The 144,179-nt window shown below is 45.2% G+C and overlaps 1 protein-coding gene across 1 annotated transcript; it reads left to right on the top strand.

The window, feature by feature from the left end:
• Nucleotides 1-23,648: 23,648 nt before the first annotated feature.
• Nucleotides 23,649-135,702, top strand: Grx3 (Glutaredoxin 3). The gene is made up of 9 exons (XM_068374092.1): nt 23,649-23,776; nt 66,327-66,429; nt 78,829-78,990; nt 83,076-83,208; nt 109,610-109,737; nt 122,511-122,617; nt 123,979-124,089; nt 128,985-129,072; nt 134,298-135,702. Exons 1-9 carry the CDS (start codon nt 23,727-23,729, stop codon nt 134,388-134,390), a joined length of 975 nt encoding a protein of 324 aa, XP_068230193.1. The 5' UTR covers nt 23,649-23,726; the 3' UTR covers nt 134,391-135,702.
• The last annotated feature ends 8,477 nt before the right edge of the window (nt 135,703-144,179 follow it).

The raw sequence follows: 144,179 nt of genomic DNA, 5'->3' as shown, positions 1-144,179 counted from the left end.
ATGGTCTAAACATATAAAAATGTTTAACTACAGAAAATCTGATTGATTTTTTATTTCATGTCTTAGCTTATGGCCATTTTCATCTTGTTATTAGGCAACATAGTGCAGTATTGCATCAGGCACTTAGCATTAAAGGTTAAATGCTGCTCATGAATGGCAGAGGCAAGTGACAGTGACTTTGCCCTATCAAGCAGGACAATGCCCTAGAGACTGACCATATATACATGTGATCAACACCCAACCCCTTCTCTACCCAAGCTATGACCAAAGAGGGCCAGGCAGTGACTGCTGATGACTCAGCAGATAGACCTATATGCTCCCCCAAACCCCCCATACTTAGCTTATAAGAATGGTGAGGTTGCAGCTACCAAAGAAACTAGCGAGTTTGAGTGGGACTCGAACCCCAGTTTGGCGTTCACCAGTAGCGATGTTACCACATCGGCCACCATACACTTTAACGTTAGTTGAGGAGAGTTGTGAATGAGCTCAAAAAGAAGTGTACTGTAGGCCTATTTATCTAGTTTAGTTTTTATTTGCAATTGATGACTGATATTGAATGGTTGGGCAATGAAGGTCTTTTTTGTGATTAAATAAGAGAAATGAAGCAATAACCAAATCAATCGGGCAATTTTTAAAGTTTAAATGGTGCCATATATAAAAAAATATTGTGATTAGCTCATTTCAATCAGTCCTCATAATTATTCCATGATTAAAGGTACCATATATATTGCTGAATTGTCGATGGTGCTTCTGGCTTCTAATGAAAATAGGATTATTTGACTAGAATATTTTGTGGTAAACACTTGTTTTACATAAGTAATAAAGCAATTGGAATGAAGGTTTATACTTGGTAGAGTCATACAATATTTCCTTAAAAGAAGATAAATACAGTACTAAAAAAATTCCATTACATATAACATCAAACAGTTGTCTTTTTCTTTAGGTTATAAATATTTGTTACAATGCCAAACTCTTCAAGTCGAGTGCTTCATGCCTACACAGCGTTCAAGTGTTTTCAATAATTCAACCTTTTCTGTTTTGAATGAATAGTAAATGCTCTCCATCTTCCTTTTCAGTATTAGCTGTAAATGTCTCTCCAGGCTTTATCAATGTTTTTGAATATACAATATTTCAAACCACAGAGCATGCAAAAGGCTGTAATAAAAAAAGAATGAGTGAAGAGGCTACTTGGCAACTACTAATATGAAAGGGTAACAGCGATACTTGATGGAACCTTTCCAGCACTATGGAATTTTCTGTTTGTCATCATTTCAAAAACTTTATGGTTTCAAATTTTTGAATAAAGGAGTCCTGACCTGTGCTAAAATAATCCCAAAATCTGTGTGTGAAAATGATGCTTTAACGGTAGTAAAGAAAGGAATTGTGAACCTGTTCTGCAGACTAAGAAGAAAAAATGCTAAGTTCCCTGCAATATAGTGACACTTTTATAACAAAGTTTGTGAAAAAAAAATATAGTTACAAATAACTGTAGTTTCTTTTCATCCTTACATCGCAATTAGTTCACGTTTGATAAAGTACAGAATGGTATGTAGGGGAAACATAAAAGTTTTGCTACAATCAACAAGCTAAAGAATGTCTTAATGTCAATAAATATAGATACTGTACAGTATATATAATGGAGATGATAGAAGAATATTAAAAAAGAGGGTAAATGCAATATTAAACATAATATTGAAATTCCAAGCGCCATAAAAAGTCTCTTGTCAAACATAAGATTATAGAAAGACTTGAAAAAAAATCCTGAAATCCTACAGAACTGGACTTTTTAAGGCTAGTTTAGGATCCAGTGGTTTGTGAGCTTTCACTTCCCCTATGACATGCAATCTTGATAACTTCGTCATTTTGTTACAGCTGTAAGAAACAAAGTAAGAGTCAAGCAAAAACTGTGTAAAAGGTGTGTGATATTTAGCTACAATGTTACCATTTCATATTAGTGCTAAATTTTGTGATAGTAGGGATGCTGAATGAGATAACATAATTCATGGATTTTGATCGTTTTGACGTATGGTGGAAGGGCTGAGGTATCATTTAGTCAGGAAGAAGCAGGATACTATGGAGAAATTTCATAGATAAGGACCTAGACGTGTGGTAGTTCAGGCAGAAAGTTCTCAAGATATAAAGCCGTAAATGGGAAGTTTATATGTATATGATATTGATGATGGGCCAAATGATTAAGTAAATTAAAAAATGATAAAGGCAGGGTGTTTTGTCAACACTCCTAGTATAAGGGAGAATTAGCATCAAGCTTGAGAAAATTTCAAGACATTTTATGGTCACTGGTGGTAAAGGGGCCACTGATAATCAGTAGAATGATTATGATATGCTCTGTATAGAAACTTTGAGTTTCTTTAAATTTAAAAAAATTAAAGAAAATATCAAATTTGATAACCATTAAAGAAAGGGGAATGTCTCTTTGATTAGCTAATGAAATAAATAAAGTAATGAAAATATAAAAGTTGAATACAGTACTAAAATTGAAAATATATAGTAACTGAAAACAATCAATACCTGAAGTTCAAATGTGTGAAGTAAGATTTAATTTGAGTTACATTTAGTTATTTAGATAATACTACAATATAGCTGTTTAATAAAGGAATGTTTACACTGCCTATATTTTTACATGGGGCATATATTCATAAAATCTACATTTACTGTACGGTAAATAAACAATACTAGATGTGGGAATGAAAAAGATTGGGAATCAACAGTATGGAATCATAATTGGGGAGGACAGTGGTTGTCATTTTTGGGCTCAAGCCATGGCGTCCTGATGGAAGGTTCCTTTTTGGTAGCTTCCTTGGGTATATAACTACTAAGATATTCTCAGAGAATTTAACCACAGGTTATCACAGAATTCTAACTTCTGGAGCGAGTATCCTAAAGGTTTCCCTTTAAGACATCGTATATCAACAGGGGACGCATGTATTAACGCGCCACATAGCTATCTGCATCCCACATAGAGTTAACACTTCGATGTGGAGGGGCGGAGAATAGCTGGGGAGCCGTTCCACAGCTAAACTCGTTCGTGGCTACTTTTGGTACTTGAAACGTAAACAAACGGGCGCCATTGCTAAATGACGTCACGTCCGTCCTCATCCTTCTACTAGTAGCTTGCCTTTCTAAGACAGATTTTCCCTTGTGCTATTTTCATCGGCTTGCATCTTCGTTATGTCGCTACCCTCGGCCTCGCCTTCTTCTGGAAAGTTGAGTACCAGGTTCCAGTATTGTTTAAATAAGCTCTGACCGTAAAGTAACTTTTACTTTTCGAGATATTTTATGGGTAAAGTTTTGGATTCAACCAAATTGGGAAATGTATTATATTAATATATTTTCCTAGTAAAGCACGTGATAACAAAACACTTCTTCTCAATACATTATTGTCGCTAATGCATACTTACAGAGAAAAAAAATATTTCAGGAATTGAAGGTCTTGACTTTTTCTAAGTTTAGTGTATATCTTTCCATGGGCACGCAAGGTAGCTCTTGTTCGTTTGTATATCTGTTTTCATCTTACTTGGCTCCTCCCCATTGCGCAATGTGACAATATTTGCTTGAATGCGCATTTGCTCCTCCCACTAATGTCGCTCCTCCAATCTAAATACTACTGGGTTCTTTTCAAGGGTTATTATTGGACGATTCATTGGTCTCTCAGTCTTGTTTCAAGGATCTGTTTTTCGTGCAATGTAACATTGTAAATGATAGTATTTTGTTTTTTTCCCTATTTCATTATGGGAGAAACCCGTGATTGTCGTTTGTTTTCAGTTTTCTAAAGTTCCGGTTTCTATATTTTCATCACACGTCACTTGACTGTCATGGATCCTCCGGTACGGTTGTGTGAAATATGTCGTTATTCCTATTTTGATGTGATCGGCAGATTTCATGGGAATTATAATGGAACTCCTGAAGTAGTGAATTGTTTTCTAAGGGAGCATTCCGTATTACCTTTAAGTGTCCAGTTTGGTCGAAATGTGATTCGGCTTTACATTTTCGTGAGGATAGACATGTGTGGTATTGTACCAAATCTGTAAAGGAGGGTCAACCACAACCTTCCACATCTTCATCGTCATCTTCCGTTTAAGGTAAGAAGTGATTTAACAAAATATATATATTCAAATTTACCCCTGGTTAAAGGGGGGGTCGCAGGGGGGGCAAAGCCCCCCCGGTAGGGGTACAGGGCCCCTAGGTTAGGTTAGGTGGGTTTGTTAGGTTCTGTGGTGCCCTGAAAATTACTGTGGCCTTAAGGGGGGGTCGCAGGGGGGGCGAAGCCCCCCCCGGTAGGGGTACAGGGCCCCTAGGTTAGGTTAGGTGGGTTTGTTAGGTTCTGTGGTGCCTTGAAAATTACTGTGGCCCTAAGGGGGGGTCGCAGGGGGGGCGAAGCCCCCCCCGGTAGGGGTACAGGGCCCCTAGGTTAGGTTAGGTGGGTTTGTTAGGTTCTGTGGTGCCTTGAAAATTACTGTGGCCATAAGGGGGAGTCGCAGGGGGGGCGAAGCCCCCCCGGTAGGGGTACAGGGCCCCTAGGTTAGGTTAGGTGGGTTTGTTAGGTTCTGTGGTGCCCTGAAAATTACTGTGGCTTTAAGGGGGGGTCGTTGGGGGGCCCTACCCCCCTCCCCCCGGTAGGCCTAGTTAGGGGTATGGGGGAGGGGTGCTGGAACATTAATTATTCATTTATTGCAAATATCATTCAATGCCCCAACACCCTCCCCCCCCTTCCCCCACCCAAAACCCCGGTTCCCAAAGGGTGTCCCCCATAATTGGTGGGATGAACTAGGGTATACATAGTAAATCTCTAAATCGGTTGGTTTGCAGTCAAAATAAACGTTAAATTCATTGAAACCACACTATTTCTGATGCAACAAATATATTTTTATTGCATTTTTCCAAATTTGGGTGAAACTAAAAATTTACCATTTTATGTTTTCTGGCAAAGCTGTGCTGCTACCGGACACGCCATTTTATGGCGTCGCTGTTACTTTGCATGCGTTATTTAGCTAGCCTGAACAGCTTATTCCGGTCTTTTTAACTAATTGATACTATAAGTTATTTAGTCTTCATAGCTAGGAACTTTATATATAGTGTTTTGACGCTTTTTTATCGGTCATCGCCTGACCCCATGCTAGATTGCTAGCTTAGCCCCTAGGCCAGAGTGCCTATCACCAGTGTTCATGCATGATATATTACAGTGATCCTAAGTTAAGTTATGAAGATAGTGGCATTATTTATGATACTGTTTACTGTGATGCAAGTGTTTTCGCCTTCAGGGACCATATAGGGAATAGGTTTGATAGTGTGCCTTTCTAACCTAACCTAAATGTAGGACTCCTATATGCTCCCTTCACCCCCTGCCTTAGGGCATTCCCTCTGTGTAGCCTTGCTCCCCCTACCATGTAAGGGGATCAAGTTCATACCAGAGTACCTATCGCTTCTCTGTCCTCCCTAAGGGAATGATCCCCCCTTAGGGTTGCGTCCGAGAATGAGGAACGGCCTGCCCTTCCTCAATTGCTGAGGTTAGGTTACCGGACCTTCCTTGGAATTGCGATACGTCTTCCAGCCTTCCTAGCTTAGGGTGTAACATCCCTGCTCTAGGTTAGGCCCTGGGGGGAGCTAGTTCTGTGCCTTGCTTGAAACGGTACCCATGCACCGTTCTCAGCCAGGCTGCCTACCTTAGGCTAGGGAGGGTCCTTCCTTCCTTGGTGGCCGCTTTGGTACAGAGCCTCCCCTATGGAAGACCCTGCTTCTTCTCCCCTCCCCACCTATCCCTTGTATGGCCTAGCCTATACTTAGGTTAGCCTATACTCATCTGTCGCCTGTCCTACAACTCCTCCTTAGGGTGGAGTGACAGGGCTATCTTGAGTCCCTGTGTGCAGTCCGCTCTGGTACATATACCCTTCATAGTGTCCTATGGGGTTAGCCACTGGATGCGTTTTGTCCGCAGGGGTTCTCCCCCCTCTTGGGTGTTCCCTAGCCCTTCCTTGGGCTACCCTGGCTCCCGGCCGCCTGCGGCCCCCTGCCATTGGGTGATAGGGCTAGCCTCTATCATGGGTACACCCATTCAGGTGGGATGCTTTGGGGTTCGTGTCCTTACCCCTTCCATCCCTCCTTCTGTCTCTTTTCACTGTCCTGGTGCTGGTCCCTTGCCGCCTCTACTGCCGGCGATACCACCCTCCCCCTTGGTGACACATTCCTTGATCACCCCTGGCCGACAGTCCTCCGTGTGCCGGAGGGCTGCCGCCTCCCGTTGGTGTACAGCCGATGGCCTACCCTCATACCTCCTAGCTTCGGTTGTCCATCCATCGGGCCGGCCCCTGGTGTGCCGGCATCCATTGCCGGCGGTCCGGTTTTGCTATAGCCTATCCTTTGTCCCTGTCACCAAGCCGCCGCCTCCCGCCACTTTGCCGGCGGCCGCCATCCTGGCATTACTCCTGACTTCTCTATATGTCTTCACTAATGCCAGAAACTCTGCTGGAGCGGCCTCCAGCGTGCCGTCAGTCTGCCGGCGCCTTCCGGAGACACCCAGAGACTTGCAACCCTTCTCCCAGCTATCAACACCATGCTGATAGCCCTACACTGCAGCCAGATGGCTTGGCTACATAAATAGATAGGTATTGTCTTACCGTTCTATTAGTAGCCGTGCTGTCTTCTTGCATATCACAATTCTCCAGCATGCTGTGTGTATCTTAGCACGGCTGGTTGCCGGAAACCGTTACCCTATGGGTTCTTCTACACCCCCATTTTAATGGCCTGAGTGGTCTCAGTCCCAGATTTGTATTTTAGGCAATTCCTGCTAGAATTCCCTTTGCCTCCCTGGCAATCTATTAAGAATTCTGCCTTGTGTCCTCGGCCACAAACAAATTGCCTATGGATAAGGTTACGGTAACCAGCCGGGCGGGATACACGGAGTATGTGTCTATCTACTTCATTTCCCGCTCCACTCTCTAACATTACAAGGTTATTAATTACTTAAGATTAAGTTAAAATTAACCTTTTAATATTTAACTTTAGAATAATATAAGTCATTGGTATGACTTCCATATACTCATGTTCTCTTTCTCTTACAGGAGGAGTACGTGAAGTGTGACCACAACTTCTGTGGAGTGAAGCGCCCGCACTTCTACGGGCACACGGCGTGTAGGACCCATGCCCCTTGTGCCAACAAGAAAGGCGATCTGAAGTTTTGGGACCCGCAGAACTGTACAGTCTGCAAGGACTGCCTGGTCGAGGCGTTCAACAATCCTCCTTCAGCGGAGGTTAGGGACGCTTCTCGAGAGAAGCTACGCAAGTGGGTGCGTGGCTTCCAAAAGAACGCCACCAGACCATACCTTGCCACCGAAGACATGAGGGCCTTGCTTTTCCCGAAGGCATCCCCAGACTCTGTGGTCCCCAAGGATCAGATCCCCACCGTCCAGATATCGGTGGAACCGGACGTAGTCATGGCTCAGTCCATGCACGAGTGCCGTTTGGATGCCGACAGCGGGGAACGTATGTCGGAAGTGTCGGAGAATACGGAGAGGAACCTCATGGGTGAAGAATTGGACTATGAGGAAGACCAGGTGGAATACCCTGAGTCGGAGCAGGAGGTCGCTCCGCCTTCCACCCCCACACCGACTCCTACACTGACAGATGTATCACTTCCGTCTACATCAGCTACCCCGGATCCCACCCCATCCAACACCCAGGAGATCTTCAAAATGCTTGAGGCTCTCATGGATAAGAAACTCCGCGAGACGCATGAGTTCTTCAGGACCAACATGGGAAGTTCGAAACAGCCGAAAAGGATTTCGGTTAAGGACCTCCCCGCATGCTCAGATACCAACCCCTGGAGGTATGCCGAGTACATGCCAATTACAACGGGCAAGATCTTCATAAGCGAAAAGATCGGCTCGATTGTGCTGGAAGAAGTGGAATTCTTCCCGAACTTTGAGGCTTATCCGGACTGTTACGTCCGACTTCGATCCGAACCTGCCTCTAAAGAAGAGACCGAACCAAAGGAGGTGAGAGTGTTCGATCTCGCGAAGGCCCAGGCTATGCTGGCCAATACAGTGAAAAGTAGGGGCTTCACCTCCTCGAAACTTCTGGCGCTTAGCAAGAAGCACCCTACCTATGTCGCACCAGACGATGCGACCCTCCCCTTCTTGGAAAAGGCCTTCACTGCGGTACATAAGGCAGTGGAAGAAGGAAAACCTTGCCCTGCACTGGAGGAGTGTAGACCCTTCTCCCTGACTACTCCCTTTGATGTTAGACACTGGAAAGATGTCCAGTCAACATTTGTGGTGGGAAAACTAGAACCTGACGTCGCTGGCCGTCAGTTTAACGAAGACCTCCCGAAACTTAATGACCATCTCCTTCGTCGGGAACATGACACGAAGGAAAGGCTCGCCGCATCCATATCCCTCCAGGTACAGCTTGAAGTCATGGCCGGTGACACTAGGGTCCCTGACTACTACATGGTTCTCGCCAAAACACATTTGGCGAACGTAGTAAAAGATCTGTACACCTTCACGAAGGCTCGTAGAGCCTGTCGTGAATTCGTGTTCTCCAGTGCCACAGTGAGACATGAACCCCGGAGGCTGATTTCCTCCAACATCTGGGGTAAGCACCTCTTTCCCTCCTCCCTTGTGAAAGAGATCACCGACAAGGCCGCCACGGAGAAAAGGAACCTTCTCCACAAGTGGGGCATGTTGAAGAAAAGGAAATCCTCTCAGGACGACGGCCCTCAACCTAAGAGGAAACCCACAAAACCAAAACCCCAGCAGCGTCAACAGAGACGGCAGTTTCCGGGATCCGCTACTCCCCAAGTGGCAGCTCAGCCACAGCAGACCTTTCAGCTGGTCACCCAACCGGTCTTGTCACAGTCGCCGGTTTTCACCCCTGCTTTCGAGCAACAGTCAACTACCTTTCGTCCCAAAGGTAGAGGCTCAAACAGAGGTGCAGGCAGAGACGCATCTCGCCATCCCTCCAGAGGCAGAGGGGGAAAGGGAGCTAGCGGCCGAGGTAGTAAACCCTCGGGAAACCAGAAGCAATGAAGTGCTTCCGGTGGGAGGAAGACTCCGCCAATTCCAGGATCGTTGGACCTTCGATCCCTGGGCACACAGCCTCGTCAAGAAGGGTCTAGGCTGGAGCTGGACTCAACCACCCACAACCTTCCAGCAGTTCTTCCAACAGTCAACCCCCCTTCTGGAAGAATATGTCCTAGAATTCTTGAACAAGAAGGTGATAAGGAGGGTAAAGTCAACCAGGTTCCAAGGGAGACTGTTTTGCGTCCCCAAGAAGGACTCCGACAAACTTAGAGTCATTCTAGACTTATCCCCCCTCAACAAGTTCATAGCGAACAACAAGTTCAAGATGCTGACTCTTGAACAGATAAGGACCCTTCTGCCTCAAGGTTCCCACACGGTCTCCATAGACCTGGCGGATGCCTACTGGCACGTTCCTATGAACCACCACGCTTCCTCCTACCTAGGATTTCGACTCCAAAGGAAAAGCTACGCCTTCAGGGCCATGCCCTTCGGCCTCAACGTGGCCCCACGGATCTTCACAAAGCTGGCAGACGCCATCGTTCAACAGCTCCGCCTCCGCGGCGTCCAGGTGATGGCCTACCTCGACGACTGGCTAGTCTGGGCTCCATCGCCCGAGGATTGTTTAAAATCCTGCAGCAAAGTCACCCAGTTCTTAGAACACCTGGGATTCAAGATAAACGCGAAGAAATCTCGCCTCTCTCCAGCTCAGAAGTTCCAATGGTTAGGAATCCAGTGGAACCTTCAGTCACACCGCCTTTCCATCCCCCAGAAGAAAAGGAAGGAAATAGCAGGGTCTGTCAAGTGACTACTGAAATCCAAACGGATCTCAAGACGCCAGCAGGAACGAGTTCTAGGCTCTCTACAGTTCGCCTCAGTGACAAACCTAGTGCTTCGTGCACAACTAAAGGATGCCACAGGAGTCTGGAGACGTTATACATCCATCGCTTGAAGAGACCTCAAGAGACGGCTCCCAAACAGACTTCGGCTTCTCCTCAAGCCGTGGTCGGAAGCGACGGCCCTGAAAAGGTCCATACCTCTTCAACACCCACCTCCATCACTCAACATCCACACGGACGCTTCGCTGGAGGGTTGGGGAGGTCACTCCCACCAAAAACAGGCTCAAGGCACATAGTCTCCCCTTTTCAAGACGTTTCACATCAACATCTTGGAGGCCATGGCGGTCCTTCTAACACTGAAGAAACTCTCCCCGCCTCCCTCGATCCATATTCATCTAACCCTAGACAACTCGGTGGTAGTTCGATGTCTCAATCGCCAAGGCTCAAGATCGCCCCAGATAAATCAGGTGCTTCTGACAATCTTCCGTCTGGCAGAGAGGAAGAAGTGGCACCTGTCTGCAGTTCACCTACAAGGATTCCGCAATGTGACGGCGGACGCTCTATCCCGGACAAGCCCGATAGAGTCGGAATGGTCTCTAGACGCAAGATCATTCTCCTTCATCTCTCACCAAGTCCCAGAACTTCAGATCGATCTCTTCGCAACGAGCGACAACAATCAACTTCCTCGATATGTGGCCCCGTACGAGGACCCCAAGGCAGAGGCAGTGGACGCCATGTCACTGGACTGGAACAGATGGTCCAAGATCTACCTGTTCCCTCCCACCAACCTTCTGCTGAAAGTCCTCTCCAAACTGAGAACCTTCAAAGGGACAGCAGCCCTAGTGGCTCCCAAGTGGCCCCGGAGCAACTGGTAGCCCCTAGTCCTGGAGCTACAACCCACGCTGATCCCTCTCCCGGGCCCAGTTCTCTCCCAGCAAGTACAGAAGTCGGCTGTCTTCGCTTCATCATCGAAAGTCAGGGATCTTCATCTCATGATTTTCTCTCCCTAGCCGCGAAGAAGAGGTTTGGGATCTCGAAGAAAAGTCTCGACTTCCTCGAGGAATACAAGACCGAATCCACACGACGGCAATACGAATCATCCTGGAGAAAATGGGTCTCATTCGTCAAGGCAAAAAATCCTACGGAAATTACAATTGATTTTTGCATGTCCTTCTTCATTCACCTTCATGGACAGGGCTTAGCAGCCAACACGATTTCTACCTGCAAATCGGCCTTGACTAGACCACTACTGTACGCCTTCCAGATTGATCTGTCCAGCGACATCTTCAATAAACTGCCGAAGGCATGCGCTCGTCTACGCCCAGCACCTCCACCAAAACCTATTCCTGGTCCCTGGACAAGGTGCTCCATTTTGCCTCCAACTTGGACAATGATTTGTGCCCACTTAAGGATCTGACTCAAAAAGTTATATTTCTTTTTGCTCTTGCCTCAGGAGCCCGAGTCAGCGAAATAGTGGCATTATCAAGAGACGAGGGTCACATCCTGTTTACAGACTCAGGAGACCTTACCCTCTTCCCAGATCCGACGTTTCTCGCTAAAAACGAACTACAGTACCCACCAAAAGATGGGGCCCTTGGAGAATCTGCCCCCTGAAAGAAGATACCTCTCTATGTCCAGTAGAGAGCCTCAAGGTCTATCTTCGTAGAACTTCCGACTTTGGTGGAGGCCAACTCTTCTAAGGAGAAACATCGGGTAGCGACCTGTCACTGAAACAACTAAGAGCGAAAATCACCTACTTCATTCGCAGAGCGGATCCTGACGTACACCCGCAGGTCATGATCCTAGAAAAGTCGCTTCGTCTCTGAATTTCTTTCAGAGCATGAATTTCGAAAGCCTCGTGAGTTTCACAGGCTGGAAATCCTCGCTCGTTTTCTTCAAGCATTACGCGAAACAAGTGCATGAAGTCAAACATTTCGTGGTAGCCGCAGGTAGTGTTATGAAACCTGCACCTAACTCTCCATAGAACAGTGAGTTACTTGGGACTTTAACTCTTCGGGTGCCTATGTTGACCCTCGTGTGATACGTAGTGATTTCAGAGACACTTAGTGTTTTTTCATAGACTGTTCTTTACAAGGTGAAATGTCATAGTCGTCACATGAGTGCCGCATGCCTAGAGCATGATGTGTTTTTTCCTTATTAAAGACTGACGTTCCTCTGGAATCTGTGCCTTCTAATAATTTGAAATTTTCTTTCAGATTCTAGAGCAAAGTCTTTCATTACTATGTACATTATAATTTATTGTAAATTACTTTTACATCCCTTATTGCAATTATTTACCATATTCTGCGATTGTGAAATAAAATTTCTATTTTATTACTTGTGCGTCTCAATCCGGTCCTACTTATACTATGAAATACATGGTTGTCATAGTTTCATTATCCCCTTGTCTTTAAAATATGATGATGAAGAATAATAAGGTTCAATCCATATTATATACTCACCTATGCTATGTAATATTCCTAACTGAATACTTACTTGCGCTATACCTTCGAGACCAGATTGTTCTCTTGTTACAGAACATAGTGCCTAACCACCACTTGTCTGTCATTGAGAATGTTCCTATATGAATATCAACCATTCTGTCTTGTCTCCGAGTTCTTCATGTTCTCCCCACAAGGTGGGTAGCCCTTCGATGACCACTTTGATCCTCAGCATGTCTGTTGGGACTTCTCTGCCAGGGGGGGCAGGAAGTTTCATCCCCACGGAACCTCTATTGAGGTCACTATGCTTACCCTATTCAAAGCCCTCGGCACTTACTCTACAAGGGGAAATCTACCACGATACATTGATTCTCTGGTATTCTTACATCAGGACGCCATGGCTTGAGCCCAAAAAACGGATTTTGAGCGAAGCGAAAAATCTATTTTTGGGTGAGATAGCCATGGCGTCCTGATGGAAGGTTCCTTTTTGGTAGCTTCCTTGGGTATATCACTACTAAATATTCCCAGAGAATTTAACCACAGGTTATCACAGAATTCTAACTTCTGGAGCGAGTATCCTAAAGGTTTCCCTTTTAAGACATCGTATATCAACAGGGGACGCATGTATTAACGCGCCACATAGCTATCTACACCCCAAACAGAGTTAACACTTCGGTTTGTAGGGGCGGAGAATAGCTGGGGAGCCGTTCCACAGCTAATCTCGTTCGTGGCTACTTTTGGTACTCGAGACGTAAACAAACGGACGCCATTGCTAAATGACGTCACGTCCGTCCTCATCCTGAAGCCAGTTGCTTGCCGATCGCCATGATACAGCAGAGCAGGTGGGACCTGAAAAACTGGACGAAGTAGCAGGGAGGGTCCATCAGGATGCCATGGCTATCTCACCCAAAAATAGATTTTTCACTTCGCTCAAAATCCGTTTTTTGGGCTCAAGCCATGGCGTCCTGATGGAAGAATACCAAAGAATCAATGTATCGTGGTAGATTTTCCCCTATTTGAGTAAGTGCCAAGGGCTTTGAACAGGGTAGCATAGTAACCTTAATAGAAGAACCGTAGGGAAGAGACCTTCCTGCACCCCTGGCAGTGAAGTTCCCACGGGCCATGCCGAGATCAAAGTGGTTATCGAAGGGCTATTCACCTTGCTAGAAGAACCTGAAGAACTTGGAGACAAGACTGAATGGTTGGCATTCATATAGGAACATTCTCAAAGGCAGACAAGTGGTGGTTAGGCACTGTATGTTAATGGAGAAGTGTCTCGTCTCTAAGGTATGAAGAGAATAAGTATTCGTATTGGAATATTACATTGCACAGGTGAATATATAATAAGGGTTGAGACCTTAGTATCTTCATCAACTATAGGAGGAAGGGGATAATAAAACTATGACACACATGTATTTCATAGGATAAGTAGGAGCGGATTGAGACGCACAAGTAATAAAATAAGAATTTTATTTCACAATTGCAGAGAATATAAATGAATTGCAATAAATGTAAAGTTAATTTACAACAAATTATAATGTACATAGTAATGAAAGACTTGCTCTTGAATCTGAAAGAGAATTTCAAATTTATTAGTAGGCACTCGTTCTCGAGGAACGTCAGTCTTTAAAATAAAACACACCAAGCTCTAGGCATGCGGCACTCGTGTGACGACTATGACATTTCACCTGGGATAAGAACAGTTATATGAAAAGCACTAAGTGTTTTCGACATCACTACGTATCAGTCGAGGGTCAACATAGGCACCCGAAGAGTTAGAGTCCCAAGTAACTCACTGTTCTATGCAGAGTTAGGTGCAGGTTTCATAACACTACCTGCGGCTACCACAAAATGTTTGACTTCGTACACTTGTTTCGCATAATGTTTGAAGAAAACACGCGAGGACTTCCAGCCTGTGAAACTCATGAGGCTTTCGAAATTCATGCTCTGAAAGAAATTCAGAGGCGATGCAACTTTTCTAGGATCGTGACCGGCGGGTGTACTGTCAGGATCCGCTCTGCGAATGAAGTAGGTGATTTTCGCTCTTAGTTGTTTCAGTGACAGGTCGCTGCCCGATGTTTCTCCTTTGAAGAGCTGGCCTCCACCAAAGTCCGAAGTTCTGCGAAGATAGACCTTGAGGCTCTCTACTGGGCATAGAGAGGCATCTTCTTTCAGGGGGCATATTCTCCATGGGCCCCATCTTTTGGTGGGTAATTCGTTTTTGGCGAGAAACGTCGGATCCGGGAAGAGGGTAAGGTCTCCTGAGTCAGTAAACAGGATATGACCTTCTTCTCTCGATAATGCCACTATTTCGCTGACTCGGGCTCCTGAAGCAAGAGCAAAAAGAAATATCTTTCTGAGTCAGATCCTTGAGAGGGCATGAATCATTATCCAAGTTGGAGGCGAAATGGAGCACCTTGTCCAAAGACCAGGAGATCGGTTTCGGTGGGGGTGCTGGGCGTAGACGAGCGCATGCTTTCAGCAGTTTATTGAAGATGTCACTAGACAGATCAATCTGGAAGGCATACAACATTGCTCTAGTCAAGGCCGATTTGCAAGTAGAAATCGTATTGGCTGCCAAGCCCTGTCCATGAAGGTGAATAAAGAAGGACATGCAGAAATCAATGGTGATTTCCGTAGGATTTTTTGCCTTGACGAATGAGACCCATTTTCTCCAGGATGATTCGTATTGCCGTCTTGTGGATTCGGTCTTGTATTCCTCGAGGAAGTCGAGACTTTTCTTTGAGATCCCAAACCTTTTCTTCGCGGCTAGGGAGAGAAAATCATGAGATGAAGGTCCTTGATTTTCGATGATGAAGCGAAGACAGTCGACTTCTGTACTTGCTGGGAGAGAATCAGCGTGGGCTGCAACTCCAGGACCAGGGGGTACCAATTGCTCCGGGGCCACTAGGACCGCTGTCCCTTTGAAGGTTCTCAGCTTGGAGAGGACTTTCAGCAGAAGGTTGGTGGGAGGGAACAGGTAGATCTTGGACCATCTGTTCCAGTCCAGTGACATGGCGTCCACTGCCTCTGCCTTGGGGTCCTCGTACGGGGCCACATATCGAGGAAGTTGATTGTTGTCGCTCGTTGCGAAGAGATCGATCTGAAGTTCTGGGACTTGGTGAGAGATGAAGGAGAATGATCTTGCGTCTAGAGACCATTCCGACTCTATCGGGCTTGTCCGGGATAGAGCGTCCGCCGTCACATTGCGGAATCCTTGTAGGTGAACTGCAGACAGGTGCCACTTCTTCCTCTCTACCAGACGGAAGATTGTCAGAAGCACCTGATTTATCTGGGGCGATCTTGAGCCTTGGCGATTGAGACATTGAACTACCACCGAGTTGTCTAGGGTTAGACGAATATGGATCGAGGGAGGCGGGGAGAGTTTCTTCAGTGTTAGAAGGACCGCCATGGCCTCCAAGATGTTGATGTGAAACGTCTTGAATAGGGGAGACCATGTTCCTTGAGCCTGTTTTTGGTGGGAGTGACCTCCCCAACCCTCCAGCGAAGCGTCCGTGTGGATGTTGAGTGATGGAGGTGGGTGTTGAAGAGGTATGGACCTTTTCAGGGCCGTCGCTTCCGACCACGGCTTGAGGAGAAGCCGAAGTCTGTTTGGGAGCCGTCTCTTGAGGTCTCTTCGAGCGATGGATGCAGAACGTCTCCAGACTCCCGCTGCATCCTTTAGCTGTGCACGAAGCACTGGGTTTGTCACTGAGGCGAACTGTAGAGAGCCTAGAACTCGTTCCTGCTGGCGTCTTGAGATCCGTTTGGATTTCAGTAGTCGCTTGACAGACCCTGCTATTTCCTTCCTTTTCTTCTGGGGGATGGAAAGGCGGTGTGACTGAAGGTTCCACTGGATTCCTAACCATTGGAACTTCTGAGCTGGAGAGAGGCAAGATTTCTTTCTGTATATCTTGAATCCCAGGTGTTCTAGGAACTGGGTGACTTTGCTGCAGGATTTTAAACAATCCTCGGGCGATGGAGCCCAGACTAGCCAGTCGTCGAGGTAGGCCATCACCTGGACGTCTCGGAGGCGGAGCTGTTGTACTATGGCGTCCGCCAGCTTTGTGAAGATCCGAGGGGCCACGTTGAGGCCGAAGGGTATGGCCCTAAAGGCGTAGCTTTTCCTTTGGAGTCGAAATCCTAGGTAGGAGGAAGCGTGATGGTTCATTGGAACGTGCCAGTAGGCATCCGCCAGGTCTATGGAGACCGTGTAAGAACCTCGAGACAGAAGGGTCCTTATCTGTTCAAGAGTCAGCATCTTGAACTTGTTGTTCGCTATGAACTTGTTGAGGGGGGATAAGTCCAGAATGACTCTGAGCTTGTCGGAGTCTTTCTTGGGGACGCAAAACAGTCTCCCTTGGAACCTGGTTGACTTTACCCTCCTTATCACCTTCTTGTTCAAGAGATCTAGGACATATTCTTCCAGAAGGGGGGTTGATTGTTGGAAGAATTGCTGGAAGGTTGTGGGTGGTTGAGTCCGACTCCAGCCTAGACCCTTCTTGACGATGCTGTGTGCCCAGGGATCGAAGGTCCAACGATCCTGGAATTGGCGGAGTCTTCCTCCCACCGGAAGCACTTCATTGGTTCTGGTGTCCCGAGGGCTTACTGCCTCGGCCGCTAGCTCCCCTTCCTCCTCTGCCTCTGGAGGGACGGCGAGATGCGTCTCTGCCTACACCTCTGTTTGAGCCTCTACCTTTGGGACGAAAGGTAGTTGTCTGTTGCTCAAAGGCAGGGGTGAAAACCGGTGACTGGGACAAAACCGGTTGGGTGACCAGCTGAAAGGTCTGTTGTGGCTGAGCAGCCACTTGGGGAGTAGCGGGTCTCGGAAACTGCCGTCTCTGTTGACGTTGCTGGGGTTTGGGCTTGAAGGATTTCCTCTTAAGTTGAGGGCCATCGTCCTGAGAGGATTTCCTCTTTTTCGACATGCCCCACTTGTTGAGAAGGTTCCTATTCTCAGTGGCGGCCTTGTCGGTGATCTCTTTCACAAGGTCGGAGGGAAAGAGGTGCTTACCCCAGATGTTGGAGGAAATCAGCCTCCGGGGTTCGTGTCTCACTGTGTCACCTGAGAACACGAATTCGCGACAGGCTCTCCGAGCCTTCATGAAGTTGTACAGATCCTTTACCAGAGTCGCCATGTGCGATTTGGCGAGTACCATGTAGTGGTCGGGGACTCTGGTGTCACCAGCCATGATGTCAAGCTGTACTTGGAGGGACATGGATGCTGCGAGCCTTTCCTTCGTGTCTTGTTCCCGACGAAGGAGATGATCATTAAGTTTCGGGAGGTCTTCATTAAACCGACGTCCAGCCACGTCAGGATCTAGTTTTCCCACCACGAAGGTATGCTGGATATCCTTCCAGTGTCGAACGTCGGGGGGAGTCACCATGGGGAAGGGTCTGCACTCCTCCAGTGCAGGACAGGGCTTCCCTTCTTCCACTACCTTGTGACACGCAGCGAAGGCCTTTTCCGTAAAGGGAAGGACTGCGTCGTCGGGTGAGACGTAAGTAGGATGCTTCTTGCTCAATGCCGGAAGCTTTGAGCAGGTAAAACCCCTACTTTTAAAAGCGTTGGCTAGCATAGCCTGGGCCTTCGGGAGATCGAACACTATCACCTCCTTAGGTTCGGTCTCTTCTTTAGAGGCAGGTTCGGATCGAAGCCGGACGTAACAGTCCGGGTAAGCCTCAAAGCTCGGGAAGAACTCCACTTCTTCCAGGGCAACCGAGCCGATCTTATCGCTGATGAAGATCCTGCCCGTTGCGATGACCATATGCTCAGCATACCTCCAGGGGTTGGCGTGTGAGCATATCGGGAGGTCCTTAACCGAAATCTTCTTCGATTCTCTGGAACCTCCCATGGACCTGATGAACTCGTGTGTCACTTGAAGCTTCTGTTCCATAAGGGCTTCTATCATACGGAACATCTCCTGGGCGGATGGGATGGGGTCCGGGGTAGCGGAGGTAGACGGGAGAGACACTTCCGTCGGTGTAGGAGTAGGGGTGGGGGTGGAAGGCGGAGCGACCTCCTGCTCCGTCTCGATGTAATCCACCTGGTCCTCTTCATCGTCCGCGCCTTGGGCCATGAGGGTCCTCTCCGTGTCCTCCGAAATATCCGACATACTTTCCTCGTTGTCGGCATCCAGGCGACACTCGTGCATGGACTGGGCCATGACAACATCGGGTTCCACCAATATCTGGACGGTAGGGATCTGATCCTTGGGGACCACAGAATCTGGGGATGCCTTTGGGAACAATAAGGCCCTCATGTCTTCAGTGGCAAGGTACGGTCCAGTGGCGTTCTTCTGGAAGCCACGCACCCCCTTGCGTAGCTTCTCTCGAGAAGCGTCCCTAACCTCCGCTGAGGGAGGATTGTTGAACGCGTCGACCAGGCGATCCTGGCAGACCGTACAGTTCTGCGGGTCCCAGAACTTTAGATCCCCTTTCTTGTTGGCACAAGGGGCGTGGGTCCTACATGCCGTGTGTCCATAAAAGTGCGGGCGCTTCACTGCACAGAAGCTGTGGTCGCACTTCAGTTGCTCCTCCTGTAAGAGAAAGAGAACATGAGTATGGGGGAGTCATAAGGATGACTCTTAAGCTAAAGTTAAATATTAATTGATTAATTTTAACTTAACATTAAGTGTGATGCACAGAAAATGGGCGCAAAGAAGGAGATAGATACATACTCCGTGTAACTCGCCCGGCTGGTTACTGTGGCCTTCATCCATAGACAATCTGCTGTGATCGAAGGCACAGGATAGAGTTCAACATGGAATGCCCGTAGGGCAGTGTGAATTCTATTGGAAATTGTCCAGGGTATAAGGCTAGGACTGAGGCCACTCAGACACTAGAATTGGGAACTAGAAGATCCCATAGGGTAACGGTTTCCGGCAACCAGCATGCTAAGATACACACAGCATGCTGGAAATCTGTGATATGCAAGAAGACAGCATGGTTACTAATAGAACGGTAAGATAATACCAATCCATTTACGTAATCAAGTCATCTGGTTGCGATGTAGGGCTATCAACATCAGATGATAGCTAGTAGAAGGGGGTGCAAGTCGTCTTGACGCCTCCGGAAGGCTCCGGCAGACCGCCGGCACGCCGGAGGTCGCTCCAGCAGAGTTTCTGGCATTAAAGAAGACAATATAGAAGTCTAGAGTAATACCAGGGTGGCGGCCGCCGGCAGGCCGGCAGGGAGCAGCGGCTCCGGCAGCCGGAGGTAGCCGGCTTGGTGACAGGGACAAGGATGGTTATAGCAGAACCGAAGTGCCGGCAGTGGATGCCGGCACTCCGGGGGCCGGCCGGTGGACGGATGACTGAGGCTATGAGGAAGGAGGGAAGGCCATCGGCTAGGCGCCGGCGGCAGGCGGAAATCCCCCGGCACGCGGGGGACTGGCGGCGCAGAGGGTAAGGGGTAAGTTACCAAGGTAGGAGGTGGGTATCACCGACAGTAGAGGCAGCAAGGGACCGGCACCAGGATAGAGAAAAGACAGAAGGGGGGATGTAGGGGTCCGGCCACGGACCCCAAGACATCCCACCTGAGTGGGTGTACCAATGATAGAGGCTAGCCCTATCACCCAGAAGCGGGGGCCGCAGAGGGCCGGGAGCTAAGGGAGCCCAAGGGAGGGCAGGGAACACCCAAGAGGGGGGAGAACCCCTGTAGACAGAACGGATCTAGTGGCTAACCCCATAGGACACTATGAAGGGTATATGTACCAGAGCGGACTGCACACGGGAGCTCAAGGTAGCCCTACCACTCCACCCTAGGGAGGAGTTGTAGGACAGGGGACAGATGGGTATAGACTAACCTAAGCATAGGCTAGGCCATACAAGAGATAGGTGGGGAGGGGAGAAGAGAAGGGTCTTCTGTGGAGGGGGTTCTGTACCAGAGCGGCCACCAAGGAAGGGAGGACACTCCCTAGTCTAAGGTAAGGCAGCCTGTCTGAAAACGGTGCATGGGTATCGTTTCAGCAAGGTACAGAACTAACCCCTCCAAAACCTAACCTAGAGCAGGGATGTCACACCCTGAACTAGGAAGGTTGGAAGACGTATCGCTATTGCAGGAAAGGTCAGAGACCTAGCCCCAGCAATAGAGGAGGGACTAGCCGTTCCTCATTCTCGGACGCAACCCTAAGGGGGAATCATTCCCTTAGGGAGGGCAGAAAAGCGATATAATACTCTGATATGAGCTTGATCCCCTTACGTGGTAGGGGGAGCAAGGCTACACAGAGGGGGTGCCCTAAGGCAGGGGATGAAGGAACCATATAGGGGTCCTACTTGTAGGTTAGGTTAGAAAGACACACTATCTAACCTGTCCCTTATATGGTCCCTGAAGGCGAAAACACTTGCATCACAGTCAATAGTATTGTAAAATAATGCCACTATCTTCATAAATAAACCTAGGATCACTGATAAATATCATGCATGAACATTGATATAGGTGCTCTGGCCTAGGGGCTATACTAGCCAACTGGTATGGGGTCAGTTGATGACCGATAAAAAAGCGTCAAAACACGATATAAAAGTTCCTAGCTATGAAGATTAAATAACTAATGGTATCGGTTAGTTAATAAGGCCAGAAGACGCTGTTGAGGCTATCTAAATAAGTCATGCAAAACAACAGCGACGCCATAAAATGGCCGGTCCGGTCGAGGCACAGCTCTGCCACAAAACATCAAATATCTCGAAAAGTAAAAGTTACTTTACGGTCAGAGCTTATTTAAACAATACTGGAACCTTGTACTCAACTTTCCAGAAGAAGGCGAGGCCGAAGGTAGTGACATAACGAAGATGCAAGCTGATGAAAATGCACAAGGGAAAATCCGTCTTAGCAAGGCAAGCTACTAGAAGAAGGATGAGGACGGACGTGACGTCATTTAGCAATGGCGCCCGTTTGTTTACGTCTCGAGTACCAAAAGTAGCCACGAACGAGATTAGCTGTGGAACGGCTCCCCAGCTATTCTCCGCCCCTACACACCGAAGTGTTAACTCTGTTTGGGGTGTAGATAGCTATGTGGCGCGTTAATACATGCGTCCCCTGTTGATATACGATGTCTTAAAAGGGAAACCTTTAGGATACTCGCTCCAGAAGTTAGAATTCTGTGATAAACTGTGGTTAAATTCTCTGGGAATATTTAGTAGTGATATACCCAAGGAAGCTACCAAAAAGGAACCTTCCATCAGGACGCCATGGCTTGAGCCCAAAAAACGGATTTTTAGCGAAGCGAAAAATCTATTTTTGGGTGAGATAGCCATGGCGTCCTGATGGACCCTCCCTGCTACTTTGTCCAGCCTTTCAGGCCCCACCCTGTCCTCCTATATCATGGTGATCGGCAAGCAACTGATATCAGGATGAGGACGGACGTGACGTCATTTAGCAATGGCGCCCGTTTGTTTACGTTTCGAGTACCAAAAGTAGCCACGGACGAATTTAGCTGTGGAACGGCTCCCCAGCTATTCTCTGCCCCTCCACATCGAAGTGTTAATTCTATGTGGGGTGCAGATAGCTATGTGGTGCGTTAATACATGCGTCCCCTGTTGATATACGATGTCTTAAAGGGAAACCTTTAGGATACTCGCTCCAGAAGTTAGAATTCTGTGATAACCTGTGGTTAAATTCTCTGGGAATATCTTAATAGTTATATACCCAAGGAAGCTACCAAAAAGGAACCTTCCATCAGGACGTCATGGCTATCTCACCCAAAAATAGATTTTTCGCTTCGCTCAAAATCCGTTTTTTATAGGAAAGCAGACACTCCTCTGTGCTTTTGTAGATCTAGACAAGGATTATGATAGCATACAAAGAGAAATTATGATTTGGTGCTTGAAGAAGAGGAAAGTAATAACAGAAGTTGGTGGAAAAAGATTGCAGAAACCTTTGAAGTTATTTTTGGATTACACCAAGGGTCAGCATTAAGCCCATTTTTATTTGTGTTGGTCATGGATGTCTTATGTGAAGAACTTAGAAATGAAGAGTTATGAGAGTTGCTATATTCAGATGATTTGGTGATTACCTCTGAAAATGAAACGAGGAAGACATACCTTCTTACGTAGATGGTTTATAGAGTGGTGCGAGACTTTGGAAAGGGGTGGCTTGAGGGTAAATGTGGATAAGATTGAAACTATGGATAGCAGTAAAGAAGGTAGATACAGGATACCCATGCATGAAAGTAGAGGCTCTGTTATAAAAGAGGTGGAATAATTTAGATACTAAGGGCTCAAGTTGATAATAGAATAAAAGCAGCCTAGGGGAATTGGAGGTAGGTAGTAGACAGGGTAAGTGATAAGAAAATGTCATTAAAGCCAAAAGTCAATATCTATAGCACAATAATAAGCCCAGTATGGATTTGAAACATGGTCTCTAAGAAAGAAAGACAGCAAGCATTGGGAGAACAGAGATGGGAATATTTAGATGGATTATGGGAATATTACTGCTTGAAAGATTGGAAAATGATGAAATAAGAAGTATGGCACATGTAAGATTACAGAGATGATAAGAGTGCCATGACTTAGATGGGGTTGGCACATATTGAGGATTGATGGTGGGGAGGGAGTGAGGACTGGGGAGGGCTTGGGAGTAATCTGCTAGGGAGCAAATATTGAGAGGGATGCTGAGAAATATATGGTTAAATAATGTGAAGGATGATATAGAGAGAACAGGTTTGATGGCAGAGGATACCTTTGAATAAATGGATCTGGCAACCGACCCCTTAACGTAGGAATAACGGTGGGAAAGAAAATAAGTACATTGATATTTGCTTTTTGCTTTTTCACAATGTCATACGATACTTCATATAAGATCGTTCAGTGCCAGCTATATTAATAATAAAGTTGCTTATACCGAAACAGAAAATTGAACTTTCTGCGATGAAATATCTTACTCTAATTTGTTCTTATCTTTATGGGCAGGCAAGGAGTTGTTTTTATTTATACTTTTTTCATTTATACATTTTTAATTTAACAACATTCATATAAAATATTTGTTTTCATAAATTGATGCTAATTTCTGAAGCAAAGGTTGTGGATTTCTCGCATCTTCACTAAAATGTGGAATAGGAACTAGTATTTCTGTTTATCATTGTACTGCATTTAGCTTAGGTTTTTGTCTTAATAGAATTACTGTAAGAGGAAAAATACAAAATACACGATATTTCATGGAAGATAGATTTTTTAATCTAAATTTATGATATCTTTAATAATTGCTTCATTGAAATTGATATATTTATTTACAATACTAACATTAATTTAATTTGCTGTAGTAAAGAACACTACTATTATTGTCTGTTCCACCGGGTCTTGGGTGATGTTTTTGACCGGGTCGTGCAGCTGTATCATCTGTATGTTATTGGCGGCTGGAGCAGCAGTCACAAGTCACGTACACTATTTGTCAACAATACCTCCAAGTTTTACAGAAACATGTCTGTAAAAACGATTGCCACTCAGGAAGAGTTCTCCGGAGTCGAGAAGTAAGAAACCATTATTTTTGCTGAGGGTGGTTTTAGAAAGCCACGTTAGGCTACTTTAGCTGGTTAAAGAGGAGTTAGGTCACAGGGGCTTGTGTCTTTGGCCCTTGTTGAATAACTTCCTGGTCTCATTGCAGGGACATATGACTCAATAATAAAATTCAAATCCTAAAGAAATTGTTGTTTCCGCGATTATGAGGTGTATATGTCTGGCAATTAATAGTCTTTAAGGGAAATGCAATTTTTTTTGTAAGTATTAACACCAACGTCAAGATATAATACTATATTTATATTCGTATCTAGATGCTCGTCTTGCAAAATCTATTGGGTAAAGTTTTAGATTCAACCAAATTGGGAAATGTATTATATTAATATATTTTCCTAGTAAAGCACGTGATAACAAAAAACTCTCTCAATACATTATTGACGCTGATGTCTACTTACAGAGATAATTAGGGGTGTCTGCCGTTTATGGGGACAGGGATATCTTTCTTATTACTAGCCAAATCGTATTTCATTATGGGGTTGATGTTCTTTACAATTTCCTAACTTACCATAATATGATGTTAATTTATTGTTTTGACTAATAACACAATTTACCTTTACCACGGCAATATTTTCTAAGTTCAGCATGGTCCGTACGCAAGTCACGGGTAGCTCCTGCTTAGTTTCCAACTTTCCCGATAGACAGAGCCCGTGTCATCCCAGTCTAAGAAACGTTCGGTTTTACAAATTAATACTGTCCCGTCAATCTACATATTTACCCCTTAGTTAAGTATGTAGTTTATAAGGACACGTCATGTTTAGTGACATTTGATACTGCTTGGATATTTATCATGAAATGTTATGTTAGAAAAAGGCCGTTACAATGCGTCGTACGCTGAAGCCACGGCCAACTTACTCGGTCGTAAAATTTCCCGCAATCATTGTTTCCTGCCTGATTATAATAACACCCGTTTGGCGGCGCTCGATTCGCATATCAGCTGGTCGCGCAAGCATGAACAGTTTTCGATGTTCGTACGTATGTTTTCGCTAATTCCAACAATTTTCATTTTAATCTCTTGTTAAGATTGTTATTTCTTTCGAAATCGTCCCAAAATTATGCTGAATACTATTTTGTTTTATATACAAACAAAGGTTAGGTTATCCAGCATCTAGTTTACATATTTCGTCAGATAAAGCCAGTGTCAAACAAAGCAACCGAACTAACCCTTTCGTGGGCCGCGTGATTTCAAATTTTTAATCCCCCCCCATGACCCGAGATTGACCTACAGCCGACCCTTTCCAGCTCTAACCGCCGTGATGGATAGACCTGTTCCGTATAGTTTCTCTGTGAGTGATATTTTCGAGTTTATCTCCAGTATTGATCAGCTTGATGCAATTAAGACTCTCGGAGTTTTACAGCTACATGATTTCACTCGTGTTACCCCCGAATTCTTTCACTATTTATTTCGAGAAGGCCTCTTAGGGGATTTTAGAGGTACATGTAAAAAGTGTAAAACAGGTGATGTGGCCCTCATGCGTGATGGCTGCAAGGAAATTTAAGGTAAGCCTGAATAACCTAGAATATGATCATGTGGATTAGATATAATTTTGAGTGCTGCCCAAAGCTTCTTTTCTGTAGGTGAGAGACTTACGAAGGGGGTCCGGGGGCTTGCCCCCGGGTAGGGGTAGTGACCTGGGAACTACTAGGATTGGTTAGGTTTGGTTTGTGAGGTTTGTATGTTAGCAACAGTGTTTGGGGGGTCGCAGGGGGGCGTAGCCCCCCCGTTTAGTTCACGATGAAGGTAAGGACATGGCTTGTAGGACAGGTTAGGAGGGGAATTTTGGGTTAGTTGTCCATTTTTCTCGCACATTTCCGACATCCATGAACCTTCGGTTTTACAATTTAATACTGTCCCGTCAATCTACATATTTACCCCTTCGTTAAGTTTGTAGTTTCTAAGGACACGTCATAATATCATTCGGTTTTACAATTTAATACTGTCCCGTCAATGTACATAATTACCCCTTCGTTAAGTTTGTAGTTTTTAAGGACACGTCATAATATCATTCGGTTTTACAATTTAATACAGTCCCGTCAATCTACATATTTACCCCTTCGTTAAGTTTGTAGTTTTTAAGGACACGTCATAATATCATTCGGTTTTACAATTTAATACTGTCCCGTCAATCTACATATTTACCCCTTCGTTAAGTTTGTAGTTTTTAAGGACGCGTCATGTAATCATTCCCGTAAAAAGAGCCGATTTCGGACTTTTTTTACTCGATTTCAATAAACATTCAGTTTTACAATTTAATACTGTCCCGTCAATCTACATTATCTAACAAATCATTCCCGTAAAAAAAAAAGAGCCGATTTCGGACTTTTTACCTCGATTTTCGGCCGGTCGAAGGGCTGTCCCCATAAACGGCAGAGGCTCCGATAATTATTTCAGTTATTGTAGGTCTGCATTTTATTTCTAAGTGTTCTGTATACCTTTACGCTGCCACGGGACCTAGCTCTTGTTCGTTTGTATGTCTGTTTTCATCTTACTTGGCTCCGCCCCATTGCGTAATGTGACAATATTTGCTTGAATGCGCATTTGCTCCTCCCACTAATGTCGCTCCTCCAATCTAAATACTACTGGGTTCTTTTCAAGGGTTATTATTGGACGATTCATTGGTCTCTCAGTCTTGTTTCAAGTATCTGTTTTTCGTGCAATATAACATTGTAAACGATAGTATTTTGTTTTTTTCCCTATTTCATTATGGGAGAAACCCGTGATTGTCGTTTGTTTTCGGTTTTCAAAAGTTCCGGTTTCTATATTTTCAGCACACGTCACTTAACTGTCATGGATCCTCCGGTACGGTTGTGTGAAATATGTCGTTATTCCTATTTTGATGTGATCGGCCGATTTCATGGGAATTATAATGGAACTCCTGAAGTAGTGAATCGTTTTCTAAGGGAGCATTCCGTATTACCTTTAAGTGTCCAGTGTGGTAAATGTGATTCGCCTTTACATTTTCGTGAAACTAAAAATTTACCCAGCCAGTAAATTGTATCCTCCCCAATCAGAGGCTGAACGTATTCCAGTACTTGATGATTCAGAAGAGGGTCAACCACAATCTTCCACATCTTCATCGTCATCTTCCGTTTAAGGTAAGAAGGGATTTAACAAAATATATATATTCAAATTTACCCCTGGTTAAAGGGGGGGTCGCAGGGGGGGCGAAGCCCCCCCCCCGGTAGGGGTACAGGGCCCCTAGGTTAGGTTAGGTGGGTTTGTTAGGTTCTGTGGTGCCCTGAAAATTACTGTGGCCTTAAGGGGGGGTCGTAGGGGGGGCGAAGGCCCCCCCCCCCGGTAGGGGTACAGGGCCCCTAGGTTAGGTTAGGTGGGTTTGTTAGGTTCTGTGGTGCCTTGAAAATTACTGTGGCCATAAGGGGGGGGGTCGCAGGGGGGGGGCAAAGCCCCCCCCCGGTAGGGGTACAGGGCCCCTAGGTTAGGTTAGGTGGGTTTGTTAGGTTCTGTGGTGCCCTGAAAATTACTGTGGCTTTAAGGGGGGGTCGCTGGGGGGCCCTACCCCCCTCCCCCCGGTAGGCCTAGTTAGGGGTATGGGGGAGGGGTGCTGGAACATTAATTATTCATTTATTGCAAATATCATTCAATGCCCCAACACCTTCCCCCACCCAAAACCCCGGTTCCCTAAGGGTGTCCCCCATAATTGGTGGGATGAACTAGGGTATACATAGTAAATCTCTAAATCGGTTGGTTTGCAGTCAAAATAAACGTTAAATTCATTGAAACCACACTATTTCTGATGCAACAAATATATTTTTATTGCATTTTTCCAAATTTGGCTGAAACTAAAAATTTACCAATCTATTGTTATTTGTAAATTTGGAGCCTTTTAATAACAACGGGCAGGACCTTCCACATGCATAGAAGTTAGAACACCAACTAAGCTAAACTGGTATTTTTGTAGTGAATTACAGGGCAATGTAACCTAGGAAAAAAACTACTGTTTCTTTTAGAAAAAATTACGCTCTCTTAAAAAATGACACTCGTTTCCGTCGCAAATGAATAGTTTCAGAAATATATATACATCTATATCCTACGATAATGGGGGACCCCCAGTGGGAACTCGGGGTTTTGGGTGGGGAAAACATACTGGGGAAACGATATAGGTATAATTGTTTTCCTATAGTAAATAACGTGAATTAAGCGAATTTGATGTTCATTTCAATTGGAAACAAACAGATCAACCAATTCGGATAACTTTGAGTTGCACGGTGTCACTTCTCTTACGAACGAATGATAACATTAGCAACGTTACCAATAATACACAGAGTTACCAACGGCACGCTGACATTACTAAAGATAGTAATGATAGATATTTCCATATGTATTTTAAATAATTTCTCCATATAAGTTTTACTCAATATATAAAATGTACAAAAAGGGCACAGAACCTAACAAACCCACCTAACCTAGCCTAGTAGTATGACAGGTCACAAAATAACATTTGATCTACATCGGACGTTGGCAGCACTGGTTACTGTATTTTTTCATGACACAATCTTTGTAACGGCACCTCCAAAGTTTTTTTCATGACACAATCTTTGTAACGGCGCCTCCAAAGTTTATCCAGATATACTGTTTTGTATTTTCGTCCGGTTATTATAATTTCAAGAAGGTAATGTATAGAGAAGAAAAGGCTTGTTTTACGTTTATATATCGATTCCCCAGTATGTTTTCCCCCACCCAAAACCCCGAGTTCCCACTGGGGGTCCCCCATTATTGGAGGATATAGATGTATATATATTTCTGAAACTATTAATTTGCGACGGGAACGAGTGTCATTTTCGAAGAGAGCGTAATTTTTTCTATAAGAAACAGTAGTTGTTTTCCTAGGTTACATTGCCCTGTAATACACTACAATGAAACCGCTAAACTTCCCCACCTAACCCAACTTACGAACTGCGTCCCTACCTACTCACAAAATGCTCCCCTGCGACCCCGCTTAGATTGCCGTATTCTTAGTGATAGGGTTAAAAATAAGGGAGTTATGGGGCTTGGCTGTCATCATTCATATACCACGTAAATATTTCCCCCTTAAAATAATTTTTAATTTCATAACTTTTATTGCCGACATAAGTTTTCCCCCCCTTAAAATAATGTTTAATTTCACAACTTTTATTGCCGACAAAGTTTTCCCCCTGAAAATAATTTTTAATTTCACAACTTTTATTGCCGACAAAGTTTCCCCCCTTAAAATAATGTTTAATTTCACAACTTTTATTACTGACAAAGTTTCCCCCCTTAAGATAATGTTTAATTTCACAAGGTTTATTGCTGACAAAGTTTTCGCCACTTAAAATAATTTTTAATTTCATAACTTTTATTGCCGACAAAGTTTTCCCCCCTTAAAATTATTTTTGATTTCACAACTTTTATTGCCGACAAAGTTTTCCCCCTTAAAATCATTGTTAATTTCACAACTTTTATTGCCGATAAAGTTTTCCCCCTTAAAATCATTGTTAATTTCACAACTTTTATTGCCGACAAAGTTTTCCCCCTTAAAATCATTGTTAATTTCACTACTTTTATTGCCGACAAAGTTTTCTCCCTTAAAATAATGTTTAATTTCACAACTTTTATTGCCGACAAAGTTTTCCCCCTTAAAATAATGTTTAATTTCACAACTTTTATTACCGTCAAAGTTTTCCCCCTTAAAATAATTTTTAATTTCACATTTTACCTTAACATCAAAACATGGCTGCCCTTTCCATTTCCAGATGTTGCTTGAAAAAACCTATTTTTCAGGGAAACAAAGATAGAAATATGGTCTAACCTAAGGTTTCTCACCTAACCTAACTTTGATGTTGTGTCCTTGCATATCATGGGGCCTCCTCTAGGATGCTGTGTCCTTACCTTAATCAAATTGTCTTAACATATTGGGAGACTTTTATATATCGACGGCCAGGGTCTCCTGCATCCATAGAAAATGGAAATTTCTGTCCAATTTTATGGTTGTTCTTGGCCGTCATACTGTGAATCCCCTACGCAAGAACACCACCTAACCTAACCTACGAGCCGTGTCCTTACCTACTGGGGGCTTACACTGCCTTTTGACCTCTCCTCGACTGCTCTCGTTACTCTGAATTTTTTAATTATTGAATTCTAATTGGTCATTTCAAATTACCGCGCCTGCCGATTAGTTAAATGTTCCTCCACAAAAGTGCTGCTGAAATGATCATACTGTCATCTACAGTGAATCCCAGAAATTACAAAAGTGAGAAAATGCGTTTTTCAATATTAAACTTACCCGATAATCATGTAGCTGTCAACTCCGTTGCCCGACAGAATTCTACGGAGGGATACGCCAGCTATCACAATACTAGAAGGGGGTGTACTCACCAGCGCCACCTGTGGCCAGGTACTACAGTACTTCTTGTTGACACCTCCTCAATTTTTCCTCTGTCGTGCTTCCGGCAAGACGTTCTGGGATACGCTTATGATCTTGGAGTATTTTCATGGCTTTTGGTGAAGTATTTCTCTCAGATTTCGGCTGTCGCTTTACTGGAAAACTTCTATATTAGCTTAGATAGCTATTATTTAGTCCTGATTAATGGTTAACGATCTTTTTGCTTGATTTGGAATCCCCACTTGGCTAACTCTTTTGATTCAAGATGTCTGACATTTCACAAGCCCCACCCCATAGACGATGTAGGTCTTGTAATAGGCGTATTCCGAAGGCCTCGGTAGATCCTCACACCGCTTGTTCTGACTGTAGGGAAAGGCCCTGTCAGTTGGAAGATCGATGTGAGGAATGCGCCGGACTTTCGGAACTTGATTTTGTCCGATTTCTTAAGTATTCAACCAAGTTAGAGAGAGAGAGAGTTAGGAGGAGTTCTTCTCGCTCTTCACTTTTTTCCTCACCTCATGATCCCCTACCTTTTCCTCCCCCTGTAGTGGCTACCCCCGACCCTACTATTTGCCCTCAACCTGATATGTCTGTTGTTTTGCGTGCCATTCAGGCTTTAGGTGACAAAGTGGAGTCGGTGGTTAGTGATCATAAGTCTCTTATGGCCGAAGTCAAGGAGCTTAAGGTCAAGAGTGCAGTGGGTGGTAATAGTGCCAGTGCTGTGACGAGTGCTAGTGTCAGTGCAGTGCCAAGTGCTAGTGTCAGTGTCAGTGTGGTGCGTGAGGGTACTTCTGTGCGTGCCAGTCGTCCTCCCAGTCCGGGACCTCTTGCAAGCTCCCTAGCCCAGGGGAGAAGCAATGTCGAAGGGCAAAAGGGTTCGGCAGGCCTTGATCGGCGCACAGAAGTATCCTCGGTGGTTGCGGGCGTGTCTTCCAGAGACCGTCACTCCCACCTGCAGACGATTGAGCCCGTCTTTTACTCGTCTGCTGAAGAATTGTCAGGCAAGAAACGTTGGACTCAGGTCTCAAGACCACTCAAACGCAGAGTCCAGACCTCAAGAGCTCTACAACCTGGCTGCAGTCATTGGATCAGCTCTGACTCGCCGCAGTCATCAGTTGAATGCACACCTCCTAAGATGAGTAAGGTGCTGCCGCAACAGATCTCTGCTGTTAAGGCTTTACCTCAGCAGACCTTAGTGTCTGCCGACCCCAAGTTGACTCTACTGCAGTCCATGCAGTCACAACTTGCGGTCTTGATGCGTGAGTGTCAGGCTGAGAAGGCTACACCTCCTCCTGCGATCGCTCCGCCTAACCGCAGTCCTGCCTGCCAGGCGTACGATGTTGAGGCTCCTCAGGATACCTTACCACGTTCTGAGTTGACTGTTTCCAGTGGTGTGCAGCTACCTCCGCCTTCCTTAAGGCAACCTCAGCAATGGGAACAGGAAACTTATACCTTGCTTCCTCCGCTTCCACTTGCAGTTCCACCAGTGAGGCAACACTCTCTTGAGGTACAACAACCTCTCCCATCCATGAGTCAGACTCCTCAGCTCTCGCTGCAGCGACCTCAACCCTCCTCAAGGCAAGCACCTCAACACCTTAGCCTTGCGCCTCAGGAACCTCAACTCGCGAGACAATTACTGCGTTCTGCGCAGCCACTACCTCATCGCTCACAGCTCACACCTCAGGAACCTCAACTCGTTCCTCAGGAACCTGCTACTGCGCATCCACCAACCTTACAGCAAGCGCAACTCTTGAGTTCAGACACTCATGCCAGGAGTCAGCCCCCTCCACCCATGCGCCTACCTTCTGCTACTTCTTTTGATCAGCCTTTGCAGCGTGAGCCTCAGGTGTTCCCTCAACAGAGACTTGAGGAGGAAACCACAAGTATTTTTGTTCCAGCTCGTGCTGATTCTGCTGTTCAACATACCTTACCTCTCACTTCGCTACACTCTGGTGATGAGGTTTCTGATGATGAGGCTGCACACCTGGATCCCTCATCAGACGTGGATGAATCCAAGTCTTCTCCGCCTCCTATTGACTTTCGTAAGGTCTTGGCTCTTTTCAGAGAGGTATACCCAGACCATTTTGTCTCTGCTATCCCCCGCTCTCCGCCATCTGAGTTTTCGCTGGGCATGCAGCCAGCTAAGTCTACGTATACTAAGCTCGTCTTAGCAAGGTCCTCTAAGAGAGCGTTAAGGATTTTAGGGGAGTGGTTGCAGTCTAAGCAGCAACTAGGAAAGACTTCCTTTATGTTTCCTCCGACTAAGCTCACTTCTAAAGCGGGCGTTTGGTATGCCACAGGAGAGGAACCAGGCTTGGGAGTACCTGCCTCTGCCCAGGCTGACTTCTCAAGTTTGGTAGACTCTCCTCGTAGAACAGCAATGAGGCGCTCTAAGGTTTGCTGGACCTTCTCAGACCTTGATCACTTCCTGAAGGGTGTTTTTAGAGCCTTTGAGATGTTCAATTTCCTAGACTGGTGCCTGGGGGCCCTTAGCAAGAAGACCTCCCCTGCGGACAAGGACTCTGCCATGCTCTTAATGTCCTGCATGGATAAGGCTATTAGGGATGGATCTGGCGAGCTTGCATCGATGTTTGTGTCAGGGGTGCTTAAGAAAAGGGAGCAGCTTTGTACCTTCCTTTCCTCCAGCATTACACCTTGTCAAAGGTCTCAACTCCTTTTCGCTCCGCTCTCGAAGTTCCTTTTTCCCGAAGAGCTTGTTAAGGACTTGTCTGCGGCCCTGATACAAAAGGACACCCATGATCTTGTGGCCTCATCAGCTCGTAAGACTAAGGTTGCTACCTCAGTCCCCAGGACTTATCGCACCCCAGTGGCTGATACTCCTGCTACGAGGTTTATTCCGCCCTTTCGTGGTAGAGCCCCCAGCCGAGGAAGCTCCCGTCCAGACTCTTCCAGGAGCAAGTCTAGGAAAGGTTCCAAGGCTTCTAAAGGAAAAAACTGACTCTCCTCATCTCCAGACAGCAGTAGGAGCCAGACTCAAGATCTTCTGGCAAGCCTGGGAAAAGAGAGGTGCAGACGCCCAGTCTGTCAGTTGGCTGAGGGAGGGTTACAGGATACCATTCTGCCGCAAACCCCCTCTGACCACATCTCCCATCAACCTCTCTCCCAACTACAAAGAAAAGGACAAGAGGCTAGCGTTGCACCAGGAGGTGTCGCTCCTTTTACAGAAGAAGGCAGTGGTTATAGTCCGGGACCATCAATCCCCGGCTTCTACAACCGTCTCTTTCTGGTGGCCAAGAAGACAGGAGGTTGGAGACCGGTGCTGGACGTCAGCGCGCTCAATGCTTATGTCACCAAGCAGACGTTCACGATGGAGACGACGAAGTCGGTCCTAGCAGCGGTCAGGCAGGAGGACTGGATGGTCTCGTTGGACCTGAAAGATGCTTACTTTCACGTTCCTATTCATCCAGACTCCCAACCTTTCCTGAGATTCGTTTTTGGAAAGGTTGTGTACCAATTCCAAGCCCTGTGTTTTGGCCTAAGCACAGCTCCTATGGTGTTTACGCATCTGATGAGGAATATAGCAAAATTCCTCCACTTATCGGACATCAGAGCCTCCCTTTACTTAGACGACTGGCTGTTGAGAGCCTCCAAGAGTCGTCGCTGTCTGGAGAGTCTCAACTGGACTTTGGACTTAATCAAAGAACTGGGTCTGTTAGTCAACCTAGAAAAGTCTCAGCTCATTCCCTCTCAATCCATTGTGTACCTGGGAATGGAGATTCGGAGTCAGGATTTTCGGGCTTTTCCATCGGCCCCAAGGATAAGCCAAGCCCTAGATTGCATCATGAGCATGCTGAAGAGGAGCAGTTGCTCGGTAAGACAGTGGATGAGTCTCACAGGGACCCTTTCATCGCTGGCCCTGTTCGTCGAGCTAGGGAGACTCCACCTCCGCCCTCTTCAATTCCATCTTGCAGCTCATTGGGACAAGGGTTTGACTCTCGAAGCAGTCTCTATCCCAGTCACCAAAGAGATGAAGACCACTCTCTTGTGGTGGAAGACCAATCTCCTTCTCAGGGAGGGCCTATCGTTGGCGATTCAGACCCCCAATCTTCATCTCTTCTCGGATGCATCGGACTCGGGCTGGGGCGCGACCTTGAACGGACAGGAGTGCTCGGGAACGTGGAACGAGGAACAGGAAACGCTCCACATCAACTGCAAGGAGCTACTAGCAGTTCATTTAGCCCTGTTGAACTTCAAGTCCCTCCTGCTAGGCAAGGTGGTGGAGGTGAACTCCGACAACACCACAGCCTTGGCTTACATCTCCAAGCAAGGAGGGACCCATTCGAGGAGCCTATACGAGATCGCAAGGGACCTCCTCATTTGGTCAAGAAGTCTAAACCTCACCCTAGTCACGAGGTTCATTCAGGGCAACATGAACGTCTCAGCAGATCGCCTAAGCAGAAGGGATCAGGTCATTCCCACGGAATGGACCCTCCACAAGAGCGTGTGCAACAGACTTTGGACCTTGTGGGGTCAGCCGACCATAGATCTGTTTGCCACCTCCATGACCAAGAGACTTCCGTTGTACTGTTCCCCAGTTCCAGACCCAGCAGCAGTTCATGTGGATGCTTTTCTGCTGAACTGGTCCCATCTCGACCTTTACGCATTTCCACCGTTCAAGATAATAAACAAAGTCCTTCAGAAGTTCATCTCGCACGAAGGGACACGGCTGACGCTGGTTGCTCCCCTTTGGCCTGCAAGAGAATGGTTCACAGAGGTACTTCAATGGCTGGTCGACGTCCCCAGGACTCTCCCTCTAAGAGTGGACCTTCTACGTCAACCTCACGTAGACAGGTTGCACCCAAACCTCCACGCTCTTCGGCTGACTGCCTTCAGACTGTCGAAAGATTCGCTAGAGCTAGAGGCTTTTCGAAGGAGGCAGCCAGTGCGATTGCCAGAGCAAGGAGGGTTTCCACTCGTAGAGTCTACCAATCCAAGTGGGAAGTCTTCCGGAGCTGGTGTAGAGCCAATGCAGTATCCTCTACCAATACCTCTGTGACCCAAATAGCTGACTTCCTATTACATCTTAGGAATGAGAGATCCCTGTCAGCCCCTACGATTAAAGGGTACAGGAGTATGTTGGCTTCAGTTCTCTGCCACAGAGGTTTGGACCTTCAAGACATCCTTAAGTCTTTTGAGACTTCTAAAGAGCGTCGTCTACCCACTCCAGGCTGGAATCTAGACGTAGTCTTAAGGTTCCTTATGTCACCTAGGTTCGAACCTCTCCAGTCAGCTTCCTTCAAGGACCTTACCCTCAAGACTCTTTTTCTCGTCTGCCTTGCAACAGCTAAAAGAGTCAGTGAGGTTCATGCCTTCAGCAAGAACATTGGTTTCACGACCGAATCTGCAACATGTTCTTTACAGCTCGGATTCTTAGCTAAGAATGAACTTCCTTCGCGTCCTTGGCCTAGATCGTTTGATATACCTAGCCTCTCCAACATGGTAGGTAACGAGCTAGAAAGAGTTCTTTGCCCTGTCAGAGCTCTCAAATATTATCTTAATAGGTCAAAACCTATTCGAGGACAGTCAGAAGCCTTATGGTGTGCCATCAAGAAACCTTCAAGGCCCATGTCCAAAAACGGGGTTTCGTATTACATAAGGCTTCTGATTAGAGAAGCCCATTCTCACTTAAAGGAGGAAGACCTTGCTTTGCTGAAGGTAAGGACCCACGAAGTAAGAGCCGTAGCTACTTCGATGGCCTTTAATAAAAACCGTTCTCTGCAGAGCATAATGGATGCAACCTATTGGAGGAGCAAGTCAGTGTTTGCATCATTTTATCTTAAAGATGTCCAGTCTCTTTACGAGAACTGCTACACCCTGGGACCATTCGTAGCAGCGAGTGCAGTAGTAGGTGAGGGCTCAGCCACTACATTCCCTTAATCCCATAACCTTTTTTAACCTTTCTCTTGAATACTTTTATTGTTGTTTTTATGGTTGTTACGGTAGGCTAAGAAGCCTTCCGCATCCTTTTGATTTGGCGGGTGGTCAATTCATTCTTGAGAAGCGCCTGGGTTAGAGGTTGTGTAGAGGTCCTTTAGTAGGGGTTGCAGCCCTATATACTTTAGCACCTTTGAGTTGATTCAGCCTCCAAGAGGAACGCTGCGCTCAGTAAGGAAGACGAACTTAAAGAAGAGGCAGAGTAACGGTTCAAGTCGACTTCCTTACCAGGTACTTATTATTTCATTGTTATTTGAGATAACTGTTATATGAAATATGGGATACTTAGCTATCCTTTAATCTTGTACACTGGTTTTCACCCACCCCCCTGGGTGTGAATCAGCTACATGATTATCGGGTAAGTTTAATATTGAAAAATGTTATTTTTATTAGTAAAATAAATTTTTGAATATACTTACCCGATAATCATGATTTAATTGACCCTCCCTTCCTCCCCATAGAGAACCAGTGGACCGAGGAAAAATTGAGGAGGTGTCAACAAGAAGTACTGTAGTACCTGGCCACAGGTGGCGCTGGTGAGTACACCCCCTTCTAGTATTGTGATAGCTGGCGTATCCCTCCGTAGAATTCTGTCGGGCAACGGAGTTGACAGCTACATGATTATCGGGTAAGTATATTCAAAAATTTATTTTACTAATAAAAATAACATGTTGGGGGGAAAGAGCTCGTTCGACAGAAATTCTAAGACAATTTAAGGGGCCTGGTCGGAATGCCAATACTGTATATGGGGCTATAGGAAGAAAAACACAAAATACTGAAAAAATTCACTGAACTCCGTATAGCAATGTGTATACGAAATATTTTGTCAAAATTCCTCCTACTTTCATAGTTACAGGGTAATTAGTAAAAGTAACTCAATAAGCCTAAAACATCGTCCCCTACAAGAAAATGCAGCATTTCTTCTGTTACTGTATCGTGAATTTTGATAGTTATTACATTTTAATGTAAAAGAAATTGTGAACAATGGAATCTGTATAGCTTCCATGAGTCACAAGACTATCTATTACACAGTAAATTACAACCTTCACCCCTACCACAAACCTCAGAGAGAGTACGTGCCCGAGTTTGACCTCTAACATTCACTCATTTGTTCCGTAACCGAAATACAAACCACGCTATTTACAAAGGGTTACCTTTTAGCGCATATGAAATGGCGAGCCATTAGAATTTAACGAGGGTGTATTACCCCCGCGCTAGTTAGCGGGGGGGGGGGAGTGGTAGCTAGCTACCCCTCCTCCCCCTCACACACAGGTGAATACTCACTTTCACTTTTGGCTCGGACTGTGACAGACGTCTCTGTCTTGGTCCTCTCTTGGCAGCCATTGTTTGTTTTGTCTTTACTTAATCGCTTACTTTTCATTTACTCAATATATATGTAAACATGTTTTCATGTTTGTATATATATTTGAGTATAGAAATAAGTAAGTATCCTTTTCAGATTTGTGTGTGTAGTGTACGATATCTACGTGGAGTCCTCGGCAGTTAGGCCACCACGGCGTAATTTTATGGGTGGCGATCGAGTTTGACTTATGTCTTTCTTTCTCTCTCTTGAGGTCGTTCACCCTTTTACTACGTGTTACTACGCCCTTGTAGCTTCCTTTCCGTGGGGGGGTTGCTACGCCGTACGTTTGTCTCAATTAGTTATGAATCTAATTGTAGTTGTTTTTTGTTTTTCAGCTTGTAGAACGATTCCTTTCGGGGTTTTCGTTCTTTCTTTAGTGTTCATTCATTTTTAAATTACATAATTACATAGTTACATAATTATAATTGTTATAATTCTGTTTTGGTTACAGCTCTCCCTCCGTGAGTGTAAGTGGTTGTGAGGGCACGTGCCTGTTGTGTAATTCTTGTTCCTTTCTCTCGGGATTCCTCTTCGGAGCCTTCCCGGGGGAATGAATGTGTACTAATATTATTTGTTTTATTTTTTTACAGTTACCGATCTAGTTCGTTTCTGTAATATGGCAACGGTGTGAGCTGTCTGGTTGAGTCCTGGGGATTCGGCTGTTGCTGCCTCCCCCCTTGTATTTTTGTCAGGGGCGTGTCTCCTTCTACTGGAAGTACTCCCGTGACGACGGACAGCTCTCCAGTTCATTTTAGAACTCTCAGGAGGTTTGCCTCCTTGGGCGGGTAACTTTCCTTCCGAGGGAAGTTTTTCCTGTCCAGGCTTGAGTTTTTCCCCTTTTGGGGGGTTCTTCTCTTGCCTTTTTTTTTTCGTGCGACTATGCTCTTGGTGCTGAGCGGTCGCACCTGCAGTTTCGCTCAAGGGGCTGGGCAACTGCAGGAGCTCCTCTTCGGAGGATTGCTCCTTTTAGGTCACTGGCTGACCAGTCTCTTCTACGAAGTGTTTCTCTTTCGTTCGCGAGAGAGTACACTCATAGAGACTCCTCTTCGGAGGTTTCTTCTGTTGCTGTTGCTGTTGGCCTCCCTCGCCGTAAGGCCCACCGTCCGCCTCGTCGTAAGGGCCTCTCATCTTCCTATAAGGGTGCTTGAGGCGCCTTTTTGGATCTCCGTTTGCAGCCTACAACTCCTTTTCTCAATCTTCCACCTTGGTGCAGATGGACAGCAGTCTGATCTCGTCTTCCGACGGGCAACGGTCTTCCCGACGGACAACGGTCTTCCCGACGGACAGCGGTCTTCCGACGGACATCAGTCTCCCGGCGGACAACGATCCCTTCGGGGCAAAGGGTTGCCCCCACGGGGGTTCTTCCCTTGCGTGTCAGGGTTTCCCTGCGCGCCCTTCTGCTGTGTTCTCTCCTGCTCCTGCTCAGTGTTAGCGCACAGGCGCTCTTCTGCTCATCAGCGCTCTCCTGTTCGTCAGCGCTTTCAAGATGATCATCCCTGCTGTTCCTGTTGGTTCCTGTTACGCGCCCACGTTCGCCTTCGCGATCTAGAACTTCGGTTCAGGTCAGGGTCAAGGACTCTTCTTCTATGCGCAGGCTTCCACGCGTAGCCTTCTGCTCGTCAGCGATCATCAGCTCGCCAGCGATCACCTGTCTCTCGGCGATCTCCGGATCGCCCGCGTGTGTTACAGCCGGCACGCCAACGTTCTCCAACACTTCTGAAGGAACATGGTTCGCCAGCTACTAGCTCACCTGCGCATGCTGATTGCCATTGCGCGACCCTCAACTGCGGATGCTGCTCGCCATCGCGCGACCCTCAACTGCGGATGCTGATCGCCATCGCGCGACCCTCAACTGCGGATGCTGATCGCCATCGCGCGACCCTCAACTGCGGATGCTGATCGCCATCGCGCGACCCTCAACTGCGGATGCTGATCGCCATCGCGCGACCCTCAACTGCGGATGCTGATCGCCATCGCGCGACCCTCAACTGCGGATGCTGATCGCCATCGCGCGACCCTCAACTGCGGATGCTGATCGCCATCGCGCGACCCTCAAACTGCGGATGCTGATCGCCATCGCGCGACCCTCAACTGCGGATGCTGATCACCATTGCGCGACCCTGCGCATGCTGATCGCCATCGGGCGACCGCACACCTGCGGATGCTATTCGCCATCGCGCGATCGCCCACCTGCAGGTGCTGCTCCCCATCGTGCGACCGCCCACCTGCGCACGCTGATCGCCATCGCGCGACCCTGGCATGCTGATCACCATCGCGCGACCCTGCGCATACTGATCACCATCGCGCGACCCGGCGCATGCTGATCACCATCGCGCGATCGCCCTCCTGCACATGCTGCTCGCGATCGCTCACCTTCGCATACTGTTCGCCAACACACGATCGCTCACCTGCGCATGCTGCTCGACCATCGCGTCGGCATAACACAACGCGCCATTGCCAACCTGCGCATTAGCGCTCACCAGCTCACTACCGATCGCTTGTTGATCCATATCGCCAGCGGTCTTCCTCGCCCACGCGGCAGCGCGTTTCCTTGCCATCGCGCTAACGCTTGCGTTCGCCGCCTCGGACTCGCTCTCATCCACCTGCCCACCCTCACGACCGCTCGCCTGCGCGCCCGTTCGCCTGCGCGACTGCTTGTCTGTGCGCCCGCGTGACCATTCGCCTGCGCGCCCACACGCCCACGTGCCTGCACGTCTACGCTCATGCGCGTCCGCGCCCATGCTCTCCAATGTTCGCCCACGCGCGAACCAACGGTTTTTCCATCGCGCGGACGGATGGTCTTCCGTCGCGCGAACCTACAGTGTTTCTTCGCACAAACGTCGGCTTATTTCTTGCAGTATTCATTGCTCGTCTATGGGTTATCGCTCGCCGACCACCAGCTCTCGCCCTTCCTACCACGCTCGCCCTCCTTCTGCTCTCCTTCGCTCACCTTCGTTTGCGTTACCGCGCATGGGCGCTTCCACGTTCGCCCACGCGAAAATCTTTGAATTACCGTCGCGCGAGCTCCAGGCCGATTGCGACCACGATTCCCAACGGGGTTTTCGCAGCATGGCCAGCCTGGCGAGTTCTTCTGGAGCGTATTTCCAGAACACGGGCTCACCCCGTAAACGCAGAGCATGGCAATTGCAAGAATAGGAGAAACTTAAGGGAGATCTGAGCAACACTCCTCTTTCCTGAACCTGGGTTAGCCCTTCCCCGTCATTCCCTGGAAGGATCTTTGGCGGGGGGGGCTTTCCGTTCGAGATTTCTCCATCGGACAAGGGGTGACTGCTTACCCCTTCCTCTGGGAGCTTACCAGGTTCTTTCCCTCCTCGGTTACGGCCCGAGGTTTGGTTCAAGGAAGCTACAGGAAGATCAGGGGTACTTTCCTCCTCTCGAGCTCAGGCACCTTGGCATTTCGTCGTTAAGTATCTAACTTGCGGACAAGCTCGATGTTGTACCATCTGGATGCGCTGACTAAGGGCTTCCTTCGGGTGTCTCATCTGTGGAGGTCGATGACCTCAGACACCCTTCCATCCTTGAGAAGAGTTTGTTTGTGCCCAAGGACAGAGACTTAGACAGCTGCTGTGCGGAGGAAATCGATTTCCGGTTTCACTCCTCCAAGGCGCTTTCTTCCAGACTCTGCAGGGCTCCAGCGCCCTTTTCTTTCAACCACGTCGGCCTAAGTTATCGGCTACGACAACTGGGACAAGGTGTCCAATTGCAGTTTCCTCCTGTCAGGAACAGATGGCACGGGAGACTCCCCCGGGGGGGCATAGTCCTAAAAGGAGTTCACGAACTCTAGGATTGCAGGTTTTTCGCTGGGAGGATGCTTAAGGTTACTCATCCGAATGACAGCTTCCCGATGCCCATTCCCGCACAATCTCTGTGATTAGCCAAGGATATCGCCCCTGCCGTCTCTGTCAGCGAATTCAGTGTCTCTGAACCTCTATGCCATAGCGTCAGCAGAGTTTCCCGGTTGGGCAGAATGATCCATACCTTAGGCGAAGGTCTTCCTTAGGATCATCGACGGCTTCACCCCCGGCCCCCTCAGTCGATTCTTTCTTGTAAGGAAGGATCTGAGAGGGGATGTCCGTAGTCGACCTCTCAGCCCTGATCAAGTTTGTAGAACAAACTTCGGCCAGCGTAGACCAGCAGAATCGATCAGACTGGTAACCAGGCGACAGGACTCCTTAAACCCTGGATCGGAAGGACGGGTACTTTGTTTCCATTCCATCCATCTTCAAGGGTGCTCGTCGAATTCAGCCTAGACTGCAAGTATTCCTGCTTATGATGCAGTGTGGCTATCCCGCCGTGGCATAGCAGGTTTGTTTCCCCAGAGAACTCTCCCTGCCTTCCTCTTGGCCGCTCGGGTGCAGGCTTCCGCCTCCTCTGCTGTTTGAAGGGCTGGTCAACTCCGGGAGGCTCGGGTTCGACCTTCTTCAGCGCCGGGACAAGCTTCCGGATGCTTACCATGAGTGTGGGCTCATGGCATTTTGCTTGGAGCCTTCTCTTCCTCTGCCTCAACATCTGGAGTATCTGGCTATGATATTGAGTCAACCGCCTTACCACATTGGAAACCCCGCTTCTCCTCCGTCCAGCGAGGTTAAGCAACGTCGGTACTTGGATGGGTGACCACCTGGGGACGCCAGATTCTGTTACCACATCCTCCGAGCCATCCTTTTGGTTGACTGTGGCAAGACTGAGGAGAGTCGCAGTACCTGTTCTCAGTCAAGCAGAGCTTTCAGCCCTACCTTGGAACGTTTCCTAGTTCTCCTTTCCTCATTGACCCGTCTATAGTCCGAACGGTCGCCTCAGGATAAGTTCCATGTGGGGCGATCCAAGTTCCGGTGGCTTCAGGCAATGTTTAACCGGACTTCCTGGCCCCTATGGGACCAGCAGAACTATTAGACCTGCAATGGGTGTTGACTTATGGAGCCTCTTGATGGTAGTGGATATTCTCGTCCTTTCCCCACATTCTTGATGCGGTTCTCGGACTCATCAAAAGAAAGGGGGGGGGGGCATGTTCCGGTCCAGGCCTATGGTCAAGACCTGAAGGATACCTCTCCATCATTCAGGCAGGCTTAGGGGCCTTAGTCTGGCCCCTCTACAGATCCTACAGCTCCTGCCGAGTCGCCCCGTGCGCGTCGACTTCATGATTCTGGCGTATTCTAACCAGCAGGGGACGCATTTTCACACCATCACATCTTGCAGTAGAGATACCGGGATGATTGAGATTCTCTCAATACCACCATTGGCTCTCTCATTCCAGGCAGGGGAATGTTCTCTCAGACTATCCGAGCAGAGCCTCGTAGAGAGAGTGTACCTGGGGGTCTTTGACCTTGGGTAACCAGCAAGTACTGGTCTGGGGGACCTGATCGCGACAGCTTGGAACCTCAAGCTTCCGCTATTCTTCCCCCCCAGTCTCAGACCCCGAGACTCTGGCAAGATGCATTCCGGTGATGGTGGGACAACTTCGACGCCTGCGTCTTCCCTCCTTTTTGTCTGTGGGCAATGGGTCTCAACAAGACCAGGTTGTCTGTCAACCTTTCAATGGGAGAGCTCCACTGGGACTATGCGCAGAACGGTTTCTGGACCCTCTGCTTCCCCTGACGGAATTCCCGGGAGAGCTTCTCCCACGGCGCAGACTACTCAAGCAACCACACTGCGACATCTCTCCCGAACCGGGGCGTCGCTTCGGCTTCATGCCTGGAGACACTACGCCTCCTCCTCAAAAAGAGACAACCCGCTACAGTCGCGGTACGGAGGTCGCGTCATCTGCGATAGTCATCCACAGGGGTCTCCCAGGCAAAGTGAAGAGTCTAAGGTGGTGGGTGCCGTGGGAGATATACCTCTTCCCTTGAGGCCTCTTCTCCAGCAATAACGGTCTTATTGCCTTTCGGAGGGAGGAAACTCCTTTCCGCTCTCGGCAATGAAGCCTGTCGCTCAGCCTTTCCCTGACCTTCAGGCTTAAAGGAATAACTTTTTCCTGCCCGCTGGATCTATCCTCGCTCATGCAAAGCTACGATCGTCCCTGCCCTAGTCGGAGGAATACCTCCAACTTGGAGCATGGCTCGGACTTTTAGTCCTTTAAGAGATCTTCTCAAGACCCTTTACGACAGGCCTCGGATTGTATTCCGCCTTGGGTCTCCTGCTCACTCTGGCCACGGCCAGTGTGTAAGCAATCTTCTTGGTCTCTTACGACTCCCCCCTTTCTAAGGAAGAGGGAAAGGCAACATTCAGGTTCGCTCCTGAGTTGTTGGCTAGACTCAGAATCTGGGGGTCCCGGCCCTTCGGTCCGATTCATTCAAGATTTCGAGTCTCCATTCTGTTTCTGATGTCCCAAGACCTTCTCTTTCTTGCCAGTAAAGGAATAGAGAGGTTAGCGCTGGGAACAGCTGCAGTTTGTCCTCAGTTGCAGCCGATTTGGGAGCACAAGGAGGACATGGGGGAGAGTTACCAGTATACCTCTTCACCCTGGACTCAAGGACATTCATCTCGACCTGTCTCCAGACCCTCCCCCGTCACGTCGCCATACAGCACGATGTTGGATACATCGCAACGTCCCTCGCCTTCGAGTAATACTACTCTGTGACGCAGGTGCTACAAGCTGGAGTCTGGAAGCGTCTAATGACCTTCGCAGCCCGCTTCCTGCAGGGCGTGACCCACAGGAGTCTCGATACGTTTTCTATCGCTCTGTGGTGGCTACACAACAGCTGGTCTAACCTCAGGCTCCTTTTTGGACAGGTAGCAGAAGGTTGAGGGCATTGTTATCAGGTTTTAGTCTGCATGAACGAAAGAAGTATGTCTGGCCATTACTTCTTTCTTCATCATCCCCTCTACGGGGAAGCAGCATCCTGGTCTCTGCATAGCTGACCTCGAACCTCTGCAGGTAAACCATGCTTCCTTGTGTTCCGAGTATTGAGTCAATACTGTCGCGTCCCCCATACCCTGACGAGGTGGTATTGGGAACGTCCTAACCCAGAGTTCCTTCTGGAACTCCAGGTCAACTGCCTAGGACGGGTCACACTTCTTCCTTCACACACAAGCTTACGTAGGCCACGTGGTTCCTTGCGGAGCAAGGAACTTGTGAGGTACAGGGACTCCTTTTCTCGAGTGCGACTCACTCGGATTCTGAGTCCCCGGGTAAAGCCAAAGCCAGTATGGCTGGGGACTTTCCACCCTACCTAAGGGGTAAGTCACCCTTTGTAAATAGCGTGGTTTTTATTTCGGTTACGGAACAAATGACAAATTTGAAGATAATTTGTATTTTTCCTAACCATACAAACCTTAGCTATTTACACATATTTGCCCGCCAGCCCTGTCCCCCTAGACAAGTCCTACCTCTAAGTGAAAGTGAGTATTCACCTGTGTGTGAGGGGGAGGAGGTGTAGCTAGCTACCACTCCCCTACCCCCCCCCCCCCCGCTAACTAGCGCGGGGGTAATACACCCTCGTTAAATTCTAATGGCTCGCCATTTCAGCTGCGCTAAAAGGTAACCCTTTGTAAATAGCTAAGGTTTGTATGGTTAAGAAAAATACAAATTATCTTCGAATTTGTAATTTTTACATGTGTTTTTGTTGTTTTCAGCTAGAATTTTATCATTTCAAAGAGGAAAAGACAATTTTAACATCTTGCTTACATAGGGAAGAAGAAAATTTGCCCTATTAAGAGTTCAGAAGAGGGTAATATCGGTAGTGCAGAGAGAGAGAGTGGTGTCTATGGAGGAGCAACGGCCTTCCCTGATACGAGCCAAAAGAAACACGATATTGTGTAAAAGGATCTTCTTTTATGATTAAATTATGATAAATAACTTTGTTTGTTCCGTAACTGAATACAAACCAACGCTATTTACATGGGGTAATTACTTTGGCGACAGCCGATGACGAGCCATAAAGTTTTAACGAGGGTTTCCTACCCCACCGCTAGTTAGCGGGGGCTAGGGAGGGGTAGCTAGCTACCCCTCCCCCCTCACCCACACCGGTGAAGATCCACTTTACTTCTGGCTCGGGAAGAGAACAGACTTGTCTGTGCTCTCCCTCGCTTTGACCGCCATATTAATCTGTTTTTGCTTTCTCTCTTTTGTAGTGTGTGTGAAGTTGGCCTCTACTGACAATGCGTACCTGCCCTGGATATCCCGGCCGCCCTTGCGGGACTTTTATGTCGGCTGTGGAAACGGACCCGCACTCCTTATGCCCCCAGTGTAGGGGCCAACGGTGTGATAGTTCGAATTTGTGTATTGAGTGTAGGGAGTGGTCTACCTCCCAGTGGGAGAGGTTTGCCCGGCAACGTAAGAAGAAGACTAAGAGGGATCGTTCTCCTTCCGAGGTTTCTCGGAAGGGAGAAAATCCTAAGTCTTCCTCTTCCGCCGCCCATTCCTCCTCCTAAGCTCCCGCTCGGGCGGCCTCTTCCGAGAGGCCGGCGAGAGGTAGCGTAGACCGTAATGTTGATGTCATTAACCGATCCCGTGGCGAGGGAGAGGTCGTTGCCTACCATAGCGAGACGGCTGCCCCTCCCCCCTCGGAGGAGGTATTTGTCTCTAACAATGACCTTTTTCAGCTTTGGGCTTCCTTGGGGCTACAGGGTTTGCCCTCCAAGGAAGTCTTGTTTGGTATGATCAAACGGGGTGCGGCTGCCGAACAATCGTCAACCTCAGCGGACATAGATCCTCTCCTCTGTCTGTGGTTGACGTTGTTGTGTCGGAAACATCCTGTGGGTCTGACTAAACTCCTGTTTCTGTGGCTGCGGTAGCTGAAGGCTCTGTCTCTCCCTCCGAATATATTTCGAGGGAGGAGCTTAGTCCCATGGTCTCTCCTTCCGCTGAGACTTCCTCTCGGGGGAGTTCTCTGGAAGAGACGCCTCTTCGGAGGCCTGTTGATGGTCAGCCTGCTGATCCCACGGCCCCTCGTGGGTGTTTAAGGCGGAAGGCTCGTCCTCCCCTTCGCCGTAGAGGCCTTTCTTCCCCCTTCAAAGGGGTTAGAAGGCGTCTCTTTGGCTCGTCGTCATCACAGTCCTCTGTGGAGGAGACGACTCGCCATTCTCCTGATCTACCTGCTACCACCCTTGACCTCTCCAGGGATCTGATCGTTCGCGATCCCCGTCAGAGGATGGTCGTCCTTCAGGACAATGTGAGCTGTCACCTCAGCCGTCTACATCTACTGCTGCTGACGCGCTTTATGTGCCGGAGATTGCCACTGCGCAACCTCCTGACCCTTTGGGGTCTCAGGGACTTGAACGCGCAACTGCGCCGCTTGCCCCTAAGCGTAAGGCTCCACCTGCACTACCTGTTGCTGTTGTTCCCGCTGTTCCTGACAAAGCGCCTCGGCGCTCACCCTTGGGCGCTCGCGCCGCTGTTCCTGTTGATGGCCGTCACCCTTCTGCAGTTCCTGATGTAGCGCGTAAGCGCCCAACTGCGCAAACACGCCCTGCTCCTGTTATAGCGTCACCTCACTCTTCTGCGCACTTGCAACCAGTTCCTGATAAGGCGCCTACGCACCCACCGGTGCCCCAGTGGCCTTCAGCGCTCGCGCGCCCTCCGGCTCCTCGCAGGCCCCCGGTTCCTGTATCACCGCGCGCGATCCAGGAGGTTCCTGAGTTGGCGCACAGGCGGCCAGAGGTTCCTTCGGACTCGTCGCGCCCTGCGGGGGAGAGACGTGATACGCGTCCCCTCGCGATTCCAGCACCAGCGCTCACGCGCACCCCATCGCTCCCACCTAAGGAAGTTCGCAATACTAGGGAGTCTCGTGATACGAGAGAGGTTCGCGATGCGCATCCGCGCGCACTTCCTGCTATAGCTCCATCGCGATGACTCAGCTGGTCGCCCCAGAGGTTGCCAAGCCAGTGCACGGGCGCTCAGGGCCGCCTCTGGAACCGCGCGAATCTGTTAATATTACGATCGCGCTCGACGCGCCCCAATCGCTCGTCGCCCCAGAGGTTGCCAAGTCAGCGCACGGGCGCTCACGGCCACCTCTGGAACTGCGCGAATCTGTTAACGCTACGATTGCGCTCGACGCTTCTCAATCGCACCCTGTTCCTGCTTCACGACCCATGCCTATCTTTAAGACAGCGGTGGTACACGCGGCTCGAACCTCGCGACCCCCGAAGCAGCGAACCCCGACGCGACCTGTTCCTGATACGTGCCATGCGCGCCCACGATCGCCAGTGCACCTAGCGTTTGCACAGGCGAGTAAACCGGTCCAGCCAGACCGTCATCAGACCTCTCGTTCTCAAGTTGCTCGCGACCCTGCTCCTGCACTATCGCTCCCTCGGCCAGTTGTTCGGGCGCTCCTGTTATCTCTCGCCCTCCGGGGCTGCATCAAATCGCTCGTTCAGCCGCCTCCTGTTCCAGCTCGCCGCACGCCCACGCCATTGCCCACTCGTGCTCGCGGGCATGCTCCCGCTCAGGCTCCTGCGCGCCATCGCACCATCACTCCCGACCATCCTCCTGCGTAGCAGCGAAGCCCAAGGTGTTTAAGCCCTTTCCTGCCAAGGGCAGGAGGGGTAAAAAGTCCTCCAGGGGAGGCAAGAGACCTAGAGGCTGCGGCCGAGGCCGGAAGCGCTAGGGTTGTCATTCCCCCGCGTGTCCACCAGTGGGGGGATGCCTGCAGTGTTGCGCAGCAAGGTGGCAGCAACTCGGGGAGGATGCATAGACGGTCTCCGTGATATCTCTAGGGTATCGCGTCCCGTTCACAGCATCTCTCCCTCCCCTGACAGCGAATCCAGTGTCGTTGAACTCTTGCCATGGGATCGGCAAAAGGGCAGGCCCTTCGGGCTGAAGTCCAGACCATGTTGGAGAAGGACGCTCTCCAGGAGGTCGTGGGCGGGTCCCCAGGCTTTTACAGTCGACTCTTTCTTGTGAGAAAGGCGTCTGGAGGCTGGAGACCAGTCATCGACCTCTCGACACTGAACGGGTTTGTCAAGCAGACCCTGTTCAGTATGGAGACGGCAGACACGGTCAAGCTTGCAGTGAGACCGCGAGACTTAATGTGCACACTGGATCTGAAGGACGCGTACTTCCAGATCCCAATCCATCCGTCTTCAAGGAAGTACCTGAGATTTTGCCTAGACAACAAGATCTTCCAGTTCAAGGTGCTGTGTTTCGGTCTCTCCACAGCCCCTCAGGTGTTCACCAGAGTCTTCGCCATCATCTCTTCATGGGCTCACAGGATCGGCATCCGTCTCCTCCGTTACCTGGACGACTGGCTGATCCTGGCAGACTCGGAGACATCCCTTCTTCGCCACCGAGACAAGCTCCTCGAAGTTTGCCGGGATCTGGGGATCGTGGTAAACCTCGAGAAGTCCTCTCTGCAGCCCTCTCAGAAGCTGGTGTATCTAGGCATGATCATAGACACCAATCTCCACAAAGCCTTCCCATCAGACGAAAGGATAGCAAGGCTGAGGAAGGTTGCGAAACCTTTCCTCATTCGAGAAGAACTCTCAGCCCACTCGTGGCTTCGTCTCCTCGGCCATCTCTCCTCCCAAACCCGCCTCGTTCCCAACAGTCGTCTCAGGATGAGATCCCTTCAGTGGCGACTCAGGTCCCAGTGGAGTCAAGGAATCAACTCCTCGGACATCCTGATCCCCATGGGATCTGCAGAACGAGCGGACCTCAGATGGTGGGTGGCAGACGAGCACCTGCGAAAGGTAGTGGATCTTCTCGTCTCTACCCCCGAGTTGATGCTGTTTTCGGACGCATCAAACAAGGGGTGGGGTGCCCACGTTCTGAACCACAGTGCCTCAGGCCTGTGGTCAGAATCAGAAAAGTACCTTCACATAAACCTGCTAGAGATGAAGGCCGTTTTTCTGGCCCTTCAAAAGTTCCACCAAGTCCTGGCGGGCCACTCCGTAGTGGTGATGAGCGACAACACTACAGTGGTGGCTTACATCAGCAAGCAGGGAGGTACCTTTTCGGAACAGCTGTCCCATCTTGCAGTAGAGATCCTGAGATGGTCCGAAGCCCACTCGATATCACTTGTGGCTCGCTTCATTCCAGGCAAAAGGAATGTGCTCGCCGACAGTCTGAGCAGAGCGACGCAGATAGTGAGTACCAAGTGGTCTTTGGATCCTCGGATAGCCAACAAAGTCCTGACTTTGTGGGGTTCCCCGACTGTGGACCTGTTCGCTACAGCGTTGAACACCAAGCTTCCGCTGTACTGCTCCCCAGTCCTGGACCCCAAGGCTCTCTGGCAGGATGCCTTCCAACAACGGTGGGACAACGTCGACGTGTACGCCTTTCCCCCGTTCTGTCTGATGAGGAGGGTCCTCAACAAGACCAGAACATCGGTCAACCTCTCGATGACCTTGATAGCTCCGCTATGGCATCACGCAGAGTAGTTTCCGGACCTTCTGCAGCTCCTCACGGAGATCCCAAGGGAAGTCCCTCCACGTCACGAGCTACTCAAACAACCACACTCCAACATCTTTCACAAAGCCGTAGCTTCGCTTCGACTTCACGCCTGGAGACTATCCAGCATCTCCTCAAAGAGAGAGGATTTTCGCAACAAGTTGCGGAAAGGATGTCTGGCCACCTGCGCAGGTCATCTGCAGGAGTCTACCAGGCGAAGTGGCGAGTTTTCTGTGGTTGGTGCCGTGGAAGGGGTATTTCTCCCCTCGATGCCACTTTACCAGCAATAGCGGAGTTCCTTGTGTATCTGCGGGAAAAAAATGCGCCTTTCAGTCTCAGCAGTGAAAGGCTATCGCTCAGCCTTAAGTCTTGCCTTCAGGATCAAAGGAATGGACATTTCCTCCTCGCTGGAACTGTCTCTTCTCATACGGAGTTACGAACTTACCTGCCTTCAGTTGGAAGTGAGACCTCCTCCTTGGAACGTGGTTCGGGTTCTCAGGTCTCTTAAGAGGTCTCCCTACGAACCATTGCACCAGGCTTCTGATCGCCACCTTACCTGGAAGACGGTGTTCCTGCTAGCTCTGGCCTCGGCCAAGCAAGTCGGTGAACTGCATGGTCTCTCCTACGACGTCGCCCATTCAAGGGGATGGGGGGAGGTAACGTTCGGCTTCGTCCCTGAGTTTGTTGCTAAGACTCAGAACCCGGGAGTGCAGGACTCTAGGTTCAACTCTTTCCAGGTTTTGAGTCTTCGTTCTGTAACAGATGACCCAGACCATCTCCTACTGTGCCCAGTGAGGAGTCTGAGGTTGTATCTCAAAAGAACAGCTGCAGCCCACCCCCAGGTGCGGAACTTGTTCGTCAGCACCGGGGAAACGAAGAGGAGGGTCACCAGGAATACCATCTCGGCCTGGATCCGCAAGGTGATCCACCTGGCCTTGAGTTCTGACCCTCCTCCGTCACGGCGCCCTAGGGCGCATGAAGTCAGGGTCGTTGCTACGTCCCTGGCCTTCAAGAAGAACTTTTCGGTGACGCAGGTCCTGCAAGCTGGGGTGTGGAAGCGTCAGACCACCTTCACGGCCCACTACCTGTAAGACGTGACACACAGGAGGCTCGATACGTTTTCTATCGGCCCTGTGGTGGCTGCACAACAGCTGGTCTAACCTCAGGCTCCTTATTGGACAAGTAGCAGAAGGTTGAGGGCATTGTTACCCGGTTTTAGTCTGTGTGAATGAAAAGATCTGTCTGGCCCTTTTATTTTCTTCATCCTCTCCTCCTCGGAGAAAAACAGCATCCTGGGTCCTTTGCACAGTTGACCTCGAACCTCTGCAGGTAAGCCATGCTCCCTTGTGTTCCTAATATTAAGTTGTAATACTGTCATGTCCCCATACTCTGACGAGGTGGTATTGGGTAGTCCTAGCCTAGATTTCCCTCTAAAGAACTCCAGGCCAACTTCTTAGGACATGGCACTGCTCACCTTCACACACGACTTACGTAGGCCGCAGCAGCCCCTCAGCTGTCGGCGAGGCGCAGGGGCCCCAACCCTTGAGTTCCTTTATGGACCCGGGTTGGGAGCCCCCGGGCAAGCCAAAGCCAGTATGGCAGGGGACTTACCTCCCTTCCTAAGGGTTGAGTCACCCCACGTAAATAGCGTTGGTTTGTATTCAGTTATGGAACAAATGACAGATTCGTAGATAATTTGTATTTTTCGTAACGATACAAACCTTAGCTATTTACAGTTATGTGCCCGCCAGCCCTGTCCCCCAAGATAAGTCCTACCTCTAAGTAAAGTGGATCTTCACCGGTGTGTGTGAGGGGGGAGGGGTAGCTAGCTAACTAGCGGTGGGGTAAGAAACCCTTGTTAAAACTTTATGGCTTGTCATCGGCTGCCGCCAAAGTAATTACCCCGTGTAAATAGCTAAGTTTTGTATCATTAGGAAAAATACAAATTATCTACGAATTTGTCATTTTTGTTTATTAATATTCATAAAGGAACATAAAATTCATAATAATTAGGTTTTATTGTTATTGTCCATGGAAAAATACAAAGAAAAACTTTGAATGCCCTCTGACATTCACTCATTTTTATGTTTGATTTTCTCCTTTTTGGCAAGAATTTTATCATTTCAAAGATGAAAAGTTAATTTCAGCATTTTGCTAACATAAGGAAGAAGAAAATTTGCTCTATTAAGAGTTCAGAAGAGGGTAATAAATCGTAGTGTAGAGAGCGAGAGAGAGTGATATGCTTAAAGAAGCAAGATATTGAGCTAAAGGATCTTCATTTATGATTAAATTGTGATAAATAACTTTGTTTTTGTTTATCAATACCCAAAAAATAGAACATGAAATTCATAATAATCAAGATTTATTTATATTATCTTTGCAAAAATACATAGAAAACCTGAATGCCTGTATCTCAAAACTCTACTTATTGACCTTCAAATTCTATCTTCTCGCTTAGTTTTAAAGATATAGCATTGAAACTTGTTATATAAGTTAGAAAGACAATTTATAACTGTCAAATGTTGCCCTTTTTACCAATTTTTTCTTCATATTTTTTTTTATTTTTTCCCCGATTTTTAGGATTTATTTTTTTCCCATAATGAAAAAAATCATATCCAGCAAAAAAATTACTTTTAGAACAAAAGCTCCTCATTTTATTGGAGGCCTACATCAGGTCTATACTGTATAGGGTAGTAATCCCAAGTCTTAATATTAATTATGAAGGGAGAAGATAGTGCATTTTGAAAAACACTAATTTTCAGGATAATTTGTCCTGGTGTTGCAAAACTGAAGGTCAGAGGCAAAAAACCCTTCCAGTTTGATGTCCTTAGTCACCTCATAAAGTGGTATGAATGTCAAAGTCCTGTCCTTAAAAACGGCATTAGCCAGCCGGCCCCCTTGATGATTTCCCAAAATATTCTATATCTATCTGGTGAATACTTACCTGGGGCATTTAGAACATTCTGAACAGTTTGCATTCCATGCAAGTTTACGATATGGTTTAAAATAAGGGAATCATGGGGCTGGGCTGTCATTATACATATACAGTACCCCCATATTGTTTGGTTCGTGTAAATCTGAGCTTATCCACTTCAGTCTAAGAGTTTGTTATGGTAGTGGAAGTGAGTAATGAAAGGATCGATTTTTAGTGGCTCAAAACATCTTTGTTAAGAGAAAAAAGTGCCTTTTTGGTCAGAAACAATAGGAACAACATCAAATGTACAGTATCTTGTAGCCCCTCCAAACCTTATGTATTTCTTTAACATACCGTAACTCCACAGTTTGGGCACCCATAACATGTAGTAACTCCACAGTTTGGGCACCTATAACATACAGTAACTCCACAGTTTGGGAAATTAACACAATTTACAACTAAACAATGACCTATCAGTTGCTTCTTTGTGTTTAAAACATGTGAAGGTGGGGGTCAAGGATTGGGTAGTTCATATGAAGAGAATAAACAGAAGTTCTGGAAAGAAATAGAGTAAGGAAGGACTGATCGTGTAGTGAAGAGACAGTAAAAGATGGAAATGGAAGGTTGTTGAAAGGAGATAAGATGAGAAAAAAATGGGCTGAATATTTTGAAAGGTTGCTCAATGTTGAGGATGATAAGGAAGCAGTTATAATTGCTGTTGTAGGTGTTGAGGGGCCTGTGATGGGAGATAAGAATGAGAGAAAGATTACAAGAGAGGAAGTGAAAAGAGCACTAGATAAAACGAGAGTAGGAAAAGCATCTGGTATGGATGGTGTGAGGGCTGAGATGTTATAAGAAGAGGGTATAATTGTACTGGAATGGTTGCTGAGATTGTTTTATGTTGTCAATGGTGCCAGTGGACTCGGCGTGTGCATGCATTGTTCCGCTATACAAAGGTAAGGAAGATGTGCACGAGTGTTGTAATTCTACAGGTATTAGTTTGTTGAGTGTGGTTGGAAAAGTGTATGGTATGATTAATAGGATTAGTTATAAAATAGAGTTTGTAATCTTAGAAGTGTAGGGTGGCTTTAGAGGAGGTAAGGGATGTATTGTTTAGATTTTTTTAGTTAGGTAGATATGTGAGAAATATTTAGCTAAAGGTAAGGAGGTATTTTTAAATATTAAACTTAGCCGGTGAATATATAATAGCTGACGTCTCCGACGGCTCGACAGATTCCAAAAACTCGCTAGCGATCGCCGTGAAGGTTGCGGGTGTGACCACCAGCGCCGACTATCGGCCAGATACCGCATATACTTGTCAACATCTCCAGTTCTTCTCTGTCGGTCTTGTCGACAAGTTGGTTCCGCTCGCTTTATGACCTCGAGTTTTCTACCGAATTGGTGAAGTACTTGGTTTTGGTTTTATTGCTTTCGTCGTGTTGGATTATTCAATACTATCTTCAAAAGAAATGCTTTTGAAAGGAGAGGAAAAGTGTTTTGCCCTTGCTTTTTTTTTTTTTTTTTTTTAATCTCTGGTTTTTCCATAGAGAAAAGATGGCCGACCCTTCCCTCAGTGTACGGAAGTGTGTTTAAGGCTTTTAGTAATTATTTTATCACTTTATAAATTATTGTTCATATTTATAGATTTTCCTCTATATATTTTATATCTCACCCGCCTTTATTAGGCCTCTTCGATTAGCTTTCCATTTATACTAAACATCAAGATAAATTTTATGTTTTGTTTATATGCGGCCTTTACCTATTCCTTGTAGGCGGTCCTAACTTGGAAAACGAAGTTAAACAACGTTGAGCCCATTCAACTTTTATTTTTGTTATGTTTAAATCAATTGCTCTGTAAGAGTTATGAGATGAATATTTTTTCAATATTAATCTTACCCGATAATCATGTAGCTGTCAACTCTGTTGCCGACAGAAATCTACGGTCGGGATACGCCAGCGATCGCTATACAGGTGGGGGTGAACACAACAGCGCCATCTGTGGTCAGGTACTCCAGTACTTCTTGTCAACACCACCTCAATTTTTCCTCTGTCGTGCCTCCGGCTAGACCTACATGGATACGCTGTTGATTCTGGAGTTATTGCTCACGATTTGGTGATGTATTTGCTCTAGAGTTTAGCCTTCGCTATTCAGGAAGCTTTATCATTAGCTTAGCAAGTTTTTGGAATTAATTTGATTTAATTTTTGATTTAATTTTGGTGACGAAGAGAGTATGAACTCTCTTTCACTTTTTAATGGCCGACCCTTCCCTTAGACGGAAGTGTTGGTGTCGAAGAGAGTATAGACTCTCTTTCTTAATTTTGCTTAACAAAAGTTATAGATTTATTTTATATCTCTCCGCCTTTTATAGGCCTCTTCGATTAACTTCCTTTTATTATAAACTTATTAAAATTAATTTTTATGTTTGTTTATATTCGACCTTTCCTAATAGTAGGCGGTCTTTTCTTGGAACCGAAGTTAATTAACTTTGAGCCCGTCATTTCGTTTTTACCTGTTAACATATTATGCTATTTTAATGTTTTTGAAAGATTTTCTTTGATAGTCTCGTACTGTTTTCAAAGTTGAACTAACGTTTTGTTTTGTCTCTGCAGTTGTTGACGTTCAGAACGTTCAACTTGCGCTCTATCGTTACGATAGAGAGAGAATATTCACGGTTTCACGTTGCAACTCCGTCTGTTGCCGCACCAGCTGTTTTAGACACTCAGTCTCAACGGACAGTAGCTCCGTTTGTTGTTGTCTTTCATAGACCCTAGTGGTCTATGCTGCAGACAATGCAGTCTCAGCTTGCGGTTTTGATGCAGGAGTTTCAGGCAGAGAAGGTTAGCACACCTCCTCCTGCGAGCGCTCCTCCACCTCTGCGCAGTCCACCCTGCCAGACGTATGATGTTGAGGCTCCTCCTGCCTCCATGCGTGAGCTGCCGCATTGGGAGTTGCCAGGTACCAGCGCTATGCAGCAACCTCCACTTTCCTTGAGGCAGGAGCCTCTTGCTATGCGGCAACCTCCTCAACCCTTGAGGCAGGAGCCTCATGCTTTGCAGCAACCTCCTCTAACCATGAGGCAGGAGCCTCCTCTAACCATGAGGCAGGAGCCTCCTCTAACCATGAGGCAGGAGCCTCATGCGTTGCGGCAACCTCCTCCATCCTTGAGGCAGCAGCCTCATGCGTTGCGGCAACCTTCACCATCCTTGAGGCAGCAGCCTCATGCTATGCGGCAACCGCCTCAACTCTTGAGGCAAGAGCCTCTCTCTGCGCAGCTACCTCCTCAACCCTTGAGGCAGACGCAACTCTTGAGGCAGGAACCTCATGCTATGCGGCAACCTCCTCTAACCATGAGGCAGGAGCCTCATGCTATGAGGAGCCTCATGCTATGCGGCATCCTCCTCAAACCATGAGGCAGGAGCCTCATGCTATGCGGCATCCTCCTCAACCCATGAGGCAGGAGCCTCATGCTGTGAGGAGCCTCATGCTATGCGGCATCCTCCTCAACCCATGAGGCAGGGACCTCATGCTATGAGGAGCCTCATGCTATGCGGCATCCTCCTCAACCCATGAGGCAGGAGCCTCATGCTATGCGGCAACCTCCTCTACCCATGAGGCAGGAGCCTCATGCTATGCGGCATCCTCCTCAACCCATGAGGCAGGAGCCTCATGCTATGCGGCATCCTCCTCAACCCATGAGGCAGGAGCCTCATGCTATGAGGAGCCTCATGCTATGCGGCATCCTCCTCAAACCATGAGGCAGGAGCCTCATGCTATGCGGCAACCGCCTCAACCCTTGAGGCAGGAGCCTCATACTATGCGGCATCCTCCTCAACGCATGCGGCATGAGCCTCATCCCTTGCAGCATGAGCCTCATCCCATGCAGCATGAGCCTCATACCATGCAGCATGAGCCTCATCCCATGCAGCATGAGCCTCATCCCATGCAGCATAAGCTGCACGCCATGCAACATGCTCTGCTTACCTTACAGCATGCTCTACATACAGCATGCTCTGCATACAGCATGCTCTGCATACCTTACCGCATGCTCCTCAGTCACACATCTTTGGTTGTTGCCAACTCACTAGACTGTCAAGCAGTTTCATAACGTTGCCTTCTAGTCTGCTGCTTTTGCACCAGTGAAACCCTCACTGAGAGAACTTAGCTTTTCTCGGATATGGTTCCTGTAGATGAGAAAGTGCTATTCTCCCTCCTTCTGATATTCCCTTGAGGACTCTGTCATTTGGAGAGGATCCTTTAGCTGCTTAGCCTCCTATGGACTTTTATTTAAGCATAACATGCTTCCAGGGAGGGTAATGGTTCCACTTCAGTCGCTAACCCCGTCTGTTACCACACCTGCTCCCATAGACCTTGAGCTTTGTTGCAAGACATGCAGTCCAAGCTTAGTCCTTGTTAGAGGATTTTTTGTTTACGGAGTCAGTGTGTCACTGGGAAGACATTCAACAACCAGCAGAAGTGACTTGTTGTGACGCAGTGCGGCAACCTCAGCAACCCGATAAGGAGTTGTCTGTACGACCCAGACAGTCTAGACAGCTTCGGGTTGTCGCTGTACTTCCTCGCTTCCCCATGGTTGACAGTTCACAGACTGTGCAGCAGTACCATGATCTTGTGTCCGGCTCCGTCAGACGACTGGCTTTTAAGAGCTCCCACAAGTCGTCGCTGTCTGGAGATTCTCAGATGGACTATGGATCTGACCAAGGAACTGGGCCTCCTGGTCAATTTTGAGGAGTCCCAGCTCGTCCCATCCCAGACCATTGTCTACCTGGGTATGGATCTTCAGAGTCGAGCTTTTCGGGCTTTTCCGTCGGCCCCAAGGATCTACTAAGCCCTAGAATGCATCCAGAGCATGCTGAGAAGGAACCGATGCTCAGTCAGGTAGTGGATGAGTCTAACAGGGACACTTTCATCGCTGGCCCTGTTCATCGAGTTAGGGAGACGCCACCTCCGCCCCCTTCAGTATCATCTAGCGGCTCACTGGATAAAGGACATGACGCTAGAGACGGTCTCAGTTCCTGTTTCCGAAGAGAGGAGGTCTACTCTCACGTGGTGAAAGAACAGCTTTCTTCTCAAGGAAGTCTACCTTTGGCTGTTCAGAAACCCGACCGCCGTCTCTTCTCTGACAGACACGGGCTGGGGTGCGACTTTGGACGGACAGGAATGCTCGGGAACATGGAATCAGGAGCAAAGGACACTTCACATCTATTGCAAGGAGCTGTTGGCGGTTCATCTGGCCTTGATAAACTTCAAGTCCCTCCAGCTTAACAAGGTGGTGGAGGTGGACTCTGACAACACCACAGCCTTGGCTTACATCTCCAAGCAGGGAGGGACTCATTCGTGGAAGTTGTTCTAGATCGCAAGGGACCTCCTCATCTGGTCAAAAGATCGAAAGCTCACGCTGGTAACGAGGTTCATTCAGGGCGATATGAATGTCATGGCAGATCGCCTTAGCCGGAAGGGTCAGGTCATCCCCACAGAGTGGACCCTTCACAAGAATGTTTGCAGCAGACTTTGGGCCCTGTGGGGTCAGCCAACCATAGATCTGTTCGCTACCTCGATAACCTAGAGGCTCCCGTTGTATTGTTCTCCGATTCCAGACCCAGCAGCAGTTCACGTGGATGCTTTTCTGCTGGATTGGTCCCATCTCGACCTGTATGCATTCCCGCCGTTCAAGATTGTCAACAGGGTACTTCAGAAGTTCGCCTCTCGCAAAGGGACACGGCTGACGTTGGTTGGCTCCGCTCTGGCCCGCGAGAGAATGGTTCATAGAGGTACTGCAATGGCTGGTCGACATTCCCAGGACTCTTCCTCTAGGAGTGGACCTTCTACGTCTACCTCACGTAAAGAAGGTACACCCAAACCTCCACGCTCTTCGTCTGACTGCCTTCAGACTTTCGAAAGACTCTCAAGAGCTAGGGGCTTTTCGAAGGAGGCAGCCAGAGCGATTGCCAGAGCAAGGAGGACATCCACTCTCAGAGTCTATCAGTCTAAAGGGGAAGTCTTCCGAAGCTGGTACAAGGCCAATGCAGTTTCCTCAACCAGTACCACTGTAACCCAGATTGCTGACTTCCTGTTACATCTAAGGAACGTAAGATCCCTTTCAGCTCCTACGATTAAGGGTTACAGAAGTATGTTGGCAGCGGTTTTCCGCCACAGAGGCTTGGATCTTTCCACCAACAAAGATCTACAGGACCTCCTTAGGTCTTTTGAGACCTCAAAGGAACGTCGGTTGTTCACTCCAGGCTGGAATCTAGACGTGGTCCTAAGGTTCCTTATGTCATCAAGATTTGAACCTCTCCAATCAGCCTCTTTTAAGGACCTCACATTAAAAACTCTTTTCCTCGTGTGCTTGACAACAGCTAAAAGACTAAGTGAGATCCACGCCTTCAGCAGGAACATAGTTTTCACATCTGAAACGGCTACATGTTCCTTGCAGCTCGGTTTTTTGCTAAAACGAGCTTCCTTCACGTCCTTGGCCTAAGTCGTTCGAGATCCCAAGCCTGTCCAACTTGGTGGGGGACGAACTGGAGAGAGTACTTTGCCCAGTTAGAGCTCTTAGGTACTATCTAAAAAGGTCATAACCTTTACGAGGACAATCAGAAGCCTTATGGTGTGCTATCAAGAAGCCTTCTCTTCCAAGGTCTAAGAACTCAGTTTCTTACCTATTCAGGCTCCTGATTAGGGAAGCACATTCTCTTCTGAAGGAAGAAGACCTTGCTTTGCTGAAGGTAAGGACACATGAAGTGAGAGCTGTGGCTACTTCAGTGGCCTTCAAACAGAACCGTTCTCTGCAGAGTGTTATGGATGCAACCTATTGGAGAAGCAAGTCAGTGTTCGCATCATTCTATCTCAAAGATGTCCAGTCTCTTTACGAGAACTGCTACACCCTGGGACCATTCGTAGCAACGAATGCAGTAGTAGGCGGGGGCTCAGCCACTACATTCCCATAATCCCATAACCTTTTTAACCTTTCTCTTGAATACTTTTTATGGGTTGTACGGTCGGCTAAGAAGCCTTCCACATCCTTGTTGATTTGGCGGGTGGTCAATTCTTTCTTGAGAAGCGCCGAGGTTAAAGGTTGTGATGAGGTCCTTTAGTATGGGTTGCAGCCCTTTATACTTCAGCACCTAAGAGTCGTTCAGCATCCTAAGAGGACCGCTACGCTCAGTAAGGAAGACGTACTTAATAAAGGCAGAGTAATGGTTCAAGTCGTCTTCCTTACCAGGTACTTATTTATTTTATGTTATTTTTGAATAACTAATAAAATAAAATACGGGATACTTAGCTTCTTTGTTAACATGTATGCTGGTCTCCACCCACCACCCTGGGTGTGAATCAGCTACATGATTATCGGGTAAGATTAATATTGAAAAATGTTATTTTCATTAGTAAAATAAATTTTTGAATATACTTACCCGATAATCATGATTTAATTGACCCACCCTTCCTCCCCATAGAGAACCAGTGGACCGAGGAAAAAATTGAGGTGGTGTTGACAAGAAGTACTGGAGTACCTGACCACAGATGGCGCTGTTGTGTTCACCCCCACCTGTATAGCGATCGCTGGCGTATCCCGACCGTAGATTTCTGTCGGCAACAGAGTTGACAGCTACATGATTATCGGGTAAGTATATTCAAAAATTTATTTTACTAATGAAAATAACATTTTTAGAAAATATTTTAAGCAATATATTCTTTGAATAGTCTTCGTGCTGCTTTTTCAAAGATGAACTAACGTTTTGTTTATTTATGCTACGCAGTTTGCGCTCTATCGTTACGATAGAGAAAGAGAGAATCACGGTTTCACTTTGCAGAAAGAGTAAATCGATTTTGACGTTTTGTTCATTCTTCTTTCAAACTGAAGTGTTTTAGATACTAATTTAAAGGAACTTGTTAATTTTCAAATTCGTAGTCCTTTCAGTTTTTTCCTTTGGTCAAATAACCTGTTATTGACGAAAAGTGAGTGGGCCATTCTCTTGTGTGTGACAAGAGAGAGAGAGAGAGAGAGAAAGAGAGAACGATCCGATCTTTATTCTCGTCCCAAGTCTCTGTACAAGGAGTTTGGGAGCGAGTAACGTTCTCGTTTCAGTTTTTTACTCTCGTCCCAAGTCTCTGTACGGGGAGAGAGGATAAAACGTTTTAGTTTTTATTCTCGTCCCAAGGCACTGTACGGTGAGAGATTGAAAACGTAGTCCTTAGTGAACTAGTGTTTAGTCTCCTCCCCAGTCACTGATCTTTTTAACTTTATATATTTCCGTTTTATTCGATATACTGTATATGTATATGTTTATTGATTTTTGCATGTGTGTTTCATTTTGTACTAATGTGCTTACATTATACGACTCATTTTGCAATTCTAACCTTTTGATGTAAGGTAGAATTGCGTGCTTCAGGTAGAAATCAGTTTTATTCATGTCTAATGTGAAATTATTGAAAAATACGATATCAGTGAAGTAAGTGCAAAAAACATGTTCTGTGTTGCGGAGGGTTCGTTTGTTCGTGCTTGTCACTTGCCTAGTCCGAGACCTCTTTCAGGCTCCCCTGCACCAGGGAGAAGGAATGTCGTAGGACCTACGGGAGTGAGGAGTGTAAACCAACGAACAGACGTTCCCTCAAAGGTATCAGATGTTGCTCGGCAAGCACGTCCTTGCCATAAGACAGGAGAGACGAAGTTTCTCCTCGTCTTCCGATGATTCGTCTCTTTAAAAGCCTGGGCGTATAGTTTCGAGACGGTTGAAACGTTTATTAGTTCCTTCAGAACAAGTTCAACGTCCTAGCTGTAGTCATGATAAGAGTCCCGTTCATAGCGATGACGTTCATGTACAGACGTTTCTGCCACAGACTCGACGTGACGTTGAGCGGTGGACGCCGTGGACACAACGTGACGTCGAGTGTCAGTCACCGTAGTCTCGATATAGCATCGATTTACTACGTGACGTTTGAACGTCAGCCACTGCAGTCACAGGTTGATCCGAAGTTAGATATGCTGTTAAAGCTTTCTTCTTCAATAGAAGCTTTCGATCCTGTTCCTGTGCGAAAGGATCCTTTGCTTTTTGTACGTCACGGTTCTGGGATACGTGATTCGGGTCTTCAACCTTCTAAACGAGCTTTTTTACGCCACGCTGACGTTATCTCTAGTGACAGCTTTGCTGTTAAGCGAGATGCAGAGCATAAATCTCGATGTAACTTTGATCGCTTTGAACGTCAGCCACCGCAGTCACAGCGTGACGTTGAGATGCAGAACGTGACGTTGAGCGGTGGACGCCGTAGACATGACGTGACGTCGAGGGTCAATCATCGTAGTCACGATATAGCATCGAACAGCAGTCACCGCTGTTACTATGGGACGTTTGAACGTCAGTTACTTCTGTCACGACGTGTAGTAGAATAACATTCTCTGCAGTCACAACGTGACATCGACCCTCCAACTTTAACTTCTGTTCATATACAAGTGGATGTAGCCTGTCAGGCTTTTCCTTCACGTCATTCTGAATATAAATCTCCTTCTCGCAAGACTTTAGTTTTATCAGATGATGTGCCTTCTGAAGAAGTTGATGACCCCCTTTCAACTAATGTACCTTTGGGGAGTCATTCAGAAGAGGAGTAACCTAGGGTGGTCCAACAATCCCTTGTATTTTAATTATGAATTTCTTTAGTGAAATTTTGTCCTAGACTTTCTTCGACGCCTGCTTTTACGAAGTCAGTTCTCTCTTGTTCTTCCAAGAGGGCCATGCTCTTACTGGGAGACTGGTTGGAATCCAGGAGAAGTTTAGGAAAGTCTGCTTTTGCTTTTCCTCCTTCTTAATTAGCTTCTCGCTCGGGCATCTGGTGTGACACGGGAGAAGCTCGAGGAGAAGTTCTCGGCTTGGGAGTACCTGCCTCTGCCCAGGGAGACTTCTTAAGCCTTGTGGACTCTCCTCGTCGTCTAGCCATGAGACGCTCCAAGATTTTATGGTCGGCTTCAGAGCTAGACCATCTCCTGTTAGGAGTTTTTTTGAGCGTTTGAAGTTTTTATTTGTTGGATTGGTCCCTGGGAGCCTTAAGTAAGAAGGTCTCTCCAGCTGTCAATGTATTGCTGTACAATTATGTCATGCATGAACAAGGCTATCAGGGATGGCTCCAATGATCTGACAGCCACGTTCACTGCAGGAACAAGGCTATCAGGGATGGCTCCAATGATCTGGCAGCCACGTTCACTGCAGGAGTACTTAAGATGTAAGTGCGCTCAATGTGTTCATTGTCAAGACAAACTTCACGATGAAGACTACCAAATCTGTCTTGGCAGCAGTAAGGGAAGGCGACTGGATGGTCTCTCTCGACCTTCAGGATGCATACTTCCACATCCCGATTCATCCAAACTTTCAACAACATCTGAGGTTTGTGGACGGGAAAGTAATGTACCAATTTCGAGCACTGTACTTCGGCCTCATTCCTGCTCCTCTTGTTTTTACAAGGCCCTTGCAAAATGTAGCAAGCTTTCTACATTTTTTGAGGATTCAGAGCCTCCCTTTATTTTGACGACTGGCTAATCAGGGCGTCGTCATTATATCGCTGTCTGGAGAGCCTCTAATGGACATTAGACCTAACCAAGGAGCTAGGTCTCATAGTGAACGTAGAGAAGTCGTAACTTACAGTACCCCATCCCAGACTATTCTTTATTTGGGAAGGGAGATACAGTGTCTGATTTTTCGGGCCTTTTCGTCTCCCACAAGAATGGAACAAGCTCTGTTAAAAGTCCTTCACTTGCAAGAGAAAAACAGTTGCTCTGTAAGAGTTTGAACTAGCCTCGTGGGAACTCTTTCATCGCTGGAGTAGTTTATCTCTCTGGGGAGACTCAACCTATGCCCTCTCCAATTTCACCTAAACCATTGGAACAAGGAGAAGGGCTTAGAGAGTATCTCTTTCCCAATCTCCAACTCAGTCTAGACATGTCTGACTTGGTGGGACAGCAACATCAGACTTCGAGAAGGTCTTTCTCTTGCGATCAAGAACCCAAACCATGTGTTGTATTCAGATGCATCGGATTTGGGTTAGGGAGCTCCACTGGACAGTCTGGAATGCTCGGGTCTTTGATCCACGGATCAGAAGGAACTCCATTTAAGGCAAGTAACATCTCTCCTTTGGCGAGATTTGTGCAAGGAAAAATGAATGTCTTGGCGGACTGCCTCAGCAGAAGAGGACAAGTCATCTCCATGGAGTGGACGTTGCATAAGACTGTGTGCGAGAAGCTATGGATGACATGGGGTCAACCCACCATAGATCTTTTTGCGACTTCACTGACAAAGAGGCTCTCGACTTACTGCTTTCCAGTTCCGGATCCAGAGGCAGCTCACATAGACGCTTTCCTGCTGGACTGGTCTCACCTGGACGTTTATGCCTTTCCACCTTTCAAGATCCTAAACAAGGTGCTGCAGAAGTTCACCTCTTACGAAGGGACCAGGTTGACATTGGTTGCTCCACTCTGGCCCACGAGAGAGTGGTTCACAGAGGTACTTCTATGGCTGGTAGACGTTCCAAGAAGTCTGCCGTTACGGATGGATCTCTTGCGACAGCCTCACGTAAAGAGATTTCATCAAAGCCTCCCCACGCTTCGTCTAACTGCCTTCAGACTATCGAAAGACTCTCTTGAGCTCGAGGGTTTTCGAAGGAGGCAGCTAGAGCGATCGCGGGGGCTAGAAGATCCTCTACCATCAGGATCTATCAGTCGAAATGGGAGGTATCTAGAGACTGGTGCAAGTCCTCCTCTATTTCCGCTTCCAAGTGCCTCTATAGCGCAGATTGCGGATTTTCTGCCTTATCTGAGAAACGGTCGCTCCCTCTCTGCATCCACGATTAAAGGCTACAGAAGCATGTTAGCTTCTGTTTTCAGGCATAAGGGTTTGGATCTTTCTAATAACAAAGATCTCCAAGACCTGCTTAAGTCTTTCGAGACTTCCAAGGAGCGTCATATTTCGACTCCTGCTTGGAACTTGGACGTGGTCCTACAGTTCCTTATGTCAGACAGGTTTGAACCTTTAAATTCAGCCTCCCTGAAGGATCTTACCCTCAAGACACTTTTTTTTGGTGAGCTTGGCTTCGGCTAAAAGGGTTAGTGAGATACATGCTTTTAGCAAGAACATCGGCTTCTCCGCTAATAAAGCAGTATGCGCTCTTCAACTTGGTTTTTTTGGCCAAGAATGAACTTCTGTCTCGTCCTTGGCCTAAATCATTTGAAATCCCCAGTCTTTCTGAGATTGTGGGGAATGAAGTTGAAAGAGTGCTGTGCCCCGTTAGAGCTCTTAAATTTTGTTTATCCAGAACTAAACTGCGACGAGGTTGTTCAGAGGCTTTATGGTGCTCCGTTAAAAAGCCCTCTTTGCCCATGTCTAAGAATGCGTGGTCTTATTTAATTAGACTTTTGATTCGGGAGGCACACTCTCAATTAAGTGAGAAGGATCATAATTTACTTAAAGTCAAGGCTCATGAAGTTAGAGCGATAGCAACTTCTGTAGCGTTTAAGAAAAATAGACCCATTAAAAGTATTATGGACGCGACCTTTTGGAGAGGCAAGTCGGTTTTCGCTTCATATTACTTGAAAGATGTCCAGACTCTTTATGAGGACTGCTACACACTGGGACCATTCGTAGCAGCGAGTGCAGTAGTGGGTGAAGGCTCTACCACTACATTCCCTTAATCCCAATATCCTTTTAATCTACTCTTGAAATTTTTAATCTTATTTTGGGTTGTACGGGAGACTAAGAAGTCTTTCGCAATGAAGAAATGAAGAAAGAATCGGTGCCACTATGAAGGGGGGGATTGGTCCAGAAAAAAGTCACAAGATGAGTAAGGAGGTGCTGGTTGGTCATTTAGGTGATGATTGCAATGGCATCCCAGTTCTAATGATAAAGGAAAAGTTGAAGCTATGAATAATTATTTGATCTGACACTAAATACGAACCCTTTTGCTCTTTATTAGTGACCAGAAAACCTCAAATCAATCAATCAATTTTTATTAGGGAATATACTTTCAGCAAAGCTGGAAAATTAGCCATACCTCTTTTAGCAAGCTGTAACTACTCCACAGCTAGTTAGTGGTGGGATAGGGGGCTTCGTACCAGCTACCTCGCTCATACACACACACCAGTGTTGTCACGTCATTTGCTTTTGACTCGTTTGAAAGTAGACGTTCGTCTCTCTCCAGAGCCCACTCTTACTGCTCTACTGACTTGCCTTTTTTTTTTTTTCACACATGGAAATTTTAAGGATAAGATGTAGCACTGTATATTTAGAGTAGCCTTGCCTGAATCAGGATAAGGTACATGATATAGTATGATGATCATCTAAAATTGATGCCTTGACCGTATGTTTAACACTATTCTTTGTACTGTATTGATAATAGTTGCTGCAAACAAATTTTGCTCAAATTACAGTATTTAGTTAATGGTAAATCTAGCAAAATTTCTATGGCAATTGTTAACAAATATTTTATATTTGATTAGTTTATAGGAAATGATTTTTATGACTTGTCTTTATATGTTATGTTATATTGTCACTAATTATTTGGTTTTCATTACAGGAATGGCGGCCTTTCGGTGGTCCATTTCACAGCTGACTGGGCACCACAGTGTGGACAAATGAATGAAGTTCTCAATGAACTTGCCAAACAATCAGAATTGAAGGTAAATGTGCTTCCTGATTTTTCTTTTAGCCTTTTAACTTTACCTGTGATGATTATGATTTTATGGATAATTTAGAAAGGAGGAAAGAGATTTAATAGATATACATGAGAACCAGTTTGGATTTATGAAAGGAAAGAGCATAGTGGATGCTATATTTATAATAAGACAACTCCAAGAGAGTTATATAGAAGGAAATAGGAAAGTTTACATGTGTTATGTGGATCATGAAAAGGTGTATGACAGGTGTTTGAGGGAGAAGTTGGTATGGCTAGTGAGGATGATGCAGGAAGCGTTAAGAACCATTGTAAAGATAAAATATGTAGAGACAGGAATTCCCTCTTTAGTTTGCTCTCCATCAGGGATCAGCTGAGTCCATTCCTGTTCCTTTGACTTTTGAATTAAGGAACAACTAAGAATTATGGAAAGTGATGTTTGCTAATGATATAGTTATTGTAGAAAAATGGCAAGAAAGCCTTTTAGCATGGAAAAAATAACCAAAAGGGAAAGGATTGAAGGGGAATTTTGGAAAGACAAAGTCCGTACTATTATATGGAACAAAAACTTTGGCACTTATGAGGAAAGAGGAGGGACTTTTGGATAAAGAACAGACATGAAGATGGGGAGATGGATTGCTGGCATATTACCACTGGGAAGAAGGAGGAAGAGTCAAGATATAAAAAGAATGTGTGGTATATGTAATGTAAAGGAAAAGACTAAGGAAGGTCGTCTGTGATACTGTGGTTATGTAATGAGAAGAGAGTAGCTGGAACATGATAATGATGGGGAGCAGTTTGGGGGATCAGATGGATGGGGTGAGGTGGGACGGGGAGCAGAAGTGGCAAAAAATAGAAATAGAGTTGACTTGGGCGGTGGACCCTGCTATACAATGGGATTGATAAGGTTGAAGAAAAAAAGAGGTTGATGATTTAGTGATATATGTTTTCTCATGTATTTATGCAATAACATACAAATGCAAGCAACAAACATGTGATTTCTCTTATGCAGAAGTTCAGGAAAGATGTCAACTAAATACTGTGTATGTTTTAACCAAATTAATCTTTTCTCCTCAGGTAAGGCCTGCAGATCACTAGCTAATTTTTGCATTAATGTTCTTGGTGTCACTCTACAATTGTGTGGTGGTTGGTGGCAGTGGTTCCCCAGTTCACTTTCTTTGCCATCCCATTATTGTATAAAGTTATTGCATCGTTATCATTACATCATTGTCTTTTTTTGTCAGGTTTTCCATTTATTATTTGTGAAACTCCCCTGACCACAATCAAGGGATTGCTGTACATCATGGTAAATCATAAGAAAGGTATCAAATGCTCCAAGGCCTTTGTGAAAGCCAAATTACAAATGTATTGAGATGTTTTCCCATAAACTATTAGTAAAACTTTAGATAATATGGGAGTTGTCTAAATTGGGTGGTAATCAGCAGAGCCAGAGTTTCCATAAACACATATACCTAATGGAGTAACTTTACCAATTTTCCAACAAGTGAAACAAAAAATCATCTGACACAGAGAGAGCAATAAACTACTGTACAGTATTGAGGACCTTCTTGCTAAGTGAGACCTTTCTACATGACGTGGCAGGGCTCTTCTAACATGTCAAAGCGATAAGTTGAGGCAAGGGTCATCACGGGATCATTCTAATAACTCGTTCAAGTGTCATCAGGATACATTGAGGCAACATCCACTGATAGACTTACAAGGAATGCACCCATGCTCTTCTTGACATCTTATTTTCCTGTTCGTTCTTCAATGGTACAAACACTTGGTGCTTTGTCACCCAGGATAGTCCTTGCCTCATTGAACTACCAACCTGGCTTCATTTTAGGTTCGGAATAGAAGTCTATGAAACAGTCATATCTACCTACTGAACACGTCTATACCTACCCTCGTAAAAGAGAAATCTTGGGACTACATCAGCCCTTCGGGACCCTACTCTAGACCCTTAACTGCGAAGACGAATAATCCCCTGATAAATTCTGTTCATTAAGGTATTAGCTTGCATCTGAAAGTTCAGTAACTCTTGGGAGGCATCTATGGCCTCATGAAGTGCAGTATGACATATATTGATCAGCACTTCCATATCTTTCTAGAATCAAAGCCCTCCCTTAAATTTTCTTGGTTGGAGCTAGCTTGAGGGGCTCCAGATAGTGTAAATTCTCAGATCTTTAGTCCAAGAAATTTGCTGCGCTCGAGCCGTATGAAAAACAAGATCTTGTCTCTTGCATTCTCAGATCAAGACAACAGTTACAACATTGACACCATGGACCCCCTGCAGGGAGAGATAAGACGAAGGGAATTTTGTTCTCAGCGTTTGAGTTTAGCTTCCATGGCAAGCCTGTAAGTGACTTCATAGATAGACCACTGGTCAAGAGCCGTAGCCTACTTTGCCACTTCCCAAGGCCTTGGAAAATCCTGAAAATTAGTAGTTTACAAGCCTGGCCTTGTCAGGTACCAAGTCTCTCATCCTCTTGGCGCATCAGCCTACAAACTAGAGGTACCACCTCTCTGTGAAGTTGCTAGCACTTCATGAGTGGATACTATCAAGTATGTCCTCTGACTGAAAGACTTTTTGCTAGGCACTGCACATGAGAAGTCTGGATATTTGCGACAATCCTTTGTAGCTGTCTATCAGCAAAAGTGGTCCATCTTTACAATTGAGATCGTAGAAGGGGCGCTTCTGCTGAAATATCTTTTTAAGCAGTTTGCCGACTTCTTTGTCTACCTTTGCTGAAAGAAGCTCCTATCAGTCTTGACATTGAAAGGCTACTGCTCAGTCTTCAACCAAATCTTTAGAGAGAAGGGCATATACCTCTCCTCTTCATGGGAGTTGTTTGCTGGTATGCAGTTTCAAACAGTCTTGCCCACTCTTAAACCTTAGGTTCCTGAATTGGAACAGGGACCTTTTTCACATGCCCATTACTTGTTCCCTATATGGGCCCTTGTGAAGGTTTAAAGGTTGTTATGAGTGGCAGAAGCAAGGGAAAAGTCACTGACTGACCTTACTGTATACCCATATAATTGGCCTGCAACCCCCTGCCCCTATCCACTCAAACTATGACCTGAGAGGGACAGGTGAGGACTACTGGTGATTCACCAAATAGACCAAAAGTCTCCCAAAAACTCCAACATCCATAGCTCACAAGGATGATAAGACTGCAGACACTACTTAATAATTGAACTTCCCATTTACCAAATGTGAGACAGGAAGGTTTCCAGTAGGCTACCACAATCCTTGGATAGAGATCTGACTCTCAAGACTGTTTTCTTGCTAGTCTTGTCATTGGTTATGTAAAATTTTGGATGTCTTTTGGCCAAACGTCTAAATAGGTATGCTGAAGGTAATAATCTGTTCCCTAGTTTGCAGTTAGGCTTTCTTAAGGGCTTTGGAGCATGTGATGCCCTTCTTACAGTTTCCAATGTCGAATAGAAATCCCTTGATTGTGATCAGGAAGTTTGTATGATTGGTCTTGATTTTAGTACAGCCTTGGAACGTGTTAATTATGAGATTTCTGTTTTCCAACTTTCACAGTTGCGAGCAGGTGGGTCTTTATTCTTAGCATCATTATTGAGTTTTTAACTAATAGATTGCAAGGAGTAATGTTTAATGGTCACCATACTGAGTATAAGAATGTGATATCTGGTGTGCCTCGGGGTAGTGTTCTTGGCCTGTTACTTTTCATACATACATACATATACCAAAGGCACTTCCACCAATTTTGGGGGGTAGCCGACATCAACAATGAAACAAAACAAAAAAGGGGACCTCTACTCTCTACGTTCCTTTTCATACTACAGTATATACACATGATAAGTGATTTGCCGAAGAAAAGAAGCTTGTTACAAATGCAGATGATACTACTCTCTTTACATCAATTCCAACTCCTGACTGTAGATCTAGAATTGCTGAATCCCTTAATAGAGATCCAGCTAAAATACGTCCATGGTGCAAATTATGGGGCGTGAAGGTGATTGCCCTAATTATACAACTGCCATAAAATTTTATGTGTGATTTTTAATGCAGATTTACTTTGAGAAACAAATTTGGTCTGTTTCTTCTTCAAATGCACAAAAAGAAAAAATGGTTTACTGAGAAATTCTTAAGAATTTTGGTGATCAATCTAACCTGAAGAAATCTTTAAGATCTTCATTCTATCGTACCTTGATTTTAATTTTTCAATATTAAACTTACCCGATGATCATATAGCTGTCAGCTCTGCTGTCCGACAGAAAAACCTACGGGCGGAATACGCCAGCGATCGCTATACAGGTGGGGGTGTACATCAACAGCGCCATCTGTCAAGTAGGTACTCAAGTACTCGATGTCAACAAAGAACCAATTTTCTCTCTGTCGTGCCACTGGCAAGACCTACTAAATACGCTGTTACTAACTGGATTTGTTTTCACAACTATTTGGTGAAGTACACTATTCCAGTTTTGAGCTTTCGCTATGCAGGGGTTTTATCTTCATTTCAAAACTTGAACTCGTTTTGGATAGATTTAATTATGGTGACAAAGAGAGTATGGACTCTCTTTCACTTTTAAATGGCCGACCCTTCCCTTAGACGGAAGTGTGTTTAGGTTTTTAGTAATTTTGCTTAACACGTTATAGATCTATATTTTATATCTCTCCGCCTTTATTAGGCCGCTTCGATTAACTTTCCTTTTATTATAAACATATAAAAATAAATTTTTATGTTTTGTTTATTTGCGACCTTTCCTGATAGTAGGCGGTCCTAACTTGGAACCGAAGTTAATCAACGTTGAGCCCGTTATATCGTATTTAACCTTTAAAGAATTTAGAACTTTTTAAATTTAATGTTTTATGAAAGAATTTCTTTGATAGTCTCGTACTGTTTTCAAAGATGAACTAACGTTTAGTTTTTTAGTCTACGCAGTTGTTGACGTTCAGGATGTTCAACATGCGCTCTATCGTTACGATAGAGAGAGAGTGTATCACGGTTTCACTTTGCAGTAAGAGTAAACCGATTCTAGCGTTTCGTTCATTCTTTCTTAGCTTTAATGGTTTAAATTCTAAATTAAAGGAACTTTTTATTTGGAAAACCTTTCAGTTTTTTCCTTTAGCATATATCATGTTTTGACGATATATAATTGGGCTCTTCTCTCAGGTGCGAAATCTAGAGAGAAAGAGAGAGATAGAGACGGAGGGAGAGAGAGGAGAAAAAACGTTTCGTTCAAGCGGGTAACGTTGTTCTCGTTTTACTCTCCTCCCTAGTCGCTGTAGGGGAAGAAGGTAAAACGTTTCTAGGGTTTTATTCTTGTTCCCAGGCTGTGTGCGGTGAGAGATTGTAAACGTAGTTTATTTGAACTAGTGTTTAGTCTCTTTCCCAGCCACTGAATTCTTTATCTTTATATATGTTTTCTGTTGCATTATACGACTGTTTTCGCAATTACTACCTTTTAATGAAGGGTAGGATTGCGTGTTTCAGGTAGAAATCAGTAAAAGTTTCGATTTCAGTGAAATAAGTGCAAAACAGAAAATCAAAGTGATAAAGTGATATGCGCAAAGTGTTACAGTGTTGCGTCCGAGGGTTCGTCTGTTCGTGCCTGTCGTTCACCTAGTCCGGGACCTCTTGCAAGCTCCCAAGCCCAGGGGAGAAGTAATGTCGAACGACTTATGGGTTCCTCAGGCCTTGATCAACGAACAGACGTTTCCCTCCGTGGTTTCGGGCGTATCTACCCAAGATCGCCCCACCCACACAAAGACGAGAGAGCCCATTTACTTCTCGTCTGCGGAAGAGGTTTCTCGTGAGAAACCTTGGACCAAGGTCTCGCAGCTTATTAAGTGCAAGTCGGTCCCTTCCGCGCAAGTCCAACGGCCCAGGTGTAGCCACTGGGTCAGTTCGGACTCGCTGCAGTCTTCCGATGACTGCACACCTCCTAAGAGAGGTAAAGCGGTACCGCAACAGGCAGTAACTCCGTCTGTTGCCGCACCCGCTGTTTTAGACCCTCAGTCACAACGGACAGTAGCTCCGTCTGTTGCCGCTTTTGTAGACCCTAAGTGGTCTTTACTGCAGTCTATGCAGACTCAGTTAGCTGCGGTTATGCAGGAGTTTCGTGCGGAGAAGGTTGACACTGCTCCCGTTAGCCTACAACCTGCCACGGTTGTGCGCCCAGCTCACGCTGAGGCTGCCTGCTCCCACACTCCGGCTGCGGAGAGGTTGGCGCTGCACCCGTTAGCCTACAACCTGCCACAGTTGTGCGCCCAGCTCACGCTGAGGCTGCCTGCTCCCACACTCCGGCTGCGGAGAGGTTGGCGCTGCACCCGTTAGCCTACAACCTGCCACGGTTGTGCGCCCAGCAGACGCTGAGGCTGCCTGCTCCCACACTCCGGCTGTGAGAGCTCCTCCACCCATGCGCAGTCGACCCTGCCAGACGCATGCTGACTCCCACAGACGCACGGAGCACTCCGTTGCCGTGCGTGAGCTACCACAACAACAGGATGGTGGAGTTAAGCTGCCGTGTTTTGACACGGTGCGTCAGCCTCCGCAACACACTGTGGTTACCGCCACTCGCCCGCAGCAGACTAGTCAGTCAGGAGTTGAGGCTTCCCCACACAGCTTTGGTTGTTGCCAGCTCACAGACTGTCAAGCAGTTACAGGACGTTGCCTTCTGGTCTGCTACTAATGCACCAGTGCTGTATGTCCTCACGCACCTGTTGTGGTTGACAGTTCAGTTTTTTGACAGTTCACAGACTGTCAAGAAGTTACATAACGTTGCCTTCTGGTCTGCTGCTTATGCACCAGTGAGACCCTCACTGAGATAACCTAGCTTTTCTCGGACAAGGTTCCTGTAGATGAGAAAGTGCTGTTCTCCCTCCTACTGATATTCCTTTGAGGACTCTGTCATTTGGAGAGGAGCCTTAAGCTGCTTAGCCTCCTATGGACTTTAATTAAAGCATAACAAGGCTTCCAGGGATGGTAAATGGTTCCGCTTCAGTCGCTAACCCCGTCTGTTGCCACACCTGCTCCCGTAGACCCTAATGGGCTTTGCTGCAAGACATGCAGTCCAAGCTTGTGTCCTTGATAGAGGACTTTTTACGGAGAAGAACCTTCTGGCCAACAACCTTCCTACCGGTTGGTTGTGCGCCCTGTTGACACTGAGGTATCCTACTCGCGTCCGCCAGTTGAGGTGGTTCCTCCACCGATGCGACCCAGTGTGGGTTGCCAGTCGCACGTTGACGTTAAGCGACGCTCGGAGGTGGTTGTTGACGTTCAGTGTGTCACTAGGAAGACGTTCAACAACCAGCAGAGGTGACTTGTTGTGACGCAGTGCGTCAACCTCAGCAACCCGGTAGGGTGTTGACTGCACAACCCAGACAGTCTAGACAGTTTCGGGTTGACGCTGTACTTCCTCGCGTCCCCATGGTTGACAGTTCACAGACTGTGCAGCAGTACCATGATATTGCGTCCGGCTCCGTCACGCATCCACTAGTGCGACCGGATTCAGCGAGTCAGACGTTGCCCACTCCGTTGCCGTTTCCTCATCAGTTTCGGATGAGGAACCCTCTGATGAGGACGTTGCTGAACAAGACGATCAACCCCCAGCCCTGCTATCCATCCAGAAGATGCTGAAGAAGGAACGCTGCCCTGTCAGGCTGTGGATGAGTCTGGTAAGGACACTGTCATCCGTGGTTCAATTTGTGTCACTTGGAAGACTACACCTCCGTCCTCTTCTGTATCATCTAGCTTTTCACTGGAAAAAGGACAAGACGCTAGAAGCGGTCTCGATCCCGGTTTCCGGAAAGATAAAGTCTGGTCTGACTTGGTGAAAGGACTTTATCAACCTTAGAAAGGGTCTTCCCCTGACTGTTCAGACTCCCAACCACGTTCTCTTCTCGGACGCTTCGGACGTAGGCTGGGGTGCGACATTAGGCGGTAGGGAATGCTCGGGATTATGGAACTCGAGTCAAAGGACAATGCATTTCAACTGCAAGAAGCTACTGGCAGTACGTCTGACCTGGAAAAGCTTCAGGTCTCTCCTTCAAGGCAAAGTGGTGGAGGTGAACTCGGACAACACCCGGCTTTGACGTACATCTCCAAGCAAGGAGGGACCTACTCTCTGACATGGTACGAGATCGCAAGGGACCTCCTCACCTGGTCAACAGGTCTAAACTTTTCACTAGTAACGAGGTTCATCCAAGGCAACTTGAATGTCATAGCAGATTGTCTCAGTAGGAAGGGACAAACAATTCCAACAGATTGGACCCTCCACAAGGATGTATGCAAGAGACTTTGGGCCACCTGGGGCCAGCCAACCATAGATCTCTTCGCAACCTCGATGACCAAGAGGCTCCCTATAGTTTGCTCACCTATCCCGGACCCAGCAGTAGTTCATATAGATGCCTTTCTACTAGATTGGTCACATCTAGATCTATATGCATTCCCTCCGTTCAAGATTGTCAACAAGGTACTGCAGAAGTTCGCCTCTCACGAAGGGACAAGGTTGACGCTAGTTGCTTCCCTCTGGCCCGCGAGAGAATAACTCACCGAGGTACTTCAATGGCTAGTAGACGTTCCCAGAACACTTCCCCTAAGGGTGGACCTTCTATGTCAGCCACGCGTAAAGAAGGTACACCAAGGCCTCCACGCTCTTCGTCTGACTGCCTTCAGACTATCGAAAGACTCTCGAGAGCTAGAGGCTTTTCGAAGGAGGCAACCAGAGCGTTTGCTAGAGCAAGGAGAACATCCACCCTTAGAATCTACCAATCGAAGTGGGAAATCTTCCGAAACTGGTGCAAGTCAGTATCCGTATCCTCGACCAGTACCTCTGTAACTCAAATAGCTGACTTTCTCTTATATCTGAGGAAAGAACGGTCTCTTTCAGCTCCCACTGTCAAGGGTTACAGAAGCATGTTGGCATCAGTCTTCCGTCACAGAGGCTTAGATCTTTCCAACAATAAAGATCTACAAGACCTCCTTAAGTCTTTTGAGACCACGAAGGAGCGTCGTTTGGTTACACCTGGTTGGAATTTAGACGTGGTACTAAGATTCCTTATGTCAGACAGGTTCGAACCGCTTCAATCAGCCTCCCTGAAAGATCTCACCTTTAAGACTCTTTTCCTGATATGCTTAACCACAGCTAAAAGAGTCAGTGAGATTCATGCCTTCAGCAAGAACATCGGATTCTCATCCGAAACGGCTACATGTTCTTCAACTTGGTTTTCTAGCCAAACACGAGCTGCCTTCTCGGCCTTGACCAATATCGTTCGATATTCCAAACTTATCGTATGGTTGGAAATGAACTAGAAAGAGTATTATGTCCTGTAAGAGCTCTTAAGTTCTATTTAAAAACCTTTACGAGGCCCGTCTGAAGCTTTATGGTGTTCAGTTAAGAATCCATCTTTGCCTATGTCAGAGAATTCTTTATCCTATTTTATCAGACTGTTAATACGAGAAGCTCATTCCCATCTGAATGAGGAAGACCAAGCTTTGCTGAAGGTAAGGACACACGAAGTTAGAGCTGTCGCAACTTCCGTGGCCTTTAAACAAAATAGATCTCTGCAAAGTATATTCGACGCAACCTATTGGAAAAGCAAATCAGTGTTCGCGTCTTTTATCTTAAGAATGTCCAGTCTCTTTACGAGAACTGCTACACTCTGGGACCATTCGTAGCAACGAGTGCAGTAGTGGTGAGGGCTCCACCACTACAATTCCCTAATTCCATAACCTTTTTAATCTTTCTCTTGAAATGTTTTATTATTGTTTTTGGGTTGTCCGGAAGGCTAAGAAGCCTTTCGCATCCTACTTGATTTGGCGGGTGGTCAAAGTCATTTCTTGAGAAGCGCCTAGATTAGAGGTTTTGATGAGGACCTTTAGTATGGGTTGCAACCCTTCATACTTCAGCTCCTAGGAGTCGCTCAGCATCCTATGAGGATCGCGAGGCTCAGTAAGGAAGACGTACTTAAAAAGGCAGAGTAATTGTTCAAGTCGACTTCCTTACCAGGTACTTATTTATTTTATGTTTGTTATTTTGAATAACTGCTAAAATGAAATACGGAATACTTAGCTCATAATAATGTCAATTTGTAATGCTGGTCTCTACCCACCCCCCTGGGTGTGAATCAGCTATATGATCATCGGGTAAGTTTAATATTGAAAAATGTTATTTTCCTTAGTAAAATAAATTTTTGAATATACTTACCCGATGATCATAAATTAAAGGACCCACCCATCCTCCCCAATAGAGACCCAGTGGACAGTGGAGAAAATTGGTTCTTTGTTGACATCGAGTACTTGAGTACCTACTTGACAGATGGCGCTGTTGATGTACACCCCCACCTGTATAGCGATCGCTGGCGTATTCCGCCCGTAGGTTTTTCTGTCGGGCAGCAGAGCTGACAGCTATATGATCATCGGGTAAGTATATTCAAAAATTTATTTTACTAAGGAAAATAACATATTATTCTCAAATCTGGTCTTCAGATGCTGACTCTCACCTTAATATGTTGGAAAAAACTTGCAGTCTATCAAGTTGCTTATTCCTGTTCTTGATATTAATCTTTGGCACTGTTGTTCAGTACTTTATGTATTACTGTATTGTATAGGATTTTTCAGAATTCTGACCATCCTTTGCTTTCAGATCTTCCGAGACTGTACTATGCTATATGTATATAATACAGTACTAGGTATATGGTTAATTCCAACAGTGTTACTTTCTCCATCACAAGACTCAACACTACAGAATATTCTTGAAGTTTTATTCGAACTGTGATCAGATTGTGAAATGATCTTTGTAATCTCGTTGTTGAATTGGTGGAACTTCAGTTCAAACATTCAGTAAATGTTATATGTTGAACATGTTGACATTAGTTTCTCTTCTTGGTTTTTATGTGACATATTTATTTTAACTTTGTTACTGATCTTTAAATATTTTATAATTAATTTATTACCTCTCATATATTGTTTATTTCCTATCCTCAATGGGCTATTTTGCCCTGTTACAGTCCTAGTGCTTGTAGCATCCTGCTTTTACAGTTAGGCTTGTAACTTTGATTGTACACTGTACTGTAATAATAATGATAATAATAATAATAATAATAATAATAATAATAATAATAATAATAATAATAATAATAATAATAATAATAATGATAATAATAATAATAATAATAATCATAATATTACTGTAATAACTGGACACAAGGAAGTTTGGAAGGCAGTTTGGGACCTTCTCCATCCCTCCCCTGAAAGTCTAATATAAGGGATACAAAGATGAACTGCTTTTTTATCATTTGAGAGTATTTTGAAGAGCACTCAGTGACTTGGGACTGAGTACTAGGGACTCTACATTAGCACTGGCAGGATCAAGAAAGAAGTATTCAAGAACTCTGTCTTAAAGGCTTCATGAGACAGTGAAGGGAGTGTACTGTACATCTGGACCAATAAGAGGTCAGGGGTATTGGCCCAACAGTAACCTTAAGGAAGACCCTGTTGCTGGACCAGATATTGAAGGCAGGAGGCTGGAATTACCAGATACCTTTATATCTCTATCTGTGATAGAATACCACATCCTTGGTTACCTTTACTTTGGTCCTGTGATGGCTGCTCAACAAGTTGTATAGACATCCCAGCTCCCTCACTGGACACAAAGCATATGGTCTAAGCTAGTATTCCTGTTATAAGCATAGATTAAAAGGTAGAATGACTGGCTTTTCTGCTTATTGTTTCTTCCTCCCTTTCTTGGGGTTACAGCATCCATGGCTGTTACATGCTTATTTGGATGATGATGCTGGTAAGGTATTATTAATCTCCAACATCTCCCGTGTATAGGGAGAAAGGGTCATCCAAGACTTAGTGCCAGGTTTCTTAAAATGATACTTATCAGTCCCTAACAACTCATTCGTCCCAGTGGATAGATGTTACGAGGTTGCTGGAAGCATCTTCCTTGCTCCCATATAGGATCAGGAATCTTCCAGTTTTGATTCTACGGAACTTGCTCACATCAATTAGTTAGTCTCCTATATTAAAGGATGAAAGGTTTGAGCACTAAAAGCTTATGACCAAAAAGAAAATTTGGAAAATATTTTTTTAGCTCTACAAGCCCAAGTCTTTTAATTTAAACTTTCCACCTCAACCACCCTTCTCAGTCTTGCACCAAAAGTCAGCTTGGCTAGAGTGACAGGTAGGTGGGTGAGTCTTCTCTCCAGCACCCACTTAAGGTTAACTAACTACCTTATTAATAAATCAACAGCTGTTCTATCCCACGCTGAGGACATATTTATCAAAGGACTCGGGTTTGTATGTGTAGGCAAAATACAAATTACTTTTTAAAAATTATTTGTGTTGTAGAATTAGGGAAATTATTTTATGAGAATAAAGTCTAAGATCGTATTTACATTTCTAATAGTTTATAATGTTTACTTTAGGATGTGACCTTTGCAATCGTACCAGCAGAAGACCTGCCCGAAGTCAGCTTGAAATTCAACATTTCTGCCGTACCGACAGTTGTGCTGTTGCGTGGAGGACAAGTAGTTGATAGAGTAGATGGTGCCAATGCAGCTGACTTGACTTCAAAAGTCAAGGTGCAGGTTAGAATTTTAGATGAAAATTTGATTCATTATAGTATACTGTAGTGTAATGGTGCAGTCGTATGTGCTTATGTAGAAAACTACCTTCTGCAAAATTTGATTACCCACTGAAGTGCACTTTTACTTCCTTTGTTTCTACATATGATACAAACCATCGACCTTTAATAGGAGTATGGCTTCAGCAAAGCTGGAAGGGTCATTTAAACTTGACAAGGTAAACTGTGGTTATCCGTTGAGGGGGAGGTAGGCTCCTCCCACCCAACAGACAGAGTAAACCTCAGACTTCATCTTCCGGCCAAACAAAGTTTTTGGTGCCTGCATTGGGCTTTTATATTTTGCATTTTCTTTCAGATTGAATAAATATTCTTGCAGAGAGTTGTGCTGAAGGGATATTGATAAAAGCCAAAGATATGCAGTTTGCCTGATACGTGTCATTGTGTGACAGTTTCCTGTGCTATCTGCTAATTTTTGTCGGTTGGCATGTCTGTTGCTGTTCTATCCCTCTTATGTGTAGCCTTATAATGACGACAATAACGTTTATTTAAAGAAGTTGGTTTTCTTTAGACATGGTTGGTGCTCCCGCTGAAGGAATAATTTTGCTACCCTGAAAGAGTGCTGCTTTTCTTCTCTCCTTCAGTGCCTGCCAATTCTAGAAGGTGCTTAGGATGTGTAACCTAGTTGTGCTCTTGTGTCATTATTGACCTGCATGACTGAAAGGGACAAACTTCAGGTTCTTCCTTCACCTTGCCTCATCTTCATTAAGAATCTGCTGCAACTTAGAGAAGAACAACAAGTAGAAGACTTCTTCAAAGATGTCTAGGAAGACCGATCAATAGGTATAGTAGTTCGTTGGCTGTAGGCAAGAGAACGGTGATAGTGATGGCCAGTCCAAAGCACAGATCTTTGGACTGATACACTACTTCCAGGATGGAATGGAAGCACTTCACAGAGGCTTGATGGATGATTACTCGCCAGTTTACAAATCGTCACTGTTACCTTGGCTTCCTCCGCACCAAAAATCCAACTTTGATTACCCACTGTTGTTGAAGCATCTCAAAAATATATCGTATTAATTTGTTGATGTTTGTTCCTCTATAAAAACAAACAATCCTTCTTTAATAAGAACATGACTTCTGTGAAGCTAGAGCTGCCTTTAAAATGTAAATATGGTAGTTATAACTACTGACAGATGGTTTAATGAAAGCCCCACCCACTTGCACTTTTGACTTGATCCACAAGAAGTACGAACGTAGTTTTACTGCCTTTTAACTTTTGGCTTTTGATTCTTTTTTTTTTCTCCCTCCAGAGTAAATGAAGAGCAAGGATGTGTAGTTGCATCGAGGAAAAGCCAGAAAGAAGTGTGGCAGATTTATGCCCAAACCTTCCATTGATCCCCATCGTTCTGTTTTATGCAAGGGTTATGATTTTTGGCAGAAATTCTTGTGAGGAAGAGACTTTGACGTGTCATAAGGTAATTCCTCAGGGAAAATGGTAGTATCACCTTCCCTTAGTGGAAGTAATACTCCTCTGCCTTTGCAGACTCAGTGATAACCTGAACCTAAGGAAGTTTGACTTTCATTGTGCATTGCTGGTACTCCGTCAATAGGCAAGCTGCTTGAGGTTTGGCCTCCGTGTTGACTTCTGATAATTCCGACATCTGTATAGGAGCTGGAGGATGTGGCAACTTCTGATGTACTTTAGACTGCTGTTGAAGAAGCATCTTTGGTTTCTTACACCAATGGAACATCGTCGTTGGTCCCCAGACTTCAACCCTGAGGAAGGTTGGCAAGAAGACGACCACTAGCTCCTTTTCCTCATCTTCGTTTGATTTTTCTAATGCTGCTGCTTCAAAGAAGAAAAAAAGAAGTAGAAGTTCAGGAAAACTAATTGCAACAATTCTCCTGTGGCTCAGCAATTTCTCTTCTCATAAGTAGCGATATCTAAGTAGGCCAAAAGCATAAAATTTGCCCTTAAAAATACACAAACGAGAATATATTATGCTAGGCACATCTTGTTTGTGTGTACATTTTGTTTATGTAGAATATATTGTGTGTGTGTGTGTGTGGGAAAAGCAATAATTTTTTATTTGTGGGAAGGGTTGCACCACTGGTTAGTAAGTTACCCTGAAGTATGATGATTATGTCCTTATGATCCCCAGTGTTGAGGAAAATTACCACTAAAAGCCCGTACTTATGCATAGTGAAGTCTTCAATCAATTTCTATGATAAAACTTTAATGCCCGTTTTCTCAAAACTGACATTTTTTGGAGGAAAATTTCATCTACTTTTATTAACATTGACAAATTTTTGTCATTTAAACAGGAGGAGATGGGGGAATTTTAATGCCTACAATCTGTAAAAGTACTTTTATAAAAAAACAGAAAACTTCCATATGAAAAATAGTCACAATGGAAAGTATTTTTTATACATTGATAAAATGATACATATAAAAAATTGAAGTTCTGTGAAAATTTCCTATTTCCAAATTTTTGTATATAAAATTATCTTTCAAAATCTTTTTAAATGAAGGAAATCGAATGCAAAAAAAGTAATTTGAAGTAACCCCAGAATAACTTTGTTTTTGTGGGGTGAGTTGCTTTGTATAAAGTTATACCCAAAAATTGTACTTTCACAGTCTTTGTAATCCCTAACACAGTCATTCTCACTCTATATCTCTTTGTTTGTGTGTGTGTCCCGATCCCTTGGTAGATGTGGGTGACTCTCTTAACAGTTTGAAACCAGTGTCGTATGGTAAACTGAGATAGTGTGTGTGTTTGTGAGGAGGAGGGAGGAGAGGGTAGGCAAAGCTTTTCCTTGATAGTTTCCATGTCTGGCAAAACCATTTTTTCCTTCTTAGTACAGGGACAGGTGTTTATTATTATTATTATTATTATTATTATTATTATACCTTGCTAAGCTACAATCCTAGTTGGAAAAGCAGGATGCTGTAAGTCCAATGGCTCCAACAGGGAAAATAGCCAAGTGAGGAATGGAAATAAACTACAAAAGAAGCTTAAGAACAATAATATTGAAATAAATCTTTCATCTATAAACTATAAAAACTTGAAAATAGAAAAAGGATAAAAACTCCAAAATAACAACAGGAAGAGACAGAAGATAGAATAGTGTGCCCGAGTGTACCCTCAAGCAAGAGATCTCTAACCCAAGACAGTGGAAGACCATGGTATAGAGGCTATGGCACTACCTAAGACTTGAGAACAATTATTTCATTTTGGAGTGTCCTTTGCTTAGAAGAGCTGCTTACCATAGCTAAAGAGTCTCTTCTACCCTTACCAAGAGGAAAGTAGCCACTGAATAATTACAGTGCAGTAGTTAACTTCTTTAGAGAAGAAGAATTGTTTGGTAATTTCAGTGTTGTCAAGTGTATGGCGACAGAGGAAAATGTGTAAAGAATAGACCAGACTGTTCTGTGTATGGGTCGGCAAAGGAAAAATTAGCCATAACCAGGGAGAGGGATCCAAAGTAGTACTGTACTGTCTAACCAGTCAAAGCACCCAATTAGAGGTAGTATCTCAACTGGTGGCTGGTGTCTTGGCCAACCTACTACCTACCTATTCTTTTCAATTATAGTGATTTGTGATACAGTCCTCTACTGATATAAATTCTCACATTGTGTAATACACTAGAGCAAAATCTTGTACTGATGTGTGCGTTTGTTATAAGTTTTCCCAAAATATGTGCTTGAATACTATTTGAAATCCATTGTAGAGTCCTTTATGATATAATGTTAAACTAAACACTTTTCCATAGTGCCAGTAATGAAACTGGTTGCTGGTACCATAATAGTAAGCACACACTGTATGCTCCTGCTAGTGTACTCTCCCAGGCACTTGTCTACAAGCTATACATGGTCATTTTAGTTTTACTGAAGAAGATATTCTGTATAAAAGTTGTATGTTCTTGAAAGAGAGCAAATAATTTTCCAGATTGCAGATTTTGTATACTGTATTTGAATTTTGGAAGTATTAAAGGTCTCCCCATGAATGGAAGATTTAATTTGTCCTTCATTTTTGGGTTAAGGTTTCATTTCTTATCATTTTAATTAATTGTCCCATTTCTTGTCAGGCAGCTAAAACTTCCTTGGTGTCAACAGCTCCCGCAGTTCCTGCAGAAGATTTGAATACCAGATTAAAGAGATTAATCAATTCAGCAAAGTGTATGCTATTTATGAAAGGGTCTCCAGATGCCCCAAGATGTGGTAAGTGTCCATTTAAATGTAAATTTTTAAGTAGTTTGTAATTTATTCTTTGATTTAGTAGTGAGGCTACTTTTATCTTTTAAATGTTCTAGGTAGATGCCTCTAGCAATGTCATCTCAAAGTCAATGGCTAGAAACTATCAACAGACCTGTGTTCCTACGCATATACAAACCTTTCGACCTTTGGAAAGAGAAATTTCTTCACCGGAGCTTGAACAACTGTTGAAATTATATACAAGTTTGTTGTAGATTACCTGGCTCTTGCGGCCAGACATGTGCTGTTGTAAGGAGTTATTTAATGATAGATGGTGAGCAAAGACTTCACTTTCATCTTCACCCTCAATAAGTATGCTTGTACTGTTGCGTCCTATCCGTGGCTGTTTAATCTTTTTATCATACTTATAAGTTTGAATGGATGATTTTGGCTTTGTGTTAATATTGAAACAAATCAGGATTGTGAGTTTTGGTCGGACACTCACTGTGGACCTAGGGGCGTGACTTCACAATTATCCCCATTTACTGAGTGTAAAGTGTGGCCTCCCATTAAAGAGGGCTTAATCTTTGATGAGCGAGTTTTCTCCAGCATCATTCTTGACAAGGCCAATGACAGTGACAGAAAGACTGTTTTGTACTTTGTGCTCCTTATCGAATTAGCCGTTCATTGAAGTTTCTTAGTATATACCCCTTGTTTTCCTAGGGTTAATGCTTTAAGAGTAGGGAGAGCTCTGATCTACATGAGGGAGTTTTTTAGTCTTTGTTGAGTTTGAGTTGATCATTACTCTCCAAGTGCTGGAAGCTTTTCCTTGTAGATCACTTATGACGAATAATATAAGGAAGGCTTGGCCTTCCCTAGGCGTTACAGATAGGCTCTCAGTTTCTTTCATGATGGAGCTGGTAGCTAAGGCTACCTCTCCCTAGTGACCCCAGCACCAGTGAGTTGTGGTGATTCCTGTAGTTTGGACGACACCCCAGAGGCCTTCCACACCTGTGATTGTGGTTTGGTTTTGCTGGTGCCATAGGGCAAAAGAAAGCTTCTGCACTGGTGGTTGTAGTGATAAAGCCCAAAGTTGGGCAAAAGCTACCCTAGAGTTGTTAATCCTGTTTGTTTAGTGCCAGTATCCGTCACCTGCACTATTTGCTACAGTACCACTCACCCATGTGTTCATCAACCCTGTGCCCTTTACCTTTGGGCCTGTGGCTGTGACCTCACCGCTCGTGTCTCTCTGTTACGTATTTCAGTGAGTGTGCCTCATGCTTTGTTGTGACTGTGTTCCCTAATGTTGCAGTTCCTTTTGGAGCCACCCATATGGCTTCTTGCTTTGGGAGAGCTTTGTCTTTGATGGTTGCTCTGACCTCGACTTCTGTGCTGGTGAGAGGAAGAAGCAAATTTGCTTCTGTTTTAGCTTTTCCTCCTGCTTGTCCTCTTACAATTCTGATCTTGACACTTCTAATAAGTTAATGAAGTCCAGAAAGTCTAGGAATGTCATTTATAGTTACAGGAATAGGGCTCTAGATGACATCACCTCTCCTGGGGGTGGTGGACCATACTGGGTGGTCTCTGGCTCTGTGCTATGACCCCCTGAGGTCGATGTGTAGGGCCATGACTTGTGTTCCCTTGGTTACCCCTTTTTATTTTTATTACTAGCTATGATACAACCCTAGTTGGAAAAGCAGGATGCTATAAACTCAAGTGCTCTAGCAGGGAAAGTAGCCCTGTGAAGATGGGAAATATGGAAACAGAATAGTATACCTGATTGTATCTTCAAGCAAGAACTCTTAACCCAAGACATTGGAAGATCATGGTACAGAGGCTTTGGCACTATTCCAAATTGGAGAACAACGGTTTAATTTTGGATTGTCCTTCTCCTGGAAGAGCTGCTTACCATTGCTAAAGTCTCATCTACCCTTACCAAGTGAAAAGCAGCCAATAAGCAATTACAGTGCTGTAGTTAATCCCCCTGAGCAAAGAAAAATTGTTTGGTAAGCTTGATATAATGTGTATGAGGCAAGAGGAAAATGTGTAAAGGTTAAAGGTGTCTGGTTTTAGTTCTAGTTTCATGAGAATAGATGCTCACCAGAACGTCAGCCAGTCAAGCCTAACCCCCACTGTGGTGCCCAACCACAGCAATAACCTCCCCAGTAAACAGCTTAAACTCAGGTCCCCAGGCTGGGATCAATCTGCTGCCATACGAGTGCTAGGCAAATACGTTAACACGGGACTAGCCAGGAAGCTAGACTATTTTGTGTACGGGTAGACAAAGGAAAGAAAAATAAGCCATACCTAGAGAGGGATCCAATGTAGTACTATCTGGCCAGTCAAAGAACTCATTAACTCTAGCAGTAGTGTCTCGATGAGTAGATGGTGCCTTGGCCAAGCTACTGCTTTCTGACAGCCATTGAAAGAGCTTAGGTACTATTGAACGTCACAATAAAGGACTAATTGTTGGGAAGGGGTGTCTGTTATTGCTGATAATTCTTTATATCGAAAATATGTTTCCTGAAGAATGAAATCAAGCAAAATCATACTTAGTTGTATAGGCTACTAGCCTACTAAATATGCCCAACATCTAGAGTAACATAAAGACGAACAGCTGAAATTAACACGCTTTCGTTGTTCCCTCTTGGATGATATAATTAAGGAATGTGAATTAAATGAAACTCACAAAAACAAAGATTACTTCTAGCATGTGCCAAATGAAAAACATAACAAATATAGCTCAGGGAAACACTGCTAGTAATCTGGGAACTACCAAGCAGTGAGTCTCCCTATTAAAGGACAATGGTTTGTATGTCATATAGGAACTAATCACAAATTTTAAAATTATTTTGTATTTTTCCTAGCTATATAAATCTGAGTCCATTAACTTAACCACTTCTCAACCAGCCCTCTCAGTCCTGTGCCAAAAGATCAATAGTGAAGCTTTCTTGTCCGCACCCTCCACCATAATTTTAACCACTCTTTATATAATTTTAATGACCATCTGTGGCTCACACTGAAATATCTCCCTATGAAAGGACTCATGTTTTATATCTTGGAAAGATAAAAATGATTTTAGAAATTTATGGTAATTAAAAAGTTAAAAACTTTCACAAACCCTTATTTGCTAGGATTTCCATCTAAGGTTGAAGGTTATTCATGTACCATATTCCTTTATCTTTCTCCCTTATTAGTGATTGTAGGTATCCCTTGAATTACTCTTTAATGTATAGTATGTTGATGTACCATAAGTTGAAATTCTTTTCATTGAGTGAATAGCATTTTTTAGTGGTCAATTTTTTTTAAATATAAAGCCAAGGTGTTTTGTAACACCTGGCTGTTATGTTATACTGTACTATATAAGGGGACCTAGTTTAAGGCTCATAAGTACTATTGATGTCTTAGAATAAAATTGTTTATGTCCAAAATATAAAATTTGATAAATTGTTTTTCTCTATGCATGTTGATGAAACTAGTATGGGCTAGTTTATCAGTCTTAAATCATGTTGGGACTTGGCAGAAAAGGTATTATTTGTTTTTGTAAGTTGATTGCATACTAATCTGTTCATGCTAATGTAAAAGTAAAAAAAAAATCCAAGTTTCAAAATAGAAGCTCAATTTTTTACAACACTGATAAACAGTAAATATGGTTTCCCATTATAAGCACACTTATTTACCATACTTATGTTTTATTTCAACATAACCTATGTCACAAGTTGCATGTGTTGACAATTTAGCACTTGTGAAGTATTTTATTTCCTAAATCTTCTGTTACCTGAGGAGGTTACTTTTTAGTCTTAATTACCTGAGAAGGTTACTCTAGTTTGTTTCGACAAGAATACAGTCCTTCGTCCTATGATTAGGAGAATGATTCAAGCACAGCTGAAACTTGACAGTTGAAACTTGAAACGAGGAATCAGCAGTAGCAAATGATTACCATCTGGTGGCGTGGAATCCCCATCCCCTTGCAGGAACACAGAACAGTCACTTTGATTCCAGCCACCGAATAACACAGATGTGGTATCGGTTTCCCTTCAAACTTGGCTTTTAAAATTTCCTTTTTGTCTCTTGGACAAGGTTAAAGGCTGGGAGATACACCTGTTTCCCCGTAGCGAAACAGGTGAGCCACTCCCTTGGGATGAGTCTAGTTTCAGATCTTTTTCCTGTTGACAATACTGCGCTATGCCTTTGGAATTTCCTGGGGTTACAGGATTCTCCTTTCAGAGCACTGAACTTGAAGGGGAATAAAATTTCAGCATCTTATGACATTGTTATTGGGTCTGAACTTGAGCGGCCAGCTGATTTCTGCCCTTGTGTTAGACTTCCCTGATTGTCCAACCCCCAACCACCTACAAGTTCCACAAAGAAGACGGTATTGGGAGGAATGAGTTTGACAAAGAAAATGGTATTAGGAGGAACAAATTCCCCTTCCCTAATGTGAGACACTAATCTCTTCCGAGCAATATACCATGTGTTCCTTCCCATCCTAGTGCTCGCTCTCACGAGCAATGTCTCTGATCCCGCAGGGACACTACTAGTAGGAGTAAGGGCCTCGCCCTCATCTTCCTTTCATACAAAGTATCCTTGAGCTTTCGAGAGAGTGAGGGAAAAGATGCATATTAGAAGTCATTTCCTTAGGGACAGGCATTGGTACATGCTGTTTGTCAACCGGTGTCGGTCTCATACCGAAGGAGTTGCCCTAATGTCTCCAATCATTTTGAGGCAGAAGCATTATTACATAATGCAGGAATCTCATCCATCTCTGTGTTTGGACCAAGCGGCAACTACCCTGATCTTGTCTACGTTGGCTGAAAGACTTACTGCTGTAAGTGGTGCGGAAATGCCTTTGTCATTAAACTGATAGATTATATGAATCCTTTCACACTAGAGCGGAATGGATTTTTCGCTGTAGCAGCACTGCCTTGCATGGGTGGTGCCCCATTGGCTTTGCGCGGATTTGCTCCGCTGACAGTGACAGTTTGCTATTATATTCAGTACAAATCTTCACACCTCATGATTTTCTTCCGCCTCTTGTTGGGCGGGCATTAATAGGCCACGCTGTGCTTCTCATGGAAGTGAATGATAAACACACAGACATGGAAAAAAATATTGATATTGAATTACTTATGTCTTTAGTAGAAAGGAAACCAGTATTATGGACAAAAGTCTAAAAGAATACAAGTATTGGAGTTTTGTCACATTGGCTTGGAAAGAAGTTTGCTGTGGATTAAGGGAGGATTTTGAGAGTGGATGATAAAAAAAAAAATGAATTTGCTAAGTATATTCACTTTTCCATTTACAAACATTGTTATAGTAATTGTGGCAAACTAGTTTTTGGAAAGATATTTAGGAAATTGTATAATTTAATGTACAAATTCATAAATCCCACATTTGTATTTTAGAATATTGCAAACCCATGAAAAATCAGCAAATGTGTTTCTGATATCATTTGCGAGCGGTCACCGCAACATTGGGGTTTTCTTTTGCTCTACCTGCTGTACGGAAACTGCCTCGTGCAGAAAAAACGCACAGTCTGAAAGGAGCCTTACCCATAATATTTATGACTTTGGAGGCCACGGCACTGTCGACTCTTCAAGCTACACCATAGTTAGACCACTGGTCAGGGGCAATGGGGTTTTTTGGGCTCAAGCCATGTCGTCCTGTTGGAAGTTCCTAAATGGTAGCTTCCTTGGGTATATAAAACTATGGCGATATTCCCAGAGAATTTACCTTAAGGTACCCAGAATTCTAACTCCTGGAGCAAATATTCCTAATAAAAGAACCAGGGATATCGCGAAATATCAGAGGACGTATTCTTGACACGCCACATTGCAATCTGCACCCCGAACAGAGTTAACACTTCGAAGGGGTCAATTGGCAAGAAAACGAAAACGAGAAAGAAAAGGAGAGCCACTCGCAAGGTATCTCTCCTCTCCCGTTTTGTAAGCGTGCATTGCGCCGCTCATGGCGCCATCTGTATTCCTTTTTGCGTAGCTCAACAACTCGGTGTTTTTTCCCTATGTTTCTCGCAATTCTTGGATTATTTCAACTTATAATGTTTTCTCCAACTTCTTCTGCTTCTGATAAGTTGAGTATTATTTCTTTTATGTATAAATGTAAGCTCTTGGTAATTTTAAAAGTGATTTGATAGTGATATCGTTACAAGAGCTGTTGCCTTCCGGAGGCGTCCTGGACGCTGTCGCTCGCTAGGTATGAGTTATTTAGTTAGCCAGAGCGACGTTCCCGGCTGTTTTGCTTTAATAATTTTAGCTGTTTAGCGTTACATAGGATTTCTTTATATGATGCTTTGAGTATTTTTGTTTTGGCGATGGATTTGCTGATTCTGGCCTACGCTAGGCCTTGTAGCCTAGTCGTTTGGCCATAGTACTTTCCTGCATGATATTCAGATTTCCGAGTGTTTTTAAAAATTTTCATTGAAGCTTTAGGCAGTTTTATACATTTAAGATTATGTTGATTTCTTCCAAGATAGTATACGAATGATTTTCGGTGATTTAGGTAATCGATTATCTTTGCGCCTAGGCTAGTTGTCTGTGGGGCCTTAGTATACTTTCTCACACTCCCCGGTTGCTCTCTTCTCTTTGGAGAAGGTGTGCAATCCCTTTCCCTCTGTTTAAGCCTTGGGCTTAACCCTAATGGTTTATCTGAATTGACTTTAGATACAACTATATTAGGGTGTTTCTGTTCCTTCCTGTTTCCAGTAAGTCTGGCTTCAGGGAGGGGGCTGGACATCAGAGTTTTTAGTCTGAGTCTGTTTATGTCTAGCTTGTGGTTGAGATTCCCTCGCTAGACTAACAACAGACATAGGAGGCTTAGCCTCCTTAGTTCACTTTCGAAGGTTTCTGTACGAGATGATTCCTTCTTCTTGTGATCTAGCAGACTAGTCCTGTGTTGTTGTTCTCGGTGTGGTGGATAAGATCCTCTTTTCCGTGAATAACAACGCCTTCCTTGCTTTGGTTCCAAGGGAGGTGGCAAGTATTGCTGGCCTCCCTCCTCGGATCTCCCCTAGGCTAAGATGAGTTTTCTTGGCTGCGGGTGATTCATTATCAGAGCAAGGTTGGCAGGACCCTCTTCTCCCCTTCCCCCTCTTTCCTTTGTGATGGCCTAGCCATTGCATTCCTGTCCGTCATTCTACATCTGTACCTAGCATAGGTTAGGATGTGGGGTTGACTAAGTCCCTTGCCAGCCGGCAAGGGTCTTCTGCTTTGAGTGCTGCCCAGACCTCCCTTGGTCTCTCATCCATGTTTGTCTGTAGAGCCAGATGGCATTGGTCAGGAAGCCTGAAGTTATATTCTCCCCTTCCTTATGTGCACTCTTTTGGGTTGCCGGGTTATGAGGTAGTACAGTCTCTTATCCCGGCATCCATTCTGTTTTCTTCTAGTGTTGTACCCTAGCCCGGCTGCCGGCCACTCAGGCCGGCAGCCGGGCAGTCGGAGTTCTCTGGTTCTTTTGCTGCCGGCCGGCATTGGTTGTACACCTTTGCCGGCCGGCTATATATCACACCACTGTCTGCTGGCCGCTACGATTGGTGGCCGGCAGCCGGGTGCTATCTTGTGTAGTTGCCGGCCGGCACATGCATTTGAACCAGCGTTCTTCCACCTTATAGTTCTTAAGTAGTATACTTTGGAACTAGTTAAGGTGTGTGCTGGCCGGCACACTACCTTCTATACTGTAGCTAGTATTTTTCAGTATATACTGTAGGGAGAAAACTATAGTATAGTATTTGTTACAACACTAAGTTTTTCTAACACTTTTGTGTTGTCTCGCACAACCCTTTGGTGTAACCTTACAGATAAAGAAAGTGAGTTCTTTCTTGTCTACTATCCAGCATTTTAAAATCATTTTTTGGGTGTGAGCTACACCTGTTTCCTCTGGAAATTATTCTATGGTTGCTCTAGAATAGATTAACCATACGATTTTATTATCTGGAAGGTTGCAGCAATTGACTGTGCGGGAAATACAAGTGTGTGTCTTTCCTTTCTAGTTTAGTTGTGCTAAGCTATGTATATCCAGTGATACGTAGTTCACTTGATACTCATGGAATTTTCTTCTCTTTACAGGAGGACCATCCGAAGTGTGGAAGCGTTTTCTGCAACGTCCCCAGCAAGAACTTCTGCGGACATGATTTGTGTAGGAGACACGCAGTATGCACAGTCTCCAAAGATGATCTCCGGTATTGGGACCCGCAGGTATGTACCGTGTGCACAAACCTGATTACTGAGGCTTTTGATTCCCCTAAGACAGCGGAGTCAAGGGACGCAGCACGGGAGAAGCTTCATACCTGGGTAAGGGGCTTTCAGAAGAACACTTCTGGGCCCTATCTTCCAAGTGAGAAGATGAGGGCTTACCTTTTTCCCAGGGCGTCAGCTGATGCAGTGATTCCCCAGCCTCAAGTGGAGATACCAGTGGTTCAGATCCCGGTGGATGCTGAAGTCTTGGACGCCCTGCAGGACATCCAATTGGACGATAGGATGTCGGAGGTGTCCGAGCGTCTGGAAGAGGACCTTCTGGCAGAAGACCAGAATGAAGAGCAGGCTCCAGACAATGAAGAGGAAGAGGTCGACGAGGTGTCGGCTACTCTGGTTCAGGCCCCTGAACCTATTCCCTCAACATCGTCCTCTCTCCCAGATGAGCTGGGAAAGACCCTTTCCTCCATCGTTGGAATGATCCAACAGATGCAGAGGGAGAATAATGAGAAGGCGGCTGCAATGGAGCTGGAGATGCGGAGACTTGCAGCATCACGCGGGCCCCAGAAGAAGCTCAGCGTGAAAGACCTTCCCTTGTGCTCAGATGTTAACCCTTGGAAGTATGCTGAGCACATGCCTATGACGATGGGAAAAATCGTCATTTCAGAGAAGTTGGGCTCAGCCCCCCTTGAGGAGGTGGTATTCTGGCCCAGCAAGGAGACGTACCCGGACTGTTATGTCCGTCTAAGGAAGGAACCAGCCTCAAAGGAAGAAACAGAGCCGAAGGAGGTCATAGTTTTGGACCACGCTAAGGCTCAAGCTTTATTGTCAAGCTCGATGAAAGAGAGGGGCTTCTCAAACTCGAAGGTACCTGCTTTGAGTAAGAAGCACCCTTCCTTTGTGTCCTCTCCTTCTAGAGCCTTCCCCCTTTATGCAGAAAGGGTTTACGGCTGTGCTGAAAGCAGTCGAGGCAGGTAAGCCATGCCCCTCCTTAGAGGAGTGTAAACCTCTGTCTTTGGCCCTACCCATGGACCACAAGGACTGGAAGGACGTCCATCTTACCTTCTCAGTCAGGAAGTTGGAGGCTGATGTTGCCGGACGTCAGTTCGGTGAGAACCTCCCCAAGCTGTCTGACTTTCTTTTGCGAAGGGAGCTTGAGACAAAAGAAAGACTTGCTGCCTCAATGTCTCATCAAACAACTCTGGAGACAATGGCAAGTGACCCCAAGGTCCATGAGATGTTCATGGTAGTGGCTAAGACACACCTAGTCACAGTGACGAAAGACCTTTATACCTTCGTCAAAGCTAGGAGGGCTTGTAGGGAGTTCGTGTTCGCCTCGGCTGCGGTGAGGCACGAGCCAAGGAAGCTAATCTCCTCCAACATTTGGGGCAAAGACCTCTTCCCTAGTGAAGCGGTCAAGGAGGTTGTAGATAAGGCCGCCACGGAGAATAGAAACCTTCTCCAGAAGTGGGGCCTATCCCTCAAGAGAAAGTCTTCCCCGGATGAGGGTCCCCAACCAAAGAGGAAGACTAAGAAGACTAGGCTACCCTCTCTGCCAGCCAAGCCATTCAGACAGCAGCAGCAACAGCAATTTCCTATGCCTACAGTGCCCCAGATGATGGCACAAACCCCGACCACGTACCAGTGGGTACCCCAAGCTGTGTCGACGCAGTCTCCGGCATTTAACCCAGCGTTCGAAGGGCAGTCAACTACCTTTCGAGCGAAGCCTAGAGGAGCAGCCAGAGGTTCGTCTAGACGCCCCTCAAGGGGGAGGGGATTCAGGGGTGGTCGTAGTCAAGGAGGCAAGACCTCAGGACAACAGCAGTCAAAGTGAGATGATACTGGTAGGAAGGAGACTTCAGAATTTTCGGGATCGGTGGACCTTCGATCCCTGGGCCCTCAGCCTACTCAAGAATGGACTGGGTTGGAGCTGGTACAGCACTCCACCCCAATGCCCTCGATTTTTCCAACACTCCACCCCCGTTCTGGAGGAGTACATTCAAGAACTGTTGGAGAAAAGGGTAATCCGAAGGGTAAAGTCCATCAAATTCCAAGGGAGGCTGTTTTGTGTTCCCAAGAAGGACTCAGAAAAACTCAGAGTCATTCTGGACTTGTCGCCACTCAACAAGTTCATCGTGAACTGCAAGTTCAAGATGCTAACACTGCAACACATAAGGACCTTACTGCCCAAGAGGGCATTTACCGTCTCCATAGATTTGTCAGACGCCTATTGGCTCGTTCCAATCAATCGTCAACTCTCCCCCTACCTAGGGTTCAAGATACATCGAAGACTCCACACCTTCAGAGCCATGACATTCGGGCTAAACATAGCCCCAAGGATCTTCACAAAGCTTGCGAGCGTAGCTCTCAAACAATTACGCCTAAAGGGAATCCAGGTGGTAGCCTACCTGGACGACTGGCTAGTGTGGGCAGCATCCAAGACAGAATGTTTGCAAGCTTCCCTACAGGTGATCCAGTTCCTAGAGTATCTAGGCTTCAAGATCAACAGAAAAAAGTCTCGACTTCCTCCATCTCAAAAGTTCCAGTGGTTGGGAATCCACTGGGACCTAGTGTCACACCAACTCTCCATCCCGGCGAAGAAGAGGAAGGAGATAGCTGGTTCTGTCAAGAGACTTCTGGATTCCGAAAGGATATCAAGACGCGAACAGGAGAGAGTGCTGGGTTCTCTCCAGTTTGTCTCAGTAACAGACCTGGTGCTGAGAGCACAGCTAAAGGATGCAACCGGAGTTTGGAGAAGTTATGCATCAAACGCGCGAAGAGATCTGATAAGACCAGTTCCGCTTCGTCTACGTACGCTTCTCAGGCCTTGGTCCCAAGTCAGGCAACTAAAGAAGTCGGTACTTCTTCAGCCACCTCCCCCCTCATTGACTATTCACACAGACGCCTCGAAGGAGGGGTGGGGAGGTCATTCTCATCGGAAGAAGGCCCAAGGGACTTGGTCCAATCTATTCAAGACATTTCACATAAACTTTCTGGAAGCTATGGCAGTACTCCTTACTTTGAAGAAAGTCTCCCCTCGTCGCTCGATCCACATAAGGTTGGTGCTGGACAGCGAGGTGATTGTGAGATGCTTGAATCGACAAGGATCGAGGTCACCACCACTCAACCAGGTGATGTTGGCCATCTTTCGACTAGCGGAAATGAAGAAGTGGTACCTGTCGGCAGTTCACCTTCAAGGAGTCCGCAATGTGACAGTGGACGCTCTATCCAGGTTCACACCGATAGAGTCGCAATGGTCCCTAGACGCAGGATCATTCTCCTTCATCTTGAGTCAAGTCCCAGAACTGCAGATAGACCTCTTTGCGACGAAAGACAACAAGAAGTTACCCCTTTACGTGTCCCCGTACGAGGATCCCATGGCGGAAGCAGTGGACGCGATGTCCCTTGACTGGAACAGATGGTCCAGGATTTACCTGTTCCCTCATCACAACCTTCTGTTGATGGTCCTCAACAAACTGAGATCTTTCAAGTGAGTAGCGGCAATAGTGGCTCACAAGTGGCCGAACAGCGTGTGGTTCCCTACGGCTGAAGTGTCTACCGTTACCAGATCCAGTTCTGATTCAGCGAATCCAGAAGTCGACTGTCTGCGCTTCATCACAGAAAACCCGGAACCTGCAGCTCATGATTTTCTCTCCCTAGCGGTGAGAAAACGTTTCGGGACTTCGAAAGACAGTATAGACTTCCTCGAGGAATATAAGTGCAAATCTACTAGAAGGCAATATGAGTCATCTTGGAGGAAATGGGTGGCGTTTGTCAAGGCGAAGAATCCGCAAAAGATCTCGACGGACTTCTGCTTATCTTTCTTCATCCACCTCCATGGTCAAGGGTTAGCAGCCAACACAATATCAACGTGTAAATCTGCTTTGACAAGACCCATTTTATATGCCTTCCAGGTCGACCTCACTAACGATATTTTTAATAAAATTCCGAAAGCCTGTGCTAGGCTCAGACCTTCAGCACCTCCAAAGCCCATTTCATGGTCTTTAGATAAAGTTCTTCATTTCGCTTCACTGTTGAACAATGAGGAGTGTGCTTTAAAGGATTTGACCCAAAAAGTTATTTTCCTATTTGTACTCGCGTCGGGGGCCAGGGTTAGTGAAATTGTAGCCCTCTCGAGAGAGGAGGGTCGTGTTCAGTTCTTGGATGGGGGAGAACTGAACCTGTTTCCGGATCCTACGTTTCTCGCCAAGAATGAGTTACCCACCAACAGGTGGGGTCCCTGGAGAATCTGCCCTCTGAAAGAAGATGCATCTCTATGTCCAGTGGAATGCCTAAAGGTCTATCTTCGTAGAACTTCAGACCTCAGGGGAGAAACATCAGGCTCAAATTTATCACTGAAACAACTTAGGGCGAAAATCACCTATTTTATTCGCAGAGCGGATCCAGACAGTACACCCACAGGTCACGATCCGAGGAAAGTTGCCTCATCCTTAAATTTCTTTAATTGTATGGATTTTGAACATCTTCGTTCATATACTGGCTGGAAGTCTTCCAGAGTGTTCTTTCGTCACTATGCGAAGCAAGTGGAGCAACTAAAGAGGTCTGTGGTAGCAGTGGGTTGCGTCGTTAACCCTGCTGTTTAACTCTGCGAGGAACAGTGGATTTAATTGGGACCATTAATTCAGGGGTGAGTGTGTAGTTACGAACTGTTCTACAAACTAAGTGTTAGGGCACTGGGTTGCCCACATTGACTGTTCCACTTTCAAAGGTGAACCTAGCATAAGTGCAGACATGTGTGCCGAGCGTTTCCAACGCTAATGTAACTGATTAGTAATACAGACTTTTATAATTTGGATACCTCGGTATGTTAAAAGTGGAGCTAATGTTTTTCTTTCAGATAAACAAGTTTCTGTTTACTATCATGCTTATGCTTATTTGTTGGTTATCCTCCTCTTATATTTATATAATGGTTGTTTAACCTGTTTTATTTATTGTTTGTCAATAAACTAGTTCTTGGGAACCTCGCGTCTCCTTCACCTGTGTCAATTTATTTGATATAATTTTGCATTACGTTCTATGTATATTTATCTGGGATAATTCTAATAGATTGTTCCTTTATGCAAGCATTTGTTGCATTGGTTTATGCTTTCCCTTGGCGGGAGGACTCCATGCCCTGAGGGGACGGTGGCGGATATGCAAGTTTTCCGCCTACTCGGATATAAACCTTTGTCCAATCCGGTATTGAACGGAGAACTGGTTGATATTTCATATTGACTCAGTGGTTCTTTACAAACTATGCTTTACATGATATAGGGTGAGACCACTATTTTGGATTGTCTGTTATTCATACATAGGTATATGTACTCTTCGAGACTTTTCCAGAGTCTAGTAGGACTCTCCCCTGTAGGGGGCAGGAAGCACTAACATGGTCTATGGTTAGTTGAAAAGATGTATGACGGTAACATCTTAGGTCTCTAGGTCTAGTTGGCCGGGAAATACCTTCAGGGAGTACGGCACGTTTTGAGAATCCACAGATACAGTAATGCTCTGGTATACTTCCATCAGGACGACATGGCTTGAGCCCAAAAAACGGATTTTGAGCGAAGCGAAAAATCTATTTTTGGGTGAGATGGCCATGTTGTCCTGATGGACCCGCCCTTCCCTTTCTTTTAAAGGGCTGTAGGTCCCCTCCCTACATACAGTATCTGTAGCACCTAGTGTATCGCTACAAGGAATACAGATGGCGCCGTGAGCGGCGCAATGCACGCTTACGAAACGGGAGAGGAGAGATACTTTGCGAGCGGCTCTCCTTTTCTTTCTCGTTTTCGTTTTCTTGCCAATTGACCCCTTCGAAGTGTTAACTCTGTTCGGGGTGCAGATTGCTATGTGGCGTGTCAAAAATACGTCCTCTGATATTTCGCGATATCCCTGGTTCTTTTATTAGGGATATTTGCTCCAGGAGTTAGAATTCTGGGTACCTTAAGGTAAATTCTCTGGGAATATCGCCGTAGTTTTATATAACCCAAGGAAGCTACCCTTTAGGAACTTCCATCAGGACGACATGGCCATCTCACCCAAAAATAGATTTTTCGCTTCGCTCAAAATCCGTTTTTAGCCTCGAGTGAAGATCTCTTTGACACAGAAAAGAAAGGCCATCACTCTAGCAAGAGCAAAATCAGTAGAGTTTTTCATCCACCAAATGGCCAAAATGTTTGCCAACTGGATTCTTAAGAAACAAGACGGTGTGGCCTCAAGTTAGTGAGGCAAGTAAACCAGAGAGAGGTACAGCACTGAACCTGAAAAATTCATCACTCAAAAGACTATTCCTCTTTCCCTTGGCAGACTGAGAAGTGGAAGAATTTGAACCAAGATTCTGTTTTCCACCAAGCCATGTTTAGGAGACCACAAACCTCCTTGAACAACTATTTTAGGTCACCTCCCCCTCATTTACAAACTCTTAGGTCCAGCATATAGACCAGAATTGAATAGGAGGGACTTTAGGGTCGGTACCGCTGAACTGTACAGGTTTTGATTAGCCTTTTCATCAGCGAAGGGCTCGGAACTGCAATCTTAGAGGTAGAGGTAAGCAGTTTCACAGGGCAGAGAAGTGGACAATGGACGTTCTTTGGTTCAGACACTGCTGTCTGTTCACCAGCCCTTCCCCTCTTCTCATTTTGGTTCTGAGGATGTGATTTTTCTATCACCAATAAACAAAGAAAGACCTCGCTCTGCATTAAGAGGTGCAGACTATGCTACTAAGAGGCACTATAGAAGAAGTCCTGGAGGGACTTCCAGGCTTCTTCAATTGTCTGTTTGTGGTTGAGGAAGCCTTAGGGTGTTGGAGACCCTTAATAGATCTCTCAGCCCTGATTAAGTTTATCCATGAGACTCGGTTCAGGATGGAAAATCTCAGCACAGTCAGACATGCAGTAAGGAAGAACGATTTTATGACCTCACTCGATCTCAAGGATGCATACTCCCAAATCCCCATAAATTGTTCATCAATGAAGTATCTACGTATTGTTTTAGAGAACAAAGTCTTTCATGTCAAAGTTCATTGCTTCTTGCTGTCTATGGGTTCCAAGTATTCACTCAAGTGTTTACGATGATGTCTGCAGTGGCTCATGCCAATGAAATTCGATAATTAGATGACTGGTTGATACTGAAAGTCCCAACTCTCTCGTCATTGGGACAGACTTTTCTCATTATTTCATGATCTGGGTATTATGACAAATTTAAAACATTTCAAGCTTTCTCCCAAACAAAAAAATAATATATTTGGTCATGGACATAGATGCTGTAACAGGATTTTGGTGGCCTATTAAAAACATCCCTGCTTAACTATCTGCTGGACTGGGGTTTGAGACCCGCTCAAACTCAATAGTTTCTTGTAGTGTCTTCAACCTGACCATTGTGAGCTAAAGATGGGAGGTTTGGACGAGCCTTTAGATCTACTTGCTGAGATATCTGCAGCTATTGCCTGGCTCAACCTTTTCCTAGCTTGGGTGAAGATGGGACATAGACATTGATCATACGTATATATGGTCAGTCTATTGGGCATTGCTCAGCTAGAGCTTTGTCACTATCCATTACCTCTGCCTTTCATGAGTGACATTTAAACCTTTAAAGGTTTTTCCATCCCGGGACAGGGTAATCTGATTCAAGAAGGTAGTTCAGATTTTCTTTTATCAGTCACAATCACTAGCACAGCAACAACTTCTGGGTCACTTGATATCATTAGTGAAACTTGTTCCTAATGGTCTAATCTAGCTACGATTGTTATAATGGTGACTAAAAATACACTGGTCACTAACTGCAGACTTTCCTTGGACTCTAATACCAGTTGAGCACGTCACCGCACTCAACCTACATTGGCGGCTAGACAAGGAGTATTTATTTTAGTTGTTTCTCCGAGAGTGTTCCCCTCCAGATCTTCTGTTAACAGACGTGTTGAAGAGAGGGTGGAGGGTCCATCTCATGGGCCATCTGACATCAGGACAATGGTCACGAGGATAAGTCTCTTTATATCAATGGTCTAGAATTAAAGGCATATTACCTGACACTTTAACAGTTACAATATCTTCTAATGTACACTCAGTTGCATTGATGAACTACACTACAACTGTAGTGGTATATATAAACAAGAAAGGCAGAACAGTATCACAGACTTTTTGTCAGATAGTGGTGTCGGTGCACGAATGGGCAATCCGCAACGCAGTAGTCCTCTCAGCCTAGTTTATAGTGGGCATGTTGAATCATAAAAGACAGATAGTTGGGTCAGAATGGTCTTTACATCCCTTAATTTTATAGGATTTCCTGACAATAGACTTGTTCATTTCACTATAAAACTGCCAGTCAACTGCTCACCAGTGTCAGACCTGACATGTTTCAGCATCCATGGAACAGCCTGGTGTCTATGCTTTTCTGCCTTTTTTTCTTTTCCAAAGGGTGATAAAGTATTTTCATCCAAAAACCTAAAGTTGACTACTAGCTACGAAATGGCCTCAATGAGAATGGTAACCGGTCCCTCTGCATCTACTAGGGGATGTTCCGAGAGCTTTCCCAGTGGCGCAATGTGCACCGTCAGCCCCTCATGCAGAAGTTTCTCAACTCGGTGGAATCTATCACATCACGGGTAGAGGTTATCCAGCACCACTTCCAAGAGAAAAGCTCTTAAAGCAAGACAGCACGAGAGAAATCGTATTGCCTCAGGAAATTCTACACTGGCATGCATCAAGCAAATTGGAGAATCTTCTGTCGTTGCTGCCATTGAAGGAATACTTCTCCTCTCGGAGCCTCTATTCCACTAGCGGTATATTTATTTTATCTTTCCTACGAAATGAAAGACTCCTTTCAGTCTCGGCGGTAAAAGGATATTGTTCGATCTTGAGCCAGGAGTTGAGACTGAGAGGAGTGGATATTTCCCCGTTATGGGAATTATCTGTACTAGTGAGGAGTTTGGAGCAGGCCTATTCTTCACATTGGATAGACCTCGAGCCTGGGATGTGATCAAGGTGTTGCTGTCTTTGAAGAGAGCTCCTTACGATGTGGAAAAAATTAATGATAGTTGGGGAAAATACAAACCATTTCCACATATAACAAGCTTAGGTTATATGTTTTAAAGTAACTCTTATTATCAATTCCCTTTTATCATAATGTCTGATATTCTACCCCAGTACTGTGCTATAATGATTTTCCATATATTCACTGTAAAGATTTCAATTTTTCTTAAATAGGTTCACATATTTTGCCCGCAACAAATTCATTTATTTTTATAACAGAGAGTCATGAATAGAAGCATTATCTATATTTTTAAGGGGTATTGTAATATTTTTTGGTCCTACCAATTGTCTAACAACATTTGTTTTTGCAGCACGCCCTACTCTCTGTAGGGTTTTTGCAGAGGCAACCAGAAGTTTAGTCGAGACGTGGCACAAGTAAAATGATTGTATGGGTGCTGTATTATGTCCGAGTCTGTTTATAGGGTTAATCAGCTTGATAAAAAAAAAATGGTAATTCTTCTTCTTCTTTAGATTGCCCGGAGCTTCTCTCCGGACAGGGGCTTTTTGATGGTGCGTCTAGCCCCTAGTAAAAATGGTAATGTAAACATTTCTGTCCTGCTACATGAGTCACTTCTCAAACTTGGTATTGACAGTGTGTTCTGACAGTGACCTATCTAGAGTTTTAGAAAAACATTTTAAGGATCAAGATATTGCTACTCCACATCACCAGATCACAAAAGGTGATTCCATACTGAAACTTGGTGATGGATAGTTCTTTTAAATGTTTGCCCCAGAACCAAGTGAACGTAAAGGGGCCTAAAACCATCTTTTTGCGGAAGACCACAAACTTTTAAATGTCATAAACATTAATAGTAAACTGGAACTATTGAAATGGCACACTGGTACTTGCCCAAATAGATACACGTTTAGGTGTGCCTTTGTTATACTTGTACTGAATAGGAACACTTATGAGTGTCCCCCCAGTGGAAATCTTGATTGTGTAATTTGTTTATCTTGTTACCCGGATGCTGAAGTTTTACGTAAGGGATGTTAATTTTGCCTTTGATTATTTTGATTGATACATTACGGTATTCCTAATAGTTTTTCAAATAAATAGTCTTTTGCCTGTTTTATGTATACAGCATTTCATTTCAGAACCTCTCACCACGGTGTCTTCTCATCCATCACTGTTTTTTGAAGCTCATAAGTACAGTAATTTATCATAATTCTTTCCTCCCACACTGTGTTACGTTATTAATTATAATTTTTAAATATTTAACTTAGCCGGGGAATATATAATAGCTGCAACTCTGTTGCTCGACAGACAAAAAACAGTAAAAACTCGCCAGCGATTGCTATACAGGTTGCGGGTGTGCCCACCAGCGCCAACTGTCGGCCAGATACCACTCTCGATGTAAACAAAGACTCAATTTCTTCTCTGTCGACGTGTCGACAAGACGTACTTTACTCGCTGTTGAAACCTGGAGTTTTTCCCATCATATTTGGTGAAGTACTTTAATTTGGTTTGAGCTTTCGCAGTACAGGTGTTTTTCTTCAAATAAATCCTTGAACTCTTTTTTGGATCGGATTAATTGTTGATGACTTAGATCGTTTTTTGGAATTTTCCCTTGACCAATTCAAAATGGCTGATCTTTCACAAGTTCCCAAGTTCAGAAAATGTAATGCTAGGGACTGTCATAGGCGTCTTCCAAAGGCTTCTCTCGACCCTCACACTGTTTGTTCCAATTGTCGGGGTAAAACCTGTCAATTGGAAGATCGGTGTGAGGAATGCGTGGGCCTTTCGGAATTCGATTTTATCGAATTTGAGAAGTATACACGCAGACTAGAGAGAGATAGGGTAAGGAGAAGTTCTTCTAGGTCGGTAGATTTTTCCTCTCCACATGCCCCTGAACCTAATCCTTCCCCTGTAGTGGTTGTTCCTAACCCCCCTCCTAGCACTCACGAACCATCGATGGCAGACATGATGCGTGCTATCCATGCCTTGGGGGAGAGAGTTGAGGCCCTTGCAAGTGACCGCAATCAACTCATGGCGGACGTAAAGGAACTAAAGTGCCAAAGTGCCACGGCGGAAAGTGTTAAAGTGCCTAGTGTTTCTCAAAGTGTTGTGAACAGTGTTGCGCTTGAGGGTTCGTCTGTTCGTGCCTGTCGTCCTCCTAGTCTGGGACCTCTTGCAAGCTCCCAAGCCCAGGGGAGAAGCAATGTCGTACGACTCATGGGTTCGAGAGGCCTTGATCAGCAAACAGACGTTCCCTCTATGGTATCAGGCGTATCTCCCCAAGATCGCCCCTACCAACGTAAGACGAGAGAGCCCATTTTTACCTCGTCGTCCGAAGGTGTTTCTCGTAAGAAACCTTGGACCAAGGTCTCCCGACCTTTGAAGCGTAAGTCGGTCCCTTCAGGACAAGTCCAACGTCCCGGTTGTAGCCACTGGGTCAGTTCGGACTCGTTGCCGTCATCTGATGACTGCTCGCTGCCTAAGAGAGGCAAAGCTGTGCCGCCTCAGTCGCTCACCCCGTCTGTTGCCGCACCTGCTGCCGTAGACCCTAAATGGGTGTTGCTGCAGGACATGCAGTCCAAGCTTGCGTCCTTGATGGAGGATTTCATTGCGGAGAAGGTTGCTGCTGAACCTTCTGGCCAACAACCATCCAAGCGGTCTGTTGTGCGTCCTGTTGACGCTGAGGTAGCTTTCTCGCGTCTACCAGTTGGGGTTGTACCTCCACCGATGCGACCCAGTGTGGGTTGCCAGCCGCACGTTGACGTTAGGCGACGCACGGAGGTGGTTGTTGACGTTCAGGACGTTCATCAACCATCAGAGGTGACTTGTTTTGACGCGGTGCGTCAACCTCCGCAACCCGGTATGGTGTTGACTGCACAACCCAGACGGTCTAAACAGTCTCGGGTGGACGCTGTGCGTCCTCGCGCACCCATGGTTGTTGACAGTTCCCAGACTGTGCAGCAGTTCCATGACGCTGCGTTCGGCTCTGTCACGCATGCACCAGTGCGACCGGACTCGGCGAGTCAAACGTTGCCCACTTCTTTGCCGTTTCCTCATCAGTTATCGGATGAGGAACTATCAGATGAGGACGCTGCTGAACCACAAGAGGATCAACCTTCAGAACTTGATGAGCCTAAGGCAACTCAACCATCCTTGGACTTTAGAAAAGTCATGGCTGTATTTAAGGAGTTGTTCCCTGACCACTTTGTTTCTGTGGCTCCTCGTTCGCCGCCGTCAGAGTTTGTATTAGGCGTGCCTGCTACCGTACCTGCCTTTACTAAACTCGTTCTCTCTCGCTCATCCAAGAGAGCTTTGCGGCTGTTGGGAGATTGGTTAGAGACCAAGAAGAGTTTAGGAAAGACAGCATTTGCCTTTCCCCCATCTAAACTCTCGTCTAGATCGAGCGTCTGGTATGCCACGGGAAAAGTTCTCGGCTTGGGAGTTCCTGCCTCTGCCCAGGGCGACTTCTCAAGTCTTGTAGACTCTCCCCGCCGCCTTGCCATGAGACGCTCGAAGATTTGTTGGTCACCATCGGACCTGGACCACCTTCTTAAAGGTATATTTAGGGCTTTCGAAGTCTTTAACTTCCTAGACTGGTGCTTAGGAGCCCTGAGCAGGAAAATCTCTTCTGCAGATAAGGATGTTTCCTTACTCATTATGTCCTGCATGGACAAGGCCGTCCGTGATGGGTCCAACGAGCTTGCCGCCTCATTCACGTCCGGAGTCCTGAAGAAGCGAGAGTCTCTATGTTCTTTCCTGTCTGCTGGAGTGACGCCATGCCAAAGATCTGAGCTACTCTTTGCTCCCCTTTCCAAGTGCCTGTTTCCTGAAGTCTTGGTTAAGGAAATTGCCTTGTCTTTAGTTCAGAAGGACACCCACGATCTAGTTGCGTCCTCGGCTCGCAAAGCTCCCCCTTTGCCTACATTGTCTGCTAGACCGAGGATAGACACTCCAGCGTCTCGCTTTATTCCGCCCTTTCGTGGCAGAGCCTCCAGCAGGGGAGGTGCTCGTGCCGAAGGGAAGCGAGGGAAGAGGAAAGGATCCAAGTCCTCTAAGGGCAGAGTCTGACTGCCCGCAACTTCAGACAGCAGTAGGAGCCAGACTCAAGAACTTCTGGCAAGCCTGGGAGAAGAGAGGAGCAGATCAACAATCTGTGAGGTTACTCAGAGAGGGGTACAAAATCCCTTTTGTACGCAAACCCCCTCTAGCGACGTCCCCAATCGATCTCTCTCCCAGGTACAGAGAGGAAGAAAAGAGACAAGCCCTGAAACTGGAAGTGTGTCTTTTGCTAGAGAAGGGAGCGGTGGTCAAAGTCTCGGACCTTCAATCACCGGGTTTTTACAACCGTCTCTTCCTAGTATCAAAGAAGACAGGAGGTTGGAGACCGGTGCTAGACGTCAGTGCTCTGAATGTCTTTGTCACAAAGACGAAGTTTTCCATGGAGACCACAAAGTCAGTCTTAGCAGCGGTCAGAAAGGAAGACTGGATGGTCTCGCTAGACCTAAGGGACGCCTACTTCCACATCCCCATTCACTCAGACTCCCAACCTTTTCTGAGATTCGTCTTCGGAGATGTGGTTTACCAGTTTCGGGCCCTGTGCTTTGGCCTAAGCACAGCTCCTCTCGTATTTACGAGGCTGATGAGGAATGTGGCGAAATTCCTCCACTTATCGGACATCCGAGCCTCCCTTTATTTGGACGACTGGCTTCTCAGAGCCTCTTCCAGTCGTCGCTGTCTGAAGGATCTCAAGTGGACTCTAGATCTGACCAAGGAATTGGGACTCCTAGTCAATTTGGAAAAGTCGCAGCTGGTCCCATCCCAAACTATTCTGTATTTAGGGATGGAGATTCACAGTCAAGCTTTTCGGGCTTTTCCGTCGGCCCCCAGAATAGATCAAGCCCTGCTCTCCATCCAGAAGATGCTGAAGAAAGAACACTGCTCAGTCAGGCTGTGGATGAGTCTGGTAGGGACGCTGTCATCCCTGGAGCAATTTGTATCACTAGGAAGACTTCACCTCCGTCCTCTTCAATTCCATCTGGCTTTTTACTGGAAAAAGGACAAGACGCTAGAGGCGGTCTCGATCCCGATTTCCGGAAAGATAAAGTCTTGTCTGACTTGGTGGAAGGACAATATCAACCTAAGAGAGGGTCTTCCCCTGGCTGTTCAGATACCCAACCACGTTCTCTTCTTGGACGCATCGGACCTGGGCTGGGGCGCGACGCTGGACGGTCGGGAATGCTCAGGTCTGTGGAACTCGAGTCAGAGGAGCATGCATATCAACTGCAAGGAGCTGTTGGTAGTTCATCTGGCCTTGAAAAGCTTCGAGTATCTCCTTCGAGGCAAAGTGGTGGAAGTAACCTCGGACAACACCACGGCCTTGGCGTACATCTCCAAACAAGGAGGTACCCACTCACTGACGTTGTACGAGATTGCAAGGGACCTGCTCATCTGGTCAAAAGGTCGAGGCATCTCCCTAGTAACGAGGTTCATCCAGGGCGACTTGAACGTCCTAGCAGATTGTCTCAGTCGGAAAGGGCAAGTAATTCCAACAGAATGGACCCTCCACAAGGATGTGTGCAAGAGACTTTGGGCCACTTGGGGTCAACCCACCATAGATCTCTTTGCAACCTCGCTGACCAAGAGGCTTCCAATCTATTGCTCTCCAGTCCCGGACCCAGCAGCAATACATATAGATGCCTTCCTCCTAGATTGGTCACATCTGGATCTCTACGCATTCCCACCATTCAAGATTGTCAACAAGGTACTGCAGAAGTTCGCCTCTCACGAAGGGACAAGGTTGACGTTAGTTGCTCCCCTCTGGCCCGCGAGAGAATGGTTCACCGAGGTACTTCGATGGTTAGTAGACGTTCCCAGAAGTCTTCCTCTAAGAGTAGACCTTCTACGTCAGCCACACGTAAAGAAGGTACACCAAAGCCTCCACGCTCTTCGTCTGACTGCCTTCAGACTATCGAAAGACTCTCGAGAGCTAGAGGTTTTTCAAAGGAGGCAGCCAGTGCGATTGCTAGAGCAAGGAGAGCGTCTACCATTAGAGTCTACCAATCGAAGTGGGAAGTCTTCCGAGACTGGTGCAAGTCAGTTTCTGTATCCTCGACCAGTACCTCTGTAGCCCAAATAGCTGATTTTCTCTTATACCTGAGAAAAGGACGATCCCTTTCAGCTCCCACTATCAAGGGCTACAGAAGCATGTTGGCATCGGTCTTCCGGCATAGAGGCTTAGATCTTTCCATCAATAAAGATCTGCAAGACCTCCTTAAGTCTTTTGAGACCACTAAGGAGCGTCGTTTGGCTACTCCTGGGTGGAATTTAGACGTGGTACTAAGATTCCTCATGTCAGACAGGTTTGAGCCTTTACAGTCAGCCTCCCTGAAAGATCTCACTCTTAAGACTCTTTTCCTGGTATGCTTAGCCTTGGCTAAAAGAGTCAGTGAGATTCATGCCTTCAGCAAGAACATCGGATTTTCGTCGGAAAAAGCTACTTGTTCGCTGCAACTTGGTTTTCTAGCCAAAAATGAGCTACCTTCTCGGCCTTGGCCTAAATCTTTCGATATTCCCAGCTTATCGGAGATCGTAGGCAATGAACTAGAAAGAGTCTTATGCCCTGTTAGAGCTCTTAAGTTCTATTTAGATCGTACTAAACCTTTACGAGGCCAATCTGAAGCTTTATGGTGTTCAGTTAAGAAACCATCCTTGCCTATGTCAAAGAATGCTTTGTCATACTTTATCAGATTGTTAATACGAGAAGCTCATTCACATCTGAGTGAGGAAGACCGATCTTTGCTTAAGGTTAAGACGCACGAAGTTAGAGCTGTAGCAACTTCCGTGGCCTTTAAGCAAAATAGATCTCTGCAAAGTATAATGGACGCAACCTATTGGAGAAGCAAGTCAGTGTTCGCGTCATTTTACTTGAAAGATGTCCAGTCTTTTTACGAGAACTGCTACACACTGGGACCATTCGTAGCAGCGAGTGCAGTAGTGGGTGAGGGCTCAACCACTACAATTCCCTAATTCCATATTCTTTTAATCTGTCTCTTGAAATGTTTTTATTGTTGTTTTTATGGGTTGTCCGGAAGGCTAAGAAGCCTTTCGCATCCTGGTTGATTTGGCGGGTGGTCAAAGTCATTTCTTGAGAGCGCCCAGATTAGGGGTTTGATGAGGTCCTGTTGTATGGGTTGCAGCCCTTGATACTTCAGCTCCTAGGGGTCTGTCAGCATCCTAAGAGGATCGCGAGGCTCCGTAAGGAAGACGTACTTACAAGGCAGAGTAATCGTCTAAGTCGACTTCCTTACCAGGTACCTATTTATTTTGTTTTTGTTATATTGATAACTTCTAAAATGAAATAAAAACTCTTAGCTTGTACGATGTAAACATATTTAACTGGTCTCTACCCACCTCCTTGGGTGTGAATCAGCTATTATATATTCACCGGCTAAGTTAAATATTTAAAAATGATATTTTCATTATAAAATAAATTTTTGAATATACTTACCCGGTGAATATATAAATTAAACGACCCTCCCTTCCTCCCCAATAGAGACGCAGTGGTATGAGAAGAAATTGAGTCTTTGTTTACATCGAGAGTGGTATCTGGCCGACAGTTGGCGCTGGTGGGCACACCCGCAACCTGTATAGCGATCGCTGGCGAGTTTTTACTGTTTTTTGTCTGTCGAGCAACAGAGTTGCAGCTATTATATATTCACCGGGTAAGTATATTCAAAAATTTATTTTATAATGAAAATATCATATTCCCTTTCACCTTATGTTCTTATACCTTTATTTATAATCCAGCTAGCCCAATGAAAGGTATGATAAAAAACAAGATTCTAGCTGGGTCCCCTTGCCCAGTATAAATCAAGGGGTGGTGCCCAGAGCTCCGTTCTCTTGACCTGTTATTTAGGTTTTTTTGGGGTATTCCACCGTTGTATGGTTGTTGTGCAGTGAACGTTGGGTTGTGGTCAGCATCCGGATACTAGGCAGTTTGGGTGCTACCTTTGGCCACAGTTCGCAAACCACTACAACGAACCATTGAGGTGAGCCTCAGGTAAGGACATTACCCTGAAAGCAGTGTTTCTACTTGGCCGGGGTTCAACGAAGTTGGTAGGTCAATTACTGTACATGTAATCATTTTCTCATCCTGAACTTTGGAAGAAAGTCTTTTCATCTTGTTTTTTACTTTGTAGCGAAACTCAAAATCCATCAATCTTGGATTCTGAATTTAATTTTACAGTACTGTATCTTCACTTGGGTAAGTAACCGATGATTTGGATGAGTTTCTTTTGTGTCCTGTACGGGCACAAAGATGCTATTTTAGAAGAATCCAAGCTACTAGACCCAGGTTATAGAACATGTTCATAGGCAGTGGTAGTATAAGAAAAAGTCACCAAAAATACAATATCCTTATTGCTGCATGAGACTAGTAACAAAGCATATGCTCCCTTGAGATCAGGGGAGTTGGTGCTACTCTCACCTTCTAGAAAAATCTTATTCTAGGTCGTGAGTAAGTGTGTCTTACCTCTTTTCCCCCCTTCTTCCCCTTTCTTGTGGTATAGTTGTTGGAATCCTATATAGTTGGACTGGTGTAGATACAAGTGAGCATTACCTTTAGCTAGCAGCTTTTCTATTCCTGTCAAATAGAACTGTTCATTTCATATGTACAGCTAAACCCATCAAAATGTTTATGCATTAATTGATAGACTCACTAGACGAAGAAAAAAGATTTTTTTTGGCAACAGCCTTGGTTGCTTGGGCCGTGAACCTGATGGTACTTTCAACCCTGGTTAGCTAGGTGTCTAGGAAGCTATTCTCCTTACCTTATCAGGTCGGAGATTTGGGTTTCCGGGATTTTAGCGAATGGGGTGAGTCTCTTAGTTAGAGGACGAAGGTTTGTATTCGGGTAGGAACAAATCACAAATTTTAAAAGTAATTAGTGTTTTTCCTAACTACACAAACATTAGTCCTATAGCTCAACTTCCCACCATCACCTCCCTCAAACTTCCTACATGAAATCAAAGTAACTGTTCAGTGTACTGCCACTGGCCAGTAATTACTGGCTAATACCGACACCTTTTCATAATTTTCAATTCAAGTACCAATTTCTAGCTGTGCTTGAATCAATCTTCTAATTAAAGGACTCAGGTTTTATAGGTGGGAAAATACAAATTACATGTACTTTAAAGTTTGTGATTTTAATAATCTAAGAAGGTTAATATTTTGTTCTCTCTCAGGATTCAGCCGTACAACAATAGAATTACTTGGTAAACATGAAGCAGAGTATTCTACCTTTGACATTCTTTCTGATGAAGAAGTGCGACAGGGATTAAAAACATACTCCAATTGGCCCACTTACCCTCAGGTTAGAATTCATTATCAGTTTGGTTTTCTTATAAAGTTTTGACCTTGGATACCCAATCAGTAATTGGTAAAGGTAATTTTTTCTACTTCACACCCATCATGTATAATTTAGCTTTTGTTGTGGTTACATTGTTGTCCCAGATATTTGTCCCTCCTAAAATGAAAATGGTCAACTGATAGTATTGAGCATTCTTTGGTGGATTTTGAAGTCTTGTGCAATAAACAATATCCTTCTGACATCTGGGGCAGCATTTACAGTTATTCTGATGTCCATCCTTACAATTTGTTCCCACACACATTAAAACTTTTTATCCTTTAAAATATGGCATATCTTCAGCAGATATGGAACTATTGTTGAAATCATTAATGAGGTAGTTAACAAAAGGTGCTTAGTGTGGGCTATTAGCCCCACCCACCTACCTATCAAAGCCTCTTCACTTTTGTCTTCGGCCGCAACGAATACAGACATAAGATGATGAGCTTGCTCGCTCTCACAAAACTTAGAGCAACCGCACGTCCTCCTTTGCTAATGCACTCGCTCGCAAGCTACACGTCTCTGAGCGAGCACATTAGCAGTGGAGGACGCACTGTCATTCTAAAGATACGTGAGAGCGAGTCCACTCATCGTACATAGAAAACCTACGGTATTTCTTCTGAAAAGGAGAGCCTGTTCTTCCTGATGCCGTCTTATTTTTAAAACTCATAGAGTGCTGGTCAGTCAGGGAAGTCTGACCCAAGAGCCGATCATCAGCTGGCAGCATTGTTTCAGGCTCAATGCTTAGGTCATAAGATTATTCTCCTTTGAGGAATTTAATGCTAAGCTTAACTTCTATCTGGACGGAGTGCCCTGTAACCCCAGGGAAATCCAAAAGAGTAACGTGGTGTTGTCAACTGGGACAAGATCTAAAAGTTTAGAAGACTCCTCTAGAGGGAGAGGCTCACTTGTTTCACTAGGGTAAATAGGAGAATCTCTCGGCCCCGAGACTTGTCCAAGAGTTAATTTGTCACCACTTTTCCCCATCATATCTCCCAAAGAAACCGAAGGGGAAGGGTCAGACGGCATAGTAGTGGGGGTTGAAGGTAGAGGCCTAGCCTATTTCTTAGACATCAAGGATTAGCCCAAAGGAGTGGAGGCTTAGCCCTTTGCTTCCATATCCTGCCGTACACCTGCCCCTGGGAAGGTGACCACTACTTACTCTCCTCACAAGGGGAATCCAATTAACACATGCCTCCTGCACAAAGGGCACAAAGTATGATGATCTACCTCCCTTCCACTCTATGTGCTGCTTTTTGGCAGTGTCCTCCTTTGACATGGACATGCATACACACACAGACTCTTAAGAGAGAAAAAAAAAGATTTTAGAAAGGGAAATTCCAATAGAAGCCGATAGCTCGTCAGTGTTAGTTGGTAGCATGAAACAAAGTGATTGTTCAGTTTGCAATACTGGCAAGAGGGACAGGGCTTCCTTGCTACTGACCAGTAATTACCGGCTACTACCAATGCTCTTTTATAAGTTTTAACTGCTTAGTTCCAGCTATGCTTGAATCAATCTCCTATTCAAGGACGAAGGTTCGTATTAGTATAGGAACAATTAGGCTTTTATAAACCCTCTCGACACTCATGAAATCCAAGATACAATCTTAAAAACTTTTTAGCAAAAACTCAATTTTACTGAAGGATGGGTGGGGTGGGCTTATAAGCAACCTGGTTGCCTCAGGAGTGTGGTAGTGGAGGAATAGCTTCTGCACATCAACGGCATGGAAATTCTAGCAGTGATTCTACCTCTGCAAGCATTGCAAGAATGCTTGAGGAAGCACACGGTAGTGTTGATGAATAGTGAAATCAGTGTAGTAACCTATGTCAACAAACAAAGGGCCACAGTTTTCCTTCCCTTTGCAAGTTGACAAAGCAGATGCATATCTGTCAGCCAGGTACATTGGAAAGAAAATATGCTTGGAGACTTCTCAGTCACCAGGGACAGGTTGTAGGGTTGGAATTGTCTGTATATCCTTACGTAGTGAATTGACTTGGCCTGTTTGCCACACGGCTAAACAGTAGGCTCCAGTTGTTTTGTTCCCCATGGGAAGTACAGTCATCGAGTACATCTTCCAACACCTTCGGAATCACCTGGACACCTACGCTTTTTGTATTTTTCATAGCTATACAGTCTTAAGTTCTTTCATTTTAAATTTGCCATATCAATTATTCCTCTCAGTTCTGATTCAAAGAACAAAAATGAAGAATCTTTGAGAAGACAATGGGTTGGGTTGCTTGCCCACTCTTACCAATAGATGTTATCTACCTTGTTAACGATTGCTGAAGACGAGACATTCCTTATTCTAATGGACTCATGTTTGTATATATACTAGGATGAATACAAATTACTTTCAAGATTTTATTATTTTTATTTGAAAATTATATTTAATTTTAAATATGTTAAATGTACTAATCTGGTCATATGTGCCTAGGAATTACATGAATTTTAGTTGGTGATCTTTCTTGCCTAGAGTTGATCCAAGTACAGTACAGTACTGTACGGTACTGGTACTGTACTCCTCGATTAATGATGTACTCTGTTAAAGACAACTCAAAATTACTATGACCTCTATGACATGGAGAAGAGCAATGAGACTTTTTATTTTTTTTTTTTTCATATCTTATGATCTGTATCATATGCGATCTTAGAGTTTCAGAAATAAATTAATGGTGTGAAAACTAAGTTTTAGTTTTCTTTTGATTTTGATTTACGAAGATAAATATTAGATATATGATAGCTTAATATTTTTTGATAAACTCCCTACTATACAGATCCTCTCAGAATAGAGAGTTGGCCATAAAGTAATAGTTGTTCCAACACGAAGTACTTACCTCGAACTACTTTCTCAGGAGTATCTAGGATCTCCTCCCATCCGACCATAATTTTGTGTAGTTTACCCTACTCCCGTTTTCTATGCGGGGCATTCCCCATGTGGTCCCTTTGTGTGCTTCCCTATCCTTTCCCTCTGTGTTCCTGTGTCTCGCGGGGTATTACTAGTGCGTTATGGAGCATCCCCATCGTTGCCCTGGGGCTGTGGCCGGCAAATCGTGTGGCGCTTTCCTCTCTAAGCCCAAAGTTGACCTGCACTCCTTGTGTTCGTCGTGGAGGGGCAGTGTGTGTTCCCCTACAGCCACGTGTCCGGTGTGCGATTCCTGGAATGAAGTGCAGTGGTTGCGATACGGCACTAAGAAGAAGAAGGCCTCTCGACGGTCCACTAGGAAGTCCAGCATCTCTTCACCCCTCGCTTCGCCCGGCGTCCCGTTGGACAGAGTCTTCCTGCCGTCTTCCCCTACCCGGTGAAGCGGTCGAAGTAAGTCTGTTGCGGGGAAGCGGCCTGTGGCCCTTTCCCAGGAGTCTGATTTACCTGACAGGGGGATTGTGTCTTCCGTCCAGGTAAGTGGGGGTCCTGAGGGGGGGGGTGTTTGTATCCGGGGGACGGGGCCCTGGTGAAAGCAGGTCCCGTCTCGTCGGACGATCCAATGTGGGGTAAAATGGCGGCAGTCTCTTCTCCCGCCTCTTGGGCAGGTTTTTCAGGTGTGTCAGCAGCCGAGGGTGCTGCCGAGAAGGACGACTCGCCGCCATCAGACACCCTCATGTGGGCGCCTCCGAAGACGCCCTTCAGATCGCCCCTGAGGACGGAAGAGGAGTTTGAGACCTGGTTCCCCAGCGAGGAGCTCCCCCGCTCCCTTCCAACGCCTTCAGCTACGTTCCCGGCGGACTTCATGGAGCCTTCGTCGCCGGCCGAACCCCATGCAGAACCACCAGCAACGCGGCAAGATTCAGGTCCTCCAACGAGGTCATACAGGTCTTCGGGCTCCTCGGTCGAGGTCTACTCCTACTCGTCGGAAGACGGAGCCCCGAGACATCATAGGAGACGGCGAGATAGGTCCTGCAGGAGACGATCTCGCTCGCGCTCCCATTCAAGATCCCGCCACGAGAGTAGACGTTCCAGATCCCCCAGGAGGAAGTTCAGGAGAAACCTTTCGCCGGAGGAAGAATGGGTGTGAGTCTCCATTCCCCGCAGCCAACTCCTGGGGATTGCAGCAGTCGCGGGCACCTCAGGATGGCGCCCCAGGCCCTGCTAACCGGTAGGTTTTGTCGACGAAAGTAGGTATGACCGACGGAGGGACTCGTCTCATCAGGCACCAAGGGACAAGCATAAGTCCGCGAAGGTTCCGACTCCACCCGCCCAGCGGGGAGAGCCGCCCCTTCGGTCTGGCAGCAGCGTCCCGGCCTCAAGATCTTCGATGAGTCATCCAGAACGGGAGACACACCTTTCCTCGACAGGCAAGCCCGCAGATCCATGGTCTGCCGGAAGAAGATATAGATCCAGGACGGAGGCCTCCATTCCAGCGGTGATGCCCGTCCTACTGCCTGAAGCGAGAGGACTGGACCACTCCAGGAGGATGCCTCCTCCTCGTGCGGCTCCCCCCGTCGGAGGTCCTTCATCACGAGAACTGGGACGCCCAACGGAGAAGGTAGAGGATGGGGAAGAAGGTTCGCCAGCGGAGGTTTCTGCATACAGGTGGGTAATAGGCCTCATCCTACGGCACCATAAGCTGGACGAACCGGAGCCCTCTACTGACGAGGTCTGGCTCTCGAGCCGCAATAGGTTGGTGGATGCACCTGTATAACAGAGGCCCCCGCTAGCCCTCCCTTTAGCAAGAGATGTGAAGCTGGGATTGGCGCACGTTAGCAAGGTCGTGGCCAACCATGCGGAAGCCCCCAAGAACCAGAGCGCATATAGGCTTCTCCAGGGCCTGAAGACACAGTCCCGGTTCTACCTCCCGGAAGGACACTGCGCGGGGTCCTGCGCAGTAGAACCAGCAGTCGCCATCTTGGGACAGGGTGCAGCAGAGGAGAGGGCTACCACGGACCCGGTTTGTTTCTCCCTCGCGGAGACTGCCATGATGGAGGAGCTGTCCAGGGACTTGATTCACGTGTCATCGTGGCTGGATTGGTGGGCCTCCACGCTGGTAGGGTTCCAGTCCTCGCACGACCTCGCAATCCCGGAAAATCAGGCCTTGCTTAAGGAGCTGATTAGCTCGGGAGGTAAGGCCCTGAAGTTCCTTTCCCATCAGTCTATAACACAAACCGCCAACTGGATACTGAGGAAAAAGGACATAGTACTCAACAGGCTTGTTAGGAGGCTCCCTGACAGGGAAGCAATGTCCTTGCGGAGCCTTCCACTGTGGGACGAGTCAGTTTTCCCCCTCAAGGAAGTGGAAGAAACGGAGAGAGTGAGGAAGCTAAAGGATGTGGGGGAGCCCAGGCCCCTTCCAGCAAGAAGACCCACCCATAGAAGAGCTCCTTCTGACGTCCCTCTCCCTCCTCGCGCCTCACCTAACCAGCCCAGGAGAGACGCCCCTACTACATCTTGGCAGCAATCTTCGCAGCCCTCCAGTAGGGGAACATCGGCTGCGCAGTCAGCATTCAGGCCCTCCTATTCAGCCGGCAGAAGAGGTCGTTCGGGCCGCGCCTCTCAAAGGAGATAGGGAGAGAGGCCCCCTACTCCTGCCGAAGCTTCAGGTGGGGGGATGCCTTAAACATTCTTGGCAAGCATGGCGGGACCACGGATCGGACCCGTGGACCGTGACAGTCCTGAAAGAAGGGTACAGGTTGCCCTTCCTGGGGGGACCCCCCACCTCTGATACCAGATCTACAAGCGGAATGGTTGGCAACGAAGGACCCTTTGAGAAGGACGGCCCTGCAAGAAGAGGTCTCTGCTATGCTGGCGAAAGGGGCAATGGAACCAGTCAAGAACCCAGGTCCAGGGTTTTACGGCAGACTCTTCCTGGTGGAAAAAGCGACAGGGGGCTGGAGACCGGTCATAGACCTCTCAGCCCTCAACAGGTTCGTGTGCAAGACCGACATCAAGATGGACACTTCAAAGTCGGTCTTAGCGGCCTTGAGGGAAGGAGACTTCATGATGTCCATAGACATCAAGGATGCATACTTCCAGGTCCCTGTCCATCCCTCCAGCAGGAAGTACCTAGGGTAAAATGGGGTACCCAAACGTTACAGTTCAAGTCCCTCTGCTTTGTTCTGTCCACAGCCCCTCAGGTCTTCACAGGGCTCTTCGCGACAGTCTCAGCCTGGGCGCACTAACAGGGCATCCGCCTGATTTGGTACCTGGACGACTGGTGGTTGGTTTCAGCCTCAAGGGAAGCACTGAGGGGGCAAGGCACGAAGCTCTTGCAGTTCTGCACCGTCCTGGGTATCACCATCAACCTGGAGAAGTCTCAATTGATACCCTCCACCAGGATGACCTACCTCGGGATGGTCCTGGACTCCCGGTTGGCGAGAGCATTCCCTTCCGCGGAGAAACTGGACAACCTAGCCAGATCCTACGGCTCTTCCTGTCGGGTCAGCCCAGGAGAGCCAAGGACTGGTATAGACTGATAGGTCACCTCGTGTCATTGGAGAAGCTAGTCCCACAGGGGAGATTCAAACTCAGGGGAGTACAGTGGAACCTGAAGGAGGCCTGGAACCAGAGAGACTCCCCGCACAAGGTGGTCCCGGTGTTCCCGGAAACGAAGGAGGTCCTCGAGTGGTGGCACGACACATCGAACACCCTCAAGGGGATGCCCTTCGCGGCCGACCCTCCGGAGATGCTCCTGTTCACGGATGCATCAAAGGAGGGTTAGGGTGCTCATCTCCTCGACAGCACAGCGAGAGGAAGATGGGGAGCCGAAGAGAAGAACCTGCACATCAACCTACTGGAAATGATGGCAGTGCAAAGGGCATGCCTAGAGTTCGTTCAGAAGCTCCGGGGAAACCGTGGCTCTGATGTGAGACAACACCACGGTGGTGGCCTACATAAAGAACCAAGGAGGACTAAAATCGAGGGAGTTGTGCGGCCTCACGGAGTTCCTGGAATGGGTCGAAAGGGAGCAGATCAAGATCTCGGCCAGGTTCATTCCAGGGAAGAGGAACGTCCTGGCCGATGGCCTCAGCAGAATGGGTCAAGTGGTGGGGTCCGAGTGGTCCTTGCACCCAGAAGTGGCCATGACTCTGATTCAGAAGTGGGGCTCCCCAGTAATAGACCTCTTTGCCACAAGGCTTAACGCTCATCTCCCCGTGTTTTGTTCAACTGTGTCAGATCCAGGAGCGGCGTTCGAGGACGCCTTCCAGCATCCTTGGGACAACCTCGACGTTTACGCCTTCCCTCCCTTCGGAATGCTCAGACAAGTCCTCAACAGGGTGAGGAGAGCGGACAACCTGTAGATGACTTTGGTAGAGCCCTGGTGGCCGGAGAGAGAGTGGTTCGCGGATCTAAAGGAATTGGCGCGCCTTCTACCTTGGCCCCTTCCAGACAGGTCAGACCTTCTCTGGCAGCCACACTTTCAAAGGTTCCACGAAAATCCTCGGTCCCTTCCCTCTGCCTTCACGCGTGGAGGTTATCGAGCATCTCCTGAGGAAGGAAGGGTGTTTGGCGAAGACCACAACAAGGATGTCGGGTTACCTGAGATGATCGTCAGCCGCTGTGTACCAGGCTAAATGGGCGACCTTCCCGAAGTGGTGCGTCGCAAAGAACATCAAGCCGTTGAAAGCCTCCATCCCGGAGATAGCTGACTTCTTAGTCTATCTCAGGGACGAGGTAAAAATGTCCATCCCAGCCATTAAAGGAGTCCGAGCCGCCCTAGGACAAGTCTTCCTCTTGAAGGGCATCGACCTAGGTTCCTCCAGGCACATCTCGATGCTCATCAAGAGCTTCGAGCAATCATGCCCCCCTCTAGCGGTTAGAGTGCCCCAGTGGGACTTGGCTAGGGTCCTGAAGATGCTGTCAGAACCTCCCTTCGAACCCCTAAAGGACATCTTAGACAAGGAGCTTACCCTCAAGACAGTTTTTCTGTTAGCACTGGCATCGTAAAACGGGTAGGGGAGCTTCATGGACTTTCATACGAGGTGTCACACTCGAAGGGCTGGCGTGAAGCTACCTTCAAGTTCGTACCATCCTTCGTGGCCAAGACCCAGAACCCAGCAGTCTTGGACCCCAAGTTTGAAGGCTCCTCGGTGCTGGCAATCCCACGTTCAGACAACCCGAAGGACTTGCGGCTGTGCCCTGTCAGAGCAGTACGGAAGTACTTGGAGAGGACAGCCAGGCTTAGACCCGAAATCAAGAGTATGTTCGTTTCTTCAGGATTAGTGAAAAAACCAGTCTCCAAAAACACAATCCCCTTCTGGCTACGGCAAGTGATCATGAGAGCCTACAGTAGTGGAGGGATTCCTATTCCGAGTAAGCCTAGACCTCACGACATAGAGGTCTGAGTACTTTGTTGGCCTTTGAGAAGAACATGCCAGTCGGCCAAATCCTGCGGGCGGGTATTTGGGCCAATCAGTCAACCTTCACAGCTCACTACTTGAAGGAATGCTCAAGGAGGTCCTTGGACGGATTCTCTCTCGGTCCCGTCATTTCAGCGCTTCAAAATATTTAAAGGTGTAGCCCCAGGGTAACCACGGGCAGTAAGTCCAAGAGACACAGGTTCCTTCCTTACCCCCCCCCCTGTTCCCTTATTACCCTCCCTGAAATGACACTAAATCCTTTAACTACCAGGGCATACATCGTCAGTGAATGGATACATCTCCGAGGATTTTTACAGAGGTGAGTTACTTAGACACTAAGATAGTTTTTTGGGTAGTTTTCCCTATTTCTCGTGTTTTCTCTTGGAGGGTCAGCAGAACCTAGCCTCTTATCTAGGTTCCCCCCTTTTTCTCTCCTCATCACGGTCTCTGGGTCCTGTGGTACACTCCCACCTCCTAAGGTATAAGTTTCCTAAGAAAGTAGTTCGAGGTAAGTACTTCGGGTTGGAACAAATCACAAATTTTAAGTAATTTGTATTTTTCCTAACAGTACTTACCTCGAAGTACTTTCAGGTTATGGCCCGCCCATCCTACCCCGAATGCCTTACAGGACTTAATAGAAACCTATCTGACAAAACTTACTGGAGATCGAGACCTGAACAAGCATGCTCTCTGACCCCGGGTCGTCTCTGGGCGCGTTTCACTCCGCCAGAGAATGCCCCGCATAGAAAACAGGAGTAGGGTAAACTACACAAAATTCTGGTCGGATGGGAGGAGATCCCAGATACTCCTAAGAAAGCAGTACGAGGTAAGTATTGTTAGGAAAAATACAAATTACTTAAAATTTTTGAAATTTCTGATTGGATATAATTATCTTTTTTTTTTTATATTACCATAACAGTTTTAAGAAACTCATCTTTATATTTTAAATATAGAGAATAAGCATCAATATTACCATTAGTAATATGAATACTGTACAGTAAAAAGTGGAACAGCCTTTAAGGTTAGAGAGGGAGAGAAAAATAAAGAAACCACCTTTGTGAATTCACATATTAGGTTGAGCTACTGCACTATGGCTATGACTCATACCAAAGAACAAGTTATGATTCAATCAAAGGAAGTTCAACTTGCAGTTGAATGTTATTAAAGTACCTGCACATGTATATGGGACTATTATTTTTTATGATATACTGTACTGTATTATTATTATTATTATGTAGACGAGAATGACCATGAATGGGAGGTAAATCAGTTGTTGTTTGCGGGTGATACTGTATGGTTGCAGACGCGGAAGAGAAGCTTGGCCAATTATTGACAGAATTTGGAAGGGTGTGTGAGAGAAGGAAGTTGAGAGTTAATGTGGGTAAGAGTAAGGTTATGAGATGTACGAGAAGGGAAGGTGGTGCAAGGTTGAATGTCATGTTGAATGGAGAGTTACTTGAGGAGGTGGATCAGTTTAAGTACTTGGGGTCTGTTGTTGCAGCAAATGGTGGAGTGGAAGCAGATGTACGTCAGAGAGTGAATGAAGGATGCAAAGTGCTGGGGGCAGTGAAGGGAGTGGTAAAGAATAGAGGGTTAGACATGAATGTAAAGAGAGTTCTGTATGAGAAAGTGATTGTACCAACTGTGATGTATGGATCGGAGTTGTGGTGAATGAAAGTGACTGAGAGACAGAAATTGAAAGTGTTTGAGCTAAGTGTCTAAGGAGCATGGTGGCTGGTGTATCTCGAGTAGATAGGGTTAGGAACGAAGTAGTGAGGGTGAGAACGGGTGTAAGAAATGAGTTAGCAGCTAGAGTGGATATGAATGTGTTGAGGTGGTTTGGCCATGTTGAGAGAATGGAAAATGGCTGTCTGGTAAAGGTGATGAATGCAAGAGTAGATGGGAGAAGTACAAGAGGAAGGCCAAGGTTTGGGTGGATGGATGGATGGAGTGAAGGAAGCTCTGGGTGATAGGAGGATAGATGTGAGAGAGGCAAGAGAGCGTGCTAGAAATAGGAATGAATGGCGAGCGATTGTGACGCAGTTCCGGTAGGCCCTGCTGCTTCCTCCGGTGCCTTGGATGACCACAGAGGTAGCATCAGTAGGGGATTCAGCATTATGAAGCTTCATCTGTGGTGGATAAAGTGGGAGGGTCGGCTGTGCCACCCTAGCAGTACCAGCCAAACTCGGTTGAGTCCCTTGTCAGGCTGGGAGGAACGTAGAGAGGAGACGTCCCCTTTTTTTTTCATTTGTTTGATGTCGGCTACCCCCCAAAATTGGGGTAAGTGCCTTGGTATATGTATGTATGTATTATTATTATTATTATTATTATTATTATTATTATTATTATTATTATTGCTGCTTGCTAAGCCACAACCCTAGTTGGAAAAGCAGGATGCTATAAACCCAAGGGACTCAACATGCAAAATAGCCCAGTGAGGAAAGAAAATAAGGAAAAATGACAAGAAAAGTTTAAGAATGATAACATTGAAATAAATCTTTCATATATAAACTTCAAAATAACAGGAGGAAGAGAAACAAGATAGAATAGTGTGCCTGAGTGTACCCTCAAGCAAGAGAACTCTATCCCAAGACAGTGAAAGACCATGGTACAAAATCTATGGCACCATCCAAGACTAGAAAACGATGGTTTGTTGGAGTGTCCTTTTCCTAGAAGAGCTCCTTATCATAGCTAAAGAGTCTCTTCTATTCTCATCAAGATGAAAGTAGCCACTGAACAATTACTGTGCAGTAGTTGAGAGAAGAAGAATTGGAAGGTAATTACAGTGTTGTCAAGTGTATGAGGAAAGAAGAATGTGTAAAGAATAGGCCAGACTATTCTGTGTATGTGTTGGCAAAGATGAAATGTAATATAAGGTGTATCTGTGTCTGTGTGAGAGAGAGATCAAACACATGTGTATCATAACCTTAAAGCTACAATTCACACGGTCAAGTAATAATTTATGAGCTTGAAGGTCATTGTGTAAAAACCGTAGTGCTGTATACTAATCTACTGTACGTACTGTATGTACATATTCAATTTTTCTTAGAAGTTTTGAATAAGTTTTGGAATTATATTAATATTTTCTGTTAATTATGTGACCATATTCTTGAGAGAGAGAGAGAGAGAGAGAGAGAGAGAGAGAGAGAGAGAGAGAGAGAGAGAGAGAGAGAGAGAGAGAGAGAGAGAGAGAGAGAGAGAGTGAGAGAGAGTGAGTGAGTGAGTGAGTGAGTGTGTGTGTGTGTGTGCTAAAAGGCTTTAATGAAGCACATTTGAGAGAGTGTGTGTGTGTATGTGTCTGAGGATAAGACGAAAGCTGTGGTGAGCAGTAAGGCAGGTGGGGACAGGATATTATTGTTATTATTTGCTAAGCTATAACCCTAGTTGGAAAAGCAGGATGCTATAAGCCTGAGGGCTCCAATGGGGAAAATAGCCCAGTAAGGAAAGGAAACAAGGAAAAACAAAATATTTCATGAACAGCAACAACAAAATAAGCCCAGTAAGGAAAGGAAACAAGGAAAAACAAAATATTTCATGAACAGCAACAACAAAATAAATATTTCCTATATAAACTAAAAACTTAAACAAAAACAAGAGGAAGAGAAATAAAATAGAGTAGTGTACTAGAGAGTACCCTCAAGCAAGAGAACTCTAACGCAAGACGGTGGAAAACCATGGGATACAAAGGCTACGGCACTACCCAAGACTAGAGAATAATGGTTTGATTTTGGAGTGTCCTTCTCCTAGAAGAGCTGCTTACCATAGCTAGAGTATATTTTAGCCTTACCAAGAGGAAAGTAGCTACTGAACAAATAGAGTGCAGTAGTTAACCCCATGGATGAAGAATTGAAAGTAGAGGCTTAGTTATTAAACAGGTGAAACATTTTAAATGTTCGAGATCTATTATAAGGCAGGAGGATGTTATGCTGAAGTTCGGGGGGAAGTGGAATGAGGTAGCAGGAGGAGTGTGATAAGAAAATGCTAATCAAACTTGAAATCAAGATCTATATCACAGTAATAAGACCAGTGTTGAAGTATGGATTGAAAATGTAGACGCTAAGACGAAAAGAGGCTGGAAAGCTTGAGAGCTCAGAGATGAGAATGCTGAGGTGAATTATGGGAATATCACTGCATGAAAGATTGGAAAATGATGAAATAAGAAGAAGGCAGGTGCAGTAAAGATTACAGAATGATTAGTGTCATGGCTGAGATGGTGCAAGATAAGGTGAGGGATGATATGGAGAGAAAAGGTTTGGTTAAAGATGCTTTTGATAGAAGGCCTTAGAGAGGGAGTATCAGGCAACTGACGCCGTAATGTAGGCATAACGGTGGGAAAGAAGATTTATTATTCCATCACAGATATATTCTTCTTTAGTTTAGATATTGTAAGTAAACTTAGCCTAATCAGACCAATGAAGATTGAAATAAAATTGTATAATTTCTTTTATAGCTGTACATCGATGGCGAGCTGGTTGGAGGCTTAGATATCTTAAAAGAAATGGATGTATCAGGAGACTTAGCATCAATGTTGCCTAAGAAGAGGAAGCTGGAAGATAGGTAAGAAAATCTTATCTCTTTCAAGTAATTCAAATTATATCAATAAACTGTACTTTGTAGTTATCATGCTTTAATCCTTGAAGCTACCGGTTCCTCGACCTCTAACAAAAAATAATGGATTTTCTACACCTCTTCTTTTCCATCTCCCCCTTCCCTGTGATGCTCAGTAGGACCTGATAGTTTGCACCACAGGCATGATAATACCAAGAAATTCATATAATCATCATTGGGGACATCATTTAGACTGACCTCTTCAGTCTGTATTTTATTTGATATTTCAGAAATGGGTAATTTGGTAACAATTTGAATCGCTTAAAACGAATGTCAGGCTGTAGTCCAAACCATGCTGGAGATGATCTCTCTCCAAGAGGTCTGGAATAAGTCCCAAGGCTACTGCAGATGCCTCTTTCTCGTAGAAAAGGCATCAGGAGGTTGGAGACTGGTCATAGACCTCTCGGCTCGGAATGAGTTTGTCCAACAAACTAAATCCCCAATCATTCATCCTCAAGGAAGCATCTAAGGTACTCCCTCGACAACAGAATATACCATTTCAAGGTCCTGTGCTTTGGCCTGTCCACTGCACCTCAAGTTTTCACTCGAGTGTTTTTCTTAGTGTCAACTACTTTGCTACCTAAACGACTGGCTGATTCTAGCAGACTCGATAGAAACTCTACTCCTTCATCGAGACAGGCTTCTCAAATTTTACTATGAACTGGGGTTCATGGGAAATCTCGAGTAATCCTCCTTGCCGCCAATTCAAAATCTGGTATACTTGGGGATGAACATCAACACAAATCTAGGCAAAGTCTTCCCATCCTTAGCAACGTTGGAGGGAATTAAATAAGCAGTAGAACCATTTCTTATGCAAGACGAACTACAAACGCATATTTGGCAGAAGTTGCTAGGACACTTTGCCTCTTTAGAAGGCCTGGTACCCAATAGTCATCTGTGCACTCGAAGCAATGGTAGCTGAAGACCTTTTGCTCATAGGTTGTAGCTCATTGGCTTTTGCCCTTAAAATAATATTTTATCCAGACTACATAGTCAAAATTCTGAACTTACTGGATTGGCTGGCTGATATGGGTAAGTGAAACCAGATGCTGTGTTTTCAAGGTTGTCTTATTTGACGTTTTATTGTGGACTTGCAGAATGAAGTAGCAAATGATCTATAATTCTATGAACTATGTCTAGTTGCAATGGCATTTGTAAAGTAATAGGTTGTAGATACAAAACAGATATTAGATATTTTTACAAAGGTTTTGGTACCATGAATATGCAAATTAACATTGAAAATTATATTAATAATATAGAAATGATATGACAATTACCTCTTGAACATTAACTATTTTTTATATTTTCAGATTGAAAGAATTAATTAATACAGCACCTTTAATGATTTTCATGAAAGGAGATCGCAGTACCCCAAAATGTGGCTTTTCTCGAACCTTGATCGGTATATTGGATGAGACAAAGTGAGTAATTGATGAATATATTGACAATTTTTTTAACACTTATATTTTTATGTTTAATGTGTCCTCTAATAGTGAACTAAATTGGGTTTAAACTATTTTCCTCATAAATCATTTCCTTGAACATACCCTCTCTGCCAAATATTACAAAGATTGTCATGGGTTTTTCATTTTGTGACTTTCATACCAAATGTAAAGTTTACTGGTACAGTATCTCCAAATTTTTGTGTTTATTTTGTACAATATGGTAGCTTAGTTTTAACGAGACATTGAATCCTTATTCATCCTTTATAATCTGGTTAATTGGCTGGCAAAAACCATTTATTCCTACTTGGATACAGACATTTGAATTGGTTACTCCTAGTCTCATTTTTTATGACCAGACAATCAAAGGAAAAAGGCATTTGATTGCATCACAATACTGTTACTAAGTAACCAAAGTATAACTTTCACTATTCTACTGGTCGTTATGTTAAAAGAGGACATATCCTGTCGTTTCTCTACAATCTAGACATCCGCTTAGTTCTAGTGTCTTGTGTGTATTTTTATAATTCAATCACTTGCGTTACTTTTATGATCAGTGAGTTACAAGTGAGTGCATTGCGGTTAGCAAGCCTAATATCATGCGTTCATTCCCTGGCCGTGACAGAAATCCCTGTAGCACTTTCATCAGTCGGATAAATGTAAATCAGCATTCTTTTTGCTCCTCTTGCTGTGGCAAGAGATGTTCAATGTGAGTACTGTAGGGAGTGGCCATCCTCTCACTGGGAGAGAGATTCTCGCTGCAAGAAGTGAACTAAGTGAGATCACTCTCCTTCATCTTCCAGCAGTGGCAAGAAATGAAAATTTGTTTCTGCAGTAGAACTTATCCTCCAACCTGATCCTTCGTGTCACTTATTCTCCAACCTGATCCTTCGTGTCACTTATCCTCCAACCTGATCCTTTGTGTCTCTTATCCTCCAACCTGATCCTCCATGTCAGGAACTCATCACGAATGATGACGGCCATAGTAATTTTGTTAATTTTTTTATCACCCACGTTGATAATGTACAGTATGTACAACCGGTAATTGTGAATCCCTTTGCTACGGCTGCTTTGCTCCCGGAGCCAGATCTAATCTCAGTACCCCCTTCCCCTGATTATCCTATTTTGAATAGATATCCCTTGACTCCCTCAAGTGTTTTGTGTAGGGAACCTGATACAAATGATTATTCAGAGAAGATCTTTCCGCTCTTGGAAGTATCTTCAATACGAGTGTTGAAGTCTCTCCTCATTCCCGTTCACAGAACCCTAAAGTTGAGCCTGCCATTTCCCCTCGTACTGAGACAGCCTTGTTGAAAGACCCTTATTACCACCCTCTAGTTAGTTCCTCACAAACGAGGCTCGCCTCATACACCCACGGGTCCTCGTCATCGATCTCCCTTGAAGAGGTTCCAAAACTCTTCATCCCTTTATTATGAAGGTCGTTGGGTTGCTTCGGCTGTGTTCATGCCTCAAGACTTGGCACTGCGAAGCTTTACTAAACAATTGTCTTCTCCTTCTAAGCACAATAGCTTTCAATTCTTCTTCATCCACGAGGCTAACTACTGCACTCTAATTGTTCAGTTGCTACTTTCCTCTTGGTAAGGGTAATAGATACTCTAGCTATGGTAAGCAGCTCTACTAGGAGAATATTTAAAGCTATATATCAATGGAAAGCTAATTTATTTAGTTATACAATATTTAAAAAAAAAAAAGTTTATATGTAATGATAATAGTTTATGCCCTAAGATGGGTTAAGTAAGACATTCCAAGAAGGGGCCTGGGGCTTAGTGATCGAATCGATTAACCATCTTTTTCAAAGATGTATTCTCTCACTGCCTTCTGTTTGTCATTTTTTGCACGGCAACATGACACATTTAGATTAACAGCTCGTCACTATAAGGATATAACTGTTGTAGAGGTCTGAAGGTAGCAAGGCATTAATCCACAAAAGTCCCTTCTGACTAAAACTCGGAAATTTTTTAATATGGGAATGATAATAGCTTCAGTGTTTTCACAGGCTTTTTTGTTGGAGAAGAAAATCTGAGTTTTTCTTGAGTTTTTGGCCATCTGTCAATGGCCTCGCCAGAGAAATTCAACTCGTTACAGCATTTAAAGAGGAGAAAGTTCTATTTTCATCTTAACCATTTTGAGGTAGGTGGTCCAAGGTAAAAAAAATTTCATTTCCCCTATTCAGAACCTGTTAGAATCATCCGATGGTGTGGCAAACATCAACATTTATGTCAAAGGGTTTCTGTGGAGTAAAAAGATTGAGATTCTTTTCTTTTCAGCAATGCTTCCCAGAGAGGATGGGGAGCCACTTTGGAATATGTTCAGATTGCAGGGCAGAATTACAGAGATGGGTGTAGAGTGGCAAGAGACTTTGGAAAAGGGTGGTTTGGGGGTGAATGTGGATAAGACTGAAGCCATGGTTAGCAGTAAGGAAGGTAGGGACAGGATAGCTATATACATGAAAGTAGGGGAGCAGTTATAAAACAGGTAGAAGATTTTAGATACTTTGGATCTACTATAAATTAGGAGAGAGGATGTGAGCCTGAAGTTGAGATTAAGATGAAAGCGGCATGGGGAAAATGGAGGGAGGTAGCAGGAGTGGTATGTGATAGGAAAAGGCCAATCAGGGTAAAACTCAAGATCTATAACACAGTAATAAGACCAGTGTTAATGTATGGATCAAAAACTTGGGCTGTAACAAAAAGAGGAAGCAAAGCTTGAGAGAGAACATAGACGAGAATGCTAAGGTGGATTATGGGAATATCACTGTTTGAAAGATTGGAAAATGATGAAATACTAAGAATGACAGGTGTAATAAAGATTACTGAAGTGATAAGAGTGTCACGACTGAGATGTTTTGGGCACGTGCTAAGGAGTGAAGAGGACTTAGGAGGAACCTCCAAGGGGGAGAAGATCAAGGAGGAGGCAGAGAATTAGAGGGCAAGATAATTTGAAGGATGACAGAGTGAGAAGAGTTTTGTTGGAAGAGGATGCCTTCTATTGAAGGCATTAGAGAGGTCATCAGGCAACCAACACCTTAATGCAGAGATAATGGGAGGGGAGCAGAAGGACAAAGCAGGAGTCATTCCTTCATATAAATTGACTAGAATTTTGGGCAGTGTTCAAGGCAATTCATTCTCTAAAATATTTGGTGATGGGAAAGTGCATTTCAGTTTTCATGGCCAATAAAGCAGCTCTGGCCTACATACAAAAGCAGGGAGAGACCTGGTCAAAGACATTATTCTGTATAACACAGGAGTTATTGTCATGGACAGAAATTATTTCCATGGAAATTAAAGTACAGATGGGGGGGGGGGGGGGAATTTGAAATTGGAGGGGAAAAGCCCAACATATACATGTTTATGACCTCCCTCAACAAGAATTGGAGGTGTTTTGTTCCCAGGTATAAGGTTCATTGGTGTGGAGAGTAGATTTTATGCTACAGGATTTGTCAGGCGTAGACTTTATCTCTTATTCTCTCATCTCTATGATTCATTCACCTCCCTCAACAGGAAATTGGAGGTGTTTTGTTCCCAGGTCTAAGGTCCATTGGCTTGGGGAGTAGATGTCATGCTAAAGAATCTGTCAGGTCTAGACTTTATTTCCTATTCTCTCATCTCTTTGATTCAGTTAGTATTGAACACGTTCCTAATATCACTGAAGAGCAGGATTACTAGTAGCTCCCTATTGGTCACAATGAGATTGTTTCTCGTATCTCTGGTCTCTATTGTCAGAGGTCCAAGAAGGTTGTCATACAAGACCAGTCTTCTCGGACTACTTCTATCACAAGTGGGACACCAAGCCATCTATTGTGATTCAGCTAACTGCATGGAGACTATTTACTATATTTTCAGAGAGAAAGGGTTTTCTTGGACCTCTAGGCTATTGTTAGCTTCCAAAAGACAATCTACCAATAATTTATACCAATGGAAATGGTATATTTATTTTGGAAGGTACAAATCTGAAGAAATTTCAATGCCAAAGACCAGTTTTGACAACATAAAGTTTCTATGTTTTGTTTTTATAAGAAACACTATTCTAGCTATTAAAGGGTGTAGGTTAATGATTAATGAAGAATTCAAACATGCTGGATTAGATATTCAATATCATAATGAAGGCTACAACAAATGTTGATTAGAGTTTGAAATATATCTTTCAGGTTTGTTATACAATTGTTTCAAGATTAAGTTTTTGTGTCTTTCCCTTACTTACCCACTTCCTAAGAGTGTCGGTTTAAGCATGATGAACACCAGGTAGGATTCATTGAAATAACAGTACTTGGATAGTAAGATTTATTTACTTCAATACTTACCGGGTGTTCACTTATTTCCCCCCCCCCCCTCCTCTTACATTTCAGTGATACCAAGATATTCATATGGTTCAAGTATTGGCTTCCGGGTTATGAAGTTAGAGGTGTCTCTATGCCCATTTTGTTTACCAGTGTACATAATGTACTAGGCGATGGGAACTATAAGAGAGGGAGAGAAAATTCTTTTAATTTTTATATGTAAGTGGTCAGAAAGCTGTAATATTGACAGGAAAACATGGTGAACACTGGTTAAGTATTAAAATGATAGCTTTTGTTATTAAGAATCTGTTTTCTTTGAGCTGTTGCTTAATCTGGAAATTTAGATATTTCAAATGGAACAAGATACTTCATATCCAGTTTGGTGGTTATTGTTCAATTATACATATATTGTACTATACTGAATTTTATGGGTTTTCAGATATTAAGATTGTACATCTGCAGATGTATTAGTGTAGAAGTTGATGAAAAACAAAGGAAATAAGTAAAAAATTTTCTGTATATGCTTGCCTTACCACTGTGATTTTAAAATTCATTAGTAAAAGTGGAATATTTGCAGATTGCCGTATGAGACTTTTGATATCCTAAATGACGAAGAAGTAAGACAAGGTTTGAAAACATATAGTAACTGGCCCACGTATCCTCAGGTAAAGTTTGTATTCAATTTTTACAATATCTTTATGAATACATTGTGGCTTTGAATCTTAATTTCTTATTGCTCTAGTTTGTGATTATCACTGCAAATTTTATACTATTCACTTTCATTTTTATAATACTCCTTTAATTTCTAGTTTTTTAAACACAGCCCCATCAGTCTGCCTACTCCTATTCAGCTGTCAACAACTTCTTCAGATGCACTCCAAATTAAACCATTAACCTCAAAAACTTTGAGGACATAATTTTCTACTTAATCATATTTTTTTAATATCTTTTATTTTATTGCATTTTTCTTAATTCCATTGTGATTGCAAACCCTAAAATATTAATTCCATAACCAAATTTGCATTTCCCTAGTATTTATATTTAATTAATAACTATACCTTTCAAAGTCTACTGCCTTTATTTATAGTATAAGTAAGTATTTAACTTACCAAGTACTGTTATATAAATGAAATCTCCAAATCCTAACCTTTTTTCAGGCATCACGTACATTAATGGATCTGTATTTTTGTATTTATAAAGTTTTAGATATTATTTAAGGAACAATAATTGAGGGAAATAAGTAAAAAATTTAACACACTTTATCTTAGGGGAAGGTGTTACCATATGGGGATGGTGGTGAAGTAATGAAGTGGAGAGGTTATAGTTTGGAAGAAGAGTCTTTCCATTAAAATTGAATATTATATTCTAGGGCTGTTTCTTTTTCTCACATGTATTTTTTTTACTTGGTTCTGGTTGATGCTCAATATTTTGGATTTCCTTCAAAAACCTGTCTAATGATTCTATCACTCGTTCATGTTGCAGTTTGTTACAGCTGTATTGGGGGGATACTTTTCTTCAAAAATTTGTAATTAACCAATTTGCACACATTTCTATAATTATTGAACTATGTGATTTCGCTGTCTCTTGGTCCTTACCTGAAAATAGTGCTTCCATCTTCTTGTTCTGCTTCTTTTCAAGCTACTTCAGCTGCTCATTGATAACCTTGAGGCCTGTGGCCTTCACTAGAGAGTCAATGATCCCTACACCATCCTCAGGGCTGGCCCCAAATTCTGGTAACAATTTTCTTCAGCCACAGTTTATAGTACTGTAAGAAACCTTCTGCAAGTCTTCATTTGTAAGACCTACATAATGTAGGATATGGAAGGGTTTTTTTTTTCATAGCTCTCAGAGAGTTAACACAGTATTAGAGGTCATTTCAAAGCACCTCTGTAATTTTGCTTTGATGTAAAGCTCCCTGAAATTAGAAAGGACTTGCTGGTCCATGGGCTGAATGAGAATGAGTTGGGTAAGGGTTCAAGGACTTCAGAATGATGGAGTGATACTCCGTCAACAACAACTCTACAAAGGCTGCTCGGTGACCAGGAGCTATGTCCATGCAAGGAGGGCCGTAGTTCATGGTATTGTAAGAAACCTTCTGTAAGATGTCGTTTGTGAGACCTACTCGGTGGAGGATATGGAAGTGGTTTTTTTTTTCAGAGCTTTCAGTGGGTTAACACGGTATTAGAGGTCACGTCAAAGCGCCTCTGGAATTGTGGTTTGGTGTAAAGCTCCTTGAAATTAGAGAGGACCTGCTGGTCCATGTGCTGAATGAGAAAGACTTTGGTAAGGGTTCAAGGAATTCAGAATGATGAAGTTATACCCCGTCAACAAAAAAACTTTTAAGACTGCACGGTGACCAGGAGCTTTGTCCATACAAGAAGGGTTTTTAGAGGCAGGTGTTTCTCATTTAGATATTCTTTTTACACTTTGTTCATCCACTCAATGAAGAACTGACTTGTCATCCAAACCTTATAGGTTGACCTCCACATCACAGTTAGATATTTTTTCTGCGAAGTGGGCATCCACTCAATGAACTGTCGTTGGTGATGTGGAAGAGGCGTTGCTCCTCTCGATGCCCCTGTCACTGTGATACTGGAGGTTTTGCTGTACCTCATAGGAAAAACTCTGCTCAGTCTCGGCAGTGAAAGGCTATTGGTCAGCCTAAGGATGTAGATGTTTAAAGCATTTGATGAGAAATTATAAGGAACATGTAGTCCAAAGGAAATCAAATAAAGATCCGGCTGGATAAGGACTTGTAGGAAGACCCAGGGCATAGTGGAGAAGATGATAGATCAAGACCTAATAACGATGGGAGTACAAGGTGAAAGAGAATGAAGAGAACTCATTTCTTATCTGACCTCATAAAGGGTACAGCTGATGTAAAAACATTTATGAAGATGAATATTGATGTCTTTGAGTGGAATGTAATTGGTGTGTGTGTTGGTTGCCACCTCTTAGTCACCATTTCAGATATACAAAACAGCCTTGCTGAACTATTCAAGTTCATTGAGACCTATAATAATTACATGTAAGAAATGTTACCTTTGTGAATAAATTTGATAATTATTGCTTCCAGTAAATCAATTCCAATCACTTTTATGCACAAAAGAAAACCAAAGGTACTTCAGTGGTATATACTTACATGAAATTATTTTAACATTACACAATATTGATAGAAGACTTCTAACCATTAACAGAAAACTTTTTAAAAGTATAGTATATATCTCTCAAAAATATACTACTCAAAATTTTAGCATTATTCTTTAAAATAAATGCTAAAGCTTAAATATGAAAAATTATCCACGATATGAAAGATTATCTAGAAGGTTTTTGAAGAGGGCCTGAAAGGAAGAATTATTACAGGTAATGTGTATATAACATGACAGGGAATGCTACAATTATGAAATTGTTGCCAAAATCTAGGAGTCTCCCAATAGAAAAAAAAAGTCCATGATACCCAAAGAATTTCAAATACTGTATGCATTAGCTAAAGACCTTGTAAATATTAGTGTCAATTTAACCCTTTGGCACTTATGCCCTTACAAAAGTCAGGGTGAAGTACAGCGCATATGGCTTTCACCGAAAAAGGACGTTTGCCAACAAAAGTTTTTTTTTAAAGAAATCATTATGTCCAAACTGTAACAGATTAAGGCTTTTGGTTTGTTGCATTATATTGGCAAAAGATTGAAGGTTTTACTAATACACAAATTGTGCAGAATTGTAGATCTTTCATGTAGATGCACCCTCTTTCAAATAAATGTATTAGTAAGTGAGGTGTAAATGACTAAGCTTTTTTTTTTCGGAGCAAATATTTCAGATTTTCTTACGTACGTAGGTTGACATTTTTCATTGTTATGACTTAACTTTTGATAAGGAAAAGTTAAAGACATTATTGTACACCTGATTAAATTTCCAATAAAATGAATAAATAAAAATATACGTATTGTTGGAAATATATTGAACAATTTACCGTTAGAAAACAAAGTAAGTTTTGTAATTTTGTTGTAGGGGTTTTTACCATGAAAATTTTTCTATAGAAGCGTTGATCCTTTTATGTTTTTATATAATATATAAAAGTACAAAGAATGGGCTTTCTGATAATGTATGAGACATTCTAATAATGTATGAGACATGTATATTGCTGTTATTTATATACACACAAGCCCGCCCTGAAAAATATTTTTATGAGTGTAAATTGAAAAGAAATGGGTCACATTGGAGATCAGCATAGCCCTGTCATGCATACGCTGCTACTACTTGTTTTCTTTTAGGCTCCTCATGTCCCTCAACCATTTGCCCTCTCATGGTGTGAGTTTAGTTTTCCTTGAGTGACGCATGTACTTACACCGAATTTCCCCAGAAAATAAGTTATGTATGAGACAGCAATTCGCGTCGTGTGAACATTTACGGCAAACAATATTTTCACACATCATTGCGTCATTGGAGCACCAAAGGGTTAAGGTTTGATGAAGATCTCATACAAAAGCAAAACAGAAAGGCATCTGTATCTTTTAAGGTTGGCACTTTCAGAACAATGTCCTGGCTAGCCCAAGATACATGTGTTTGTAGTCAAACATATACATAAAATTTGATTATAGGACCATGTTTCCTAATAATTTCCTGCAAAAATCTCAAAACATGTGTGCTGTACACCAGCCAGCTATGGCAAACAACCACATTGTCCGGTCCAGCATGTGAGAGAGGTATTTGACTGTGTAATACACCCTTAGTGAAGCATTGTTAAAAGGAGCCCAGATGGAAGCTATATACCATCAGCTTATGCTCTTTGTACCTTATATGTGGAATTGAACGTCAAAGTCAGTTACCGTGTCTCATAGTATTCTTTCAGTTTTTTTTAAGATGGATGATTAAGCTCCATGTTTTGCAAGTGTTGCATTCTGATGACAAAATGAAATTATAATTTTGGGCACACCGGACCCACCTACAATCTTATATTCACCCAGTTTTGTTGATTTTAGGAGATGCTAGGCAGCAAGATTCTGTTTTTTTGCACATTTCAAGACAAATTCCAACCAACCAACCAGCTTTGCTACCTTTTTCCTCATGATCATTCAGAGCTTATTTAAACAAAATAAATAAAGTACTTAAAATAACTAAAAAGCATTATCAACTTTTAACCTGCAGTCATCTGTATAGGTCTTAATGCTTGAATTGTATACATTCCCCTGCCTTTAGGTATAATTTTCATATCATTCCATCAAACTTATTCCCCTTGCCAGTTAAGACTCTAAAAAACATAGGTATATTCTGGCAATGAGTTTTATTCTTTCATGACAAGGGGAAGATAATTGGAAAATAACCTTTTTCTTTTGTTAATAAATTTCCAACTCGTGACCATACAAACTAGGCAGTATTCTTTTTCTTGACCTATCATCAGTTCAAGATAGAGCAAAATTGTTATATGCTGTTATACTCAAGATATTAGTGCAATGCATTTTCATTACAAGAAACTCTCTTACCTAAATACTTATTCATAATTTAGCAAATTGATGGCAATGCTTAAAAGCAAATAATTAAGAAATATTTCTTGATTTAAATCCATTAGTTACCAATAAAGGTCTTGGCACCCATTTCTGCACTTTTTGTTCTTGGTTTAATACCACACAATGAGTGAAGTAAATCTCTAATAGAGGTACTGTTCTACAGCTAGCCAGGTGAGGGTTTTCTTCTTCTATGGGAGTGTATCTAGAGAAGCTGATGACCATGATAGTAATATGTAAAATTTAGGGCATACGTAAGGGATAACTTATGTTTTGAAAACAAATAAAGGTTTCATATGTTATATACTTTTAAAATATCATTTCACTGATTAAAGATTTTGTTTTTTCAAATATTAGAAATAATTTTTGAAATATCTTCTTTCTTTCAGGTGTATGTTAAAGGTGAATTAGTTGGTGGTTTAGATATTATTAAGGAACTGCAGAGCTCTGGAGAGCTGATGGGTACGCTCAAAGGGGAGTGAATGGCGTTTAAGATATTTATGATATTGAAATAATGAATTGCTGCCGATGAGTAAGTTGAGTGCTGGGCAGAAGTGTTAAAAAAAAAAAAAATTCTTGGTTATAATTCTTACGATAATATAGAGATCAGGTTACAGATTGAATATTTGGTTGCAGCTTAAATGGAATGTAACCATAATACATTATTTTTATTATGACTATCATTAGAGGCTAATTAAAAAGTTTTGTTAATTGATAGCATGGTCACCTTATTGATCTTTGTTACCTCATTTATTTATGGTTGCACAATGTTAAAAGTTATTCAGCATACCTCACTTTTTATTAAAAAAAATCTTTGAACTATCACTGTATGTCATATAAGGCTGTTTCCACGTCTTTGAATTGTTATAAAAGAACGTATCTTAACTTATCCAGTAAAAGTATTTGGTATATAAGAGTATTTAATCATAGAGTATTTTAGCTTCATGATTTACACTCAATATGACATAGAATAGCACTGTACAGTAATTGTATTAAGTTATAAGTTTTTGTATCAATTCATTGTTCAGGTAAATACCAATAGGAGCATTTGACAGCTGGGTCTTCAAGCATTATGAATCCCTTTCAAATATTTTTTTTTTTTTTTAAGAATTTCAGAAGATCCTTGAAAGCTCCTCAAAACTGTTGACATTATAGCATTTTACTATAGATATAATTTTCAAAATAGGAATCTTGATGCCTTGCTATTTAGCAGGGGTTATTAAAATAATTTTTATTAATTTTTGTTTAGCTGCATATGCATTACCTGTACCTGGCTTCAGAAACCTTGAGGCTATGATTTAATTAAAAGGGTTGCATTGGCCTAGTGGGGTTTGAGTCATAGTTTTTATATCTATTTTGAGCTTTCGTTCATAATTCAGATTTTCCATTTTATGAACTAAAGTGGTCGTTAATGTTGTTGAAAACATACTTTCAGTTCTTTATTAATCCTTTTCTATTCCTTGTGACATATCTTCACATTTTTTTTTATGTTTTCCAGTGATGTAATTGAAGAGTGGGTTTGTGCTTGTATCATTGCAAAAGAAGTCTTTCATTTTTGATCGCAGATAAAGGTATGAGTTTTTTCATAAATGTTATAAAAAGAGGTTGTATGTATGTTTATGGGTACTGTCTGAAACAATTTCTTTTACATATTTTATGGAGATGACTGTGAAACTATGAGTAGCATTTTTTGTTAAAAGAAAATTTTTTATCCTTTGTAAAGACAGCACTTATGTGGAAATTTGCTTATGTGAGGCTGCATTACTATGAATAAAATAAATAATTGAATAAATATTTATAGTGTTTCCTTATGCTTTAGAAGGTCTGATTTGGAAAATGAAAAAAAGTATGTTCACTATTAGTTTAAGTTACATGGCAATGGGCAATTATGACAGAGGTGATTAACACATACTGTACTGAACTTTTTTCTGTGCATATATAAACCTTTGGCTCTTTAGAATAGGGAATACTGTATGTCTTTAGTAGAGCTGGAACAGCTATTAAATTAATTTTTACGTGGTACTTAATGCCAGGTAGTGAGCGCAGGAGAGTAGCCCCACCCGCTCACCTGTTGGAAGCTCTTCACTTCTGTCTTCGGCGTCAATGAGTACAAACACTGTTGCATCCTTACAGGAATTTTTTCTTTCTTTTTCTGAAAGGAAGTAAATGCTGGCTAGCTGTTGTGCTTTTGAATTAACATATGGATGTGAAACAAGAACTTTGTACTTGCCAGGGAAAGGGTGGACATTGCAACCAGTTTATAATTAAATGGTTGTATATCCGCTTTCTCTTTGTGCTTATAATAGGAGGCATGATTTTTTCACAATCATCCCTATGTGCCAAGAGTAGGTCGTGGCCTCCTGTGTAGTGACATGTGTTATTAGGGATCGAGGATCACAAGACCGACACACAAAAACAAGGCTATAAGGAAAACTCTGACGAAGGTAAACGCGACGTGTTGACGGTATGACGACCAGAGAGCTGATGGCCGGGGTTGATATGGAAGGCTTAGACCTAGCATACCCTTGGGACATTCCAGGGAAACAAAGGGTTGTCAGGTCTTGCAGGCACGAGGGGGTGTGGGGGCCTGAGGGGAGGGAATCTCTGCTCGGTAGGGACACGTTAAGAGAGTACTCCAATTGTTTAGAACGTGGTGAGTATGTTAGGAAAAATACAATTTACCTAGAAATTGTCATGTTTATATATGTATTTATTTATTCATTTATTTTTTTTTTATTTTTTTATTTTATTTGCTTTATTTATTAATTTATTATTTTTTATTTTTATTTTACTTTATTTAGTTTTAATACCTCAGCTATAACCGTAGTTGGAAAAGCATGATGCTATAAGCCCAAGGGTTCCAACTGGTGAAATAGTGCAGTGAGGAAATGAAATAAGGAAACAGACAGAATAGTGTGCCTGAGTGTATCCTCAATCAAAGGAATTCTAATCCAAGACAGGGGAAGATCATGGTACAGAGGCCATGGCACTACCCAAGAATAGAGAACAGTGGTTTGATTTGGGAGTGTCCTAGAAGAGCTGCTTATGCCTCTGGATCGATTCACCGCAAGTACGCTGCAGTGGTCAGAGAACCAGGATAGAATTCGTCCGGTTTTTCTGACTTTGTTATGCGCAAGGAACCCCTAGTGTTCGCCGCTCCCCTTAGAAGGCTGACGACCTTTCGTCATCTTTGACTATGCAGACTGTGGATAATGAGTTTGACCTAAGGAAGTAAAGGGCTTTTCTTTGGTCTTTCAGATTGACCCTCCTTGACTGTTTTGAGGGAGTTGGTAGCCAACGCTACCATTCCCCAAGTACCCCCTGTGTAGGTTTATGTTTTTATGTTTCTTGTGGTGCCAGTTGTAAAGAGTAGTGGTTTCCAAGTTTCAGGGAATCCAGTGGTCGGTAAGTCTGTTGATTGCCCGCGACCTGGGCCCTGTATGGTAAGGGTAAATGGTGTTTCCCTGTTGATGGTGTAACCCTGATCCTTAAGCAAGTGCCAGTGTTCCCCACCATAGTTGGCCTTTTTGCGCGTTTCGCACTAGATTTGGTGCGTTTCTCGAAAGTCTCACGTTTTTTTCAAATTTAGTGCGGCCGAGCTATTTGAAACGTTTTAGACAAATTTAGCGTGAAATATAGCACTTTTTCAGATTATATATACGATAAACTTATTGTATTTCACAATCTTTTGATTTACTGTAATGAAAAATTTTTCACATTATTATTATATCTGTATTAAAGACAGTGCTTTCTCTCTTTTCCCAAACTGTGTTGTTGAGTCGTACAGTAAATTCAAAAGACTTGTTCTGTTAATGAGGGTACTAAACCCTATACAGATGCTGGTGGGCAGAGATGGTAGGAAATTTAACTTGGTAGGAGGAATAAGTCCTGAGCTTAACCCAGGCTCCGAGAGTCGGCTTAACTACAGTATAACACATGTTTGTTTTCAAATTGTATTTTTTTCTTATTCTACCTTTATAGCCTTTCTTTAATTCTTTTTCCCTACCAGGTTTCCTTTACTTATCACCATGGGTTCCTATGAGTATCCCATACGGGGCACCTGCCAGCAGGGGTTACTTTACTGGCGAAATCCGATCAGTGAATGCCCATCGCTGACCCGAGAAACAATTTAGGAAAAGGGGCAAAGTTTATGCCACATTTCTTTTTCATTGAAATTTTAAATTTAAAGTAATCATTTTCATTTTAACAATTGAATGGAATCTTTCTCTCATTATTTTTGAAATACAAAGTAAGAAGCATCTTGTGTTTTTTCCTGAAGTACACTACAACTAATTTCATAAATTTGATAAAACATGGCGCCTTTTACAGCGCGTTTGAGAAAGGATTTAGCGCGTTTCTGGCGCCTTTTGGATGCTCCTGTAGCGCGTTTTCAAAATTAGAAATGTCAACCCTGTTCCCGACCCTTCCCATGTCCATCACCCCAACCCTCGTGTCATTGGGTCTGGGGACTGGTCCTCCTCTTCACTGCTACTGGTGTAGCTTCTGCCCCTTTAGTTTCAGGATTGCGAGGTCTTTTGAGTATCTTCCTGTTTCCATGTGACAGTAAGCCCCATTGAACCCGTATAGTTACTACCAATAGGGGAGTGTCGTCAGTAACGGTTGCTCAGACCTCAACCGCTTTACTTGCAGAGCCGGAAGTGAGAGGTTGGGAGATGAAGAAGTGTGCGCATATTTCTTCCTCCTCCGACTCCATGTTGTCCTCTTTTTCGTCCTCTGACTCTGATTCCGACTCCTCTTCCCAGCTGAAGTAGAGGAGGAGGTTAAAAAAGTCCAGGGAGGCCAGTGACACTACCTCTGTTTTTAGAGAGGTAGACAGCATTCGAGTGATCCTAAGACCTTGTGTCCTGGCCCTGTGCACGTGGTCAAGGTTTCTTTGCTTTTCCTTAGCTGTGTGTTTGGAAGTTGGCCTCGCCCTTTGATTTTCATCATGCGCAAGTGCCTTGGGATTGCCGGCCGCCCTTGCGACACCTTCATGTCGGCGGTGGATACCGATCCTCCCACCCTTTGCCCGCAGTGTCGAGGCTGACGGTGTGATAGGGAAAATACGTGTAGTGAGTGTAGGGAGTGGTCTGCCTCCCAGTGGGAGAGGTTTGCCCGCCAGCGTAAGAAGAAGTCCAAGAGAGACCGTTCTCCTTCTGGGGTTGCCTTGAAGGAGGAAGGGTCTCGGGACTCTTCTTCCGCCGCCCAAACCTCCTCTGAAGCTCCCCTTCGTCCGACTTCTAGTGAGAGGCCGCCGAGTGGGAGCGCAGACCCTTGTTCTGTTTCCCGACCTCGGTGTACGGGAGAGGGCGTCGCCTCCCATAGCGGGGCGGCTCCCCCTCCTCCTCCGGGGGAGGATTTTGATAATGTTGATTCTGTGTCTAATGATGATCTTTTTCAGCTTTGGGCTTCCTTGGGGCTTAAGGCCCTGCCCTCCATGGAAGCCCTGTTTGACCTTATTCAGTTGGGGGCCGCTGTCAAGCAGTCGCCGGTGATAGCAGAGGTAGATCCTCTGTCTATCGTCGACGTCATGGTGGCAGAGGCTTCCAACGGGCTGGTCAAACCTCTGCGGATCCTGATGTTAATGACGTTGCTGAAGGCTCTCCTCCCCCTTCCGAACATCCTTCGAAGGGGGAAGGGGGTCCCACGGTCTCTCCTGCAGCTAAGTCTCCCCCTCGGGGAGCGCTCTGACTGAGACTCCTCTTCGGAGGACTGATGACCCCGACGACCGCCCTCGTGGCCGCCTTCGCCGCAAGGCTCGTTGTCCTCTTCGCCGCTGGGGCCTCCTGTCTCCCTATAAGGGTGTCAAGAGGCGCCTCTTCGAGTCTTCACCTCCTCCGTCCTCCGATGGGGACTCTTCTCGCCGGGAGCAGACTGTAGCAGCTGCGTCCTTAGACCTCTCCGGGAATCGTTCACGTTCTCCCACGCCTACCAGACCTTCCACTTCCTGCGCAGATGGCCAGCAGCCTTCTGATCTCGTCAGCTGACGGGCACCGGCCCCTTCGGGGCAAAGGGATGTCGCCCACGGTGTGGGTGCTTCCCTTGCGCGTCAGTGTTCCCCTGTGCGCCCTCCTGCGCGTTCACGCGTAGTAGCGCACCAGCGATCTCCTGCTCGTCAGCGCTCCCCTGATCGCCAGCGCTCTTCTGTTCGCCAGCGCTCTTCTGATGGTCAACGCCCCACTGCTTGCCAGCGCTCTCCTGTGGACAACGAACATCCTCCTGTTCCTGTTGCGCGCCCAGCACGCCAATGGTCTCCTGAGCGCACAAGATCTCCTGCTCGTCAGCGCGCACCTGCGCATCCAGTTCCTGACACGCGCCCTGTACGCCCACGCGCCCTAGAACTCCGGTGCGGGACGCGGGCAAGGACTTAACTCCTCCTCGCCCTCTCGATCCTGCTCGTCATCTTTCTCCTGCGCGTACATCCAGAGTTCCTGCGCGCCCACGCGCCTCCTCTTCCTGAGCGTTCGCCTCTGCGCGTCGCGCTGATAGCTCCTGCGCAGTCTTTTACGCGTCGTCTTCCTGCTCGCCAGCGATCTCCAGCGCGTCAGCGATCTTCAACGCGTCAGCGTTCTCCTGCTCGTCTGCGATCTCCTGCGCGTCAGCGGTCTCCAGGGCGTCAGCGCTCCCCTGAGCTCTGGCGATCTCCAAACCGCCCTCGTGATTCATCGCCTGCGCGCAAGAGCTCTCCTACGCGTCAGTGCCAAGCGGATCTGGAAAGACATAGATCTCCTGCGATCAGCTCGCCCACGCGCGGTCGTTCGCCTGCGCGTTCTACGCGCCATTGCTCGCCAATGCGCCAGCACGCGCCATCGCTCGCCTGCGCGCCAGCGTTCGCGAACGCGCCATCGCTCGCCCACGCGTCACAGGTCTCCAGGACACCATCGTTCCCCTGCTCGGTCCCCTGCGCTGTACTTTTCTCCTGGTCCTCAGCGGTCTCCTGAACGCTCTTGCGTTTCTTCGCCCACGCGCCAGCGTGTTCACTCGCCAGCTCGCCCGCGTGCTCACTCGCCTGCGCGCCCGCGCGCGATCGCTCCCGCGCTCGTTTATCTCCGCACGATTATGCGCCCGCGCTCCAACAGCCCCTCACGCGCGACTCTTTGGTAACGCCCTCGCGCGAGCCCCGTTCTCGCCGGGTTCCGCAGCTCGCGGTAGCAGCAGGGACGCGTGTCGCCAGGTCGCAGTCGGGATCGCCTCCGCCTAAGCGCAGGTCTCTTTCGCAGGACAAGGAAGGATCATCGAAGAGGTCAAGGCAACATTCTTCCCCTTCTTTTTTGCAGGCAGGTCCAATGGTGTCCACTCCGAAGGGTCGCCCAATCCCCTTCCCTCCAGCGGGAATTACGGACTCTGTGTCCGTATCTCGGCAGTCTTGGTTTGGTCCTCTGATGCGGGCGTTAGTGAAGGCTATGAAGCCGGCACTCGCCGATCTAGGACTCAAGCCAACGACGGCCTCGCCCCCGCTGAAGAGAAAGAGAGGATTGGACTTCGTGGTGACTTCTCCCAGGGAGAAGTTGGTTCCTAAGAGGTCCGTCAGGAAGGCTCCTTCCCCTTCGCAGTCGTTTTCTCCTTCTCCCGTAGACGAGGCCTTTCCGGCCTCAGGAGAGTCCAGCGAGGCGGCGGTCTCCCCCTCGGCACCAAGGGGGGAGTCGCCTCCTCGTGGAGGAGAATCGTCTTGCGTGGAAGGTGCCTACCAGACCTCTTTGCTGGAGTCTTGTATCCCGCCCAGGAGGGAACCCAAGGACTCCAAGACGATTCCGAAGTCTTCTTCACGAATTCGTCAGGAACCAGCCAGACCCCGGGAGAACGTCCACGTGTCTCCCCAGGAAGAGCTTCCGGGGACGGGAGACTTAGCTGCCAGTCCGCAGGGAGGAGAGCAGCAGGAGTCTGAGCATGCCTTCTGGTAGGTCTTGGGCCTGATGAGGCAGCTCAACAGGTTCAAGGACCCGGTGATCGCCCTTCATGAAGGCAAGGACACGGTCCTGGACCAGGTTTATGGAACTCAGAAGCCCCCAAAGGCCAGCGCGGCTCTGCCCTGGTCCCAAGGGATGAAGAGTGCCAGAGACAGACCTCGCCTCCTCCAGTCGTTCCTCTGCCGGGAACAAACTCCTCCCACCTCCTCGTCTCCAGCAGAGGAGGTATTTTGGGATCATGGGGGAGTCTAGCCTCGCTCTTCCCCTCCACCATTCGGTGGAAGAGCTTACTAGGGGAGTTCCTCTTGAGAAGCTCTCCGCCCGGCAGGTGATGTTCTCGGCGTCGGAGATCCTGAGCCATGAGAAAGTCGTGAAGTGTGCCATGCAGGTCACTTCGTGGCTGGACGTCTGGCTAGGTTCTCTGGGCATCCTATTGCGCTCCGAGGATCTGTCTAAGGAGAGCAATAGGAAGACCCTGGAGACCTTCCTCCTCTCGGGCACTCGCTCCATCGAGTTCCTGGCGCATCAGGTTACCAACCTGTGGGCCAACTCAGTGCTGAAGCGTCGTGATGCGGTGACCGAGAAGATCCACCCGAAGGTCCCCGCCGTGGATGTCTGCAGGCTCAGACACTCCTCCATCCGTGGGGGAAGTTTGTTTGAGCCCCAAGATATGGAACGAACAGCTGGGAGGTGGAAGAAGTCTAGCCAGGACTCCCTCCTCCAAAAGGCCCTTGCATCTCGGCCTACAAGCCTCCAGCTCCGCAGCAACACCTACAGCAGCCTCGCAGGACACCGAAGCAGGCGCCGGCAGCTAAGAAAGTGGTGTCTAAGTCCCAGCCCTTTCCTGCCAAGGACAAGAGGGGCGGTAAGTCCTCCAGGGGAGGTAAGACTCCTAGAGGAAGCGGCCCGCAAACGCTAGGAGTGGCAGTTCCCCCCCCCCCCATGTCCACCTGTGGGGGATGCCTTCAATGTTGCGTGCACAGGTGGCAGCAACATGGGGCCGATTCTTGGACGGTCTCCGTGATCGGCCAAGGTTATCGCGTCCCATTCACGACATGTCAACCTCCCCTGACAGCGAATCCAGTGTCGTTGAGCTCCTATGCCATGGGATTGGCAAAGGGGCTAGCCCTTCGGGCAGAAGTCAAGACCATGCTCAAGAAGGATGTTTTCCAGGAGGTCGTCGACGGCTCCCCAGGCTTCTTCAGTTGACTCTTTCTTGTAAAGAAGGCATCTGGAGGCTGGAGACCTGTCATCGACCTCTCAGCTCTGAACAATTTTGTCAAGCAGACTCCGTTCAGCATGGAGACAGCGGACATGGTCAGACTTGCGGTGAGACCACAAGACTTCATGTGCACACTGGATCTGAAGGACGCGTACTTCCAGATCCCAATTCATCCCTCTTCCAGGAAGTACTTGAGATTCAGCCTAGACAGCAAGACCTACCAGTTCAAGGTGGTGTGTTTCGGTCTCTCCACAGCACCTCAGGTGTTCACCAGAGTGTTTACCCTGATTTCGTCTTGGGCGCACAGGGTTGGCATCCGTCTCCTCCGATATCTGGACGACTGGCTGATCCTGGCAGACTCGGAGTCGACCCTTCTTCGCCACCGAGACAGGCCCCTGGGACTTTGCCAAGATCTGGGGATCTTGGTAAATCTTGAGAAGTCCTCTCTGCAGCCGTCCCAACGACTGGTTTATCTAGGCATGTTGTTAGACACCAATCTCCACAAAGCCTTTCCATCAGACGACAGGATAGCAAGGCTGAGGAGGGTGGCGGAAGCCTTCCTCAGGCGGGAAGAGCTTCCAGCCCAATCGTGGTTGCGTCTCTTAGGTCGCCTAGCCTCCCTGGCTCGTCTGGTTCCAAACGGCCGTCTCAGGATGAGATCCCTGCAGTGGCGGCTCAAGTCCCGGTGGAATCAAGGATCCGATTCCCCGGACTTTCTGGTCCCGATAGGACCCTCGGAACAGGTGGACCTGCGGTGGTGGCTGGTCGACGAGAACCTGTGAAAGGGAGTGGATCTTCTCGTCCTTCCCCTGAAATTGACACTTTTTTCGGACGCGTCAAAAGTAGGGTGGGGGGCTCACATTCTGAACCAGAGGACCTCAGGCCTTTGGTCAGAATCAGAAAAGTACCTGCACATCAACCTGCTAGAGTTGAAGGCCGTATTCCTGGCTCTTCAACAGTTCCAACGTACCCTGGCGGGTCACTCCGTGGTGGTGATGAGCGACAACACCACGGTAGTGGCTTATATCAACAAGCAGGGAGGTACTTTTTCGCATCAGCTATCCCAGTAGAGATTCTGAGGTGGACCGAAGTCCACTCGATAACACTATCAGCTCGCTTCATTCCTGGCAAGAGGAATGTGC

The sequence above is a fragment of the Palaemon carinicauda genome, chromosome 5 (assembly GCF_036898095.1).
Source record: "Palaemon carinicauda isolate YSFRI2023 chromosome 5, ASM3689809v2, whole genome shotgun sequence".
Taxonomy (NCBI): Eukaryota; Metazoa; Arthropoda; class Malacostraca; order Decapoda; family Palaemonidae; genus Palaemon; species Palaemon carinicauda.
Note: the sequence above shows the minus strand (reverse complement) of the source record. Positions and strands in the feature narration are given on the sequence as shown.

What these genes read in the sequence shown, in the direction of transcription:
- Grx3 (XM_068374092.1), top strand. Translation starts at nt 23,727, where the DNA reads ATGTCTGTAAAAACGATTGCCACTCAGGAAGAGTTCTCCGGAGTCGAG. An exon ending in TCCAGATGCCCCAAGATGTG is followed by an intron (nt 83,209 to 109,609) that starts GTAAGTGTCCAT and finishes GTTCTCTCTCAG; the next exon opens with GATTCAGCCGTACAACAATA. An exon ending in ATTGGCCCACTTACCCTCAG is followed by an intron (nt 109,738 to 122,510) that starts GTTAGAATTCAT and finishes TTTCTTTTATAG; the next exon opens with CTGTACATCGATGGCGAGCT.